The sequence below is a fragment of the Lepidochelys olivacea genome (genome assembly GCF_965140295.1).
Source record: "Lepidochelys olivacea isolate rLepOli2 genome assembly, chromosome: 18".
Classification (NCBI taxonomy): Eukaryota; Metazoa; Chordata; order Testudines; family Cheloniidae; genus Lepidochelys; species Lepidochelys olivacea.
Genome location: NC_140428.1, coordinates 27,693,298 through 27,837,476, shown reverse-complemented (window position 1 = coordinate 27,837,476; position 144,179 = coordinate 27,693,298). Strand labels below are relative to the sequence as shown.

Genomic DNA, 144,179 nt, shown 5'->3' with positions numbered 1-144,179 from the left:
ACTCTCACATGACCGTCTCATAACCAAACTAGGGAAATGCAACCTAGATGGAGCTACTATGAGGTGGGTACAAAACTGGTTCGAAAACCATTCCCAAAGAGTAGTTATCTGTGGTTCACAGTCATGCTGGAAAGGCACAACGAGTGGGATCCCGCAGGGGTCAGTTCTGAGTCCAGTTCTGTTCAATATCTTCATCTATGATTTAGAAAATGACATAGAGAATACACTTATAAAGTTTGCAGATGATACCAAGCTGGGAGGGGTTGCAAGAGCTTTGGAGGATAGGATTAAAATTCAAAATGATCTGCACAAACTGGAGAAATGGTTTGAAGTAAATAGGATGAAATTCAGTAAGGACAATTGCAAAGTACTTCATTTAGGAAGGAACACTAAGTTATCCACATACAAAATGGGAAATGACTGCCTAGGAAGCAGTACTGCGGAAAGAGGTCTGGGGGTCATAGTGGACCACAAGCTAAATATAACTCAACAGTGTAACGCTGTTGCAAAAAAAAAAGCATACATCATTTTGGGATGTATTAGCAGGAGTGTTGTAAGCAAGACACAAGAAGTAATTCTTCCGCTCTACACTACACTGATTAGGCCTCATCTGGAATATTCTGTCCAGTACCGGGTGCCACATTTCAGGAAGGATGTGGACAAATTCCAGAGAAGAGCTACAAAAATGATTAAAGGTCTAGAAAACATGACCTATGAGGGAAGACTGAAAAAATTGTGTTTGTTTAGCCTGGAAAAGAGAAGACTGGGAGGGGACTTGATAACAGTTTTCAAGTACGTAAAAGGTTGTTACAAGGAAGAGGGAGAAAAATTGTTTTTCTTAACCTCTGCGGATAGGACAAAAAGCAATGGGCTTAAATTGCAGCCTGGGAGGTTTAGGTTGGACATTAGGAAAAAATTCCTAACTGTCAGGGTTGTTAAGCCCTGGAATAAATTGCCTATGGAGGTTGTGGAATTGCCATCATTGGAGATTTTTAAAAGCAGGTTAAACAGACACCTTTCAGGGATGGTCTAGGTAATGTTTAGTCCTGCCATGAATGCAGGGGACTGGACTAGATGACCCCTGAGGTCCCTTCCAGACCGATGAGTCTATGCCTTTCCCAGGCTGCATGGGTCTAGTGTTCTTAGAAGCAGATCCCTTCGGCACTATAGCTATTACTAAGGAGTCTTGCTTTTGGGGCAACATTTTCAATAGTGGTCAGCAATTATGGGCCCCTAACCTGGAAATCTTTGAAAAAGGGCATATAATGACTGACAATCCTGAGTGGGTGTGTATGGAAATCGCCACGTACTCTCAACGGAGTGCTATGTGCTCCTTCTTGGCATGGCAATGTGTCATAGCTTGGCTCCCTTTGCAGCTGATATTTAATCATATCAGAGCCGATGTATGACAATGATAGAAATTCGGAGGGTATTACCAAGCTTACATCATCCCCATCTCCAACGGTGCAGCTCATCTATCAGCCTTCCAAACAAGGGAGACAATACCAGTGCAAAACTAACAAATAAAACATTCCCCAATCTAGATGTATTTGGCTGATAGTAAAATGAGTCCCTTCTGGATAGCTCTCCGGTTTCATTGAAAGTGAACGTTTGTCTGAGATCATGGCTAATGGTTGCAGTGTGCTGGTTTATGGCCGGTTCCAGAAATATTGCTCTTCTGATTGTATAAATGGATTTGGCCACACTCCACTCTGGTAGGTTTACAGCTGCTGGTCTGGATGTCTGCACAGCCTCTGAGGGAAGAAAGAGGGAAATGCAAATGAAATAGGAAAAATAAATAAATGTCAAGCTGGGATTTTTATAGACTGAGGACAAAATGCTAGCTAGCCTTTTAAACTCTGTGAGGAGGAGAAGGATGTGCTGGTAATTGAAAACATGAGGCCAGGGGGTTAGAGCAGAATTCAGCTCTCCTTAGCAGCAGGCAGATATAACACCTGGCTATTTCCATGCTCAACATTATGATGCAGTCATTGAGTTTCACTGTGTTTGGCTGTTGTACGAATGTTGATGGAATACATGATCCCAAAGAGTTAAAGGTGTTAGTGTGACCCTGCTACTGTCCAACATTAAACAGTTTTAAACAAGGCTTGGGGTTTGGAACACAGAGACCTCAGCCTGCTTAGTGCCATGGCAAACACATTACTAATATTTTAACTGTTTATTAAAGACTGAGAAGAGAAGGAATCAATTAAAATATTTAAAATGTAAAGAATTAAATAAGTCTTTTATTTTAACATTTGTTGCTCCCTTTTTCTTTAGTTTTAGTCAGTTTTCAGAAAGACTCTGACAGTGTTTTAAAAGATATTAAAGATGGCACTAACCACTCTTTTTGGGGAAAAGAGAAAAAGTTCATTGAAATGGGCAGGATCTGTTGTTATTAAAGTTTGATCCATTTCCCAGGAGACAAAACAAGGCAAACACACAAAAAAGGGGGAAACAAAAGAACAGAAAGATAGAAAATGCAGCTTCTGGCTTTGGCACTGACTCTTGCTGGCAGCCTCACTGTCGGAGACACACACGCACGGCACAAGATCTTGTCTGCCACTGAGATCTGGCAAAGGTGTGCCAGCATTGGGCTGTTTACACTGTTGCTGGGTGTGACAGAGCTTCACCGGGTGTAGATCAGCATCACTCCACTGAATTCAAAGGGGAAACCTGATTTACACCAACGGAAAATCTGGCCCCAGGAGGCTTTTGCTGGGTAAATTGCTCTCAGCAATGAGCAGATTAGAACTTGTTACCAGAATTAGGTATTAACATTGCTGCTCCATTGAAACCTATGGTGATTTTCCAGCAAAAGAAAATGCTGACTCTGTCAGCGCCATCTGGCATGTTGTTCCCACACCAACTTGATGGGATTTTGGGGCAGCAGCCAAAAACGACCTCATGGGAACCAGCCCGTCAGGTGGGTCTGGGAGCACTGGGGAGGTACTGGATCTGTGCAGAAGTGCCTTCTGCAAATGTCCCGATGCTGTTCACCGGAGGCCTCCTACATGGAGTACTGCCCAAGACTAATGTTGCTTAGATTTTGAGACCTGGCGGGAATCAAAGCACATGGAGGCAGCTTTGCCAAAAAATAGAATAAACCGGATTAACCTTGGAGAGTTGGTGCTAGATAGAGCTGGATGAGCAATGTTTTAGTATTGCTCTCTTTAGAAACCAAAGTCCTAAGTTAAAAGTAAAGGGCAATACTCCCAGGTGGAATCACTACATGATATATTGGCCCATACTCTGCAGCTCAAATCATTAAGCAATATTTTCCCTAAAACTCCCCAGCTGGAATCACTAAGCAATACCAACCAGCTGGAATTGCTAAATGATAGACTCACCAATACGTACCATTTGGAGAATAAGTACTGTACTAGACAAAGCAATCAGCTGCTCTCTGATTTAAACTGACTGAAATCAATTGTTGTAGGAGGAGAGAGTGGTCAACCATATTAAAGCCCTTTGACAGGTCAATAAATATTGTACCTGTCAAGAGACTTTAATCCACAGAGCAGGAAATGTTTCCAAGAATGTATTTGTTTTTCAAGTGAACATAGTGTGTAAGATACTTGGATGGAGTGTACCAGTACTATGTACTCCATCCACCCCGCAACCTATACATCACAGACCTCTGACCTTCAGCAAACTGCTAATCAAGTCGTAGGCTCCACACACAGATCTCTTCATGCCTTTCAGTACTGGCCTACAGCACCCTTTCTTTTCCAGTTCCAGGCTCTCTGCACAACGCTGCCAATGCACCACTCACAGCATCGCCATATTCCAGTACCGAGGCCCCTGTTCTCCAGCGTTGCTAAAGCACCTGACTCCTGTACTGCACATGTAAGGGAGAGCTTCCTTGTGCAAACCCAGCTTTCTTTTTTTCTTGGCGGTAAGAAACCTTTTCAACCCGGAGAAGTGACAAAGCCTTAGCTCAGCTCTTTCTGGCAAGTGCAGTCGAAGCAGGAGTTCAGGTCTCTGGAGGGAGTGCTGACAAAGAGCACTGTTCTTCCGTGAAAACAGGCTGGAATCAGCAGCTCCTGGGTACCACCTGCTGCCCCATGCATCCCAAAGACGGATCTGCTGCCCCTTCTCCAGACTGCGTCCATACATTGAAAACAAAACAAAAGGATTGATCTTCACTGTATCACATTAACTTTACAAGTCATAGCAAGTCAGACGTGATTCCTCATAGCTGGGAACCAGTCATTTTGGTGGGCAAATATATTTTCTCCAGGGATCATAATTTGACTTAGAAATCAGTTGAGTACCTACTGGTCAGTCACATCCAATCTCTACTCCACATTCATCTTCTTAGTCCTGGTTTTTAGGAGGCAGTCTCCTGAGAGGCCTGTAAATACCATTTCCATTTCCCCTTCTCTTAGGGAGCAGGTTTGAAAGAGAGCCTGGCTCAGCCAAGCTTTAAAGAAAAGCAGTGAGTGGTTCTGATAAGCCCCTCTGAGAGATCCATCAGGTTCCCCCTCATGGAGGAGAGAGAGATGCATTTCCAGAACAAACCAATACAGGGATTTCATGCACAGTCAGTTCCTGGACAGGTCTCACAGGTGTCACCTTTCTTGTCTTCCCTCCATGTTCTTCACCGCATATCTGGCGCACGGCTGACTCCCACTACCCAAGGCAGAGAAGCTGGCAAGTGAGATTTGCTTGGATGAGCAGCTGGCTGGGGGTGGCGAGCAGATTGCTCAGGGCACTATTCACATTGCTGCATGCATTTCACATCCTCAGATACTCATCATTTGCACTTCAATCTCTGAATGGGACAAAACCAACAAGCCCCCAGAACATGTGGCCTAGTAAAAGCCTGAGATGAGACTAACATAAATGTGAGTTCTGTGATTGTGCCTTTCAGTTAATAGTATCTCTAGAGTATAAACAGAGCTACAAATACAGAGAGAATTTCATTATTGTAAGTTTATTAAAAATATATGGACATGTCACTCCTGGCAGAACTCTGAGCTGGTCAGAGCCTGTGAGATCAGATCACGTCACCCGCAATAGAACCACCACTGGATCTAAAATCAACATGGCACTTGCAACCCTGCTAATCCCATTCACACACACTTCCTGAGCCTTCATTTTAATAAATCATAGATGAATAGGAATGCTCATGTTCAAAGGAAACATCTCAAATCATGTATATGCTCTTCCACCTCCTTCTCCAGCTCCCATTTTCCCTACTCATACTCTCCCTGGGAGTGGCTGTATTAAGGAAACCCAAATTTAGAAGCCACTGGTCCAGAAAGACCATTTTAGGGAGGAGAATGATTTTGCTTAGACTTTTAGCTTTGTCTTTTTGTCCCTGCAAAGGAGATATGTAGTGCTTATGGACCCAATCCTGGACCTCTAAGTCAATCAGTATCGCTTTTGAACTAGCTGTACCAAACAAGGGCTGGGTAAGTACCTCTGAACATGGCCAAGTTTCTCAGCTCTGCTGAATTCTCTTATCTTCCACCTGACACCCTCTTTTCCACCACTGGTATAAGAAAATAATTTACACTGTCAATCATACTGTCCACCTTTAATGAAAACTTCAAGACAGGTTGCCTTTCTGGAAGACATGATTTAGTCAAACAGACGTTATTAGGCTCTAGACAGGGGTAACTGGGTGAAATTCTCTAGCAGGTGTTACACAAGAGGTCAGACGAGGTGATTTTATCGTCCTGTCTGACCGTAAAATCTATAAACATAGGCACAAAAAACTTATCCTTTGGTGGAATGGATCCATTGCTCTGTTGGCCCATAGTCAGCTCTAGACCAGCTAGTTGACTTGAGTAGGACTGGTGAAGCCAATGAAGCTGCTTGAGTGAGTGAGGTGAGTCCTAAATTTGGCTCTACATTTATAAATCCTCATATTTGTTGGTAGAACCTTTGTTCACAAGTGCAACCTCACAATACGAGCGTCAGAAGCTTTGGATGGGGATTTGTTTGGGGAGGAGAAAGCTAGAGAAAAATCCTCCCCTCTAAGTGACTTGTGTTCTGTTCCAAAAACTCACTAAGTTGCCATATAGGGATGGTATTTGTCCCCTACTCCCTTTACGCTTTTTGCTCTAGTGTGTGTTATCATTGGGTAAATAGCTTGTGACATACTGTTTGCCTCAGCCTGCGGCTCACTGACCTGTGCAAGCCTTCCCATCCTCTAGGAATTTCACAAATAAATCATTCGCGCCACACTCCTCGCAATGCAAGATAAGTTCTAATGTCTTTTGACAAAGGTTTGGTTGTGGATAACACAGCTAATTTAGGGCCAGATTATCCTCCTTACTATGTACGGCAGCTCTGTTTGCTGTAATGTAGTTGTCATATTCTGCACCTGAAAATCTGTAGGTTTGCATTGCCTTAATGCTTCTCATGTGGAATTAGGAGAGGACACTGCAACAGAGACCTGCAAATCAGAGAGGGGAATTAATATGTCATTGCCCAGATACTGTAATATGGTGATTGGCACTCTGCAAATACTTTCTATAAATTGTTCGCTATAAATATATCAGGGGAGTAAACACCAGGGAGGGAGAAGAGCTATTTAACCTAAAGGACAATGCTGCCACAAGAACAAATGGACTAACGGGGCCATGAATAAATGCAGGCTGAAAACTAGAAGACGTTTCTAACCATCTGATGGGTGAGGTTCCAGAACAGCCTCCCAGTATAAGTAACAAGAGCAAACAACCTAAGTAATTTTACGCAGGAACTTGAAACATTTTTGAAGGGGATTATCTGATGGGGTTCCTGCAATAGCAGGGGACTGGAGTCGATGACCCAGGAGGTGTCTTCCAGTCTTATGCTACTAAATACCCCAGATAGACGGGCAGACGGATTTTGCATGTAGCCACTGAGGATGACAATGAGCTCAACTGTGGAGGCTACAGGTGGCTTTTTATGATTATTATAATTATTATTCCCCTCCCAAAATTGTCTTTAGCTGTTGCTCTTTCAGAATTCCTGCTCCTAAATGAATTTCTTCCATAATTCAACACTTTGCTGAGAGACTTTACAGCTTGAAACTGCTTATTACCAGCAATTGCCTTGAAGTAGTAAAGCACTTTTGCAATGTTAGCTATTCATTGGGAGTGCGCCTTCCTTCATATGAACAATGTACATAGAAAAAGGAGCCTTGCTTCTTGAGCCAAGTGCTCACGAGACACTTTGGGTGCCTCAGATGGGAACTATTACAGGCATTTACGTCAGATAAACATTCGAAACCTGCAAATGTATTCTCTCACAGCAGGTATAACTGTGCATTGTTCCATTAAATCCATTGGACCTTGGCCCATGTACACCAGCTGAGGATCCATCCCCCAGTCTCCATCAGTGTAAAGTTAATTTTCAAAGTGGAGGCAAGGGATGCAGCACAAAAATCACATTGACATTAGCGGAGGAAATTAAATTGAACATGCAACTCCCTTGCTGGTGCTTTTGAGGTTTATTCCAGACAATTGTGCTAAGCCTATTAATGTTAGAGTGTCTGGTTTCACTCTTCTTAGCGGGGATTGTGTCATATCCCCTGATTCAAGGGTATATTCAGTAACACAGTTCAGTACAAATGGAGAAGCACTCCATTTCTAGTCAGACTTTCCTTTCCCAGATCAGAGCTTTTACCAGGAGGCTCACCACTTAGAAGAGTCCCCATGAACTGGCTGCCATGTCTGATGTCCTTAAGCAATGATAAAACTGCCTCTTGCCTTCCAGAGATACACACAAAAGGTCATTTCTTTTCATATAATCTTTTTGGAAGTCCTAGAGTTCACAGAGTTAGCAATCAAATATCACGATATTTAACCCATGCAAAGAACAACTTCCAGCAGAGGCAACTGCACCATAGACCCAAGAAGCTCAGCTAGGAGGAACTCACCCCGTGCAGCTTCTGCCTGGGGACTCAGGAGTTGCAAGTCAAGTCTTATCTGCAATAACATGCAGGACATACAGAGAAGGTGTGGTCAAAGGATGGGGCATCTCTTCTTGGTTGCATTGACATCAACATCTGGCCACCAGCTGGCTGACACAGCACTACATGCATCTTCCCCAAAGATGTTCTTTAAGTGGAAGCAAGGGTGACAGAGAGTCTATTACATATCAGATCTGCTGATGTCTTCATGGGACTGTATGTTTTACTATACAACTAATGACATTTGAAAATAATAGGACCCATGGAGATCTTGGCTCGAAGACCCATCAGCTCAGATGGTGTACTAAAACTTTTAGTAAGAAATACCACCTAATTTAGCACATTTGCAGCATCTGCTGAACAGAAGCACCTGCTGTTGCTTCAGTTCTGAGCCCTGGTGCCTTTCCTGGATGAGTTAAGAATGATTCAGAATTATACAGACAATTTGTAACATCCAGCCAGAGAGCCACTGAAATCTCAACAACAAGCTTAAATGATTTTAACATCATTAAATCACTCTGTACCCAGCCAAGATTCCTCAAATATATTACTTAGGGTACAGAGAAAATGGACAGCCAGGTGCACTCCGTGTGCTCTCTCACACAATTTTATCCACAGTCTCCTGCTGTTTGGTGTTTTTTCTTAAAGCCTCATGGTTGCAGAGAAAAGCCTGAAACCATGACACAAACATATCCTGACCTCTCAGTAACCAGTAGGCCCACCAGAAACACCTTCAATTTGTATTATTTTTTTAAACTCATGTTTTTAAAGCCAATCTCATGATTTGGGGAGCTTGACTTCTTATTTTTAGCCCTTGATGCAGGCAATACTGGGGAGTTGGATGGCTCAGCGCATTGTTAAATGGAAAACAATCTGCCAATTCTAGGTTGCTGGTTTGCAGGCCTGATTCCAACCCTGGCTAGCAGTGCACCAATCACTACATTGCCAGATCATCTGATTATTTCCATGCCTAGTTTTTGAACAAACAACTTTATGAACAGCAGTTAAAACCTTACTTTAAAAGTGTAGTGTCATTTATTCACCACTAAGTGGTGATCATACATTAATTGTATCTTACTTGAGAACATATGAGCATAAGAAGGGCCATACTGGGTCAGACCAAAGGTCCATCTAGCCCAGTATCCTGTCTTCTGAGAGTGGCCAGTACCAGGTGCCCCAGAAGGAATGAACAGAACAGGTGATCGTCTTGTATAATCGTTGCATTCTGTATCAAGGAAACACAAGTATTTTAGTTTACATACAGTTAAGCAAGAGGGAGAGACTTGATGGAGAGACATACAGGCCATTATCTCAGTAACTGCAGGAGAAAATAAAGTAAGTTTTCAGAAAAAAAAACAAATAAGCCAAATTTGAATCAATTTTATGTGACTTTATATGGATCACTCACGTTTCTTTAACTGGTGTTTGTTCGCCCAGAACTGAGTGTTTTACTGTCTTGTAAAAAGAAAAGGAGGACTTGTGGCACCTTAGAGACTAACCAATTTATTTGAGCATGAGCTTTCGTGAGTTACAGCTCACTTAGCCTGACACCCAGGTGTGAGAAAGACTGCAACACAAATCAGCGAGCCTGATGATCTTGGCACCAAGTGGGCATAGGGTACCATCTATTAGTGCCTAGGCTCTGTGCTAGTTAACAGTTTGTGCTTCTGCTGGACTCCATCATGGCTGGGTCAGAATTCAGTGCAGACGAGCGCAGGATGACAGCTTTCATCAACCAATATGGCGCTGAGACGGTTATGTGGCATTTGCAGCTGTAAAAATTCCACTGCTGACATACTTCTTGCTTGACATGAGAGGATAATAGGATGCAGAATTGCACATAATATAAGCCATCCCTTCATCACCCCAAATAAAATGCTTTTCATGTTTGCTAAAGGCAAAGAGGCCAAATTAAGTATTTTTGACGTGTGTGTTGTTACATGTGGGTGGTTAGTACCTGCTCCTGGAAAAATCAGAAACTCCTTTTTCAAAATATGTTGGCTGATGCTTAAAATACCTCTGGCAGTTACTTCTCTCTAGTATAATTACAATAATTAAGCATGGATAGTGCTGATGTTTAGAAGAATAATGCACCAATACAGTAAAGTTTTATTTTCCACTGTATTCCTACAGTTGTGTGAGCTAGGACTTGCTGAAATGCCTTTTTTGGGAGCTAGTGTAGTCTAGTACTAGGGCTACATGGTCAAGACTCCTGGGTTCCATGCTTGGCTTTGCCATGAACTCACTGCCTGGCTTTGGGTGAGTCACTTAGTGACTCTGTGCCTTGTTTCTCACCTGAACAATGGCGATAATTCTGGCCCCATGAGATTGTTTTGAGATGTAATTAATTAATGCTTGTTAAGCACTTGGAGATCTTTGGATGAAAGGGGCAGCTGCATGAGTATTCCAGTCAATTACTGACCATGGATCCAAGAAATGCCAGCTCTGATTAAGAGGCAGCAAAGTTCTTGTCCTCATAGCTGATCTATGATGGGTTTGAAAAGCACAGCCAGAGAGGCTGGTCCAAACAAAGAATCTTACAGTGGACTATTAACATTGACAGTAAAAAGCAATCTCACTGGGCCAGCGCGCAGAATTGTAGCAGGTGTGTACTTTGACTGGAAATGTTTGTAGGTTGTGCTGTGAGCAGTGAGCTATGGGGATCTGGATTAACAATGGGGTGTAGAAGGAGGATGCATTGCAAAAAGGGCACATACCAGCGGAACTCATTCCTTTGCTCCCCACATGGTAAAATTTCTGCTGCCACCATAAGCAGAACATAACAAGCCGGTGTTAGGTAAACCCAAGGCCTGGTGGGGGAAGAGGGTGTTTCCATCAAGAGAACTGACTTTGGTTTCTGGACCTGGGCCACTTCTGGGTGAGCAAAGGAACTATTGTTCCAAAATACATCTCAGGCAGGCACACATGGAAGGGAGGCTGGGATTCGCATACAGAGATTGCTCTCTGCCATAATCCCTCTGAGTAGAGTCAATTCTTGGTACAGAGTTGGTCCCTGGGAACCAGGCAGTCGCACCTGGCTGAGATGCCTGAACAAAGGGAATGCCTGTGTGTGACAGCTGATCACCTCTGTTCCAGGGCTTGTGAAAACTAAGAATATACCCAGCCCCTGCATCCCTGATTTCTCTGACAACAGGTAGCCAACTTCAAGGCCTGACATCTGCTACCACTTGGCAGACATGTGCATACTCCTCCCCAGCCCTGCAGACCCTGCACCTGTCATGTGGAAATGGGTCACCTGGGTGAAGGGTGACCTGGCCTGGGAGGAATAACTGCTTTGGCCCTCACCTCCCTTTTGTGGGACAGACTGGCGAACCAGCACTGAGCTTTCTCCAAAGCAAATCCTTTATTTCCTGATTCTATTCCAGCATCAGTTATAAGAGGCCCGAACATCCTCTGCCCTGCACTGAACAATGGCAGGCTACTGAACGCTGGGTCCATGCCCTGCCACCCCCAGGGATGTGGCTGTGGACTGGCTTGCAGTTTGCAGGGGTTGATGAGCACTTCCTGCTTGCAGTGCCAGGAGACTCACACTTGTTTGTGCTTTATGGGCTTGATTGCAGCAGAGGACAGATCCTTCCCACTCCCTGTGCTTGCCTCCATCCTGGCCTGGTGGGACGTGCCCATGGGCTGTTTCCAGAACCGAACTCTCACTCTTGGGCCAGCAGCACAGATGTTGTACAAACAGCTGTGAAGATCCCCTCCGGGCCAGTCAGATGGGGATGCAGACGCTGGGCCATTTGTGCTGCAGTCGGACCTCCTGGGCTCCCTTCTCCCCTCAGCTTATTGCTGAGGCCAAGTATCTCAGATTCCATGAGGGTGTTGTAATGCGGCCCTGTCCTGTGCGGCAAGCACAGCTCTCCCCAAGCACTGCACAACGTGCCTGTGTAAATGAAGGGTGGCCTCTGCATTAATCTGTGTCTGTCTCTCCTGGCTCCCCCGCCCCTTCCTTCTGAACCACAAGGCACCAACTTGTCAAGACAGAAGATGCTGCTTCAATGTGCTGCCCACCCGCACAGCCACGTACACCGAGCGCTCTGCCAAGTGATGAGGCAGAGCATATGGCCCATAGATATTAAAATCTGCAAGAGGAGGAGGACTGGCTGGCTCAAGGGGACTGGGAATGGGAGAAAGAGCCTTTTCCCTCTCTGGTTCTGCTTCCAACCTGGCCCAGGTAGAGAACACTGGAATGTGGCTGCCCTGGGGTGCTGTGTGTGGTGAGCCCAGGGTCCCTGCAGGCCAGCTGCAGTGGGGAGAGGTGGCTCAGCACAAGCCAGGCACCGCTTATCTCTTTTGCTGGCGGTCTGAGCCTGGAAGCCAAGGTCTGAGGAGTAATGAGGGCAGTGTGACTGACTGTCCCTCAGAGACAGGGCTCTCCTGAGGCACAGAGAGGAAGGATGGTCCCAGCAGTTTGGGCACTAGCCTAGCGCATGGGAAACCTGGGTTCAAGTTGATGCTCCTCCACAGACTTCCTGTGTGACCTTGAGGGAGTCACTTAGGCCTTGTCTGCACAAACAGTGAGACTGTGGCAAGCTGGAGTATGACTGTCTTCCCCCCGCTAGCCTGCTGCAGTCTCACTGCCAGCGGGCACACTGGGAACACTAGCTCAAAGCACCTTATTGAAAGTTATCTCAAGTGCTTATATACAAATGCACAAAGCCTTGGAAACAAGCAGGGAGAACTGGAGGTCCTGGTGATGTCAAGGAACTATGACGTGATCGGAATAACAGAGACTTGGTGGGATAACTCATATGACTGGAGTACTGTCATGGATGGTTATAAACTGTTCAGGAAGGACAGGCAGGGCAGAAAAGGTGGGGGAGTAGCACTGTATGTAAAGGAGCAGTATGACTGCTCAGAGCTCCGGTACGAAACTGCAGAAAAACCTGAGTGTCTCTGGATTAAGTTTAGAAGTGTGTGCAACAAGAGTGATGTAGTGGTGGGAGTCTGCTATAGACCACCGGACCAGGGGGATGAGGTGGATGAGGCTTTCTTCCGGCAGCTCACGGAAGCTACTAGATCGCATGCCCTGATTCTCATGGGTGACTTTAATTTTCCTGATATCTGCTGGGAGAGCAATACAGCGGTGCATAGACAATCCAGGAAGTTTTTGGAAAGCGTAGGGGACAATTTCCTGGCGCAAGTGCTAGAGGAGCCAACTAGGGGGGGTGCTTTTCTTGACCTGCTGCTCACAAACCGGGTAGAATTAGTGGAGGAAGCAAAAGTGGATGGGAATCTGGGAGGCAGTGACCATGAGTTGGTTGAGTTCAGGATCCTGACGCAGGGAACAAAGGTAAGCAGCAGGATACGGACCCTGGACTTCAGGAAAGCAGACTTCGACTCCCTCAGGGAACGGATGGCCAGGATCCCCTGGGGGACTAACTTGAAGGGGAAAGGAGTCCAGGAGAGCTGGCTGTATTTCAAGGAATCCCTGTTGAGGTTACAGGGACAAACCATCCCGATGAGTCGAAAGAATAGTAAATATGGCAGGCGACCAACTTGGCTTAATGGTGAAATCCTAGCGGATCTTAAACATAAAAAAGAAGCTTACAAGAAGTGGAAGGTTGGACATATGACCAGGGAAGAGTATAAAAATATTGCTCGGGCATGTAGGAATGTTATCAGGAGGGCCAAATCGCACCTGGAGCTGCAGCTAGCCAGAGATGTCAAGAGTAACAAGAAGGGTTTCTTCAGGTATGTTGGCAACAAGAAGAAAGCCAAGGAATGTGTGGGCCCCTTACTGAATGAGGGAGGCAACCTAGTGACAGAGGATGTGGAAAAAGCTAATGTACTCAATGCTTTTTTTGCCTCTGTTTTCACTAACAAGGTCAGCTCCCAGACTGCTGCGCTGGGCATCACAAAATGTGGAAGAGATGGCCAGCCCTCTGTGGAGATAGAGGCAGTTAGGGACTATTTAGAAAAGCTGGACGTGCACAAGTCCATGGGGCCGGACGAGTTGCATCCGAGAGTGCTGAAGGAATTGGCGGCTGTGATTGCAGAGCCACTGGCCATTATCTTTGAAAACTCGTGGCGAACCGGGGAAGTCCCGGATGACTGGAAAAAGGCTAATGTAGTGCCAATCTTTAAAAAAGGGAAGAAGGAAGATCCTGGGAACTACAGGCCAGTCAGCCTCACCTCAGTCCCTGGAAAAATCATGGAGCAGGTCCTCAAAGAATCAATCCTGAAGCACTTGCATGAGAGGAAAGTGATCAGGAACAGCCAGCATGGATTCACCAAGGGAAGGTCATGCCTGACTAATCTAATCGCCTTTTATGATGAGATTACTGGTTCTGTGGATGAAGGGAAAGCAGTGGATGTATTGTTTCTTGACTTTAGCAAAGCTTTTGACACGGTCTCCCATAGTATTCTTGTCAGCAAGTTAAGGAAGTATGGGCTGGATGAATGCACTATAAGGTGGGTAGAAAGCTGGCTAAATTGTCGGGCTCAACGGGTAGTGATCAATGGCTCCATGTCTAGTTGGCAGCCGGTATCAAGTGGAGTGCCCCAAGGGTCGGTCCTGGGGCCGGTTTTATTCAATATCTTCATAAATGATCTGGAGGATGGTGTGGATTGCACTCTCAGCAAATTTGCGGATGATACTAAACTGGGAGGAGTGGTAGATACGCTGGAGGGGAGGGATAGGATACAGAAGGACCTAGACCAATTGGAAGATTGGGCCAAAAGGAATCTGATGAGGTTCAATAAGGATAAGTGCAGGGTCCTGCACTTAGGACGGAAGAACCCAATGCACAGCTACAGACTAGGGACCGAATGGCTAGGCAGCAGTTTTGCAGAAAAGGACCTAGGGGTGACAGTGGACGAGAAGCTGGATATGAGTCAGCAGTGTGCCCTTGTTGCCAAGAAGGCCAATGGCATTTTGGGATGTATAAGTAGGGGCATAGCGAGCAGATCGAGGGACGTGATCGTTCCCCTCTATTCGACATTGGTGAGGCCTCATCTGGAGTACTGTGTCCAGTTTTGGGCCCCACACTTCAAGAAGGATGTGGATAAATTGGAGAGAGTCCAGCGAAGGGCAACAAAAATGATTAGGGGACTGGAACACATGAGTTATGAGGAGAGGCTGAGGGAGCTGGGATTGTTTAGCCTGCAGAAGAGAAGAATGAGGGGGGATTTGATAGCTGCTTTCAACTACCTGAAAGGGGGTTCCAAAGAGGATGGCTCTAGACTGTTCTCAATGGTAGCAGATGACAGAACGAGGAGTAATGGTCTCAAGTTGCAGTGGGGGAGGTTTAGATTGGATATTAGGAAAAACTTTTTCACTAAGAGGGTGGTGAAACACTGGAATGCGTTACCTAGGGAGGTGGTAGAATCTCCTTCCTTAGAGGTTTTTAAGGTCAGGCTTGACAAAGCCCTGGCTGGGATGATTTAACTGGGAATTGGTCCTGCTTTGAGCAGGGGGTTGGACTAGATGACCTTCTGGGGTCCCTTCCAACCCTGATATTCTATGATTCTATGAAAGGTCCACAGGGCGCACGTAGACAGACCATGGCAGGCAAGTGTAGGTCGACTGCATGCTGCAGTCTAACTGTTTGTGTAGCCAAGCCCTGCATCTCTCAGTTCCCTGTCTATACAATGGGGATAACAACACTGCTCTGCCTCACGGGCGGGCTGTGAAGATATAGACATTAAAGACTGAGACATGCTCAGCTACTGCAGTAATGGGCGTCATAGAAGAACCTTAGATAGATGGTATTTGATTCAGGAATGTAGCAGAAAGGCACCAGTCATCCAAGGGATTCTTAGGCCAGTAACTGAGTCATGTCTAGTTCTATAGGAACTGTGGTGGCTTGAGGACTATGATCTTTATTGGGACATAAATATGAGGCAAAAATAAAGCTGCTGATAATAAAATAGTGACATGTCTGCTGCTTTTCTCTTGTGGAGTTATTGATTGTCTAAGTCCGTTAGAGAAGCTGTATTCTGTCTGAAATACATTCAAATATAGAAGAGCACAGAACACAATATTGCTCCAGCCATTCATCTCCAGCATCAAATTCCATAATATCTGATCTCCTGTATCGCACAGCTCAGAATAATATTTTTCATTTGCTTTTACAGAAATGACACTCACAACAACTCAAGCTGCTAAATATGTCTCCTGGCATGATAAATAGCAAGGAATGGAATAAAATTCCAGCACAGTATTTCATTCCCTGAAAACTCACTTGCATATCAATGTACCATGCTCCCCTGATTGAGATACATATAGCATCCTGTTTAGTCTCATTTTGTTAGCCTGTATACATCTTCATGGTGATTGAAGCTGGCAATTTGGTCCAAAAATGAGCATCTCGTTTTGCCCCTCACTTCTTCCCCGTCTCACAGGGTGCTGTCAGAGACATTCAGATAAATCAGGCTGTGTAATATCCACCATATCCAGTTCCACTTTCCACGTGCCATTGGGTGTCATGTTTGGCACAGGAGAAGATAAACATTCATGTTGTTCCAGAAATGATTTTGTTCCAACTTTTTTTTCTTTCTTCCTTTCTTTCCTTTGCTACCTCTGCACATCCAAATCACTCCAACATTTCCTTCTTGGCTTTCAGATGGTAAAGAAAAACCCAGCTTTAATGTCTATGAAAATTAATAAGCATCTCTTTTATATCAGTCTGAAGGGTAGAAGGTATTCCCACCTCCATAGCTCTGCTGATCATGGGCTGAAAGTATCAGCAAGGAGTACCAGTTGTGGTGGCTGATTTTGTAATGCCAGCCTCTGTTGCTCTCGGAATGAGCGAGATCACCATCCCGTTTCATTGAGGCCAGTTGTATTCTCCAAACCACAGTCTTCAGGATGCATAGACATATCTTTTCTAGAGCAGAGGGCATATCAAATGGTCAGTAAAGGGTTCTCAGAACAAATAGAGCCAGATCCTCAGCTGGTGTAAATCATTCCAGCTCCAGTGAAATCAGCCTAGCTCTGCTGACTGATTTCCACCAGCTGAGACCTGGCACATAATTTATTAGACATGTAAAATTAAAGGGAAAAAGGCTTTCTGCATGCAGAGTGTCTGATGACATGGCCCGGAGCACAGGAAGATTCACTTTGCCAAGAGTTTGTGGTGCTGGGAGCATAATGGGAACAATCATACTGCAGAGCTGCAGTAAAACAAGGTGCTCTGCCTCCAAGACATATTTGCATCATTAATGAAGCAGGAATGCAACCTAATTAACATGAAGAGCTTCTCGGAGTCACAGCCTGGATTCCTGCTTTGCTCTGTTAGGGCAGCTTGGCCGCAGCCACAGGCCAACAGAGTGCAGCAATTACTGTAATATGCTCTCTTCACTGCATCCATGCTGCTAAATCATGCTGCTGCTCTACTACAGCGTTCATCACGGGGCTTTATGGTGGGTGAGTTTATAGATTGCAACACAGCAGGCAAATGGGTCACTTCTCAGAGGGAGAACCCCCCAGAGCAGGGGAAAAAAAAACAGATGGAAGGAATTAGTGGGATTGCAGTGTCAAGTCAACAAATGCATCTGTATCATTGGCTGACATTAGCACAGCTCTTCTTGTAGTGGAGCATACAGGAGCTTTCTAGCTTTCTCCTTTTCTTTTTGCGAATACAGACTAACACAGCTGCTACTCTGAAACCTTTCTAGTTTGGTTACTCAGTCTATGCTGTCACAGGCTGCAGTGTGCAGGAGGCAGATATGAAGCAAGGAAAGTTGAGAGGCAAATACAGATGCAAAAAAAGATCATCAATCAGAATAGCACTTGCAGGTGGCCTTTAAAAAAAAAAAGTAGAAGCTTTTATCCAGAAGTTACCAGGCCATTTGATTCCCATCCCTTGGGCAAACTGACACCAAGCTCCAAATAGCCATTCCTGGCGCTGCAAGGAGCCATCCTTACCGGGACACGCAACGCCACGCTGTGCTTTGACAGCGCCTGTATCATGGGGGAAGAGTGAACCTGGGCAAATAACAAGGATAATTTTCATTGGGAACATGCTTGTGAAATCCAAATTGCAGGGTGATCGGCCATGCTCCAGTGTGGTGCTGTTTTTCTTGTGCAAACAAGATTCAGTGTCCGGAAGGATATCTTGTTGGTACAAGGATGGGTAGAAATACATGAACACACATATTACTGGGTTGATTAGTGGATTAGTAGTGATCCAGGCTCAGCTACCTGTTATGTACTGGCTTTAACCCTCTTCCACCAAAGCACTAAAGCATGTTCTTAAGTCCTTTGATTTTAAAATTGAATTGTTTGGGGACCTGAGTGTTTCTTCAGTTCCACTGTGTATGTGCATTGGCTTGAGACAGCCATAGATATGGCTGACATAAAAGCTCTTAGAGACTCTAATTCTTCAATTAGGTCACCCTCAGACACCAAAACTGGATGCAGCAGTTCTCATTTATCTTTCACGTGAGCTATAAGTGATGCCTTCCTAGGGAAAAAAATTAAACAGCTGACGAAAAGGAGGGTCTAGGATCATGTTCAGTCACAATCTTCAGAGCAACTGATCTGAATGTGTGACTTGAACCATAGAAATTGACTTGCAACTGTGCATCCTGAGAACAATAAAGCCAAGACTCACATGATGCATTCATTTGTTTTCACAATAGATTAGGGATGTTGTTTGACTGTCTTTAGAATTGCCTTCCAGGATGATGAGTCTTTGAACAGGAGAATGCACAATCAGGATCCAACACACCTTCTACACACGGATGTGTTTAGGAAATATGCTCTCTGCACATAGGCAGTCCGGTTTATTTCTGGCTGGGTTCCGCTCTCCAGACATGCTGGGTTTACATGTATGATGACAGTGTGTCCTCTCAAAGCACACTGGCCTTGAGCAGCTCTTTTCTAATCCCACAGAGGTAGCTGTGTTTGCAGACATTCCAACTAAAAAGGGAATTTTGTTCCTCACCTCGACATAATGATGAACCAAGAAGACATGGAGCTCAGAGGCATTCCCTCAGCATCTTGGCAATGGGGCTGCATCAGGAGAAACCCAGAGTGGGTTATTGAACTGTCCCTGGCACCACCTTGGATGCTCAGACTCTGATTTGGCATCTGGATGCTCAAACGATCAGTGTCTCCTCAGGTGTCACCCAAATGTGGTGGGCAGTGATACTGTAGGAGGCAGGAACACGAAGGGGCAGGAACATGATGGAGCAGGGGTGTCTTGCTGTGACCCGTGGTGTGCTGGGGTTTTAATGATCTGAGCAAACAAAGATTGCATGAGCCAATCAGAGTGCAGCTGCAAAACAGTCAAAATAGGTTCAGTCTAAAGGCAAGAAATGAAAAACACAGATCTCAATTATGATTATCCATTTCAACCTCACTTCGCATATAATAAATATCACTTTAACAGTAAAATATACATCAACTTGCAATAAATATCCACTTGTTATGTATAATATGTAACTAGGTTAAGCGGTTATAGAAAAGATGCTTATCTTATTGCATAACTGTTTATTTAAAACATCTTTAATGATGTTCAATTAATTTGATAACTGTCCTATGAAATGTAAATGACTTCCCTGTTTCAGGCACTTTAACCCCTCCCAAAAGGACTCTAAGGAGTGATGGAGTCCCATGTTATACAAGGGGAAGGAGACCTGATGGATTGCATGGGCTCAACCATAACAATGGGAGCTTTGTTTGAACAGCACATGTGCTGAAAAACAACCCCGGTGAAACCCGTGAGAATACTGTCAGTGCGCTTGGATTGCAATGATGCTTTTAGTGGCGTCCCCTGAGTGGCAGGACAGCTATGTTGTTTGCTGGGATTCACTTAATTCAGTGTCATGCTGACAGGGGACATCTGAGGCACTACAAGTGCATTGCTCAAGCATCAAGATCTGGTGACACCACAAGAGCTTGCATCATGTAACTGAGTAGCACATTATGAGGTGCTTTAACTTCAGATTCAGAGGGTAGAAATACTCCAGGCCGAAAGCAGAGAGCTGTCCTTGACTCAAGCAGCAGCGCTCAGCTTTTGTGTGCGAGATCCCCGGGTTCAAATGTTATCACTTAGCTTTTACTTTGTAACGGGCCTATCTTTTGCCATTAAATGAGCTAATTTAGTTCTGCCACATGCTTAGTTAATGTGCGGCCAAGAGAGCACATACAGTTCCTCCATGGTAATTGCAAAGGGACTTATAAGGAGTAGCCTGGACTGCACTCGCATGGAACAGCTTTCGACTCCCTAGTTATGGTGTCCTCTTGCAGCTTCATGGAGATAACAGGGACCAGGACTTGGAATTTGCTGGGAAAGGCTGTGCATGGTCAAAACATTGATCTATTTACTGAACCATCCCTGTTGAACGTGGGTGGACGTTTTCCTGAAAACATTATTGACCCCCGAAGTTATTTGAACCCAAAGTTCTTAGCAGAAGCCTACCCTCCCGCCCCCATGCATTCCATGGGACTGCTCATACATCGTCCTCCTTAATATCTCCTTTAACCTGTCCACGACCCTCTGTAACCAGGGTGCTGTGAGCACATCCCTATGCTGTTGCCCAGGTGCTTGGACCATTAAGTACCCACAGCTGGACATGCCTGTTGAATTATTTCCAGGTGTTTTTCACAGAGCCACAACTGGCCCCACTGGGTGTCAGGGAGGGGCAGAGTGCAAGAGAGCATTTTGTAGGGACAGTCCTCATAAGCCAGATGGGGAGAGGCTAAATGCCTTGATAGATCTTTTCTGCCTCTAACTGAAGCAATCTGAGAACTCTCCCTTTCAGGGAATGTCAGCACATTCCTGCCTTTATGAGGTCTGACATGACTGTAAGGATTGGACCATTTCCCGAAGGTGCACTGCAAAAAGACCATCTTCAGCTCATGCTTGTTAGTAAATGAGTTTATTTTAATTGTGTCCAGGCTTTTTTGTTGGCTTTTGTTTTAATTCGTTAAAATGACCAAAATGGGCCTGTTTGTTTCTGTTTGTTGACGGCAGTGATGAGCCTCATTCATCAATCTGTCTGAGGTCATTATGCCTTTTGGGGATTAATGAGGCTCTTTTTCCCCCTTTTGAATAGGAGGTTATTTCTCGGTCATTCATCTGAGGAATGCACAACTCTGAAAAAAAGTAAAAACTGCTGGGAAAACAAGACAAGACAATTTGTATGGCATTGTGCAAACTACAGATATTCAGCGTGAGGAGAAAGAAACCATTCACGAGGGGAGATGCATAAATTACTGCAGTCCTTAGGCTGCTGCAGGATGCAGTGTGCGGCTGTAATTGGTGAGGCTATTAATAATTCTGGTACAGAATGAAATTGCAGTCTTACCTTTTGCCAAGCCTGGCACTGCCCATTCCACACTTTGGGTTGCTTCCGAGAGAAAGAGAGTCACAAAGTAAAAGGATGCATCATGCAGGCTTATGCCTTTAGCTTTTCAAATGCAGGCACAAAATGTGTATATGCAGCTTGCTGTGTTCACCAGTCCCATGTCCCAGCTTGCTGATGGTAGACTTGTGTGCAAGCAGGTTTTGACATACAAATCCTTGTGCCTATGGTATCAGCGAGCAGCTATCCAATCAGCATACAGAAGAGCCCCTGTATACAAGCAAATATGGGGTGTGCACTCCCTATAGATGCAAGTCAATAGAGCTGGTCAAAACACTTATTTTTTTTACTCCCTGTACAATTTTGAAAGACACGATTTTATTCAAAATTTTAAATTTTAATTTTTTGCAGGAAAATTTTTAAATGAAAGTAAATGGAATGTTTGTTTCATTTTGTTTCAAACTGAAATTCTCTCTCTCTCTCTCTCTTTTTTCCCCCTTAAAATAAAAAAAATATTTTAAATTTCCATTTTTTGTTTCCTCCCCTTTTTTCACCATTGGCTGCAATAGAAAAACTTGTTTCTAGGGTTCGGTTTTTTTTCTCCCTTCCATTTTCCTTTTTCCCTTAACTTCCCTCAACTCCTTTTGAAATTGCCAAAATTTTTCAGTTTGTGAAAACCAAAATGAAACAAAAATTTCAATTGGACATTAAACAGAATGAAAACAAACTCTTTTACTTCATTTCCCATTGAAATAGAGGAAAAATATTCAAAAATGACAATTTCCTGTGGAATTTTTTTTTAATTAAACCTCATTTTTTTGGCGGGAAAACTTTTTGACTGACAATTCTCAGCCAGTCTGTTAGTCAATCTCCTGTGGCAATCCAGGCCCACAGCACTACCCCACATTTGAGAGGGATGGCCTGTGACAGGGTGAACTGCCCTTTTCTTCTTTTTGCTTCTGTTCTGGTTAGAACGAACTCTAAACTGTAAATATAGAATGAAATGGGCAACAGGGAATGGATCACTTGATGATTACCTGTTCTCTTCATTCCCTCTGGGGCACTTAGCATTGGCCACTGTCAGAGACAGGATACTGGGCTAGATGGACCCTTGGTCTGACTCAGTATGGCCGTTCTTATGTTCTTATAAAATGAATGTGGAGCTTCAAGTCTGAGGCTTCTTCCCCGCCTTTCTGCCCCTCGCTTCCTCTCTGTTCTTGTCTCTGACTACATTGCCCCAACCCCTCAGCTCTGCCAATGGTGCCAGCTTCCTCCACCCCTCTGCCCCTCATAAACATGGGGAGCCTTCACCCATGCTGTCCCTTACAGAAGGGAGGCCCACTCTTAATAAGTCCTCCTCCACATCCTTCCGTAAGACTCTCCTCAGCCCGGGTGCCCAAATGAAGCTGGGTTGAGGGGCAGAAGGGATCAGCTGGCATTTTCACACCAACATATTTTGGCAGCACAGGGAGTGTGGTAACTTTGTGTAGGCCAGCACCAAAATATTATCCCCTAGGAACAAGGAAAGGACTGTGTTCTCAAAGGGACAGCTCCTTTCCTGGGCTATGCCTCAGGTGGCACCCTGCACAGGGCCTGTGGCACATCCCCAATCTCCTCCTTAGCCTGCGAGCTCTTCAAGGCAGTGGCCATGTCTCTCTGTGTCACTGCCGAGAGTCATCAGGAACAGGCCCTGATCCTGACCGGCCCCTTTGCACTCCCCATTTGAAAGGCCAGATTCTGTCTCCCTTACTGATGCCGACGGGGGCGTGGATCAGTGTTCATGTCACGCTCCCTGTCAGTACCCTGGGCCAGGGAAGCTAATGATCCAACCAGCGGACCAAATTCGGTGATGAATCCTGGTCATGTGCTACTTGAGGCATGTAAGCTAAGAAGAAGACTGATGCAGAGGGGTACCGTCCTGCCCAGGCCAGTGGCCCTGGAATCCATGCAGAGGAAGGTACTTGTGCACAACAGTAAGGCTGGGAGCACAGGGCCCGGCCTTTTGTGTGGGAAGGTTTCTGACGCCTCAGACTGCGGAGAGAGCCACAAGTCAGAGCTGAGCCAAGTGTGCCTTGCCACCCACACAGATGCTTGTGTACATCTGTGTGACCATGTGTTCCAGAGAGGCAGATTGTGCCATCCATCAGCCTCTCAAAGCCAGCCAGTCAGGCCCCTTACAGACATCGATCTTAGCTGTCCTGGGGGCAGAGGTGAGTTTCACCGGAGAAGTGCCAGATTCACAGGTTGGCAGGCTCAAGTCCTATCCTGATCCACACAAAGGAGGGATCCTGGGGAGAGGCTGGTCAAACTCCAGCCACAGCACCCCGCCCATATGCCTCATGTCCACTCGTGGTGGCCAGAGAGAAGCTCAGTGTCCTATTGAGCCCTGGGGCTGGTAATATCCAGTGGTGATGTGGTAACGTGCCTAGCAGGAATGGGACTGAACGCAAGTTAACAACCTTAGCCTACTATTCAGTAATGCCGTACAAGATGTCACAGGAGCTGGATGTGGATGGGAAACAGCGACCCATTGTAGAACTAGACCCTGGAGCACATTTCCCAAAGCTTGGAGGACTGAGGATGCAGGGTGGTGCCCAGCCTATCTCTAGTTTAGAGTTAAAAAAAAACAAGTTAACAGGACTTTTATGCCTCAGCCTGTTGGCAGCATTCATGATGGGCTGGGGCCTGTTGCCGAAAAAACAAAAGTGTGCAGTATAAGCTCCCAGAAGCCTACCTGTAACCGAGATCCGGCGCCTACAGAGAACTCAGAACGCCTGCTGCTCGGAAGACGTTCCAGCCCCGAGATATCTAGCCAGAGAGAACTCCCGACTGCTCGCAGCCATTGGCGAAGCTGCAGAGACAGGGACAGGTGTTTTCTTCCATTCAGATTGCACATATTGCATCTGCGGGCAAAGCACCACGGATTCAGGGGCTCTTTTCTGGGCAATCCGGAATCAGACCAGAATCCAAGGATAAAACAATGGGCTCTGGGCCTGCCTAACCTCTGTGATTTCAGTGGGTGCATTGCGTGCTCTCTATGCTTCTCCCCTTGGTCTTTGGTAATCCCTGACCGCCCTCCCCTTCCCCCTCCCCCCGCCCCCCGGCTAAATGACTGATAATATTTTGAAACATACAGAAGAACATTAAGGGATGCAAAGCGCATTGAGAATAATGGGAGTGTTTCCACTGGCTGTGAATCAGGCCTTTCTTACTGCTAACCTTTTTCTGACTTTGCTTTTCTGAATAAAATATGATTTCCTTAAAAATGGTTTGCTACTTTTCTCCTATATTAACTTTTGATTGTGGGAATAAAACTGCCACCACAAGTACAGTGAGGCAAACAATAGCAGCTACTTCGTCGTTCATTTCTGTAGGCTCTCAAATTATTCGCAAGTCTTTGAAGAGAGGTTTTTCCTGTGAATATTTAAAGAATTGTGACCATAGGAACCTAAAGTCAAAACTGCTTGTTTTTCTCATCTTGTTTTTTAATAGCAACATCAGAGTACTAAATATACACAGGGAAATTGTTATAGGGTCGCATATACAGTGCTTTCCAAGTACATAGCTTTGAAATACATAAACAAATTAAAAAACACTCTCGGATAAAATAGTTCACCTGTATGGAATCGCAGCCATTCGACTCCCTCCGAAAACCCATTGTCATTTATTATTAGTAATATGGCCATGATATGCCTAGAAAAGGATAGTACAACATTGAACTGACACAATGATTTAAACCTGTTAAGACTGATAAACTCACATACATGTTTGTAGTGTATGTGTGTGTGTGTGTGTAAGTGGGTGGGTGTGTACCCACATATGGTATATAATTTTTGCAGAAAAATAACAAGAGGTATTCCAGATGTAAAATAATAATAAATAAAAGTAAAAAATAAACCCCTCAGAAGCTAAAATAATCTTGATCAGAACCCTGTGCCCTTAGTGTATGTATTGTGCAAGATATATTTTTTCCACACATATTAAGTATGTGTCTACAAATGTTGCGAATAAGAAAAAAAGGAGTGAGTGGGAAGCATCATGTGACTTCTGCAGTATAAACCGGACCTCAATTGGGCTTTTAAAATGGGGAGGGATTTCTTACTTGTTTGCAAATCTCTTGCATATTTCATACCTGGTTGACTCAAATTTCCAACTGCATTATATATGAAGGGCATGGGTGAATTATATATATAATGTGTCGAATATTTACTGTTTGACTAATCTTTTAGCTCCATTGCACTCCTTCAGAACAAGTGGGAAAGAAGTAAACTGAAACACATCTTTAAAATAATATTTCAGAGGGGTTGAGCCATTTGGCCAACTGGGAAGATGTGGTTGGAGAAATGGCCACCTTTTAAGGTACAAGGAGATATCTGGATTTTTTAAAGATGCTGCAAATGAAGACAATTATTTTTCACTTTGGCTGGAGGACAATAAAACCACATCAGCATTTACCCAAAATCTCACCACGGCTGAAAGATGCACATCTTTCCAAGTGGTGCTAACACCAGTTGCTACCTTTTGAAAATATTTAGTTTGCAATAAATTAGGGAATTAATTGTTCTCCCACTAGTGATTGGCAATGTTCTGGATAGGCAGCCAAAAGACCGGATGCTTGTCTGAATCTGTCTGGCATGGAAATAAGGCTGGAAGTACAAGTATGGGTTGCCTTCTATTTCCAGGTAACACCAGCAGATAAGAGGGCCTTGGGCCTGATCAAAAGTCCTGATCTAAAGACTCCCATTGACTTCAGAGAACTTTAGAACAGGCCCCAAGACCTGAAGTTCTTCCTCAATTTTTGCTCGGTCCTTACTGGGGGAAAATCCCCACTGGAGTCAATGGGAGCTTTTTCTGAGCAAGTAAAAAGGAAGGCTCTGGTCCTTCAGGCTTCTCCTGATGCAGCCAGTCCCAGCTCACATGCATTACAATTGGCAGGAAAAGGCCTGGATATGGATTTGGCACAAAAAATGAACCAAACTATTCTGAACCTTAGAGTAAGTTCATGTGGCAGGTTCAGCTTCAGGGCAAAAGGACTGGCAGCTTCCTGGTGTATGTAACCCTCTGACTCCCACCTATTACTTTTACTGAGAGACAGTCATATGCACTAAGGAGAGAGTAGATTGCGACAAGTTTTGGAATCCTATAGCAACTTAATTGTTGTAGTGTATTTGTTTATTCTTTGTCAAATAAAATGAACTGAATGGAAACTGAAAGAGGTGAACTGAAATGGTCTGGCCTGACAAACACCACAGTTCTTTGTTTGAACTGCATTATCTGCAATGCATTGAGATGAAAAATCAAATGTATATTTTTAAGGATATGACAAACTCAGGGAATATGATATAATGAGCAACACATACTTCTGGCTTACGACCTGTATCTTGTGTTCTACAAATCTCTGAATATCACTGCAATCCATGGGTATCTTGTCGGTAATGTTGCTATGGTCTCTGAGAATTCCAGCAGACAATGCAGTGCTACTGATTGGACATAATAATACTTAGCACGAATATTGTGCTGAACATGTTCAAAACAGAATACAGACACCAGATAATTAATGCTCACAACACCCTTGCCAGGTAGATTTGGGAAGCATTGTTATCCCCATATTACAGGTGAAGGAAAGGAGGCAGAGAGAGTTTAAGTGACTTGTCCCAAATCACTCAGTAAGTCTCTGGAAGAGCTGAGATTAGGACAGGAGATTAGGACAATCCCTAGCACATTCAGCTAGGCAATGCTGCCTCTCAAAACCTCTTGTCCACCTAAAACTTCTATTGTGACATCACATTGGTAGTACTCTATTATGACTTTCTGGGAACATGGGCCCTGCTCCCACCAGGTGCTGAGCTCTCTCAGCTCCCACTGAAATCAGCTTTATTCACAGGAGAAAGGAGTTTTCTGAACAGGGTCCAGTAAGTGCTTAGAACCTAGCAGAATCAAGCCCACGGAACATAAACTGAAAACAATCCCAGAAAGAAACATTCTAAAGTTTGCATATAGATATTATATATCCCACATATGCCGCAACAAAACTCTGTCATGGAGTTCTGCTGAAAAGCAGCCCGTCCTTGCTGTTTTGAGTGTCAGCAGAACCCTCTGATGGAATGCTAGTCTTAATATTATATGTGGTAGCATATCGACATTTATGATCTATTAATCTATTCACAATAAATACATACCCCATATTCCATAGCGTAACATTGTTGCAATATCTCCCTTGAAATATAAAGCATATTTGCAGGAGACTTGCTCTGACATTGGTTGCCCGTGAGTGGAAAAAGCTATTGCCCCGAGTAAATGTAAATAAAACTAAACTGTCCGGGGTCTTCATGCTCTATTTTGATGTACAGGATATCACACCACCCTATGGAGTGCAGTTTGGCTGGAAAAGGGATTTTGGTTCTGACTGTAATACAAAATACTTACTTAGGCCTGATCCTACCAACATCCACCCGAGTAAGTTTTCTCACAGGATTAAGTCCCATTAAACTCGGTGAAACTACATGCATGAGGAAAGTAATTCTATGACATAAGCATTTGGCTCTTCACTGCTAAAGGATTTTGGGCCAGATGTTCCACTGGTGACAGCTGAAGTCAATGGAACTATGCCATTTACCATCGGCCCCAGATGTGGCCTACGTGTTCACCAGAAAGGGGATGCACTGAAAGATGATGGCATGCTGCTGTTGTAAGATTCCCATGGCGAAATCTGGCTGAAGGCATAATGTAAATCTAAACAGACTCTTATCATCAGATACAGAGTGTGGGGGAATCTGTTCTCTCTGATGTAACAGAAAAAGAATTGGTAAGCATCTATTCCACACAACCATATAATTCTACTTTTTTTTTTTTTTGGCTACCATTAGATACAAGGAATGAATTAAACCTAATTTGTTGTTTTTTATTTGAACATATAAAAGGCCAGGACATTAGAATTCTGCACGGTGAATCGTATTTGCAGTTTTGAATTCTATGTCCCCTGCCGGTGGGTCTGCTGGCTGGTCCCTCTATTGGTTTGTTTAGCATACAGAGGGATGTCAGTATTCTTTTGATAAAGTGCAAGTGCTGTTGGTCCTTACAAAGAAGGGAAGTTTGTGCATGTCGTTTTGTTTTCTGTTTTGCCCCTGTCTGGTCTCACAGTGACCAAAGCTGTCCCTTTGCAGAGTGTATGGAAGGCTCCTGAAATTGCCATCTGAAATCATACTTGAGTCTCCTGAGGTCCAAGGTATTCTCTCTTGAGGATGCTTATCCCATGGGAGTTTGGGCCCCTCCTGCTTACCTCACATGGGATACAAAGTTCACTCCATTCCCTACTAGAGTATATTCCTGCAGTCTAGTTCAGACTCTAACACCAGAGATGCAAAAATATGTAACAATCCTTCAAACATTTTGGAATAAGGGATTTGAAATATATTTTATGATGTCAAACTGCCATTAGGGTTACAATGGAATACCCACAAGTACTATACAGTGCAGCCAAAAAATACAAATAAATAGAAGATCAATGGGTAAAGGTACAAAACACAGTCTTCAGAGTTGGAAGAGGGTCAATGCTATATAAGTAAAACAAAGAAGGAAAATGTATATACTCTGTGCTGGCGAGTTTTGATAGTTTTTGAGGGCTGCACTGTTTACACTGGTAAAATACAAAAGCCCCCATACACTGAATCAACAGATTGCACCAAAGTAATCACCCCAAAATCACATTAATCGTGCAAATTTTGATTTAACTGCTTGTTTTAAAAAAGTGTTGCTTATTAGGTATATCGCTAATTGTGGTTAGTGCCTCTACAGTCCGTTGAGTGCACTAGGGGGTGCTAAGGACGGCGTACCCCTCATTGTGTAGAAGTTGTGATATGCTGACAGACTGGGGTGGGACTCTGAGGAGTGCATGCTGTGGGGGGGTCTCAGTCTCATCTCACTTAAAGGTGCTTTACTGGTGTAACTCCACTGACACCAATGGAGTCACTCCTGATTTACACCAGCGTGAGCTAGAGGAGAATAAGGCCCGTATATATATATATATATATATATATATATATATAGAAATAATAATGCTGATTAGTAGAATTATCAATCAAAACAGGGTAGTCCTTTATGCTTATTAATTCAGCTTTCTGCACTACTAAAGCAATCTAGTGTATGTTCTCCTCCGTGAATATAGTGAATATAGTGCTTGCATCATAATGTCTGGGATGTCGCACTGGATGAGCATAGCACCTCAGTGAATTTGAATTTAGGAGGTAGAAGTCAAGCTGTTACCTGGCCATGGGTTAATACTCCACTGGTGACTGGAGAAGGGCCTGACAGTACCTGCCCCTGATGGCAGTCATGTTTTAGAGAGGTGGAGGCAGAGCACTGAATACACATACATTATATTTCCAAGGGAAGTTGCTGAAGGCGCTTCAGCCCTTTCATGTGAAATTCTCCCCCTGTATAGAGAACAGGAAACAAGAACTGTGTACCACTTAAATCCTGCTTAATAGGCTATACATGGGACTTCAGTCGTGGTCGGGGATGAAGTTCTTTTAAAAGTAGCCCTGGGAGATCCTGGAATTACAGATCAGCAAACTTCACCCTGCTACAATAGAAGAGTCTAACTAATCACAAAAGCAGAGTATTTGGGGAAGTATGTGTAATCTAACATGTCTGCCTAGCCTTGGAGTTGTTTGAAATAGCAGATAATGTCACACAGGAGCACAATTTTACTTGTGTTTTCTGAAAGATTTTGCTAAAGTCAACTGTAAAATATTATTAAGGGGAAAATTTCTGATCCCCTAACTCATACTGAACAGTGCCTCACTGTGAGCAGTCTCATTGAAGTCAAGTGGTATTTACTCAACTTAAGAGGATCAGAATCTGGCCCTGAGGCAATAAATGACTATAGTATCAGGAGAAAAGTTTTGTCATGGAACAAAAACTGACTAGGTGCACTATGAAACCTACTGCTAATGTACAGCTGCCGCACACAGTGGATAGAAGTTAGTACTAGTTTACTTTGGGGGTTAATATTCATAGGGAAAATGGATGCCGAGTTGATGAAGTTTGCTGAATAGCTGTTTTATAAAACCTGTGAAGGACAGTGATAAACTTAAGCTGGGATGTAGACAATTAAATGTTGAGCAGCACAATGGCAGATAAAATTTAACATGGAAAAATATAATAGTGCACACTGACAAAATTCTATTATACGTCTCATCTATATTGCCAGAGTGGCTCTAGAGTGGCTGGGTCTTCTGAGAAAAAGAATTTAGGGCACGAATCAAAGTCCATCAGAGTCACTGGGAGTCTTTCCAATGTCTTCAAAGGGCTTTGAGTCAGGCCCACAGATGTTATGGTGGAGCAGGGCAAGGAAGATTTCCTCCCAGAGCTCAGCAGTAGATTAGAAAAACACAGGTGCTTTAAAAATGGATAGAAAGTAATCTAGAAAGACAAGCGATTGCCTGAGTTATAATGTTTCACAGGTGCAATGTGCACCGTTGCCTAGGTATAACGAGGAGTGTTTTCACTCTCTTCTAAAATAATTAAATGTTGAATGTCACAGAAAAATTGAGTCTAGTACCTAATGTATAAATACAGATGTAGCTCTGGATAATCCCACCATTGAGAGAGCAGTTTAGAAAGGGGATTTAGGGGCTTTGGGTTAAAAAATCTGCTCTCAGTTACCTTGATGTAAACTAACTCCATTGACATTTATTTCATTGGTTACTCCAGGTTTACATCAGAATCACTAGAGCAGAGTTTGGTATTTTAGACATGTCAGGTCATATGAATGATTTGTGCTGTATGCTTCAGCTAAAATGAGTCAGATGCCACTATCTAAAAAAAATAGCTACAAGTCTTGGGAGTTTGATAAGTCATTTGTAAAATGGAAGATGCCCTCTTTCATGCATGGGAGGGAGGCAGACTTTAGAGATAGGAGGAGCCTTTGAAAACTGTTTGCTAAAGTCTATCTTGAAGAGTCACCTACTTATTTGTCCAAGTGTGCACACAGCAGGACACCTTTCAATCTGCAGAAGCAGTCCCTGGACAGATATCAGCGGCTATTAGTGGGGTGGAGCTGTTCCCATACCTCGTATTTAAAGATGACAGCCAAACTGAACTTTGAGTTTGATCTCGCTATCCAGCACAGCTCCGCCTGCTACCCTACTGCCTATTATCAGAACCTCCATCCCACTGCAAAGGTTCAAACAGCAAATTTTAGTGCATAGGTCAACAAGTTCAAAACAGTTTATTACCCTTAGCAAAAAAGACTACCTCGAGAATGGACATGTGATATGTTATTAAAAAGTAAGAAACTGGAGCTGCTTAAACAAAAGCATAATTTATCACAAGAAATTTGCCTTCACCTTTTCTGCTGGCGGAATCTCTGTGAGCAGACTGACACATTCATTCAGTTTTATTCATTATACAAAATAATTTGAGGTCTTTTTTACTGGCTGTGTACCGGTAGTTCTTTATCAGCATTTGCTATTCATGCTACAGACGTAATCTAAGCCTAGGGAAGTCAATAGAAGGACACCACTGACTTCAGTTGGCTTTGGATCAGGTCCAACGTTGGTTAGTTGTTATTGGCCAAAGGAGTCACACAGAATTGTTTTTCTTCTCTGATAGGATGAGATTACAGGCTTTTCTGGCATGAATAATCACACACAGAAATCTGATATTCAGTCTTCAAGAGCACTCACCTCTGACTTAGAAATTCACTTTATGGCAATAAAACACCATCAATAGCAAGTTCACAAAAAGCAAACACTGAAGAGGCATACCCAGAGCCACAGTCATAGTGAATGCATTTAAAAATCAGAATGAATATTTGCACACCTGTTTTTGGAAGTACTCTGCAGCTCCACGAGGGAACAAGGATTGTAAAACGCTACTTCACCCATCATCAATGCAGTGGCTTTGTGTAATATGGTGATTCATAATTTGCCATGGTAAGATGATATTGATATGAGCGAAACACAAGTGTCAACAGTGGAACCTTCTCCTACATTTTCCCACAAACTGAGTAATGATTAAAACTTGTCCCTGGCAGCCCCTAGATATAACACCATAAACATACAAATAGGGGTCAGGGCACTATAAAACAGAGGAAACTTAAGAGTTGTTTTCAGGGTTTCCTTCTATGCTCCTTCTTGATACATTAATCCAAAAGGTAAAAAAAGTTCTCCACTCCATTTCCCTGGGCAACCACTATAACACCTATACCTGGTTTAAAGTGACCGTAACCCTTGCTGCTGGTTTCAGCTGTTCGTTTCTGTGAACTTTCTTCAGTATTTATTGTCTAATGAATGGATACAGGCGCCGATGCAGCCTTCAGACTCTACTTTCAGATTTTCAGCAGTCCAGTCCAGTGTATCTTAGCCTCAGATGTCTTACCATAAACTAGAAAGTGCAATGGAGAGTTGATCACTTTGGTGTCTTTACAGATGCAATGTCTAGTGACTGGGGTTGAGGAATGGAAGGGGGAAATTTGTCTCTGTTGATTTTACCACACAGAAAATAGCATGAGATAATTGTTGACGATCTTGGCCAGGGCACAATGGTTTACATGGAGCAGAAGCCAGGCCATTTAAATAGTATCAACTGGGGCCATTTGGAATGAAGTCTGGTTTTAAATTTACTCTCCAAACACAGAATGTTCTTCCAGCTCATTGCTGTTTCATAGCAGTGCCATTACTTGAATTCTGGGCTAAGATCTGAGGGCTTTGCTCAAGGGATCTCCTACTGATTCCTTGCCTGTGTGGTTTAAATTTGGGGATTTTTTTTTTTAATTTCACAATAACTGGAATGGTCTTTGTCAATTTGGCCCAGAGGCATCCATACTTTAACTGTATTCAAAACACATCTCAATTCTGCTTTTGTTTCAAAACAGCCCCAAATACTATTTATTAACCATTCTCTTTCTTTTCAGAACTATCAGAACCAACTGATCATATAAATGAACATTGCCATACGTTTCTGCTTTAGGTTTAACATAATCCCTTCTGGGTCTTGCCAACACCCTGGCAACTCTACAATGGATAAGAGAACTGTCACTTTAACAGAGTTTCAGAGCCTTCTCAGGGAATCCTCTGTAATCAATGGTTTATTAGGCCTGGCAAACGATTTGTTCACTAGTGGAAATTTATTTCAAATAGAGGGTGTGGGTGTGGGTGTAGGTGTGTGTGGGTGTGTGTGAGTGTGTGTTTTAAAGGCAAGCTGCCAAAGTAGAAAACATCAGTTTATTTAGTTCACACGAAGAATGTTAAAGAAATCAGATTTGTAACCCATGACACAATTTTTAAAAAATGAATATTTACGACTTTCAAAAATTGCTACAGTACCAAAAGTGTGTGTATGTGTGTGTGTGTGTGTGTTTGTATATATATATATATTTATATCTATATGTATATATGTATATTAACCAGAAATACTGACTCTATCAGAAGAGATTCCCCACCCCGGTTTTCTCTAATATTTCTATGTGTAATTCACTTAGCTTCAGCTTCTTGTGAAGTCTTTCAGATCAGTACATGGCACATAATGGTATTATTGGCACAGGTTCAGAATCACAGTCCATATCCCAAACTCCAGATGTTCAGTCCTTTTCCTTTATTTCGTCTTAACTTCCCCTTTCTTCATAGGCTTCTTTGCTTGCATGTTTTTTTCTCTTCTCCCATAAATGCGCGCTTTGAAAATGCAGTTTCCTACAGGTGTGTTCATTTTTATAAAAATATATTTGGCACATAGAGTGCTGCTGTTTGAGTCTCCTACTGGTAAACAGAAATGGTAGGTATTGGTAACCCTTTTTTTTTTTTACAGGTTCACCAATGGAATCCTGTTAAGGATGAAAAGAAAAATAAAGATTAAATTATAATGGGTAAATTTAGCCAGAATATATTGGTTTTTTTTTTTTTTTGGTAATGTCTCAGTCACGCATGTTTTCATGAATACTTGGCTAGTTCTTTTCCCTACATTAAAACCATAATTATTAATATTTATCCTCTTAAAATGCTGGATGCTTCCATCTTGCATGAAACTTAGTACCACAATAAGATTTATGGATGTAAATGAAAATGGTAATTGGTAAGTGTCCCAATGGTAATAGTTCATAGTCAAAGAATGATGTTAGGGATAGATTCTATCGCCCAGCCTGGGACATTTAGTCTTACTGCAAAATGAATCATTAAACATCACACAGAAATGACATGCTGAGCTCCTGCGTCCATTAAAACTGTTGCATCCCAAATGTATGCCACTTCATTTGTTTGCCTGTGGTACCTTTTCTCTGCATACACTGCAGAGTATTAACTCACTTTCCAGTTTCCTTCATACTAGACTCCTCCTGTGAAGGACAAAGTAACCTGGCTGCTAGACTCATTACTGTATGAGTAAACTGAGTCCATTAATATCTTACCAGTTGGCTGGAAAGCTACAAAAGCCACAGTTATGAGGAAGGGTTGCAGGATACCATGAGGAAGAGCACTAGGTGCTCCTCATTTAGTTGAGCTTGCTGAGCAGAAAAATCCATATTGTAAATACACAACCACACAGTCAGCTTGATGTAAATGGATAGGCGAAGCCTGCTGGCCAGTCGCTAGCAAATTCTGCTGCTTTCCTGGAGCCTGGGGACCTTAACCAAAATGAGGGACCCAAAGCCCTGATGTTTGATGGAGAGCCACTATGCATCAGCAATTACCCAACTATTAAAATACCTTAAGAAAATCTTTTCTGATGGTTTTGCTAGTCACACCAGAAGTACTAAACACTGGAAGGTCTCAATAGGGATGCATATTGCCATGTGCTGTCCAACCCAACTTTAAAAAACCAAGAAGTTGGGATATTTTGGATAATGTTCTTAAAATACCACCAGACTTTGGGGCCAGCCTCTCAATGGCAAGCTGGCCTTTTTGCAGTTCTCTTCTGGTCCAAAGGATCTGCAATGCAGCTGAATCTCCTGGGCAGCCAGCTCCTACCTCACTTAACTCTGCAAACCCTGCTATGAAGGGCCTGGAGAGAGGGAATGTGGGCAAAATGCTACTGCACCAACTGCTACTCACTTGATGAACAACGACTTAGGGGGCCATAGTCATCTACTTTTGAGGGCACCGTGTACAGGGGCAAAACTGAATCTAGAACTAGGGACCCATAACTAGGTCCTCTGTGGCTTGGCATGTACCCAGACTGTTCTACCCAGAGAATTCCTGGATCTTCAAACCTTGTTAATGATCACCCATCACTAGCAGCAGTATTGCATATTTCTGTTATGAGACTGATATAGCACAATCATGGTTTTTAAACAGGTTTCAGAGCAGCAGCCGTGTTAGTCTGTATCCGCAAAAAGAACAGGAGGACTTGTGGCACCTTAGAGACTAACCAATTTAGTTGAGCATAAGTTTTCATGAGCTACCCCTCACTTCATCGGATGCATTTCAGATTGGCTTACTACTCAAACATCTCTTGAAAAGCTTCAGATTTGTACGGCTCACCTAAACCTTGAGTGTGTTTTTGGGGGAAAGCCTTTTGCAATAGGTTGCAGCTTTCCAGAAATGGTGTTGGTAGAGATGCTTCTCGAGAACAGTGGGAATGACTCAGCGGCTTAGCTGCTCTTATTTCACACGTTTATCTCCTCAATATGTTTTCCAAAATAGAATTCATTTCTGATCATCCTTGAATTCTAGACCTTTTCACATTCAGACTAAGCAGCATATTGAGTGGCTTGGCAGATGCGAAGAAGAATATGAGCACTAACACGATTTTCTAACGTTTAAATGCCCTAAAGGAATCCATAGAAAACTGGTTAAACACAAACAATAGAGATCCCACTGAAATTTCTCTTTAGCTGTTAATTTGTCATCTTCTTAAAGCTCACTCACAACATAATATTCTTTAAATCTTCTATATGGAAATTGTTGCTTCTAATAATGAACACATGCTAGTGTTTGGATCTGCATGTATATGCTGCATATATTTGGTATGCATGTATGTTTTTGCGTATATGCACATATATGTGTTGGCATAAATGTGTGTAGTTATTTGTGTCTATGTGTGAATATATGATTTGTGCTTAGTGGTGGGTTTTCCATGCATGAGCTGACTCTGTATGGATGTGTGTGTGTAGACATGAAGTATGCACACCTTTTTGTGTGATCTGTGAGGCATGTGCATATGTCATTTTTGCATGTAATTGAGAGTGCATATGTGTGCAAACATTACATGCAGTGAGTGCACGAGTGTGTGCATGAGTGAAATTTTCATAACACTTTAAACGCTTCAAATGTGCATTTAATTTAGATTTAAAAAGACAAGATTGTATGTTAAATAAATGCTACATCATAATTAAAATATATGTATAGCGACTTAACTGCCATGTAAGAGATACATATCTCTTTTAGTTATTAAACATTAATTAAATCTTCACAATTAATTGGTAGTTATTGTCTTTAGATAAGTATCTTATTAAATCAAAAGGGTATTTCCTCAATAATGATTACTCTGACTAAGGTGAATGGAGAGGAACGAGTCCTCAAACACCTTCCTTCTTATTAATTATTGTAGCACGTAGAGGTCTGAGCATTGTGCTGGATGCTAAACAAAATCATTGTAAGAGACAATCCCTACCCCCATAGAGCTGACATTCTAAATAGACAAGACAGACAAAGGATGTATCATCATCCCCACCATTTAATAAGGGGGAACTGAGGCAAACAGAGACTTCTTTGAGACCACACTAGGCACCTGTGATAGGGCTGGGACTTGAACCCAGGTTTCTGGGAGGCCAGTCTAGTACTTTCACTGCAAGACTAGTCTTTCTTTGACTCAACCTTTATGAAACAGGCACCCCATACTAAACACACACTACAGTACAATTTCTGCCCTCTGTTACAACTGGGCAAACCCATGACCGTTATAACCGAGGGCAAAAATGTGGCTCTCTACATTTACTTTAAGTATTTACTGAGGATTAAGATACTTGTTTGCTTTCCTTTTCTTTGTTTCTATCAAAAGGGGGAGAGGGATGATATTTACTGCTTTCCTCTAATGCTAATATCATACCTACATCATTCAAACGCAACAAAAAACTCATGCAACTCATGGGGTTTGGAGCAAAGGAAAACAGCCTCTGAGGTTGCTTGTTCGTGGAGTGCCACGTCCACAGACCCAGGATAGCTCCAGCAACCACGTGGGAGGCAGGCTTTTGCACCTCAACATTAACAGAGATACCTCCAGCTCTTGCCATCCATCATAGCTACATGCATGTCAATCAAGCCCTGGGGATGACTGAACTCTATGGAAATACTCCTGTTGCTTTCAATAAGCTTTGGATCAGGTTGCCACATCTCAGTTCTGCAGGGCAAGGACGTGTCCATACTAGGAAAGGTCTAAAATGATTAGGGGTCTGAAACACATGACTTATGAGGAGAGGCTGAGGGAACTGGGATTGTTTAGTCTGCAGAAGAAAAGAATGAGGGGGGGGGGATTTGATAGCTGCTTTCAACTACCTGAGAGGTGGTTCCAGAGAGGATGGTTCTAGACTATTCTCAGTGGTGGAAGAGGACAGGACAAGGAGTAATGGTCTCAAGTTGCAGTGGGGGAGGTTTAGGTTGGATAGTAGGAAAAACTTTTTCACTAGGAGGGTGGTGAAACACTGGAATGCGTTGCCTAGGGAGGTGGTGGAATCTCCTTCCTTACAAGTTTTTAAGGTCAGGCTTGACAAAGCCCTGGTTGGGATGATTTAATAGGGGGTTGGACTAGATGACCTTCTGGGGTCCCTTCCAACCCTGATATTCTATGATTCTATGATTCTAATGTATAGCTATACTATTATAAGCTATTCCAGCAAGTTCTCCTAGTGTAGATGCAACTTAGACCAGCAAAACAAGGCTTTTGCCAGTGTAGTTTACACCGGTTCCCTGAGTAAAATAAGCTATACCTGAAAAAAGCAATTTCATCGCACAGTGGAAAAAGGTAAATAGCAGGGTCCCCCAAGGATATGTACTGGGACCAGTGCTGTTCAACATGTAAATGATCTGGAAATAGCAGTAAACAGTGACAAAGATTGCAAACGATATAAAATTACTAAAGATAGTGAAGTCCAAAGCTGACTGTGAAAAGTTTCAAAGGGATCTCACAACACTGGGTGACTGGGCAACAAAATGGCAGATGAAATTCAGTGTTGATAAATGCAAAGTAATGCACAGTGGAAAACATCATCCCAACTATACATATAAAATGGTGGGGTCTAAATTAGCTGTTACCACTTAAGAAGAGCTCTTGGAGTCATCATTAATTGTTGTCTGAAAACATCTGCTCAATGTGCAGCAGCAGTTAAAAAAAGCGAACACAGTGTTAGGAACCGTTAGGAAAGGGATAGATAAGACAGTAAATATTGTAGTGCCGCAATATAAATCCATGGTAAACCCACACTTTGAATACCACTTGCACTTCTGGTCACCCCCTACCAAAAAAGATACGTTAGAATTGGAAAAAGTACAGAGAAGGGGAACAAAAATGATGAGGGGAATGGAACAAGTTCCATATGAGGAGAGATTAAAAAGACTTGGACTGTTCAGTTTAGAAAAGAGACAATTAAGGGGGGGTGCGATCGAGGTCTATAAAATCATGACTGGTGTGAAGAAAGTGAATCAGGAAGTGTTATCTACCCCTTCACATAACATAAGAACCAGGCATCACCCAATGAAATTAATAGGCAGTAGCTTTAAAACAAACATAGGGAAATACTTCTTCACACAATGCACAGTCCACCTGTGGAACTTGATGCCAGGGGATGTTGTGAAGGACAAAAGTAGAACTGGTTCAAGTAAGAATCAGATAAATTCATGGAGGATAAAAGGTCCATCAATGGTAATTAGCCAAGACAGTCAAGACGCAACCCTATGCTCTGGTTGTCCCTAAACCTCTGAGTGCCAGAAGGTGGGACTGGATGACAGGGGATGGCTCGCTCAATAAATTGCCCTGTTCTGTTCATCCCCTGTGAAGTCTCTGGGAACAGCCACTGTCGGAAGACAGGATACTGGGCCACATGGACCATTGGTCTGACCCACTATGGCTATCCTTATGATCTTACACTGGTATAATTGCGTCTAAACTACTGCTTTTGCTGGCATAATTTATACCGGTGCCCTGAGCAAAATAAGCTCTACCAGCAAAAGCAATTTTATGCTGGTATAACTGTGTTTATACTAGGGCTACTGCTGGTATCAAAATGTCACCACAAATCACTGATAGTGCTGCACGGACAAAAGTTTCTGGTGTAGAACTGACTTAGATCTCTACCTGAGTATTAGGAACCGATTTGTCATGCAGTGGGGGCGACTTCCTGATGGTTTCTCAATGACCTTTCCTTGGAACTCTGAAAGTGCTATTGATCTTATAAGAAGGTGATTCTCTAGTTGTTTTTTTAAATGCTTCTAATTTAAGATCGCTCATTCTTTCGTTTAAGACCACAAGCTACTGGCAGATGTCCTTGGTCAGTAAAGGGTTCAGCATGCCAGGTGCTGATCAGCTTGCCATGATCCAGCAAAGCATTTAGGCACAGGAGCCGCGCTGTTGTGTTCAGCCCAGCCCGAGTGCTCTGCTCCTGGCAGGATTGGAGCCAAACAGCGTGTTGCTGGCACAGTACATTTGTTCTGGGTTATGTTTTCTCTGTGCCCTGGTTGCCCAAGTGAAAAATATCTCCTAAAAGAGAAAGTCAAAGACTATCAAGAACTTGTTCTTAGGGAGATGGGAGCCCAATTTACCCTTTGCTCCTTCCCCAATTTTTTATCTGTAACAGAAAAAAGCATAGTCTGTAATTTGTTTGATGTTTTTGAATGCAATCTATTCAGTTCTCTTGCTGGAAGGTGATGACAGAAATACCAGCTTTCACCCATGGAAAGCACTGAAGTCTTAATTAACTGGATGCTTTAGAATACTTAATCTCTTGTAACAGGTCTGTGTATGCAATGCTGTTATTCTTTCTAAGACAAGCCTGGATATTTTATGATGACTCATTATCTGTTAATATTAACGCAAAAATGTGTGCTGTAAGGCAGAACGAGGGCATCACAGCAGCAGGCTGCAGGTTTCAAAGCAGAGAAGTACCACGAAGTGCTGTGAGTTCGACCTACTCTGTGTGAAAGACGGGGCAGTTTCAGCCCTCTGATACTGCTAGCATTTTAGAATCCCAAATAGTCATTTATATAATAATAATGCTTAACACTTACATAACTCTGTGTAAATGCTATTTAATTAATACACTGTAATCTGTATGTAATATTTATATTGCATTCTGAAGGGCCCCTGTGTGCAAACTCGGTCAGCAAGTGATGTGCCTTATAGAATTTTATATGATCTCATTCCAGGTTGTTTAGTCAAACACAGCAGGAGGCTAGAATTCAGGACAGGAACCAGGTGAAACACCACATTTTGATTCACAGGAGTTTGTGCAAAACCATTCAGTTTCTATCTCAGAGATACTCTGAATTTCAGTTTTGAACAAAAGCCAAGAATCAAAATGAAATTCAACCAAATCAGCCAAGTTTTGCCTGGTTCCAGGTCAAACCCATGTAAAATCTCTGTCATTTTCAAGTTGTCCACTGGAAATCGTAGTCTGTTCCAGGGTTCCCAGAAATTCCTCCTAAATTAGCAAACCTCTGAAGGTCACCAACTTGTCCTGTGTTCCAGGTTTGTAATTGGAACTGGATGAACTGTTCATCAAATTTCAAACTTTTTGGTTTGCAAATCTCCTGTAAGCAGATCACTATTACTATTCATTGTCCTAACTTACTCACATTCAGCTAATGTTTAAGGAGAACATATTTCAGCCTCTGAGTTGCTCACAAATTTTTCACTGCTGGTGGTCTTTTTAGTATTCAGTATCTGCTTTCAACTTGCAGTCAGAACTAGTTTCACCTGATTTCAGTTAATTTACAAAAGCTCTGTGCAGACCCATCCATGTGTTCTGTTCTTGGCTCTTCACCATTTCCCTCTCTAGCCAGATACCCTCTCTGTGCCTCAGTTTCCAAATCTGTGAATTGGGATAATAACTACTAACCAAGAGTGCTGTGAGGTGTAATTAATTAACACTTGTAAAATGCTTTGAGCTCCTTTGAGGAAAGGTGCTTGAAATGTTCAGTCTGATATAATTTATATTGTTCCATCTATGAAACTATGATTTAGGGTGATTTCACTACGGGATGTTGAGTGGCCTGGGTCATGCTACAGCTAATCCAATCCTGCATTTCTTACACACCCCAAACTCTTCAGTGAAAGAGGTTTAAATGCTCTGGGAAAAGGAATGCAGGATCCAACCCCTGAACGTAAGTGGTTTTGCGCTCTCTAGCAAGTCTTTCCATCTCTCCTGAGATGCACCTGGTTAAAGGTGACTTACTCAGCTTCATGCTGCTTTGTTGGTACTATCAAATCCAGCCAAGAAGATATTCACACCTGCAGCAGATGGCTGCAGACTGAAGTCAGCAAGAACTTCTAAATACATTTTACACCACTCACAGTCCTAGAAATAGGAGCTGGGAAACAGTCTTAAGCTCACCATTTCTCACTGCATTTTGAAGGGTCAGTCCAGTGACAGCGCAGTAGAATGGTAAGTAACAATTCCCAAGCTAAACATCTCCATATAGCCAATCCTTGTTCTAAGGACACTTTGTCCTAGGTAGTGACGTGTGAACCTTAAAGTATTCAGTTTGACCCAGTTAAGGTCCCAGTCCTGCAGAACCTTATGTCTGTGAGTAGCTCCACGGAGCCCAGTGGGGCCACACATGGGGCAGGGTCTCTGGCCTACATGCCGTTTGGGATTAAATCGTCACAACACTACTGGAATGTTTAAAAAATAAAAAAAGACAAGAGTCCAGAACTGTAGACTCTTGCTATCCCCACTGAATTTGGAGGGTTGGATAAAAAGGGACATAGAACTAAACCGTCCTTGCTTTGGGTATTAAACACAGCAAAATTGACCTAGAGGTCAAACCCATCCTGGTCAAACCAACTGCAGTGCCCAGTGCTCTCTGTACACCTCCAGGAATATCCTGCAGCATGAGCCAACACCTGCTTTGGAAAAGAAGGTGCTTGGGGCATCGATGCATCCCGGGATTCAGAGCTTTATATTTCGACACACATCCCCCTCGTTAGTGAAGCGGGGGCTTGGCCAGTCCCCGTTTATCTCCTGCACCCCCTACAGAGGAATTTTTGTACATGTGGGGAAAGAACTTTTTCCTACTACTGACCTGAGTCCCACTCATGTCATGGGTGTGTGTGATAGCTTACAAGATGCAGCGGGTTTATCATATTGTCTTTCTAATGTCACGGCAAAGTCCTGCATCCGTCGGGCTCTGATTGGTACAGAGATTTTACCACAACAAAAATGAAACTCCTCCAGCCATAAACCAGGTTCTTGGTTGCCATGTTCATTTTCAGCTACAAAAGGAGTGTCATTTGTAGCTTTAATCAGCATGATCGTTATAGCATTGCAGACAAAGAAGGAAGACTGTGATGCAAATCCTGATAAAATATTTGCCGTCTTGTATATCCCGTCCTAATCAATGCACTTAGCTAGACGGGCACATTTCACCTTGCCTGCCCAGACAAAACCATAGCAAGTCACAGCAGAGACTATTAACTTTTTATTCTCTTTCCATTCTAATCTAATTACATTTCTGTGTTCAAAAACTGAGCATCAAGTTAAAAAGGTTATTTCGAGCAAGTCACAGTTAGGGAAGGTTGGAAATTTCATTTAGAGTGAATATGTGATTCATTACAGCAGGGATTTGGAACTGACCAATTAATTTGCCTGAGCGCATGGCTCAAACTGGCAGTGCTGCCCTACAGTAAAATGCCACATAGTTAATCCTAATTGCTTTTCCTCCCACTGCTATCTGCAATGCCACCTTCCAAAGAAAGAAAAGGAGGAGAAAATGGCACAAGCTAAAAACAAAAACAAAAAAAAAACAACAAAAAGAGAGAGGGAGAGATCTGCAAAACAATGTTTTTTATACTAGTGTGGGTGTATCAGCCCCCAAGGTCTGGAGACTCCCCAGACAGCCTAAGGGATGGCAGATATGGTTTCCTGCAAGGTAAAGAAGGGGTTTGTTGCTACTCTTGCAGTGGAAGCATGAAAAGGTCACTTATTTCAGAATCCCAGCCACGTGAGCTCTAGGTTATCAACCGACTACGCACAGAATACATGCAGGCTCTGGAGTTCCATCATGCAACAAAAAGTTAATCACAAAAGGAGGCCATTTAATAGCACTGATGTTCACAACATTTGCTGAAAGCAAACCAGTTCTAGAGATGTTCCCGCATGGGACTCAAGGTCTGGATCCAGAGGTGAACTTTCTCAAAAGTTTAAGTGTGCTCTCATCTGGGTGATCTAGTTTGGCCCTCTAAAGAGTGAGAGGCCATCACTCCATGAAATCCAGGGTGAATGGGTCTTGAATTTTAGTTCCTGCCCACCTCTAATTCACCAAACGGAAAAGCCATTTTGGTACCAAGTCCCCCTTTTATCTTAGAAGACATTTATCATCCCCTGCTCGGGGCACCTAGGTCAAGTCAAATGTTTAAAAAAAGGATCAGCTAGCTGGTAAGCATTACACAGGGAATACAATGGTGAAGGAGACCTCGCTATGCACAGAAATGTTCATAGTTATGTGAGGTGGAGTGGTTGAAAAAAAATTTGTAAGAGTGGTACGTACCAGGAAATAGACACATGGCGTCTGCCCTGCCCCCAGGAAGTAAAACAGACTTCGGCCAGTCAGCAGGAGATTTCAAACCATTTCTCAGACACAAAGGCCACAGGAATTAGATGCCGATCAGAAGAAGAGGGTCTGCAGCGAGCAGAAAAATGGGCTTGCACGTGCTGGTACGTAACACACAACGAGCAAGCCTCATCCGGCCTGCTGCCAAAATTAGCGTTTCCGTTTCTTTTTTTTTAAGAGGAAAAAAATTCTCTAAAATAATGCTTTGAATGGGCTTATTGGCCTTGGCAATTGAGGGTTGTACAAAGAAGATGAAATTTAATGCCATGTGTTTTCAGTGGAAATGGAAAATATTGAAATAAGGTAACTCTTAAGCCAATTAAGGATGCAAATCTGGGGGGTCTTAGACAGTCCAAAGATGAGTTACAGTATCTCTGTGTTTTTTAAGTATTTTTTTCCTCTTTCCTTTTCTCCTGAGCTACTTTCCTGTTTCTCCCAGCTGCAGTGCATGATTGTCGCCCCAACACTGCAATGACAAATAGAGATTGGTCACCTGGAAAAATGCAGTACATAAGGGGGACAGCTGGTTTATTGCTGGGAGAACATATGACTTTGCCACTGTTAGTGACTTATAATGTGACTGCTCAGACTGAACCAAGCTTCAGCAAAAAGTGTGGAGGCCAATATATTCCAACAAAGCATTACCTTAAGACAAAAAAGCAATGAACCCTTTCCAACCAATGCTCATATACCAATGGATGGCATTAATAGCAGCGCAAACAATAGACACGGACTATGCTCAGTACCATGCAGAGACAGGACAGGAAAACAGAACAAAAATCTCCCCGCTTTGTGCCCCAGCATTGGTGGCTGGGGTTCATGTGAGAATTAACATATACATACACTCAATGAAATGGTTTGAAAATCCTTGCCAATTCTCTGCCTCCCAAGATCGGAGGAAATCCCAGAATATGACAGCTAGCAAAATTCCACGCACACACACACAAAGATATTTAAAAATATGTTTATTATCATTGTTTGCTTTTAGACTTCTGCTCTTCATGCACTTAGGATAAAGGACTTTATAATAAATATCCCTTAGAGTTCAACATGGTTATACATTTGAAGAAGGCTTGGGGGTGGGGTGAATTATTATTTTTTCACTTCCAATAAATTGTTTTCTAGCTTTGACAGCAAACATACATTTACTGTGCGGAGCAATTCTGGAAAATCTCTGCACCAATCAATAGTGAAAATCCTCCTCCTAAAAACACAAACAAAACTAGCAACATACCCAGCACCCCATGCAATTAACCCTTTATTAGAAGGCTAACATTTTTAGTATTTCTTTGTGGGTAAAGGTAACTTACCAAGTTCTCCGATCAGCCTCACTTTCCACACAGACAACAGACATATAGAAGGATGGCTCAAATCTTTAATTCCATATTCTGTCAACTCCCCCTTATTAATGTATCATTATTTCATACCAGACAAAATGGATTCATGCAGCCTATTCTTGTGTTAATCACATTGTCACTTAAATCTGAACAGCTTGACAGATGCTACTTAAAAAAGCAGCATAGAAATTCTGGAAGATAGATTTGAGGTAAATTTCCTTGCTGGAAGTGGTAGAGGGGAGTTGAAAAATGTGTGGTACTACACAACAGCACAGCTTAACAAGATGTGTTCTAGGTGAGCCTAGCTGGCATTGCAAGGATAAAAGCAGTACTTAAAATTGCCATTTTACAGGCATTAGAAATAATCAATGGCCTATGCCTATGGGTCACATAGGTCATGAGTAATCATTGTCCTTATTTTGAAGACAGAGAAGTTTGGTATTCCTGGTTCTACATATTAGATGGTGCTAACCAAACTAGACTCAGAGCTGGCAAATGTTTCTAACTGACTAGGTAAATCTGGGAAGGAAAATGCACATCATAGCTTAAAGAACCATTGCAATCCAATGGTGTCAATTTCCTTCACTACTGGATTTTATCAATATTGATTATTAATTGGAATTTCTGTTACATATCAAAATAATAACTTGAGTGTAATAGCTTAAGGAGCTTTTTTGTAACCCCAAATAAATTTGAATCCTCTAAATGTAAATGTGCGTGAGAGATTGTAGAGTAAGAGACTGCTCAATGCCTGTCTTACCTGTTTCCATTGAACGTTGTTTTATAATCACCGGGCGAGTGTAACATCTCCTCTGTATACACTGGCATTGGTGTCCTGACGCACTCGTGGGAGCACTGTAGTGTTTCATTGTAGGCTGTGAATATGTCCAGGTTACTGGGCACACGGGCTGGGGTGAAGTCTGTCAAGTTCTGGCAACTCTCTTCCTGCTGATTGATTTTGCGTTGGTGGCCGTTCCGCCGTGTGTTTCCGCTTTGCACACAACTGGGTGTTAAATTTAAAAAAAAGAAAAGAAAGAAAAAAGAAAAGAAAAAAAAACACAACCCAAAATACAACTGTGACCCTTGAGAGAGGAACTTACATTACCTACCATTAATTATACATCATTTAATATTAGATTACAATTCACAAGCACTTAGGAAAGATCAGCCATAATCAAGCAATCAATTCCCTTTATTTTATCTTTTATGTTTAAAGTTAAATTTTAAATGTGAGCCTTTTATTCTCAGAAGAATTACTGAGATAAGAGGTGCAGCCGTATTTGCAGGAAGTTAGAACTTTCTTTGCACAAAGATTTTAAACAAGAACAATCAACTTAACCCTTTTGTGTCCTTGAAGCTGTTGTGACAAATAATGGCAGGAAATTGGTCTGAGAGAGAAGCACTGGGACTCAGAGAACATTTACAGATACATTGGATATGGTTCACTCATTGATTCTGAAGCCCCATGTAATCATGCCTGATAACTCATTGGTGCATTAGTCTACAGGGGAGATTCTGTATTTCATCCCCTTCCACCTACTGCACCTCATGAGTTTGACATGGGATGTTCTTCTTTCTAGAAATGTACTGTATTTCAAGATCTATACAGGCACAAAACAGGGCACCTGCTACATGGACATTACATGTCCTGGACAATTTGGAGAACCATATGTATGGTCATACAATTCAAAGATGGAGACCTAGAGAAACATTACGCAGAACAATAGAGAAAGAAGCCAAATCCATCAGCACAATACTCAGAAGCCTAAACAGACCAGCACAAGATCAAAATAAATGGTGGAAACTGGTGGACGCCCCAGGCACCAGAAGGTGCATGAGGATAAAAAAAAGAAAGATGTACAGTCATTTGTTATTACATATAACAATAACGGGAGGAAGGGCTAGAGAGAAAAGGGGGAAAGGGGATCCTTAAGACTGATAAGGAACACTTGGGCTCTAGAGGTTAGGCTACCTCTAGAGCCAAAGTTTCAGGATAAGCATTAGGGTGCTTAGCTCAACTCCTTTGTTTTCCCTATCCCCTGAGAAAAAGCTTTCTTGTGAGACATACAGTCCCTTCGGTTTTGGCTGAGTTAGAAATACTGAAAAATTAGCCTCCCACATGCTAGTGTCAGTATTTTTCATTGGCACAACCCTTGGAGCAACCTTCTCTCACCACCAGCCTTTTACCTATTCTCCCCGATGTGGCTGAAACACTCATGTATTTTCACTCCTGGAGTGAAATCCTGGCCCCACTGAAGTCAATGGTAAGATTGACTTGGTTGGGATCAGGATTTCATCCCTGATCTCTCCCACACCCTAGTCCAGCCAAGAATAGTTGCATTTCTAGTATTTCCAGTTCCCGAAGAGCCCAGGATTGTTAGAAATATTTCTGAAGTTTAAAAAGGACTAGGGGTCATTTTCAGACTTGTGATGAGCCATACCTATGACCGCAACCACCGTGGCTTTCCAAGGTTTAAATATCATCATTGCCAAAAGAGATAATTGAGGTGAAGAACTTAGTAGAATTCAGAAAAAGATTAGGTGCTAAATTCTTTGCTGGCATAATTCCATTTCAACTGAATTACACCAACAGAGAATTTGAGTGGATGCATTTGTATGGATAATGGGAATATTACACTTGATAGAATATTGTTTTTCTTTCAGATCATAGGAAAACAAGCTAGCTGATGCAGGTGAATAAGAAATTTGCCTTTGAGAGCACATTATTCCATAACTGTCCATTATGGGCATTCATCCAAACCATCTGCTACTGGCCACTGCTAGAGCCAGAATACTGGACTACATGGACCCCTGGTCTGATGCTGCCTGGCTGTTCTTATGTTGTTCTAAATAAGCCTAAAGTTTCAAACTTAGGTGCTAAAAGCTAGTTGCCTCAATCCTGAATAGGAATGATTTAATGTGCAAAACCATTGAGCATTGACTTCAGTAGCACATCAGATGGCTGGGCACTTTTATTTAGTAAAATATGGATTTATTAAGATCCTGACTTGTAGGCTCGAAAAAGCTGGCTATAAATATCAAGTGGGAATTTCAAAAGGGCCTGAGGAAATTAGGCAATCAAGCCCCACTGAAAGTCAAGGGGAGTTAGACACCTATGTATGTTAGAGGTTTTTGAAAATCCTAACCAATAACTCTATAAACTAGATTCATGGCTGGCATAAGCAGGAGCAATTCCACTGATGTTAACAAAGTTACGACCACTTACACCAGTGATCGTTTTGGCCCCTTGTGTACATCCAGACGTCCATCCATAATGCCGATCTGTACAGTTTCCATTGATTTCTCAAACTGAAATAGACACCTGCTAAAGATAAGCAGTTCCCCATACTGTGAATTTACACAGATAATATAAACTTTGCACTGCATTGAGCAATCATTCATCTCAAAGTGTTTATAAAGAGGTAAACTACTAACCCCATTTCATACAACTGAAAACTGAGTCACAGAGTGGTTACATGGCTTGCCCAAAGTCACATAGTCAGTCTCTGGCATGAAGGGATTCATGATCCAAACATCTTACCTCCCTGTCTACCACTCTTGTTACTCCACCACATTGCCTCCCTTGGTTCCTTGGGATATACAAGGACTCAAAATACAATTGGACAAAGATTAGAGCTGCATAAATAAATCACAATGCCACAGGGATTTTGGCTCTTTTTTGCTCTTGAGCAATATCTCAAAGTGAGATTTCCTGATATTTTATCTGTTTGAAATTATCCAAAAATGTTTTGTTTTGGCAGATTTTTTCCCCACACTGGACCGATCACAAGCAGTTCTCTCCAAGTTTTGCTATTTGACCTGTGCTAATTAGTTGAGATTGGTCACATAAATCATGTTGTATTGTTTCAGTTTTCTGTTTTGATGTGTGTATAACATTCTAGTTTGTCAGGAAAGAGAGGGGGGAAATGGCAAAAATGTTTGTTGAATGTTTTCCTGGTTTTTTTCATTGAAATATTGAGGAGTTTTTGAATATTTTTTTAAAAATTTAACTGATGCTAAATTGGTTTAAAAAAGGGGGAGGACAAAAATGTCATGGCTTCTCCTCTTTGTTCCCAATTTTGTCATCAAATTGTGAAATTTTGATAATTTTTTTCAATTTTTGAAATCCAAAAGGTTGGCCAGGTCTAATAAGCACTTCTGTTGTGAATTTAAAATTAGCTTTCTACAAATGCTGGTACATGAAACTCTGATATCCTCTTTCTGTGAGCAACCATGCCAGGAAAATTGAATTGCAGAAAGCGGACAGAAGAGAGCCACCCACATGTCCAAAGCTAACTCATTTATAAATTTGAGTAAATATTCTCCCAGAATGTTTTGCAGTATTTGTCCAGCTCTAAGAAATACCAGCCCTTTTAGAAAAAGACAAATTGGGCACCTAGAAACAGAGGCATCCAAAATCACTTTATTTGAGAAATTCTTGCCTTATAATACATATTTTAATGGCATGTGGAAGTATACATCTCTGCTACTGGGTTGACAAAAACAGTTCCTCTAAGAACATTGCAAACTTTTCAACCATTTCATTTTTGTAAGACTCTAACAATACCCAACTGTGATTTTTGTTCAAAAACATTTCAGTGGAGAAGGGGTGTATATTCTAACTACACAGAACCTAAGATGAGCCTTCTCAATCCTGTTTAATATGGGGATTCCTGACTCTCAATCAGACTTTTCAATATATTTCTAGTATCAATATCTTATTTTATCCAATCACCTGAGAAGAGTACTGGGATCACCTGCGGGAATTTACACTATATGACTGATAAGCTTGGAAGCTATTAGAGAAATAGTTGCTGGGGGGGGGGGGGGCGACGACGGACTACAGGCCTCAGAACTGTGTAGGAGAGAAGCAGAGTTACGCTGCATTTTTTCAGATTCCCCACGGGTGCAATAGCATTATTACATCCAGCAAAACTGACCTCAAAGTAGGACAATTTCTCTTGGAAAATAGGTAAAGGCAGGAATGCCTGAAGCTAAGAACTAACCTATTTTACTCTATGCATAGCTGATGTTGAAGAATAAATGAGAGCAAATTAGGCTAGAGGAGTGCATGGACACTCTAGGGGATATGGCAAATGTAAAACTAGATGCATTCAAGAAGCTCAGAAGATGCATTCAGTCCCTAGAGCTGTAGAAAAGGTCAGAAAATATAATTATTATGTGCTGAGCCAGTCTTGTGTTTAAGGGAATAGCTTAGCTACAGACAGTAACTCAGCACACAAGCAATAAAGTCATTCCTATTCAGGGCAGGGTGCATTTTACCCTTGCGGGGAAACCCAGAGCAGTAGAATAAATTACTCTGACCTCGCCAGAAGATGCCACTGTTGAGACATTTTGTAGCTCCTAAACTAAGAGAGTGCAGTACCATCCTTTGCCAGTGTGAAGTCCAAGGGGTATTATGAAGTGAAGCTGAATCCCTTAGCTCTGGCAATATGCAAACTTCCTAGATTTAGGGGCCTTAAAATGAGATGCAGTTGTGTAACCTGAATTTTGATATAAGACTCTGGGGAGTGAGTGCATTGACTAGCAGTAGTCATAGAGTGCCATCTCTCTTTCTCTCACCACAGTACTTAGCTGATACATTAGTGGTAGGGGTGTTTTTTCATGTGCCCATGTGGTGGGCAAAAGCTGTTTTGTTTTCCATTCTTGCTAACATGTCTGGATAGTGCAAGGCTGGGCATGATTCCAAATTCTAAGTTCTAAACAAAAAGACTGAGACTCAAAGAGAGTTGAGGGCCCTTCTTTAAAAATCTCAACCCAAACAAAGATTATTTTTAATTTCCCTGCAATTCTTTGGAGCGCATTCCCATGATGTCTGAGTATTTACTGATTTTTTTGTTTCTTTGCAATTCAAAAGAATCATTATTCCTGTCTCTCCCTCCTGATTCCCAGTCTACCCCTCCACGCACTCCAGAGACAGCACCAACACTCAGGCCAAGCAGATTGACAGTGGTCCTTACCAATTCTTTAAGACGAGAGTTGTTATCAGAGCAGCTATGACCATGATGAGGGACACTGTGATTGTTATGATCTGATGGACTGCCAGACCTGTGAAGAAAAATCAAAAGAGAGTAGAGATAGGAAACAAAAGGAATCCAGGATAATAACGAGCAAGGACCCGACTTGCAGTTGTATGACTTTGTAAAACTTCAAGCTCTGCTCAAGTCAAGACTTCCAAGCTCTGTGAAGCAAATGCAGAGCCAGCAACAAGGCTACAATTCTACCCAGGTTCTTTGGGGATGACACAAGAGTGAGAAGCCTGAGAAGGGTGTACAGGCTGGGGACCCCAAGATGGCCCGGTGGCTCTGTAACTCACAGTGTCCCTGTGTGCTTGGACCTGAGTCTGCACTGGCCACCTCTTCCTAAGAAAGCACAGCAGGTCCCTGCAACCCTGCAGATCCTGCCTCTTCCCTATCTGCCCTTTAGATTCCAAAGGCTCAGGGCACTGCTGCTGCCCCGTCTTTACTAACAGGGCTACAAGGCTCCCATGGCCTCTGCTTCCCTCTCCTCAGCCCAACCTTTCCGGGTTCTTACTGCTGGTCCAGCGCGACATAGTGGCCTAAGCCCTGGGCTTGGCACTGCATTCATAGACGCACAGGGAGGGATTCTGGAATTCATGGGGAATGAAAGAGTTTCTTTAATTGAAACTGACTGGCTGGGATTCAAACCCTCTAGAGATCCTGAGTCTGGCTCTGGGATAACTGCATCACAGGGAGGCTGTAGGGGTGCTTCCTGACACCAGCGTGGGAGTCTGACAGTGTGTAATTCAGTTAGACAGGGAATATGAATGAAGTTTACATACACCACCAATCGTTGCTGCCTTCCCGAAAAAAACCCTAATAACCGTCAGGTGGCACTGGGAAATAATCCTCTCCCTGTACACCCCGCTTCGTCCACTGAGGTCACCCTGTCTCAGAGTTTGCTGCATGTATCCACCCTCAGGGGGACAGCAGGAGATACTAATTCTTTCCCTGCTCCTGCCAGCGCCTCTTCCCATGCCTTACAGTCCTCGAGAGCCAGTTGGGGATACCTTCATTGCAGTGGAATGGGAAACAGCCCTACTGAAGTCATAGCAGAGGATCACAGTCCTGCCCGAAGCATTTTGCATCCATAATGATTTTTAATAACCTTTTTTCAGTGAGGCTGGTTTAGTTGAAAAGTGCTGGACTGACCTCTTGGGCATCAAAGCCCTCCCAAAAGACTGCTAGGGCAAGGACAGTGGCCACACAACATACCTCGGCCTTGGCCAAGCCACACAGAGCGAAAATGCAGCCCCATTCCCAGGCAGGTCTCTGTCTGTCTCTTGAGGCTGCCAACAAGACTACCTCTGAGTGCCCACTGAAGTGTTGGCTCCTGGCACCTATCCCCTAAAAACCTATCCTCCTATCACCCTCCCAAATCATTTCACTCAGGGCCAGCGAGCCGCCATCAGACAGTGGCAACTTAATTTTCTGTCTTGCATTATATAAAATAATCTTTAAACCAGGCTTCTCATTTTCTATCCCCTCAACTATGTTCCTTGTCAGCCTGAATTAGGCATGAAGAACTGAAGAAACATAAAGACATATACCCTCTGGAGGAAAGACGGAAACTTCGGTACAGCTTTGTAGCGAGAGTGGGATTAACCATAGATAGTAATTACAGTACTAAGTGCTATCACTTAGGAGGTCAGATGGGCTCATTTTCTCCTAATTCCCCTTACACGGGGTATAATTTTGGCTTGTGCATCATTCCTAATGAGTAGTTTGAAAACAGAAGCATCTCAGTGTACAGTAGGTTTGTGGCTTTGTGCAGTGTGTTACAGTTGCAATTTTGTAATGAAATGATTTTGCTGGCTGCTGCCCAAGGATGCTGTCTTTCACAAACAGATGTTAGAACTTTAGTGAATATTATCCTGGTGCAAGATACTTGTAATAAATAAATAAATGCCAGTGTGGCACTGAAAGCAGCAAATGTATGTGTGTGTATAATCCACTGGTTTGATTGTTTCCATGTCTTGAAAGAAAGTGCTCCGTTTCAAGGGATTCCCAGCCTGCTCCCTGGGGGTAAATACCACATTCAGAAAGAAGATCTAGTATAATGAGCAGATCCTCAGCTGATGTAAATTGTCAGGGCTTCAGCTGAAGTCACCGTACTACTACGACAATTTACCCCAGCTTCGGATCTAGCCCATTAATCAAATACTCTGAAGCAAAATTTCCAGTAGTCTGAGTTTCACAGTCTGTAGTGAAAGAGGCCGGGGGGGCTGACTAGTTAGGAAGGGCTTGTCTACATGTGGAAATTGATCGGCATGGTTATTGCAGAATAGGCATGCCAGACTAGCCCCTGGTGTGAAGCACACTAATTATTCCACAACAGACTGTCCAAAAGAGGACCTTTACTTTCTCCCCACACCCATGCTGGCCATGTGTCAGATGCAGCCAAGGCTCTGCCTGTTTCTTGCCCCACTCCAACCATTCTCTGCTCCCCACTCTAGGAAGAGAATATGCAGGTGCATAGCTCTGTTTATTCCTACATGCCTGGACACAAAGTCTGGGTAGACCTTACAGGCATGTAAAGGGGGCTCTCATTCCCTTCTATTCTGTATAGTCCAAGTCACAATCTAGCCCTGTATTTACTGCTTTACTCTTTTATGAAATATAAAGCCTTCAGTTCTCGTTTAAATTCACCCCCCCACACCTTTTTCCTGTTTATCAATGTGTCTCATCAGGATTTATGACTCTCATTACTACTAGCGTGACATTGCTAGTATCTTCCCCTGTCAGGGGCTGACAGCTCAGCCTGAAAGGGACAGCCCCTACACGCACCAGCCAGGAGATGAACCCGTGCTCTAGAAGCTAATTGACAGGCTGAGACCCCCTGTCAATATAATGGCATTGATATACCACCAAGAGAAAGTCAGACACAGATACGAGTATCTGGAGATGTTCGCATGTGCTACTGGCTTTCACCTTAACTCAGAGTTGTTGCCCGCACATATTCAAAGTACCGCTAATTTTCCAGAAATGTCACTGACATTTGTTTCTAACCTGAAGAAGAGTGAAAGACATGGACCAATACCTGACAGCTGAAGTCAATTGTGACATGTGTTAGCTTCCGAGCAGAGGGAAAACACCCTTCACACGTCACTCAGGAAGAGAAATGTCACAACAGAGAACAGCCATTATGTAGCTTCTTTACTTCCAGATTCCACAACCCTTATTCACACTAATTAGTTCTTACCTAGGAGGTCAATGGGATTACTCACTTACCTCTTAGCTGTAGAGAGCCACATTTCCAAAGGCCCTTCTGATAGATACATCCTCCTCTCTTCCACTGTTTTAGCCTGGAGACTCAAGATGACCTATGTGCACTAAAGACTCAGAAACAGATCTTCTGCTGGTGTAAATAGGCATAACCAATGGAAGGATGCTGATTTACATCTGATGAGGCTCTGGCCCTCCAGAGTCTGTCTATCCACGTATCTGTCTGCCTCCATATTTATGCTTTGCTGAACTGAGCACCGGTGCCCCATGTGCACTACTCACTATTGTTATTTATTTTTCATTACTCAAGTTTAAATTGCAGCAGCCTCACTTTCCATCTGGCAGCCTCCTGGAGGAGGTGGACTTTTACTCAACATTGCAGTGAAGGGATAAAATATCGAAGCTGTTCATAGCATGTAGAAAACATCAGTGAGAAGTGACATCTTTTTAAGAAGTGGTGCAGACTTCTCTGCCAAGATGCATGCCAAGTATAAATCAAACACTCAGAAATGTGAACTCTGACAGTTTAATATAATAAAACCAAGGTCACCTTTAACAAGCCGGATTCACCAACACTTTCACTGCCAAGTGCTTGGGTAATAATAGCTTGCGATGGACTGGGTACTTCCCCCCACCCCAAAAGTTGGCTTGTTAGATATGACAGAGAGCAGAAGTACTCATCAGAGCTTAGAACCATAGGATGCAGCCACCTCTGATGAGTACCCTGCTAGGCATCTGGAAGGGAACTGTGACACAGAGGCTCATTGATGGTTCACTATTCTGTCAGCAACTCTTGTCAGACCTCTTTGTTTTGAAGATACCTGGCCGCCTCGGTAACCCGGCACGAGAGACAGCAGGCTAATGCTTCGCCTCCTTTGAATGTACGCTTCACATTTAGAAGCAGATCTACCAAAAATCTAGTCACATGGACATGAATGAAATACGGAGAGTTTTTCAGGAGAAACATCCTGCGGAGTTTGCTGTTAATGAGCCGATGGCCACTGCAGCATCATCATTTGGGAAGTTTTGGGTAAACGCAAAGCGATGGCTGCCAGAAGCATTAATGGACACCAAGTTCCTCCTTCCAGCTCAAGGCTTTTTGTGCACCGTGTCAGCAGAGGAACCTATGCTGCAGATTCAGGTTTAGACAACGTTGGGAGGAGGTTTATTCAGGCACACTGCTCACCACGGCAGAAACTCCCTGCCAGAAGGAACTGCCCGTACTCCCACAGAGCCACGGTCAGGGGTGCAGGAGGGGAGGGGGAAGTGGGGGAAGACACAGACCTCAAGATCTAAACAAGACACCACATCCAGATTCACTAACTTCACCATGGGGGGCTGACAGAGACCAAGGGCTAGCCAGGCTCAGTGCAACCAAGTACTACACTACCCACCTGGGCCTTAATCTCAACCTACTCTAATATGCAGAGCTACACGACGGCTGTGTCAGCTGTGTTGGAGGGAAATAGGTGGAGATGCTTTCAAGAGAATCTCCGGAAAGAAAAGTTCCTAGGGTACATCAGACGAACTCATCCCTCTGTGGACACTGCAGCCATGGTCTATCTCTTGGCCATTCCTACTAGGTGCTGGTGAAGGTGACGAGGTTGTCCTGTTGGTCCTACTGTTCCATTATTACTATATTAGTGCCCGGGCCCCAACTGAAATGGAGGCCTTATCGTGGGGTCCTGTGCATACCCACAGCACAAGTCAATCCTGGGCCCGAAGGCAGTCTAAAAGACAAAGGATGAGAGGGGGAACAGACACGCAGAAGTGAAGTGATTTGTCCAAGGGTAGTAATGCAGCCAGCTGCAGACCCCAGTTGTCCCCGCTGCCTCTCAGTTACCGCTGTTTGATAATATTCCTTATAACAAGTAAATAACTAAATTCCATTTCCAGGAGTGTCCCAGTGCCCACACAGCCACTTCTGGTTTCCCTCAAAGTTTTACTGTCAGGCATTATAACTCCAACATATTCAGTGGTCCTTTGTACTCCTCTGTGATTGCACACTGTGTCTTAATGTGGCTGAGAATCAGTTGTCATGCGCATAATGAAAAATTATACATGGAATAATGTCTGGGGACAGCTGGATCAGCAAGTTATAAATCAATCAATAGGATTCCCCCCCCCTTGATTGCTGTATTGTTGTGGTTTGTAATAAAATCAAACTCTGCAGACTGATGTGTAACTTGATAGCCCCTCTACCTCGAGCCATTGTTTCTTTAACAGTGCACAATAGAATGAAATAGTGCTATCGACAGAAGACACATTTTAAATTAAAATTACATTAACATCTATATAGCTATATCTTGCTGCAGGGAGATACATATATCTATATCAGGGGCGGGCAAACTTTTTTACCTGAGGGCCACATCGGGTTTCAGAAATTGTACGGAGGGCCAGTTAGGGGAGGCTGTGCCCCTCAGCCAGGTGTGGCCTGGCCCCCGCCCCCTATCTGCCCCCCCACCGCTTCTCGCCCCCTGACGGCCCCCCTGGGACTCCTGCCCCATCCAACCCACCCTGTTCCCTGATGGCCCCGGACCCCCTGCCCCTAACTGCCCTCTGCCACCCCATCCAAACCCCCCTCTCCTTCCTGACTGCAAACCCCTGCCCCATCCAACCACTGACCGCCTCCAGAACTCCTGCCCCCATTCAACCCCCCTGTTCCCCACCCTATGACCGCCCCGACCTCTATCCACACCCCCGGCCCCCCTGACCACCCCCCAAACTCCCCTGCCCTCTATCCAACCCCCCTCCCCTGCTCCCTGCCCCCTTACCGCGCTGCCTGGAGCACCGGTGGCTGGGGGGCAGCTGCACCAGGACAGGCAGCCGGGCCGCCCAGCTGGAGCCAGCCATGCACTGTGCAGCGCAGAGCACCGGGTCAGGCCAGGCTGGGCAGCTGTGCTGCTCCAGGAGCTCGCAGCCCCACCGCCCAGAGCATCGCAGTGAGCTGAGGCTGCGGGGGAAGGGGAACAGCGGGGAAGGGGCTGGGGCAAGCTTCCCAGGCCAGGAGCTCAGGGGTCGGGCAGAATGGTCCCGGGGGGCCGTAGTTGGCCCACCTCTGATCTATATCCATATCTAGAGCTCCCTGAAGCAAGAAGAGAAGGGTTAAACTCAGTCCTGGAATCAGCAGTTTTCATTAACTTCTCCTCAGGAGGGTGGGGAGGCGGGGAATGTGTTTAAATGATAGAGAAAAGGTGCATTAACAGAGACTGGTTTTGTGAACTCAAAAAATATTTTATGGGGCTCACAGACCCGCCAATTCCACGGAGTTTGCCCGGTTCTGGTTATAAAGGTGAACAAAACGAATCACCGGAGGTGCTGAGAACGCGTGTCACCCAATCCTTACACACCATCCCCTCAAATCATGCTCAAACCAGGCCCACTCCTTCCTGTTTGAAATCATGTTCATCTTGCCCTGCAGCTGCTCCTAGTTGGGTCTGTGCTAGCCACAGCAGGCTGTCTGCCCACAAGGACCGAGTTGGTCTAGGGCCCCCTGGACTGCAGGCACCAGCAACGAGTTCTCTCAGCTTGGGCGAGAGGTGCCATTCCAGACACACATTCATACACCCCCTTCTCACACTGCAGGAGCCCTCCAAGAGCCTGAGACGACCCAGGTGTCTCTTAGCCATTTAGGGTGGAGAACCTTTCCAAGCTTGCCTCTCTTCAGGCTTGCTATCAAGGACCTTGGGATCACGGGGGCCCCCAGGAAGTGTGAGATTTTTCTACAGAAACCACCTCCCCATGCCTCATTGTCCTCTTCCCCCAGCCATCAGTGCCTGTGTGTGTTATGACCAACTTCCTTTCTTCCTCCCTGCTGATCAGGGCAGTGTCTCTGTGAGAGGGGACCTTTCTCCTCTCCATTCAGTGTGTCAGAATCTCCTGGAGAATTTGGTCATCTTCATTCTTACCCTGTTTTGTGTTTCTGGCTCTGTTTTGGTGCCAGTGGCCCTCTCTTCAGGAGCATTCTCCAGAGCGGCCAGGTGTGGGGCCTGCCTCATGGCCCTGTGATCCAAAGCAGCCACTCTGCACCAATGACCCACTGCAGTTTCCATTGTGCAGCAGAGGTTCTCAGCTGTCAGGCCACCTGATGAGCAAAATTGGTAGTTTGGGTTTTGGTTTCCCTTCTCTTACTGACCTCAGGGTGTACGTAGGTAAAATGTCTCCTCTGCCAGCACACAGCCAGGAAAGGCTCACTCTACTCAAAGTGCTAACGCTGTGAGACAGTCAGCAGGGACTGATAACCGGAGGAGGCGGAAACTGACTGCGGTGCTGACATTTTGAAAGCACTCAGGGATTAGCAGCTTGCTTTCCACATTGCCCCAGTCTTGTCATTTGCAGAAATATCAGATGTCAGGATTTCAGTCCCCAGCTGAGACTTGCAGTGTTAAAAACAATGAAAGTGAAGAGGGAGCTGGTACATACAAAGAAAGACACACTCAGCGTTTGCCAGCATCTTAGGGGCATGAGAGTGAAAGACTGATGAGGAGAATGTGAAGCACGAGTGGAATTTCAGAATGTCTGAAAAAGGGACAGGAGACCTTTGGGGCGTGGGAGGAGAAGGGACTGGGCAGATGTCACTGGTGATAAAGTCATCGTCGGGGAGGTGGGCAATACATTTTATAGAGGCACAGTAAAATGAAACGACTTTCTCTTGGTCACAAAGAACCAGTCTCCGCGTCAGGATGAGAACCAACGTCCTTCTACTCCCAGTCCTATGCTCTAACCACTAGACCAAGCTTCCTCCCCTTAGCATCCCCACTTTTTTGCCATTAGATGATCAAACCCCACAGGGTATATTTTAGGTTTAGCTTAGCTCATGGCTCCGTCCAATGCATGTCTAGATTGGCTAGATATTTTTGGCAGGCGGCAGGGAGGTTAGATGCCTTTCAGCAACAAAGACTGTCACAGTCGTAAACAAAGCTAAGTGCTAGCCACAATGACTAAGAATGATCCATTTTGCTAACAACCGGCGTTAGCAAACGCCTACTCAGATTCAAATTCAGAAAGCAGACCCCTGTCCAGGTCCTGGGGAAGGCACGCTGGCAGAGAGGCAGAAGAGTGAGGGTCCGGGCAGCTCACTGTGTTCTTTACATCTCCTGTGGGCAAACAGGAGAGTTTGGCTTTCTGTGAGCAGCGCCTCTCTCCAGCTCCGACTCACTTAAAATTAGGGGCAGTGGAATGCTCAGGAATGTACGTCTTTCTGATTTTCAAGGGTTTTTCCCCCTTCTCAACCCTGTGTGAATTGCCTCATCTCTCCCCCCTCCTAATGGCAGGGGTGGCTGTTGGCCAGTGTGCCAGCAATGTCTTTGTGGTGGGAAATGGAATAGACGGAGGTGAGACGAGAGTATTTTTCCTCCCCAAGCTCAAGCATCAGTTCTGCAGAGGACTCATTTCCTTCATTTACTCCCAGTTACATTTCAATGTACCAAGCAAACTATACCGCGGTTCTGGAGAACGGCTGCCCATCAGTGCCAGCAAGAGGGTCAATGCCTCCAAAGGGTAATACACTTGCGATATCCATCAAATGATCATGGTTTGTAATGATGGAAAGATAACTCTCCCAGTAAAAGGGGCATCTCTGCATTACCAACGAGGCAAAGAGCACTGGAGCATTATTATGATTCTTAATAATAATATAATTAATAATAATATAATATTATATTCTTCTTCTTGCACTGAATGCAATGGGATCTGCAGGTGCTCAGCAGTTATGGAATAAAGCCATATCTGATGTGCCCAAGATAACACAAGTCATCAACAGCAGAGTTGAGAATGGAAGTCAGGAGTTCTGACTGCTAATCCCAGTCCTAGTAAACAAGCCGTCCTTGCTGCTTCTTTATCACTGAAGTAGCTGGCTCCTTTTGCTTTGTTATAAAGTGAATAACTCTTCTGCACAGGCCTTGCTTTTACCAATCAGTTAGCCCTGGTGAATGACAGGCAGCAGCTATGCCAAATCATCAGGTCTAATTTACTCATAAAGTGAGACTGGGGGTGGGGAGTGAAGCAGTAACAGCGAAAGCTCATCTGTGTCTGGTTAAATGCTTCCAAACAAGAGCCTGGCAGGGTCCAGCTGACTATCTCCAGTGCCCCCTGAGTCCACTGGGGCTTTAATGCAGCCAGGCAGCAGGAGGAAGATAGTTATCTCAGTGTTTCATTAAAATCTCTATGGAGCAGGGAAAGTTTGGTGAAATTGCTTTGTTACTTTGAAAGGGGCGGGGGGAGAAACAACTGCAGAAGCTAAATAGCAATCGCCTTCCCACGGGGTTCTGCAGGGATTTCTGAAAGGTTTCCTGGCGGGCAATGCCATTAAGTGAAATAGCAGCCACTGTGTTTACACTGCCAGCTTCCATTTGATTAAAAACAGCAAAAGATAAAGGGACAAGTAAAATAAAGCCCAAGCAACAACACATTCGATGTCTTGGCTGCACATTCGGTCAGCATCTTCAGGTGCAATTCCTACAGGGAACCCTCATCATCTAGCAGGCCATTTACTACCAGGAAAAAGCTGTAGAGGGACAGAGAAGGGCAGGATGCTCTTTTGGCAGGATGTCAAGATGGGCAGTCATGTCAGGGTGTGGATTCTGTCTGGAGGCATGGAACTTGGTCATTCAGACAGCCGTCAGAGGAATGCCAAAGGTATCGGCTCAGCAGTGCTCCTGGAAAGCAAGGGCAGAGGAGGTGAAGGGAGGGGACCTAACCCTAAATATCAACAGAGGTGTCTTCAGATCTCAAGGCTGCCATGACGACAATGGAATGACCCACACGGGTTTTGTCTCACAGTCATGCATTGGGTTTTGTGTCTGTAGGAATGAAATACAGTGTCTCTCCTCACTGAGTTAGGGCCAGTTTTGCTCAGAGAGGTACTGGAGGTGCTTGGGGGAATTCTAAACTGGAACCTACCATCTGGAGCCAAGTCTCTCTTGGCCAGTGGAATCTATTGGGAAGACATTTGGTCCATTGTTGGCGGAGACTGTCCTTGCCTCCCCGCATACCCTAACCAGAGAGATTATCTGCTTCATGAGAGCAGCTTTCGAGCCAGGGCCTGACAACTGCTCGTGTCTTGCTCTGTCTCCAACCTTTCTTTCGTGATGGAGAAGAGGCGATGGGGCTTTCACTCTTTGACCTCTTCCAATGGGACAAGGGAGTTCCAGGAAGTCCAGCAGTAACTGAATGTCCTTGTGACACCAGGAGCGCCGGACACTCCAGTCTGAACCAAAACCCTCTGAAGTTATTGAGATCCTTTCCACTCAAATGTGTTGGACCATGCCCTCGGGGAAGGGATGGGCTTCTGTAGCAACCTTGACTCAGAAATGCCATGTAGTAGTTTTTGGATAATGGAGTGAAGGCAGAGTTAGAATCAGACCCCACCAGCTACGCCATGAGACAAACTGGCAGGTGCAAAGGGGTCATCTATATTAACCCTGCCCAGAGTACACTCACAATACAGCAGGTGGTATTGTAGATTGGACGACCAAATGGATTGGCTCCCCACACACCAAAGAGGCACTGTCTAATATGCCTCAATAAATGTTCATGTTGAAGCACAAATGCCACACACGTCCCAAGGTCAGAAGCAATACAAATCCTAGCAGCATTAAAGTGCAATCAATCTAACTGTATCACACAAAAAAACCTGAACGTGCTCCCAGTGGGACACTGCTGCAAAAAGATAAAAAAAGAAACAAATTCTAAAAATATACTAGAACACGTTAGTGCTGGATCCCTCTGAAAGGCCAGGAGCTTCGAGTAGGGAAGAGGTGGTAGAAATGCAGGTGGCTCAGCACCACAGAGGAGCTGCGACTACCCAAGCAGAAGGCACAGAGAGCAGATTTGAAGAAGGGCTGGGTAATTTTAGATCAGTAGAATAAGAGGAGTTGCCATATGTGCTAGGATTAGAGCTGGGTGAAATTTTTCAGCCAAAACTTTTTGCAGTGAAAAATGCATATTTGGTGACACCAAAACATTTTATAAATTAGTGTCTGTTTCACCAAATTGTTTTGGTTGGGGGGAAAATATCTGGGGAAAAAATCCAAACATTTCAATTTTTATTAAAGACACAAACAAATCATTTAAAAATGGTCAAAATCTAAATGAAACATTTTGTCTGACAAAACTAAGGGACGCATCTGAAGAAATGGTTTTTTACCCACGAAAGCTTATGCCCAAATAAATCTGTTAGTCTTTAAGGCGCCACCAGACTCCTTGTTATCTTTGTGGATACAGACTAACACGGCTACCCCCTGATACTTAAAACTAAGGGCTGTTTTTACTTTTTAGATTTGCTATAAATTTGGGGAGAAAATATTTTTGGTTCAACCTGAAATAATTTTTTTTCCTGATTTTTCAGAACTGCCTGTCAACCAGAAAACTCTGCCATTCACTCTGCTCTAGGTGGGACAAATGGAAATATGTCTTATGTTTCAGGGTACAAGATGTTCATCACAGGGATCAGGAAGGATCCTTCCCCCCTCATGTACAGCTCTGCATAGATGGGTAGGTGAATTTCAAGAGGCAGTGTAATTACGTAAGCTGGAATCCTGGCCAGGACTGCAAGGTCAACACCACAGGGCAATGGAAATGCTGCAGTTTGATTCTCAGGGGATGGAAGCAACCATCACTTAGAGTTTTGAATCTGACAAACTTAAATCTCCAAGAGTATCTTCCCCTTCCCCATTTGCCTTCTGAGCTATCCTCTTCCTGCCCCGCATCCTGATAACACAAGTTTGTTGTGTTGCTGTAGGTATGCAATTGCTGTAGGATACCACAGCTCAATGGTGAAGTAGACTAAAGTCATGTAACTACCAATTCATAGATACACAAGTAATGCAAACCAGGTGTCAAAAACACTGCAAAGAAATAAACATGTGACAGCACTGACTGGCATCTACTTGTCCTTCTGGAAGGAGGAGAGGCTAATAGGGAAGGTGTACTTTCTCTTATTTGCTGAATGCAGCATCCTTTCCTGCATGCCCTCAAAGCAGTACATGGTACCATGTAAAGGAAACAAAATGCAAGATACAAAACCTGATATAAGAACTTGGGGCATTTCCTCACAGCCACAGTGGACATGATGTGAGTGAGAGAGAAGGCCCTGGAGAGCAAATCTAGCTATAGAATCTGTGTGAAAGAAAGGAATATGGAGTGTAAAATCAACAGCTGATAAAATAAAACAACCCTGCTTTTTTTAAGTGAACAAAGCAAAATGTTTCACTCTGAATGTTAGTAGCTGCGAGTCTGTAACTTTAAATAAATAAGAAAATGGAGTGCCCTAAAAATTAAACTTCTGGAAATAAGAAGGAAATAATTGAAAAGGGGAATTATTGTGAGTCGTGTGTAGTAGATAATCTTCTTAGCTTGCCTCTCACTTGGCTTTTCCAACTCCACTGCACATGCCAGTCCAAAGAGTCACATCTCACACTCAGTCCAAAGAGAGTCTCCTTGTTCATTTGCTGTGCCCTGCACCACAAGCAGCTCTGGCTGATCAATTAGTTCTTGTGCCAAGGGGTCAATCTTATTTTACGCAGCATCAGATGGGTTCACTAGAAAAGAACCTACATGAAGATCTTGGCAAATTATTTTAATTGCCTCTTGACAACCTGAATGCTAATGAGTGAGGCAAAGCAGGTAAGGAAAATGGGACCTACTGGTTAGAGCAGCGGGGCTAGGGAGACAACGACTGGGAATCAGGATTCCTGGATTTCAGTCCCAGCTCTGGGAAGGTTTGTTCTGTTGGTTGGAACAGAGGCCTTGGAGTCAGGACTCATGGGTTATATTCTTGGTTCTTGGAGGGAGCATTGTCTAGTGATTAGAGCAAGGATGAAGTGCCAAAATGCCTGGATTCTGTTTCTAACTCTGATGCTGATTCTCCTGATGATTTAAGTTCTGTGCCTTGTTTTACCCACCCCCAAAATGGGTATAATTACATTTGTCTGACAAAACTGCCATGAGGCTTAATTAGATAAAGTTTCTAAAGCACTTTCACACCCTTGAACAAAAAGTTCTGTAGGTGCGCTAAGGGTTGTTGGGTCTATCAAAGGAAGGATTTAAATATAATGCACTTCTGAAGGGAATGATCTACAATTATTGCAAACAGCAATCCAATTCTTCTTGGTGGACTTTTCAAGACAGAATGCCCAGATGCATTCTAAGGGGAATATAACAATATATAAATTCACAAAGTCCCCGTGATGGCGGCTTCCAGGGGAATGTTTCCTTTTCTGTACATTAGTGCGCTGTTATTCAGTAAGAAGTGGTAAGAAACCTTATTTTTTTCTAGTGCTGAATAACCTTGTTGAAAATTCATCAGCACAAAGACTGTCAGACAACTTCCAAAGGTCTGTGCCGTGGATAAAGTTGATAGGCTTAATACATACATGTGATGCATCCTTAGCTATGTCACAAGGTCATCTGTGCTGTGTGTTGTAGGGGCACAAGCTGAAGTCTATAATAGTTACATGAGAGTTTCCATTACTTTCCGATTCCTTGTCACGCTGACAGAAGAGTCTAATTGAACTATGGAGCATCAGTCAGAATGATGAAATAAAATAAAGTCCAGAAATTCCTAAATTTAGTATAGCCACCTTCCAAATATTTTCATTAGTAAGGAACACAATCCCGAAAGGCCATGAACAAATTGATAAAATGACAGGAAAAATCCTGGCCCCACTCAGGTCAATGGGAGTTTTGCCAGGATTTCACCCAGTGTGTTTTCTTCTACATAAAGATCACATTTTCCAAACTCTACTTAAGCTGCTATGAGCTGAGATGAGGCTGAGCTAGCTAGTATCTGGCTGGATTGTAACTAAGGACACCATGAAATCCACTTTTCAAACATCAGAGTTCCCATTGTGCTAGGCGCCGTACATATACATAGTAAGAAACCTCCCTGCTCTTAACTGCTCAGTGACGAAACAGACAAGATAGAGACAAGGAGTGGGATTACCCAATAACTTGCCCAAGGGAAACTGTGACAGTCAGAAATTGAACCCAGCTCTCTTGATTTCCAATCCAGGGCCTTAACCATGAGACAACCCTTCCCCTCTAGAGCTGATTAATAATAACAACCCCTGTTGTTATTATTATTTCTGATAAGATTAGAAATATACTGATAACGGAACATCGTTCAATGTGTCATTCTAGTCCTGCAGCGTAAGGAGCCATGAATTCCCTTCTCTGGGGTACTCCTATACAGGGACATTCTCTTTAAACAAGCCCCTTCTTTTACTTATTCTTTCAGCATAGGTTGTCTGTTTGAATCTCTGTGGGCAAAGCCCCAACAGCTGAATTGGAAATGGCAAGATGTTACTCTGCACATCACCCAGTCGCCTCCAGCCAGCTGTGCACTAACCCTTGAGCCATCAGAGAGCATTATTGCATAAACAGCTCAGATATCTGCAGCAAGGTACTTCAGATTGGATGAAACTGTTTCACTCTGTGAAATAGGTTTATGTTGGCTTCAAGCACTAAGAAGAGCCATGTGACATGATCAATATTGACTTTGCAAATGTTTGCATGTGGAAAATGAAGAATTTTTGGTGAGCTTTGCCCATCTTGGTCAAGGTCAAGCTTTGGAAATTTCCCTCAGCCAGCAGAGTTGTGCAAAGGAGAGAATGAATGAATTCCACCCTAGAGCAAAATGCACGTTTGCATGGGTTTGCCTGAAACGCAGATTTGCCATGTACTAAGCAAATGAACAGGGGTTGTTGTCACAGTGAATGATAGCCTGGACAGACTAAAATCTATTTTCATTTTTTGTTGAAAATGACAAAAAAAAAAAGTTGTGAAACTGTCGAACGTTTTCCTGTTCTGCAGATGAAGCAAAATTAGGGTTTTTCCCCCACTGCTGCTGCACATTGTCCCTCTAGTTCCAGTTCGTAAATCCCACATGCTGCCCTGTACACGACTCTCACCAAACCAGAATTTGCTACTTAACGCCTCTTGGAGCTGACACCTTCCTAAATTTCAAATAATAAACTGTGATTGACTTTGATTATGCAAAGATGTCCAGAATATTTAGGGCATGACCCAAAGACAAGTGAAGTCAGCAGGAGATTTTCCATTGGTTTTGATAGGCTTTGGATCAAGCCATTAGTCTGGTAAGGAAAAGAAGTCAGATGAGAGATGGGAGGGGTATAAAAGAATTAATCATGTGGCCAATCAAGGACTCCTGTTTAAAGAGGAACCGTAAGAAAGGCAATATCTTTCTGCACATAATAATAAATAATAATACTTAGCTCCAATACAGCGCTTTCCATTGGTAGTTCTCAAAGTGCTTAAAATGTCCCATTTTACAGATGGGAAAACTGAGGCACATAGCAGTGAAGTGACTTTCGCAAGGTCACCCAGCAGGTCAGTGACAGAGCTGGGAATATAACCCAGATTTCCTGAGTCCCAGTCCAGTACTCAAGCCACTAGGCCATATGGTCTCTCAAAGTAAGTGACCTATGGAACTCTCTGCCACATGATAGTACTGAGGCAAATAGCTTGGCAAAATTAAAAACAACACACTGGAACTCTATGTGAAAAAGAATGTCTGCAGTGAATTTAGCTATGAAAATAATACAGGGATTATTTATCCTTACGCTTCACTTTATAAACTGATCAACAGCTTGGGTGAGGACCCGGCTTGTTTTTCTTTAATTTTTATCAGGAAGTAAACTAGCACAATTTTGGGTTCCATAAAAATTAAAAATTAAATTAAATTTAAAAAATTAAATAAATTAAAAAATTAAAAATTATCCTCCTCCACGACACCTCCAACCCCGCCCACTTGCAATCCTTCATCTGCTGGAGAACCCAAACTCAAAATGAACCTCAAATTCAAGCAAGGGCTTTTGCATATCTAGGTTACTGCTGAGACCAAGGCAGAAGTGCTCAAATAGCATGAGAGAACCTATTCTTGAGAGAGTCTCAGCCCACTTTTGCAGATTCAAGGGGTCTGGACAAAGGAAAGCTCCCACTGAGTCAAAGATTTCACCCCAAACCTATGGTGGTTGGCCCACTTTTATGGATCCAGTCCTGTGAGGTACTCGGTGCCCTCATCTGTTGACTTCAAGGGAGATGCTTAGTACCCTCGGGAAATCATGGCCCCTACGGTAAAAAGCAGAACTCCTCCTGCAACCCACCATTCCTGTTGCAGTGAAGGGACATAGCACCTTGGAAAATCAAGCTTTAGTGGAAAGGATTTCACTGAGGGGTGATTGTAGAGAATGGGGCTATTGTCATTAATCAGGAGACCTGGCTGAAACTTTTCATTCACAGATGGGGGGGGGTTCCTGATGAAAATTGGCATTTCATAGAAACAATTTTTTTGTGTTGAAAATGTTCATTTTCCTTGGCATTTACTGAGTTTTAATTTAAACCTTTTCCCCCCAGGTGTTTGGGTTTTTTGAGGAAACCGCCCAAAAACGACAAGGAAAATGAACAGCTTTCCATTTCAATCAAAAATGTTCACAACCTCCCTCTTCCCACAAAAACCCTCAAACTTTCTGAGCCAGTTCTATTAACCTGGCATTATTTACTTCTTTGTAAAGGTTTTGCTGGGAAACAAACCAGTTCAAAAGACACATCCCAAGTTTAACTTGACTCCAACTTCACAAGATCAACTTTCTTCGAATGCAGCTGAGTGCTGAGCCTGAGCTGAAGGGGGAGGCCTGCAATTTCTCTAGTGCTTTCACTGCTCGGTCTCCGGGAAGCAGCGTAACTGTCTCTGTGTTTCATGAATACTGTTATCATTGTCTTGAAAAGACAGACATGCAAACGGCACTGGAAGGAACTTTGTTTGCATTAGTAATTGGAAGTGTGCAGGTGGCAAGCTCGCAGGAGAGAAAGCTCCTTCCGAGACAATTTGTAGCAAGCATTTCATATGATGTGTCTACAGCATTCGAACATATTGTGCTGAAGTCTCTATTACTTAAAAGCTGCTCAGGCATTTGTGTTCCTTTCCCTGTTATACGTGAAAGAAAACGTCAGATAAGCGTCGGCAGGGAAATAAATATGGCTGGAAAGTGTCACCACCAAGACGATGGCAGTTACTATAAGAGGAAATGATAACTTCCACTGTGGACACGTGGGAGAGAAAGAGTAAATAAGTTTTCTGTCTGTATTTTCTTCTCTATGCATGAAAAAAAGTAACAGAATGAGATCTGAAGCGGCGAAGGGTGGTGAACTGGGTTGGGTGCGCGCTACAGGGCAAGAGACACTGGGGTAGAAGTAGCGCTAATATAATTATTTTTTAACTAATTGATCCTTTATTGGATGCTGCAAGGATAATATATAAGGTGTTGTGTTCATCCTATCTTAAAGGAATTTTTAAATCACTGTTTCTAATAATCCTGTCTAAGCTTGACACTCAGATAAATTCCTTATTATTGTAGGGTCCTGATACCTGCTGAAATACAGGCACACACTGGGTCATGATGGTTGGCTGCTTGTAAATGAGATTAGGTTCTTCTTGTAGGGTTACTCCTGAGGATGATTTGTTATTACAGGGTTTGCTTGAGCATGGAGGTGGTGGGTGAATGAGCGGGTGGGTGAGGTTCTGTGGCCTGCGTTGTGCAGGAGGTCAGACTAGATGGTCATAATGGTCCCTTCTGACCTAAATATCTATGAATCTGTGTAGGTTGTGCACAAACTTCTCTGCTACGGTCGGGTTTGCTCAGAAGGCCCCTAAACTCACTACGGTTTGGTACTGAAGGTTTGCCCAGCAGCTTATTTATTGGGAGGTTGTTCAGGAGTGCTGGGTGAAAACCTGTGCAACTCTTTGAAAGTCTCTACCGTTTAAATAAAGACCACTGGTAACACTTTAAACTGCAAAGATCCAGTGCCACCTAAGTTCTTTTTAACAACTACGGGAACAGGTGACCACTTAATTACCTGTTAATTACTATGTAGTAAATGGGCTGATAATTACATAGCATGAACCATATTATTACTGGATAAATACAGGGGTATTTCTTTCTCTGATACAGCAGCATAGGTCTCACAGGAAATACCCTGAGCTGTACAAAGTGTAATTACATAATAATCACAGTGGGACTGCAAATCCTTTACCGCTTCAGGGTTTTTACCAGTAAAATTGACTCAGTGACCATGTAACTCAAGGGTAAGTACAGGAGAGGTGTGTAATGGAATTTAAAGTGTAGCCACAGAATTGGTACTCATGTTAGGGGAAGGAGGTTTAAAAGTATCAGAAGACTGGTGGGGATGCGAGCTGTTCTTTGAGTCCCATCTCTCAGAGGCTCCTGAGGGTGTGCTGGAGGTTTCCACTCTCACCTGGCCCTGGTACAGGTCTCAACTGGGACCAGCAGGGAGGGATAGCTCCGTGGTTTGAGCATTGGGCCTGCTAAACCGAGGGTTGTGAGCTCAATCCTTGAGGGGGCCATTTAAGGATCTGGGGCAAAAATTGGGGATTGGTCCTGCTTTGAGCAGGGGGCTGGACTAGATGACCTCCTGAGGTCCCTTCCAACCCTGATATTCTGTGATTCCATGATACTGATTTGTAACTCATCCAAGAGCAGGGTAAGATGCTTTCTGATCACCCTTCATGGCAAAGGGGTATCTTCTTACATCTCTGTTTAATTAGACACATTCATTATAAATGGGCAGAAAAAAAATTGCTTTCTAGAGAGCCTTAAATACTCCTCAAACATTGCTCTGGTACATAATGAGAGCGCTAATGAGTTGGGCCACAACCTCTGCCCTTCTAGCTCCAAATGAAATGATGAGGATCCTCTTTTCCTCCAGCTTCTATCCTGTAGGATTTTGCACTGGGAACCTTTGAGAGAGTGAGATGAAGCGTGTTTCAGAACCTTAGATAAGTCAGTTCTCTTTACGGCAGACTCCCCCTTTGGGCATCGGGAGGTCCTGCCCTCAAGCTGCAAGGACAAAATAAGATGTGTAATTCACCAGAGTAGTAACCACCAGTGGATCTGCCACCAGGATTCACAGGTGTCATCTCTGCCAGTATAGACAAGGCTTAAGAAGACAGGAAATTTACACACCTAAGTCACTTGTTTCATACTGCCATGTTCAAAACAATCGCCACAGACCATTGGGCAAGGACTTGGAAATGGCAGTCATTACTCCTTTGAGGTGTCCAGCAAACACCGTACTTGGCAAGCTTCCCATCTGGTTAGGAGCAGCTCAGACTGTGATCTGCTCATTTGGGCTTGGACTTAATTTCAGCTTCGTTAGGTACTGATTTTGGCAGGGATGTTAATTTTATTTTGCTGGACGTTAGAAGAATATTACTGACACTGACTGGTAGAAAGAAGGCCCAATACCCATTTACATGAATACCATTGCACGTACTTCCACTCCGACACACACTCATACACACGGAGATGCAAACATACACACACCAGGCTGTGGAATCCACTCCCAAATGCCCTACACCATCTCCCACACACAAAACAAAATGCAGTTTATGTGCTAGAAGCAGAAAAATAACAGTTTTTTTAAAAAGACTACACAGAGTTAAAATCACAGACTCCAGCAAAATGATGGAAGGAACCATCAAGTCCAACCCACTGCACTGAGCCAGGATCAAGTGAACCCTGACCATCCCTGACAGGGGTTTGTCCAACCTGGTCTTAAAAACCTCCAATGAGGCCAGGGATTGCACAACCTCCCTTGGAAGCCTGTTCCAGAGCTTCACTCCCCTGAGAGTTAGAAAGTCTTTCCTAGTAGCTAACATAAATCCCCCTTGCTGCAGATTAAGCCCATTACTTCCTGCCCTACCGTCAGGGCACATGGAGAACAACTGATCACCATCCTCTTTATAACAGCCCTTGGCATGACTGGTAACAGGACCCCTCAGTCTTCTTTTCTCAAGACAAAATATGTCCAGCATTTTTAGCCTTTCCTTTTGTGGCAGCTTATGTAAACCTTTTATCTTTTTTGTTGCTCTCCTCTGGATTCCCTCCAATTTGTCCACATCTTTCCGAAAGTGCGGTGCCCAGAACTGGACACCGTACCCCAGCTGAAGCCTCCGCAGCGCTGAGTAGAGTGGGACAATTACCTCCTGTGAATTTTATTAGCTTTTTCCCCAGCTGCTTCACATTATTGACTGATATTCAATTTGTGATCCACTCTAGCCTCCAGATCCTTTTCAGCAGTACTAAGCACCTCGCCAGGTATTCCCCATTTTCTATTTGTGCGTTTGAGTTTTCCTTCCTATGTGAAGTACTTTGCATTTGTCTTTACTGAATTTCATCTTATTGATTTCAGACCGATTCTCTAGTTTGCCATGGTCATTTTGAATTATAACCCTGTCCTCCCAGGTGATTGCAGCCCCTCCCAGCTTGGTGTCATCTGCAAATTGTATAAGCGTCGTCTCAACTCCATCATCTCACCTCCATTAATGAACATATCAAATAGTATCAGACCCAGGACTGACCCCTGGGGGGCCCCACTCAATACACCCTCCCAGTCCGACAGCGAACCATTGATAGCTACTCTTTGAGTACGGTCTTCCAATCATTTGTGCACCCACCTCATAGTAATTTCATCTAGACCACATTTCCCTAGTTTACTTATGAGAATGTCATGCAGGGCCATGCCAAACGCCTTTTAAAACCAAGATACATCACATCTACCGCTTCCTCCCCACCAACTAGGCCAGTTCACACCTTTCAGCTCGGTGCAGTCTGCAGTCCTTGGGACTGGCCGCCAGACAGCTCAATACCAATGCAATTAATTTAATGAGAAAACGTATTTGGGACTAATGTTCTGCAGTGCTTTGGATACCTGCTCCTTGTCAGCCATGAGAGCTTTCTTCACATTCAGCACCTAAGTACTCTCAGCTCATATGTTTCAATGACTCTCGCTTCTTGGAATGAGCTGTACCTTGAGTTGTTCCCTCCACCCCACCCCCCATACTGGTTTGGGAATGTGCTTCTCAAGAACACCCTGGGCAGTTTAAGACATTTTTTTGTGGTTAAAAAAATACTGAAAAAAGGTTAGGCTGCAAAAGCGAAGTTTGTTAGCATCCCGCGTGAGCCAGGGAGGGGAGCTGACGGTTCACTAGGGGCAGGTGCTGTCACAGAACTGACAGTCAGAGTTTTATTGATGCTGGGAGGCCAATTATTTCTAGATCAATTTTAATAGGTAAGTCAGGGGGTTCTCCTGAGTTGACCCTGCCTGAATGTGGCTGACCCTGCCTGAGCTGCAGATAGGACATCTATCCTGTGTCACTTGTGTCTCATATCCACTTCATTCAATTTTACTGTGGAAAATAAAAATTGGAAAAGAATTCATGTGTTTGTCTGCTGATGATGCAGACACAGAAGCTAAAAGCATAAGGTGAGGGAGATACACCCAGCGTCCAGTACAGATGCATTTGCTTTGTCCGTGGGACACTACAAGAGTATGGGGTAACTGACCTTTGGAACAACCTACCAAGGTGGATTCTCCATCATTCAGAATCTTTCAGTCGAGACTGCATGTCTTTCTAACAGATGTGCTACAGCTCAAGCAGAAGTTATTGCTGGAGGAGTTTACTGGGTGAGGTTCTCTGGCCTATGGTAATGCAGGAAGTCAGACATAATGGCTCATTCTGGCCTTAAATTCTATGAATCGTAAAGATATTATCTGACTCATCCTCTTAACACCCTCAGGCGGCAGGCAGGTAGCATCAGAGCGTGGGCCAGTGCCCCTCTCTGGACAGACTCCAGTCTGTCATGTGTGAACCCAGCTGTTGTTTTCCACATGCTTCTAAGCTCCCTGGATCTGGCTAGTGACAGGCTCTGGGTTCCTCGCTCTGGGTCACTCAGACGCACTCCCATGTGTAGATCCCATGCCTGACACCTTAAACCCCAGAACCATGCCCCAGTCCGCCTGGGCCCCCACTTGCTTATACACATTCCCTCAGAGTTCTCTCTCCCTGTGGAGCTCAGAGCTCCTCAATTAATCATTTCAGGGACAATGTGTCGGGAAAGCAAGGGAGAGACGGTTAGCAAACAGATTTCTTAACCACAGGCACTTTACTCTAAACAAAAGTGTAGCTTCATGCTCATCAGTCTGTGAGTCAGTCTTCTTGCATGTCACAGTGGCCTGTTCCCCCCACTCCACCCCATAGAGGGAATTTTCCCTTAAATATACTCTCTGACCCCTTTGGGCCATGTCCCTGAGGAACTTCAGCCTTGTCCCTCAGCCAGGTTTCTGAGGAGGAGCCAGTAGTTGAGAGTTAATCTGAGTTGATGGCGCTAGATTGCTCTGTGCTGGTGTCTTAGACAGTCGTTCAGTGAGGTGTCAAACCCCTACTAACAAAGTGGATGCTCTAATCCACACTGGAGGTTGCAATACAACAGGAAGGTCTTGCTCCAGAATGAAGGTTGCAATACAAAGGGGAGTCCCTGAAACAAAATGGTGTGCACAAAACCAGATGGTGTTTGCTTTCCCATCAGGAAGATGGGCATTGTAATACCTGCCTGTGACAGGGTGGGAAGGTCTGTATCCAATTGCAAAGGCACATAAGTTAAGGGACTTACCCAAGAACCCACACTGAGCCAGTGACAGACCTGGGAGTAGAACTCAGATTTAGCACTCTATCATTGGCTTGATGGGTGACCTTGAGAGAGACATTTAAAGCTTCCCTCACCTCGTTTTCTCCATCTGCAAAATCAGGAGGATCGCACTGCTTGAGGGTGTTGTGAAGCTGAATGCATGCAAAGTGCTCTGAGTTCCTCCGATGACATTGCTATAGGAAAGCAAAGTTTAATATTCCAGCCCTTTCTACAGAGCAAACACTCCTGGACAGGCCATTTCTCACTCCCTGTTGTATTCTAGTGGCTTCTCTGGTGGAAAAAGTGAAGGCAGGAAAGGCAGAGCAAAGCTGGGCTAAGGGACAGGCTTTCGAAAGCAGGGCTCAGGGAGTAGCATACCCTGGCTGTCAGTCCAGCTAGAGATTGACTCCAGCCTATTATTAAGGGAAATGTCGTGTATCCATAAGAGAATCAGAGTGGTAATTGGATCCCATTTGTGCACAGTGCCAATAGCAGTAAAACCCTAATTGCCCTCAGCTGGCAGCAGAAAGAGCCTTTTTACCAGGAAGCCAGGGCTGCTGCCTCTGTCAGTCTGTGGAAGAGTTGGGGCTCTTTTGGAGAAACACACAACTGCTTTTCACATGCCAAAAACTGCTCAGCCCACACATGCATTGATTTCATGCTGCCTTGACTCCAGATCCAGCTCTTTCCAAGTTCCTTGATCTCCAGGAAAAGTGGATCGACTGGGGAGGTGATGGACTGTCTTAAAAAGAAGTTTTGAGAAACGTCCAAGGGGAAAGAAAAAAGCCAATTGCATTTCTTGTGCCTCGCACACATAAAAAAGCTCCTTTCTCCCTGGTGTTATAAAGAGGGTCCTCCAGCTGCTTTGCTGTGATAATTAATTGGCATGCAAACCTGAATCTGGCAGAGGCTTGTGCGGAAAGATCACAGATGTCATCCTAACAGCCCAGCTCTGAGCGAATTGCCATAAAACGCACGTCATTTAGGAAGAGCCTGAGCATGTAATAAGCTGGGTAGCTCTCATATATATGGGACCTTCCAGCTTTCAGATCTCCTTATAAATACTACCAGGACAGGATTTGTTTCGCTCAGCTGCGAAGTAGCAGCAACTAAAGACATTATTTTTTCTGAAGAAATAAAAAAAAAAAAAATCTGTGATAACTTGTCAACAGCATCTCCAGCTCCCCTCCAACTGGGCAATAGGCATACAGTACATGTACTGCGGCCTTCTCAAACAGGCAAAAAACCCGAGTGTATTAATTAATTAGTCTTCTCTCTCATCCACACATGCACTTACTCTTTACTCCTGGGGGAATTCTGCACCACTGCGCATGCACAGAATTTATGTCCCCCGCAGATTTCTTTGCTTCTCTGCAGAAAAAATGACTTTCTGATGGGGAAGCAAAAAGAAGCCACAAGAGCAGTCATGCAATGTGACCATCCCCAGCAGCATGTTTCAGGTGCAGCCGGCAGAGAGGTAAATCACTGTGGGGCAGGAGGCAGGACTAAGGAAGACCCAGCCGGTGGCTCCTACCCTGCGCTGGGCTCAGCTGCTAGTCCAGGCTGGGCTGGGGAGGACGGGACTTCCTCTTCCCCTGCACAGTATCCGGAGCTGTGTCAGACCCACCTCCCGGGATTTCTCCCCCAGCTGTAGGAAACTCTGCAAATCCCCTGTCCCTGCTTCCTACACCCATCGCTCCTCAGCTGCAGGGGGAGGGATCACTGTACAGGGAGCTGCTCCCCCATCTTCCCAACCCCCATGCATCCAGACCCCCTCATACCCAGACCCCCCTGCTGAGCTCTATCACCCCCACACCCAGACACCTCTCCTGGTGAGCCCCAACCATCTTCACCTCGACCCCCCTGCAGAGTCCCATTACCGTTGCATCCAGAATCCCACAACAAGCCTGTGTGCATCCAGATCCCCCCCCAACACGGATCCCCCACTGAGATGCCCACACCCAGATTGCCCCACACAGAACCCTCCCAACCCACATCTGGATCCCCCCACACTAAGCCCCTGCACACTTGGGTCTTGCGTGGCTGAGCCTGCCTACCCACACCTGGTGCACCTGGAATGGAGGGGCAGAGCCCTGGGATGTTTCTGGGGCAGGTCTGGTCCTTGCGCAGTGTCAGGGTTGGGTGCAGCCTCACCGCTGAGTCCATGTTCTGGTGGGGGAGAGCTGTACAGTGATCTCCCACCTCTGTGCAGCCAGTGGCCTGTGCTCCCCAATGCCATGCTGGAGCCTCCACATTTATTTGAGAAATAAAATTTGCAGAATTTTTCAGAATTGTAAAATATTGTGTGCAGAATTTTTATGGCGCAGAATGCCCTCAGGAGTAACTCTTTTTCCCACTTATCTAGGGCATGTTCAAGTGACCGAATTGCAACTGACTTTTGAGCAGGCCCATACTGGTCTCCTGTACATGTCACATACCTCCTTTTCTCTTGTAGGTAGTGCAATGCAAAAAACACCAACCAAGCAATACCTCCCCCCAACCTGCTCCATGAATGCAAAGCTGCAGCTAAGAGATCATACATGCACAAAAACATCAAGCTCTGGTACTCTTGGTGACTGTAACTGTGTCCCCTTGCTGATGTAGTCTGTTGTACTTCACACCACAGAATCAGAGAACTGCAGACCTCAAGAGGGTATCTAGTCTAGTCCCCTGCGCTGAGACAGGACCAAGTAAACCTGGACCATCCAGGTGTTCATCTAACCTGTTCTTAAAAACCTCCAGTGATGAGGATTCCACAACCACACTTGGAAGCCTATTTCAGAGTTTAACCACCCTTAGAGTTAGCAAGTTTTTCCTCATATCTAACCTAAATCTCCCTTGCTGCAAATTAAGATGATCGCTGCTTGTCCTGTCTTCAGTGGACATGGAGAACAATTGAGCACCATCCTCTTTTAGCAGCCCATAACATATCAAAAGAGTGTTCTCAGGTTCCCCACCAGTCTTCTTTTCTCCAGGTCAAACATTCCCAGTTTTTGTAGCCTTTCTTTTCAGGTCAGGTTTTCTAAACTATTTATCATTCTGGAAACTCTGCTCTGGACTCTCTCCAATTTTCCATATCTTTCTTAAAATGTGGCGCCTTGAACTGGACACAGTATTCTCATCTGTGCTGAGTGAAATGGGACAACTACCTTCTGGGTCTTCTATATACACTCCTGTTAATATACCCCAGAAAATTAGCCGTTTTGGTGCCTGCATCACATTGTGGACTCACATTTCGTTTGTGATACACCATAACTCCCAGATCCCTTTCAGCAGTACCACTGCCTAGCCAGTCATGCAGTTGATTTTTTCTTTTCTAAGTGTCGTGCCTTTCCCTTGTCTTTATTGACTTTCATCTAGTTAAATTCCATGGAGTCCATGGCCATTTGCATTGTCATAGCAGATGGGTGCGGGGAGGGGGAACAGCTGAGGATGCCTGGTGTGCTGACAATGTTTAGCAGGAAGACAAAAAGGAGGGAGGACCCCCAGTGGGGAGGAACGTGGCTGGCAGGAATCTGCACTGAGGAGGAGAATGGATGAAGGTCTGTAGCCAAAGGATGGGACAGCCTGTCTGCTCTGGCCTGTTTGAGGTCTAGACTCCTGGGTTAGGACCCAGCCAAGCCAACCTAGCCATAAGACCACTCCTGTGAGCACGGGTTTGGAGGGTCAGGCCCTACCTGCCAAACCAGGGAGCAAGCAAACACTTAGCACCAGAACAAAAGTGCTCTTCCCTGCCTGGAGGTGAATAGGGAGGAAAATGAGCTGGCTGACCAGTTAATAAAAGCACAGCTCATTTCTGGTTAACTTGAGCATGTAAGAAGCTATTTTAGGCCTTGGACAGAGGTTTCAATCAGCAGAGAGTACAGCCATTATAAACCTGCAAATCAATAGACTTCCCGGTGAGCACTTAAGAGAGTTTGTCTTTCTTTCCTTTTCTTCTGTCTGCTGGACTCACTGCTGCAGTATTGATGGGCTGTTCACAGGCAAATGCAAGAAGCTGGGGTAACATGCTTGTAAGGAGATTAAAAGAGTGACAGGCACTGCTGCTTGGTGAGCTACACTGTGGACTTGAAGGGCCAGACCCCAGCGGTTGCCAATTGGCATATCCCCACTGCAGTGAATGAAGCTGTGCTGATTTACATCAGACAAGGATCTGGATCTTTCCACTGGTATCATCTGGAGATGCAGTGGGGGACAGAAGTGGCAGAGATTTTCCAGGCTATTCAGCCCCAAGGAGTGAGTGAAGCTGTTCATTCAGTTGCAACAGTAGGTATTGTTTGCGGGGGGGGGGGGGGGGCAGAGATCAGTTTGTCCCTTTCAGAAGGAACACACCTAATCCCCGTGAGCGATGTGGGAGGTACAGGATCTGTTTGTTCCTGCAAGTAGGCCACAAAACCCCACATGGAGATAAAACACTTGTGTTCAAGGTTCAATGGCTGCAACCTTATAAACAACAGCCACACAGATCTACCCCCCACCCCGCCCCGTGCAGTGACTGCTACCCCTTTACTGTGTACCGTTGCATTGGTCCCCACCTGCTGGAAGCTCAGCCCCACGCCCCCGAGCACAGCCTCCTCCCCCGTCCACAACCTACCTTCAGGATTCAAACTCCACACCCCAGGAAATATTACCTCTTCAAGCTTCTCCTCCTAGGCTCGGTGCTATGACCTCTCCCCCTATCTGTCAACACTTCCCCCCGCCCCCAGCGTCAAGGCTGAACTGCTCTGGCAAGGGCATCGTAGCAAACCCACCCTGCAGCTTCCCAGCTCCACCGGCCCTGCAGCTACATTCTACAGCCTGTGACAATTCAGCTGCGCCGAATTCACTTCCAAAAGAAGGACTGGCTAAAGATCAGGGACTCTCGTAATTCTACAGTGGGACTCTTGGATCCCCTTAATACGCTTTGTTCCCCTCCCTCCTCACCACAGGTAACATCTCCTCCCACTGAGTCTGAAAGAGGCTGCCTGACATTATCCAGTGCAAGATGTGAAAGGGCTTAGAAATGATGATGCACCCCTCGGAAGACGAAGCTCACACTGATGAATAATCAGTCACTCCAACCTGCCACCGCTTTGTTTACGGGAGAGTGGTAGAACGTGGGTTCCACCTCTACAACGCCCAAAGCATTTGTGTGATGGGGCCTGCTCACATTCACAGCCCACGGCAGCTCGACTCAGACCTCACTGACATCTCAGAGGTGGTGGCCCAACTCTGGCCTACTTGCGTGAGTCACTGCAACCCAGCGGGGCTGGGCTTCAAATGTACTGTGCGCACCCGATGGAGGACGAGGCACCTGGCTGCAGTAAGGTGCAGCCACACCATACGTGAATGCAGTGGAGGAAATGGCACCATTGCCAGAGGGGATTGTCCTCAGGGAAACGCACTGCAGAGACCGGCAGGGCATTTCAAAAAGATGTGGAGCTACGAGTCTCGCTTGCCCCTTGCACAATGGAGTGGTGCCCCTTTGCTCTGCATTCGTGTAGTTGTGATTAGGCAGGGTGCCCCACACAGCATCCACGGAACAGAGAATTGCAAGTATCAGTAACTCGCTATCATTGTCAAATCCACCTGCACTGTTAATACAATTTAAACCAGCCACCTCTTGAGGTAAATTTACTGTCTCCCAGTAAATTTTTCCTAACCTCATTTCTCTCACTCCTCTCTGCTGCTACTGGAACTCCCAGATCTGCAGCAGATCATGATGTCTTAGCAAAGCAGATCAAAGAGGCAGTTCTCTTCCAACTGCTCAGGGTTTTCTTTTAAACATATTTTAGCTCTAATTAATTCCTTTGACGCCTCTGGCATGCACCATCTGATTGCTCATCCAGCACCCCCTATCCTATACCCGCTTTTTGAAGATGGGGGTCATTTCTCAGTGGGGCAGCCGACTATTTTGGTTCTTGTCTATTCATTTTAAAGTCTTAGTGAACTGACCTGGGTTTCGGGGTGGAGGAGGGGGTTCTGGATTCCAACTGACAGCCCTGGAGAGTGAAGCCCTCTAGGCAGTACCAAACAAGGTTCCCACACTAAGTGTCTCAATTGATGGAGAAAGTGCCTATGAGGGGTGATGTCCCATAAAACTCAGAGATGAACACAGACAGACTGGACAGAGGTGGAGGATGATGCTTAGACCCAGTCAATCCTTGACCTCTTTCCCCACTCTCAAGGAAGGGTGCTAATTAGTACCAGCTGCAGTGTTCATTTGCGATGTGGACACCTGTCCATTAAGAAGAGGACTAAGACACTGACCACATTTCAAACAGCTATTCAGAGAAGCAGACTGCACAGAGAGCTATGCTGCCTTATGCCATAGAAAGCACTTACAGGTTTAATTACTTTATTCTAATCATAATAAAAAGAAAGCTTCAGAGAACTCAGTGAGCGCCAGACATGCCCAGACTACAAAAAAAATGCCCTCTTTTTCTTTTAGCCTAGCCAGTAGGAAAAGAGGATATTCAGCATTTTGCAAAAGACACCATGTTTTGCAGAGACAATCATTTCTGCCTTGTGTTAAAAGCCCCATTACAACCTTTGTGTCTGGCAGCAATATGGAATTTTAATTATTTCTTTCTTTACATGCTCTATTGTAAAATTATTATGACAGCCCCCCCAAAAGGAGGTGTACATTTTGAAAAGCATAATTGTAAACTATGCCTGGGTGAACACATGCCTGGAGTGCCACACACAGAACAAATTGGGGTTGCACACAGATAAACATACCTGATTTTATTTGCCTCAATGGGAAACCAAAAAGCCTTGCACAATTAAATCCACCACCCCCGACTAGTCTTTCTATTCACGTATATACTTTTATGTATATTAAACACACTCACTTTTCTATCTTTTTCCTACTTACCAGCAGAATATTTTCTATTCCACATGAATTTACCTTAAGAGCTGCTTTGCAGCTAGTGGCTCACAGATAAATCTTGTTTTCTGGTTTCCCTTTATTCAGTAAGGTGGGGGAGGGAGAGAATTTTTGCCTAAGGGGGTTGGTTTCTAAAGAAAAACAAACTGTATATTGAATGCAGCATTTTACCTGTTCTGCCTCCGGGAGTCCAGCCTTCCAACACAAATCTGCAGGGTCTCTAAGGTAACGGTATATGGCACCAATGACATTCAGAGGACAAGAGGCGCACCTCATTACTACTGATGAAGGTACTGAAGCAGAGGCTGGGAGGGGGCGCCTGGTTTGGAAAATGCGGAGAGGCACTGTATGAAGGGAATGAGCCCAGCACTCAGCAACCAGTGCAGATTCTATATTCACAGTGCACCCCTCACAGATTTGGACCAGAATAAAAATAAGTAAATTAAAATCTCTGGCCAGGACCCTGCAAACACTTATGTATATGAGCAATCTCACAAACTCTCTGAGACAGGGCCCATCTTTTTGTTCTCTGTTTGTATGGGTGCCCCGCTCAATGGGCTGTTGGTCTATGGCCTGGAGCCCTGAGCTCTCCCACAATATAAACAAACTTTAATACTATAACAACACTGGACTGCTCCAATGGACATATCCGAATGCACAAGTCAGTGTTTGCAGAACTGGTGTCTACTCATGTATCAGTGGAGTCTACTTAATGTAAAGAAAATAAAGTATAATTTCCAGAGAAAAACTCTCCCTCAAAAGTATGAAAGTCTACAAATGAACAGGTCTGGGTACAGCCACTTAACCCAGGCCATATTCTTCTTTCTTCACTTGTTATATTCCTACTCAAGTAAGTTCCCACCCAGTCCTCTGGGTTTTGAAACAATGATGTATTGTTAGCTATATATAGAAGTATTAATATGCTAGGTATTTAATCAGAATTAACTATCTCAAAACTAATTTAATGCCAGGGTGCATTAGTACATGTCAGGGCTCCAGGCGTTTTCTGTTACTGCAATACAGTCATTGAATAGGAAGACTTTTTATGAACAAAGGGGAAACCAGTTACCTTTGGATTACAGGATGTATTCAATACATTGCCCCAATACTTGAATCTGGCTGAGGCAGTCAGGTGGGCTAAGGTAACTATACATCACCTTTTTGCTTCCTTGATTCCCAGAGCTATTGGGGGTTGATTTGTCCCTGAGAGGGTAGAATAGCCCAGATGCCGTTCCAAATGACTACGTCAGCTGGTAACAGCCCCAGTGGGGCCTTTTTGCCATCCAAGGGTTCTTGGGATGCAGCAACACTCTGGCCCCAGACACATCTGGAGGGAAGGAGAGACGATAGAGCGCCTTTGTCGATGCTAAGGCACGCAGGGTCCCCCCTGCCAGGACAAAGCTCGGTCACTTTGTTAAGGCAATTTACGGCCCTTTTGACACCAAATGTTCCAGAGGGGCTGAAATGGGAGTCAAAATCTGGTCCCCAGGGTCTTCGAGATGCAGCTCTTGTTCACTGGCAGGGCTATCGCTAATGTTCAACAAACACCTGCACTGCTTTAAAATAATAATAGTAAAATGCATGCTGGCCGATCACACTGGACACAGACCCATTAACAAAGATAGGACTGAGGAGCAGAGCAGCTCCGGGGATTAACAACCAGATGGATGGAGCTGATGTTCTCAGATGTAGCAATTCTTAATCCCCGAGGAAATACCAAGATTGTTCCCCAAGGCCCTTACTGTTAATATACACTGAGCAGGAAAGACATCGCATAGGTGTACAGGTGCGTCTAGGGGTGGTGTAGTGTCAACTGCTACATTCAGAGCATTTCTAGAGAATATTAATATTCAATAACTTCGTTTAGTCCTATCTCTCTGTACCATTCATCCCATAAAGTATAGGATCCACATTTTTCTCTCTTGCTGTGGTTAAATCTGGACTGACTCCAATGTCTGAGTATGAGCGTCTCTGTGTGCATATGCACAAGTTCGGGTGGGTGTGTGTTTGTGCGTTTGTGCGTGTGCATGACAGAAATAGAGGAAGAAAGACACATGGGTAAACAGCATTCAATCCATACGAAACAGTGTGGGATTGGAACAGAGGTTTTGTTGTAGTCCAGCAGAGTTTGATTATTTGTTTGCAGCTCTGCGGTACAATCCATAGTCTTTCACATCCACCTTCTCTATTACCAAAGCTTATTTCTCTTCATTTGAATCTTTCAGGGAGTAAACACTATAGAAATCTTTACTTTTTGGATCTGTTGTGGAAAACGGAAGTGTTCCAGCCTTGAAAGCTTTACTTTACTTATCCGTTCTGCTTATTGCAGCACTAATGTAACAAGACTGCAAGACAATGATTTGTAATGTTCACTGAACTAGACAAAAAAGTACAGATGAGTCGCATAGTCTTAATGTCTAACCATATAGTACTTCCAGGCAAAGTATAACTACTTCCATTGCCTCAGCCTCGTGTAGCAGAGAGCAGCAGAATTTGAAAAATGCATGGCCTTACATATGTATGGCATTATTTAAGACAGGATACTTTACTCACTGCTTAAAGACAGAGCTGGTTGCTGCCCTTCCATGCAGAAGTGATGGGAAATGCAGGGAGACCCCACTGCTATTGTAATGTTTCTTCCCATTTAATGCAGCTCAGCACAGCAATATTTGGTATTTCTCACACACTGTAAGAGCAAACTACCAGGGCCCGGGGCATAATTTGGTGTCCCAATGGGAAGCTGAGCAGGTGAAATCAGTAAGTACCTATATAGGGTATTTGTCTTAAAAGGGGGGGTTATATTAGATGTTGGAGCAATATTTATTTTACCTAGGTTTCCTTCCCTGAGGATGCTCCATCCCAGTTCACACCCCTTAACCATCACTGGAGTTTAGAGGAAGATCTGGCCCAGACTGTGTGTATATACATATATCCTCTTATTTATTTAATCAGTTTCCCACAATGTACTAGTTTCTATCAAACATCTACTCTCTACCAATCTCATCCCCTGCTAGAATTTTAACCTTTTGTGCCCCAGTGTATGAATCATGAACCATCTTGGGGGAGGTCTTCATTTTGTTTGTGTGGTTTTTTTTAACCTAAACAATTGCAAGCCCTTACTAGGATTTAACCTAGGGAGTGAGAAAGAGCTGAGTGGAAAGCTTCTCCCCCCCAAAAAAAGTCTCTGAGGAAGCCAGCATATTGGGAGGGGAGGGATAGCTCAGTGGTTTGCGCATTGGCCTGCTAGACCCAGGGTTGTGAGTTCAATCCTTGAGGGGGCCATTTGGGATCTGGTGCAAAAATTGGGGATTGGTCCTGCTTTGAGCAGGGGGTTGGACTAGATGACCTCCTCAGGTCCCTTCCAACCCTGGGATTCTATGATTTAATGCAGATGAAGAAAATAAAGGGATATTCAGAGTTTAGGTTTTATTCAAGTTAGGGTGGACAGCTAAGGTCAGAAAGGTCCTTTAGCCAACAAAAGTATTTTATTGTATTCACTTATTCAGTAAAAGAGGCCAATTAACGAAAACTCAAATCTTTCTGAAAACTCCTTAATGAGAGTTAAGAGCTAAAAGATTAAAGTCAGCTGGTGAGTTTCAATTCCCAGATATCTTAGAAGCACAGGCTGAGCATGAGCCTTCAGGGGATTGGGACAGGATAGGAGAATTGGGAGAGGCTGGCTTGGATCTGGAATGTCTCAGCACAGGCTACGTGGAGGCTGGGCAGGATGAAGGCCTGTTGATCTGTGCAGATCCACTAGCATTCTGTGAATCACTGTCCTGCAGAGCCCTCAGGAACAACCTAGTGACTGTCGCTTCAAGCAGCTTTGCGGCCTGAGGAAGGGATACTCAGTTGGACGAGGGGCACTGGACTCGGCCCTGGGTGACTAACAACCATGGATTTAAACCCAATTATAGGGTTTGGGAGATGCACCTTGCCCTTTCATTTTTGATTCTCATTAGAACAGCATCCAGCTCTCACAGCTGAGCTGGACTGCAAAGCTGAGGCTAGGAAGCTGTTCAAAGACCCACAAATGGTAAAATCCCAGCAAGAGCCACATCAGTCAGGCCGCAGCAAAACTTTGTGACTGTCAGCGCGGTAAGGGATGTTAGAGGCATCATGCTGACAAGGACAAAGCAGCTGGAGGAACATCCTTGAAAAGGTGTAAGCGAATTCCAGTACCAAAATAAAAATTACCAAGCATTGTTCCATCTCGGTCCATGCTATCTCATCCTTGAGTTTTGATTGATCTAAGCTGGAGAACAAACTATGAATAGCTATGAAGATCAAAGGGTTTTCTTTCATTAGAACATGCTTACATTTGTCTCCTTATGTGCTGTATATTGTAGGGCCTCACTGTACAGCAGTTAAAGATGCCTCACACACAACTGCAGAGCCACTAGAATTCTAGGCTTACGTTTATAGAAGTGACTACTGATTTTAGGTGCCTCAGGTTTTGGGAGCCCAACTTGAGATATCTGAAAGGGGTCTAATAGTCACAAAGTGCTCAGTGTGTACCCTGAGAGAGTTGAATTAGGCCAGGTGGGCCCAATCAACCAATTAAGCTGCAAATGGGGGAGATTTAGGCTGTGTAGAGGGTGCTAATTAGTAGGAAGCTCATCTGTGAGGGAACAAGCAAGGCTCCTATCAAGCCAGGATTCTCGAGGGAAGAAGCCAGCAGTGTCTCTCCCTGAGGTAAGGGAGAAAGAAAGGGGGTAGAAACCCTGGTGCAGAGGGTCTTTGAAAGACTCCCCTGGAAGGGAAAAACACAGTGTGACCTGGCTGAAGGGCTGAGTCATGAAATGGCTGTATTACATCTCCATGAGCGGGAGGAGAGCGGCAATGATGGAAGAGAAGAAAGGAGGTGCTGAACTAGGTGGAGCTAATCACCAGAACTGCCAGAAGGAAGACCCCCCATTGGTGAGTAGAGCACCCCATGACCCTTTACGGATGGGTAAATTGCAGTACCGAGTTGTTATGTTATTTCATCAACTTAATAGACCCAGTCAGCATCTAAGCCAGAAACCAAATGCAGGAATCCTTCTAGAGGCTTGCTCCAGCTACTGTCTAATGGTGGACAACACTTCCAGACTGAACCTCGAGAGGTCAATCACCAATACAAATTTAAGACTTCGCTGCAATCACTGTGGGCACTTCTGAGCCAAGCCAGGAGATCAAACTCATTGTGGAACGGCTCCGCTGAAGTCCGTGTACTGAACAGATCAACTCAACCAAAAGTACAATGGTGAGAAAAGCAAATAAAAACACCACCTCAATATCCCAATCCTACATTATACTGGATCTATTGAGATCATTTGTCTGTCATCCTAGTGGGCAGGACAGAAATCTGCTGAAGGCCTGTTTGTGCAGTGACAATTATCAGTGGTCATTTGATAGTTCAAGTAGAAACATATTGCAATGTTTTCCTGAATAGTGACATATATCTGTCAGATACCCTTACCAAACTGCCAGTGTTATCTTCAAACTACTCAGTAAACCTTGGGCAATTCTGAAATATCATAACATTGGTTACCTGATATAAAGACCAGAGGAGAAGGCAACGACTTAGACACAAACTACTGACCTAGGCAATGTGCCTAGATCACAGAGTGGTGTCCCAGATACAGGACCACTGACTGGCAACACAGTTAATGAATCTTGACATTACAGGGATAATAAATGATGAGTCACATTTTAGACAAAAAGCCTATGTCAGCTGTCCAGGGTGAGGAAGACTCTCCTCTGACTTACTCCCCTGATATCCCAGCAGCTCAACAATACCCTGTAACACTTTGACAGTGTTATACCATTTGTAATTAAGCCACTGCAATAAACAGGAATTTTCTCAGTGCAAGGCACCTATTTGATTTCAGACGCATGTGTACAAATGTAGTTAGCTACAGATGTAAGTATTGCTAATAACAATAGGACTTGATGACACTATCTGCTTTGAAAAAAACATGCGGTTTGGGAAGTAAATCTTAGCATTCCATCAAATGTCTTAGTATGAACTGGTTAGATTTCTTGTGCTGGAGAGTGTGACTGATATTCTGTCGCTAACTGAGCCAGCTGAGGCTGACATCTCATCTGCTGTGTAGGCGGGGCTCCTTTTCACAGATATGAATAACTTCTTGAAGTTAGGAGTGACATTTTTTCTGAAGAGGGTTTATTAGAGAAATTAATCAGGATGGAGACTGCATCATGAAACCCTATAATTCTTTCTCAGATAAGCATCTGACTTGTTGGACTACTCAGCGTCCATGTAATGTGAATTAATTTGCCAAGATACATAATATTGTTCCATGGTATAACTTTAGTAATAAATAAATATAATTTGGAATAAATGGAAAACTGCTTTCCCACACAGCAAATGGTGTCGGTGGAAAATAGTATATTTTCCTAAATATTACTAAATACTATAGTAAATGAGTGCTGCACTAAATTTGATTAGGCTTGTAGATTTATAGAGGCAATAGGCAAACTCTGTAAACTCCTAGCAAATGTCTTACATAAAGATGATGGATCAGAGTTCTCATCGGCTTACCCAGTGTTCATTTTTAAACCCAAATTCCTCTCAATTTTCTGCAACATTCTTACCCGACAGAAGACCTTGCCTCTAACACAACCCCAGGCTTATTATTGTTAAAATTATTTACTTGTACTGTGGTAGCATCAAGAGTCCTGGACCAGGACCCCCTTTTGCTAGGTGCTGTGTCCCAGTCCTAAGCACTAATCAATGCTCTATGCCTGTAGCCTGATCCCATTACCATCTTCCTCAGGGACACTAGGTAATCCAAAGTGCTGCCCTGATGGGTTGTTTTTATTTTTAATATCATACACTGTACATGATGCTGAGGAGAATAGGGAGCATTTGAGATCCCAGGCTAACACTTACATTGCAGTCTGATCAGAAACCAACTCTATCAGTGAGATGCTAGAAGCTCACAACCCCTGGCAGAGGCTAGATGGGAGACTCTGATGTGAGCCTGAATTATGCTGAACAAACTAGTCACAGTGAACAGTTTAATGAAGGATTTATCCCCTGACTCTAGTAAGAAATTAGAACATGGGGTTTTTTTGTAGCTTTTTTTTTCAGATTTGCAGATTTTTTACCAATACGTTAATTAACCACAATAACTTGAGGAATGTTGTAAGTGAACACGTTTCAGCACATGAATTGCTCAATTCGACTGTTTCATTGAGTATTCAGAACTTGGTGTGTCTGATCACCTAAGTCAAATGAAGTTGTTCCTACTCCTGAGGCCAAAAAGAGCTTCTGAGATGGCCCACACACATTTATCATCAACATGCATGCATATGTATCACAACATGGATAGTTACTGCATGTTCTCTGACTGAGAACATTCTTGCAAACACGCTTACTCAACAAATGTTCGTGAAGAGCAATTGAGAAGAGTCCTCAATAGAAATGAAAGGAATCGGTAGCTCTCATTGACTCAAAGGTTTGTGATTTCTTTAGCAGAATTCTCCCAGCTTAACTTGCACTAAAGTAACCTTTGTGTCCAGTCTGCATGAGAAAAAAGTACTACTGTAAGGCAGAAAACAATTATGATAATGACTTCAGCAGGCGTTGCTGTATGCTTCTGTGTAATGAAAAACTGCATCTAAATCAGGGAAAGAATAGTGAAAACCAAACTCAGTTTTCTCCGCAGTCACCAAAGCTGAAACACCAACAATCTAGGTTGTTTGCATATTGTACTGTGTCAGAGTGCCACATTAATACATTGATTATTATTACACTTTTCAGGGATTGTTAAGACTTGTATGTTGCATATAGAATCTGTCTGCAGTTCAGAGCTAGCAACCACAGTGTGTATATGATTAGTGACATATTGTATGAAAGGGACTAGAAAGAAATATGTGAACAGCAAAATACTTTGTTGGACAAACACCCCAAAATCTGGACGCTTCTTGAGTTTGCAAAACCAGGCTGCAAATCTTGTTGGGCTAGTCTTTCCTGTGAGATTTCCTGTTGCTGATCAAACCAAAAATACTGCTATATTCCTGGGGAACCCAAGAAGGCAGAGGAAGATTTAAATACAGTAGAAAGAGTATACAGATGTTTTGCAAATCACAAAAAAAGTTTAGATCAAATTTCAGAAAAAAATTCAGGTCAGTTTTCATTTTATTCAAAGCTGTTCACCCACCTTTCCCTAACTGAAAATTGCTTAACTGTTTTGAAACCTGGACATTATACTATAATGTTCTCTTTAATTACTCCTTAATGATGATTGCAGCCTGGCAAAGCCAACACAATATGAAGCCTTCGTCAGACACTGCACCTTGTTTATATTGTGGCATTGTCCCGCAGTACCGTCTCCTCATTGGTGCCCATCATATAGGACACACCTCTGCCCTCGGCAATAGGTTTTTTGCTCTTACTTAGCCCAGATCAACAGTTAAAACAAAACCCTATCAACAGACAGAAAATACCTGTAGTGTCTCCCATTAACTTAGGTGGACGGGCTTCTTTTCCATTGCTCTTGTGGCTGGTGTAGGGTTCCGTTGTGCTAATCCTGCCAGGGTTGTTCTTGTGTTTGTTAAGCCCTGGCATGGGTGATGCTGTGAACCCCTTAGACCGTACAGTGGTGGAAGTGGTGGTGGTGGTGGTTGCCACAGTAGTCGTTCTGGTTTGTAAAGCGGAAGTCGTGGTGGTGCCATAATTCCCAGGGAATGTACTGGTTTCCATGGAGTCCTCTTCCCCTGTTGGGCCCCATACAATTACTTCAGGCACCGTGGTGGGCCTCCTGTCTCTGTGATCAAAATTGCTTCCTCGGAGGTGCCTTTTCCCCCTTTTCAAAGGAGTCTGCTGGTCTGTACTCCTGCTGCTCCCATCTACAACAGAAGGGGCTGGTTTTGCAGTATCAGAGTGCTTGGACTGCATGCTTTTATAAAAGCCTGCTAACTGGTCTGTGGCTTTGTGTGGCCTTTTTGAATGATATGTTTGTATTTGCCCATGAGATCGTTCCGGATGAGAAGAAACATGGTTCCAAAAAGGGCCAGGAATCCTCAGTTGCTGTCCATTTTTAAAACTCCACAAAGGACTATGGGACAATCTATGCCAGTGAGAAGGCCTTTGCAGGAGCCTAAACCCTTGGCCTTGGGCTACAGATTCACAGATGGTGAAATCCATGGCTAGTTGAAACATGGCTATTAATATCCAAGCATGGCTTCCTACCGGGCAACCTGACCTGCGGACAGACATCGAACTGTATTAGAAAAAGAGAAAGAAAATGATTTATGTAACAGATTACAATGCAATGTTTGTGTATCTATTAGAGTAGCATGCCAGGTTTACCCATGTTGAGAAGAAAAATCTGATAACCAGACCAGAAGAAACATAATGAAAATGACTTCTGTAGCTTCAAAAGAATAAGCCATCTGCTTTTCTACATATTAAGGGCAACATTTTCAGAACTGACCTCAAGGTGTCTTAAGTTGAACCCCCAAAACTTGGGGCATCCAAAATCAATGTCCAGTTTTGAAATTTTGGCCTAAATATTTTTTTAAGTAGGGGTATGAAACAGGAACAGTACACTGCCATGCTTTGAATGACTCAAGAATGGATTCTACTTTGAAAAGTCCTTAGCAATATGTCCAGTGTGTGTGCATTTCTGACCTCAGCATTCTTAGCTGAACTGTATATTAGCTAGATACAGTATATAACCCATAGTCATGCTCCCAACAGCCTGTCTCTTTATTCACAAACTTAAATCTAACTCGAGTGGTTAGAGGCATTTCCAGTCATGGCCGGGTTGAAAAGGAGACTCATGTTACTAATCCTGGCATAAAAGGCTTGACTTCATTAACCCAAATCTACCTTTAAGGTCCAGATCCTGCAACCGATGGTGTGCACAGACCCCTGGGCCTCACTGACTTCAAGGATACTCCACGCTGCTTGTATGAAACACATTGCAAATTTGGGGCTGCCTTTGTAGTTATGAAGAATAAACATTTCACTTGCTGGTAAGATGTCTCCCCCGGCTTTCTGTGTAATTAATTAATTATCAATGTACAGATTCACACCAGAAACATTCAATAACAGTGCCTTAACAGGAGTCATTTTCATTCTCTTCCCTGCCTTTAAATATGTTTATCTATAAATTCATATATTTTAATTTTTGCATCTCAAATGCAAGTTTTCCATATCAAATTCTTTTTTTCTACATAAAACAAAAAACCTTTCCCTACGTCTCCTTCTTATTTATCTACCTGGAGTCCATGCCCATTAGAAGTAAGGAGATAAGACAATTAAATAAGAAGGTCAGCAGCAAGAGTTTTCTGAACTCAGAGACAGAAAATATATCAATGTACAACAAATTACTTTTTCTGAAACTTCAGGGTTGAATCCAGTAAGATGAAATTCTCTCTCTCTCTCTCACACACACAAATTGACTGATCCATTTTCCCTACCTGCAGCATTCTCACAAGCTCCCAAAGTAGACCTGACATTACACGCTAATTAAATCCAATCCCAAATCCAGGCCACTAAAGCCATAAGGAAAGTAGCCCACAGGAAATGAAACCTCATTCTTCTGCAGAATGTCAGTGGTGCTGATCTTCAGGAACTGTGCTGTCAGCAATGCTCAAATTGGCATGGCAACATTCTAGAGCTGGGTACATACCTAACTTCATTCAAAATACAGATACCAATAGCTATGCCAGGGACAGTCTAGCAAGAGTACAAAGCTAAATGCTGAGGCTACAGTGTGCCATGTATACAAGTACAGTTCCAATACACAGCTTTAAAACAACATAACATTATATTAATGATGCGTTTAGTTTCCTTATGGGATCATGTTTATATCCTTCAACCTCTATTGTCAACAGCATCTAGGAAAATTGACTTAATGGGTCACTTCTCTCCTTTCTGTGATGACGTGATCCTGGAATAAAAGGGTCCGTGTTTCCTTTTTACATTGCACCTCCACGGGGCTGTAAAACATTTTATGAAATGAAACAGAACGAGACAGGACAGAAAAATAGATGAACTACAGCCTGCTGACTGTCCATAACGAATGGCCAGATCTGGCATGATCAGAGAGGTATACAGAGTTAACACAAAACAGGCCAGGGAACTGACAATATTCTATGTGATGTTTTCTTTTTCTTAAGGAAGTGCATGGAATGCAAATTTGTTAATCAGCTCCAGGCTAAGAGTGGCTGCACTCTTGCTCCTCATGTGTAACCCACTGTTATGAACCAGGTGCTTCAAACAGAGCAGCTATCTCCGGAGTTCATTTACCAGGCTGACCTGCTTGGCTAAGCACTGCACTTCACTGTATATTACATCATTAACTACCAGTTTATGTCCCTGCAGTACACCCTGCGCTCTAGGTTTTATTAAGGGGTCTGGTATGTTACAGACAATAAAGAAAGTGCAGTGGGGTGCACTTCAATTTTAATTAGTCTTTTTACATAAAACGAAGAGCTGCACCTCGCATTGAATTGTCACCATAAGTCACCTTTTTATTTTGAGCTGATTTAAAATACTCAGACTTTCTTTCATATTGAAGCATTGCTTCTTCTCCACTTTTATTCCAGGACTACAAAATTCTGAGTTTTAACCTGCCCCCCGCCACTAAAGTTTTACTTAACTAATCTAAAGTAGTTTGCTAAAACGATAATCAGCGCAATGTTTTAGATACATGCCCATATCCTTTTCTCAAAAGAATCATTGGGCCAAATCATAGATTCATAGATTCCAAGGCCAGAAGGAACCATTGTGATCCTCTAGTCTGACCTCCTGTAGAACATGGGCCACAGAACTTCCCCAGGATAATTCCGAGAGCAGATCTGTTAGAGAAACATCCAGTCTTGATTTTAAAATGACCAGTGATGCAGAATCCAGCACGACCCTTGGTAAGCACTTCCAGTGGTTAATTACTCTTACCGTTAAAACTCCTGAAATCCTTAATTGGTTTTATACAGCATTTACCCAAGGAAAGCTGGGACTGAAGTCAGTGGGAGTTAATGGGTGCCTTTCATGAATAGATGGACTAACCCTTTCCTGCCTGACATCCTGTGCAGTCATTCATGCCAGTGCAAAGCAGAGGCGAATACCTACCATTCTCTTCTGGTAACACTCTGAAACCCACGTGGTGCCTGAGTAAATGAAGTTGGATAAGACTAAGGCCCAGACACTCAGAAACACAGTCCACCACTGGTTTAAAAAGCTACCTCTCTGTGTAAGGCCATATTTTCCAAATCACATCCTCCTCCTCTTTCTTAGAAGTCACTGTACTTGCAAACAGAGCTGGTCATAACTTTTCATTCAAAACTTTTGTCTTCTTTAATCTTTCCAATTATTCAACAGAAAAATGGAACACCCCCCAAATGTAAGGCTGAAGGGACCTTGAGAGGTCAGAGCAAAATTCACGACAATTTTTAGACGTGATTTAGATGCTCTGCCCTCATGCTTTGCCCCCACAACTGAAACACAAGCACAAATCTGAGTCCTTTCACCTCTGAGTACCTGATCATGCCCCTATCTTTGGCTGAAATAAGGAGAAAATGGAACAAAAAACTGTGAAAGGAACAAGGCAGTGAAATGAGGGAACTCCAAAAAACCCAAAGAGAGTTCATTTGGGGGGGCGTTCCATTTTTCTATGATTCTAAGACCACTGGAAAAGCAGAGGGGAGGGCATTACAACAGCTGACCAGCAGGGATGGGCAGAATAATGAAAATGCCTTAAAGAGAGACAAGAAGCTTGGCTCTGATGTGGTGGAGAATGGGAAGTCAGAGCAGAGATTCAAAGGAGGTGGAGCGGTGTGGTTAGAGCAGCGCTCTGAAGTAACACTCAGTGCAATAGGAGGAAAGACAAAGGGAGCCACCAAACCATCCCCGGGTCTTCACAGTGGCTGCTGCATTATACCAGCCCGCCTCTGGATGGCTGGACCATCCTGCAGACTTGGAATGGCAGATGTAGCCTTTCCCCTCCAAGTCACTGGTGTGAGCCCAGCTCTCGCCAGCAGCAATACAAGCGGTTCTTATCTGCGGGCTGTTTGGCAGAGCATGCCAAAGGAGCTAGTCAGCTCTGCCCAGCTCCTTGTTGACGCGCCCAAATCAGATTAAAAACCACAGTACAACTGGCACCAGATGCCCCCTTGCTGCAGAGAAGCCAAGGACGGAATGGGCAGGGGAGACAGAATTCCTGTCTCACACCTATGCGTGGCCCCTGCTGCAGAGAGGAAGCCTGTTCTATGGGTCTCTAGGGGTGGCGTCTTTTTCCCAAAACTCAGTTCAGTTTTATTGTTTTTTCCATTTGTTTTCCATACAGTAATCTGATTCCTGACTCTCTGAGAGATTTCAGGAAATGACTGCACACTCACCAGCTTTCCTCGTGTTCTCTGCACTAAGCGGCAAACTCTTTGAGACGGCTGAATTCACAGTCTGATAGAAGTATATCTCACAGCACATAATGGAGCTACTGGCCAGAGTTGTTGTTTTGTTATCAGAAAAGTTCAAATCTGTTACTTTATTCATCATACATTTTCATGGGATGTGTACCAGGGTTTGTTCTCTGGAGTTAAACATGCAGCATGGTCCCCTGCTGGATTTTCAAAGCCTAGGTTTACCATACCTGCTATGTGAAAGTAATTGTATTCCAGCATAAGGGCCATTTCCCATATGCTGCATGTCTGTGGCTCAGTCGGTAACACCCACTCTCTGCTGGTTAGAAGCCAGGAGTTCAGTTTTCCAATGAGAACATTAAACACAGATTCACCTTAATAATATTCACAGCCCTGCCGTCATTCTACTGGCATGTCAGACTCCATTTCGGTCTTTGTCTAACTTTTTAATATGATTTGGAATTTCTCCTCGCTAGGAATGAAAGATGCAGTCTGCCTTCCTTGACAACATATCCCACTGAAGAAGTACATTCTTATGTCCTGTGCACACAAACACACATACACAGTCACTCGCTGTTTGGCTGTTTCTCAAGAAGAAAACAGGATGAGAATGATGTGCTTTTGTTAGTAGCCTGTAAATGCTGACAGCCAAGCACAGTCCAACCATACTCTGATTGTGGCCACACTTCAGCTGCAGTGTTTGATCTTCCCAATTACCCATTCAAACTCTCCCTGGTTTTGGGTTCACAGCCTACAAAAATATGGTATATTCTACACTCCTCATATTTCCCTTGTTCTTTTGTCACATGACCAAGCTGAAATAATAGGGCCGGGTCCTCAGCTCACGTAAATCAGCACAGCTCCATGACATCCACAAAGCCATGTCAATCTACATTAGCTGAGAAACTGGCCTAATATCTCCTTGTTGCTCTGTTTCTAGGAACACCAGCGCATTAAAAAAAATTGCTAACTCCAGGCTCGTAGTTACTAGTCTACATATTATACACAAGCACACCAATAGCTGACCCTGCTGCATTGCCAAAGTGTACGCAGCAGAGTGCAATTACCTAGCCCCGAGCATGGCCACAATCCCAATACGAGTACGCAGCGTGCCAGCCACGAGCACAGCCAGCACGTTGGTGCTAGCAGTAAACCAGTAAAAAGCAGTGCCAGGATGGACACAGGAACACGTAGGCAGCTCAGAGGATTGCAAATGCACGTTTGCTGTTTCAAGGAGGTTTAGCAGATACTAACATAAGAGTTCAGAGGAAACCAGCCTGAACACAGCAAAAATAACCACCCGGACCCCATGCACAGGTTCCTTGCATCATTCCCAGACACAATCCTGCCCTTAGAGTATAAGCTCACAAGGGCTGAGACCAGGTCTTCCTGGGGATGGGCCGTGCCTGGCACACTCCATGCACTGCTGGAATGCAAAGACCTGGAATGCTAATAATGCCTGGCTGGCTGGCATCTGACCCTGTCCCAGTTTTATGTGGACATCCCAATTAGCCTCACTTTTTACAGTACATTTGAGTGGAGTGAGGTCAGGGGCCTTTACTCTAAATGACATTTTGCCAGACAAGCAAACTGCCCAATTGCCTAATGGCTCCCCTCAAGAGGGGGCATTTGGGGTAGGAGTCTGAAGCCCCATCACCTCGCAGGAGGTAATCTTATGTGACCCCCACTCTTCCTAGGATTTCGCAACAGAAGAGAAGGTAAAATGTCTTTCAGAATAAATAGCAATGTGTAGGAGTTCTGGTTGTCTAGGCAACACACCACTCCACTATTCAGAACTAGCAATGGGGAGGGACTCTGCTGCCCAACAGAAAAGTCTGTGGCAGCCACTCCAAAGGAACAAGCGAGGCACACTTCAGTGCCAGTGCCCGTTGGTGCTCTCCAAGAAGGGTGCTCCTTCCCCTCAGCCCTTGGGGCACAGTGTGCTAAGAGGTTAGAGTGGGAGACCAGGAGTCAGAACTCCTGGGTTCTATGCCAGATTCTTCCCCAACCCACTATATAGCAGTGGGGAAGCCATGTTCCCATTCTATGCCTCTGCATTCCCATCTCTACAATGGAGATGATCACATTCACTGGCTGCTCATGAGGTTTACGGGTTTACTGATGGTTGTAAATTGCTTTGAGATCCTAACTGGGTGGCTAGCACAGCAATAGGTGGCTTAGATAGAGTCATCCTTGGCTATAAGGTGGAAATAATTAATTACCATAAATTAACATGACTTGGTTCTGTTCTGTGAGAAGGGCTCTGGGATTGGACAGCATCTTTCTGTCTACTTCAGGTATTTCTAACTCAGATTTGCATTAAACTTTTAGGGGGAACCACAGGAAAAGGTGGAACGTGGATCTGGTAACTTTGCATCCCATTCGTATGCCTCCCTCCCTCATAAAGCAAGCTAAAGGCAGGATTAATGCATCCACCAATTACTGCCTCCCTCTTGCTCCACATCCTCAAAATCACAGGTCGGGTCCATGTCGTAAGCCCCTTTGTCAGGTGATGGTGCTCAGGATGGTGAAGAATAGAACCACTGGAGCAGCTGCTGCCTTTAGAATTAGGCCATTACTTAGCAATTTGCTAGCTACTAGGGATACTAGTCCATAGTGGAAGATCTTGATAAGGTTTTGAGCATTCTCTAGGTGGAATCCATCACATAATAAATACTCTTCGGATTAGCCCCAGACTAGCCCATCCATTCTGAGACGCAGGACTTCTGGGACATTCATCATTGTCAGTCACACAGAAATGGCTACTCCCCTCTCTTCAGTTATCCTACCCACATCTTCTTCACTGATAGCAGATCGGAGCAAGAACAGTTTTAAGGAAAACATTCTCGGCAGTTGAAATAATTTATTGCCAAATACTCCAAAGGGAGGCGTTTTATTCCATTAAAAACAGGTCAGTAGGCTGAAGGTACACACAGCTGAGAGGCTTAGAGACATGGGGTCAAGTTCTAAGTTAGGCTAAACAGTCTGATGTGCTGAGACATGCAGACTGGACTATAAGGGGATGTGCTACATGCAAGAACAAGGCACAGTGGCAGAGCTGTGTGCGTGCATCCGGGGAAATGAAATAGCAGGGGGTGCTGTTGCCCAGGGATGAGATGCAATGGCAGGGCTTGCATATGTGTTATCAGTGCAGCTGCTTGGGGCTTGCAGAAGTTCAATGTTGCAATGAATTTTTTCAGAGAATTCTGAATTTCAGTGAAAACAAGGAAAATACTGAATGTTTATGCAATATTTATTCCCCATTTCCCGACCAGCTCTACAGCTGCCCTGAATTTTTGGAGTTTCTAAGAAAAATTTTCATCAAAATTTTGAATTTCAATTTTTTAAAAATGGGAACCAATGTCAATGACATTTTGTATCATTCCCCCCTCCCCCCATCTTTCTCGCGATCAGTCTCTCACGTTATGAGCTCTAAATTCACTCACGTTATCTAATGCGAGGCAAAGAAAGCCTTAGCTTTCCACAAGAACCCCACCTCCTGCAAACATTCACCTACGTGCTTAACTTTAAGCACAAAAGTGGTAAGTATTTTCCAGATCAGGGGCTAACATGAGACGTTAGTGGTTAACTGTCCCAATGGCTCCGGCACCGGTTAAAACTGTTGCTGGAAAAGTTTTATTCCAAGAAGAGCGTGTGTCAGGCTGGCTGTGACAGGCTTCCAGAGTACATTATCTATTGCAATACATCTTTTTTATCAAAAAAATAGATTAATTATAAACTAGCAAGAAAGCCAGTCATGAAATTAAATTATAGTGCGTCAAAGGCACAACGTCTAGGATTAAACACTGTGATAATTACAAGTCTGTTATTTAGATTTTAATTAGGTTCTTTTTCTTTTAACTGGATTGTAAGAAAGAAGGTAGACTGGTAGAAGGTGGGGGAGTGAAGGACTCTGGGAGAAAGTGGATATGTGGGAAATGTGAAGTTCAGGCCCAAGGCCAGGGGATGGTGGCAGCTCTGACAGGTTGGCTGCGTGGCTAGGGCAGAATCTGGGGATAGCTGGTAGAGAGAAGGGCTGAGGTGGGAGGCCGAGGGAGAGGGTTCAGGCATTGCTGTTCAGCTCATGCCACAGAAATGGAACTAAAGGATGAGGACAATGAAGCAAATTCCTGTCCTCACTGTACCACTGCAGAGAACAGCCATGCAGTGCCCAAACAAGAGGAAGACAAGGGCCAGCATCAGCAGCACCTGCAGTAAAAGTGATTTTTCCAGGGCAAGGCAAGGTGCACAGGGCCCATCCTCTGGCTACCAACATTGCGTCACACGTGGCTGATGCAGAGCCAGGGTTCCTCCCGGGTCACCAAACGGGGACACAAGGCAGCAGCCATTCCCCTATCTGGGAGAGGGTGAAGTGCGTTCTCCCTACCCTTTAATTAGCCACTGTCACTGCCCCAGGAATGGGGGGACCAAGACCCCACTCTTGTCTGACCCCTTTCTGGGGAGGCTAGCACCTGCAATTCCCTGCACAGGGGGGTGTTCCCTTTGCACATCTGAGCAGGGCCCAGAATTGGGGCATGAGGCAGCAACCTCTGGGTCTGAGTGGGAGCAAGGCTGGTAGCGTTCAAGTGACTGCAGACAGCCACCCCGTGACTGTGACTATAAAGGGCAGGGTTTGTGCCTAAACTGAGTTAACTGAAGATATTAAGGGATGGAGTTTGGCCATAAGTATTCTCACTGAGGAGTCATTAATTCTCAGTAGTGAATGAGTGCTTTAGCTCAGGATAGAGACACTGGGGGAACAGGGGTACATTGGGATATCCTCCCTAGGGGGAGTCACTTTACCCCAGCATACCGATCCATGGGGATGTTCTCTTTGTCTCCAGGACAAAGCTACTGGAGGCCAAACTTGTCCTGGTCCCGCCGAAGTAAGTGGCATTCCCCCAGGATGGATTTGGCTCTGGGGTAGTAAGTTTGGCAGGGCTACTCTTGCTTGAAAGCGAGATGCCCCCGGGAAGGTGCCTATCTTGCTACACTAGTTTTAGCCATGGGCCCACCCGGGGTGTATTATTTACTGGAAGCAGCATTGTCACTGTAGGGAAACCCCTGCCTTCTGACAGACATCCCTTCCGACCGCTTCATCAGAGCAAACACAGAGCCAGGGCCCATAGGACTGAGCTGACAGGACAACGTGGCATGTGCGAGAAGTGGTGAAAAAGAGATAGTGGGAGAAGCTTTGCTGTGAAGCCCCCTCTACCCCAACCCTCTCCAGGGCGTGAAGGCTGATGGTCCAGCTTTTGACGCATTCTCCTTTACCTGTCCCCTAACGTCAGCCAAGGAGGTTCTTCTCCTCTCCTTCACACTAATCATTTCTGACACACATTTGGCAACCGAAACGGTGAGAATCTGCCTGTAGTGTTCTAGGTCAGCTTCACCTGAGAGACACAGAGAGGTGGGCATGGTGCCTTTGAATTGGGGGTCTGACAGCTGTGAAAATGTGCCTCTAAGATCCCTCAATAGAACTAACTCCAAGCACCTCTTCTACCTGCACCAAAAGTGTCTTCAGCGTGCCCTGGAATGGCCTCCAGCAGCCGACACATAAGGATGATCAAGCTAAGGGCTCACTGGCACTAGAAGCCCAACAACGACAGTGCACAGCTGTTGGTCACGGTAGCGGGGTCCACTTTCCCACACGGCATTTGTTCCCCGTCTGGACTGGACACACCACTTGCAGGAGCGTGGCAGGTCACTGTTTCGGAGCTAGGCCACAGCTCCCTGATGGGGTGCAGGGTCCCCGCTGCGCACAAATCCACCGCCCAGGCCCAGGATTTAATTCTGGAATTAAGGATCATGAATAAATGCACCAGAGAACAAAATTTCTGCAGCTCAGTTCCTGGTTCCTGCAAATGCTGAGCGGCAATTCCTGCACTCAGGGCTGTATGGGGGAAAAGGGGTTACATTTGCAGATTTTAGGGGCTGCCAATGCTGTCTGTTCCAAGGACCCAGAGCAGGACTGTCCTCACAGCCAAGGCCAGCACAGCCCCAAATGTAGGTGCTTAAAGCTCATCGCCTAAAACTGTATTTAGGCAACTGAATAAGAGTGGCCTGGTGTCCAGCTAGGGAACCACAGATTTTACTGCCTTGAACAGGAGCTGTGGGTACTCAGCACTAGTGAAAATCAAGGCACCTGTTTAGATGCCTGGATGTGAGTTTTGGTGCCTAATTTTAGGCTGACAAGCTTGAGAGGTAGAGCCTGTTTGCTTGGCTGGTTTGACCCTGCATCACCTTTGCTGGTATCCACTTACCTGTGCGGGGAGGAAAGTTTACTCCTTCATAGATGGCCCCTTTTTCTGCCAGATCGAGGCATGGAGCCTTAATCTTGCACTCGTGGCATCAGTGCGTTGCTATTTTTGTCGTCTCAACTTCAAATTTATAACTTTGCTGCAGGAACCAAGGCAGGTTGACAGGGAGGGTCTCTCTGCTTAAAAACATGATTGTGTTTCATATTCTGAACACAGAGCATGGCATTTCTGAAGAACCAAGTGCCTGGCTTTCTGCTTTAAGTGATATGTTTGAAAGTTTTCCCCAGTATGAAAGTCCCTCTTTAAATTCTTCCAAACAGAGCAACTTGCTTCGATGAAGTAGGAAGTTGGCACTTAGGAAACAGTACTTTCAGGCTCTCGGCAAACTGCACTCTTTGCTTATCTTGAAAAGTCCAATGCTGTGCTTTCATGTCCAAGGCTCAAGTCTGATGATGATGATGATGATGCAGCCAAACTCAGAAATCTGGGGGAGTTCGAAACAAATAATTTCAAATCACTCCACTCCACGCTCATGCCAGGGCAATATCCTTTTGAAAACTGTGCTTTTGCTACAGCAGCTCCATGACTTCTCTGCTGGCAACGTTTTTTATTCCCCATCCATTTGGCGGTAAGAATGTATGTTTCCTCCCTCTTCATCCAAGGTCAGGGATGGGAGAAGCAGCCCCTAAAGCCTGCACCCATTTTTAGAGCTAAACTCAAACTGATTCATGCTTGAAGAGTCTTAAATGTCCTAGTCAACTTTGTTCACTTCCCAGCTCTGGCCTAAACCAGAAGCAGAGTGGTCAAACGCTATTTGTGCTGTACTCCCTGCTGGGGTGGGAACAAGAAGTGCTGGAAAAACTCCTAGGAAAACCTGGTCTGACTAAGTTCTCAGCCCAGTTTCTAGGCTCAGGAGGTTTACAAAGTTTGGGTCAGCAGCCAACCATTTATAGCGCTGCTTCGAAAAGAAATGACCCTTTTAAAGTCTATGCTGTAGCTCCCCTGGGCCAGCTTGAGGAAGCCTACATACCCAGAGGAGCTCTTCCCCTGAGCTTGCTGCATCTGTAGTGGGAGCATCATTTAGCGATCGATAGCCAGGAGGCCTGGGACTTAGAGTTCTGGGTTCAAGTCTTGGCTCTGAGCACCCCTAGTCCCATCACCTCCTTGTGCCATGTTTTCCCCATCTGTAAAAACAGGGATTGTAATGAGTCCCTGCCTCAGAAGGGTGCTGTGATGCTCAGCTAATGTCCTTGAGATCCCTGAATGCTTTGAGATCTTTGGAGGAGAGACGCTGTGTAAGTGTAAGGCTATTATTGCTGTTGTTGTTATTCCCTATATGCTAAGTGCTCACCTGTGCCCTTGACTGTGCCATGGGTAAATGAGTGGCATAGTGGACAGCAAACACAGCCCCAGGCCTCTCTCAGCCTGTCTGACAGCATCTCAAGAGAGGTGGCTTGTGTCCTGTCATTCTGGAAATCTACCTCCTCATGTCAGATTGGGGTCCACCATCTTTGTATCAGTTTCACAATCTGATCCCACACAAACATTCTTTAGATACATGAGTGGTTATCTTATGGATCGGAAAAGATAATGAGCAGTAAAGAAAAGTTTGTGTTTGTTTTTTCCAAAGAAGATAATGATGCAATTTGTATTTCCTAGTAAAATAATATCACCAGGGTTCTGAACTTGGCATTGAGTGATACCCCGCAAACAGAAACTTGAAAAAACAATTTCATTCAAAACAATGAAGGCGGTTGGAGTAAATTACCTTCCGTCCTGACTCGCAACATTAGCTTCCCATTTTGCATTCGCATGCACACGCTCATAATGACTGCACCTTTGGCTGCTAATTTAGAAAATAGGTCCTTTCCATGTAGTGAATTAGCAAGTGAACATGCAATCAGGCAACTCTTTGGCAAAAGAACAACAATCGAACTGCTAAATCAGCGGGATTCACATGGGGCTTGGTGTATTTATTTATTTAGCCCGGACTGCCTTTGAATTTTCCTTTTGAAAAGGAGCATTGTTCTTGCCTTAGCAGAGAGAGGATTTCTTCTTCTTCTTCAAAGGCAGATCCCGTTACAAATGTTCTTTCCCTCCTTTTGATATGATCCCTGCAATATTCTTGTGGAAATGACAGGCCTCTTGAGACTGTAACAGATCTCCGAGGATAGCGAGGATAGCGCACCCTTCGTGGGGCTAGCGGGGAGGCGGAGGAGAAACTCTGAGACTCCGCTGCCTTGGCTGCCTGTGTTCTTTGCTATCACTACAGTCTACTCTGACCTGCCCTCTGGAGCTGCTCAGAGCTGGCCAATCATCTGCCACAGCAGAAGTCAATCTCTAATGCTCTCTCCTTCCAATCGACTGGCTACTTGTTGCTGCTTCAGAAGTGCAATGAAAGTCCCTTGCACAGCTGCCATTTGGGTGACAACAGAAATAAACCGAGATTAACTGGTTAAATAGACAAAGATTCTCCAAACTATAAACATCATTGACCTGAAAGTAGCATCTGTAGACAGGACCCAGCAGAGCTGGCCAAACTCTCTGAGTTCAATCCCGTATGTGGTATTGGTCCCCAAGGTGGTATCAGACTTATCGGACATATAGATAGTATGATGAGCTACAGCACAGCACGAGGACCCAACCTTTGCAAAGTGCAGAATGGGCTGAGTTCACTCTGAGTTACAGCTGACGGCACTGTCCATTTCTGATCCAGAAGTCGTCTTCTATCTCTAGTGTGAACTGCCAACCACAAGCATTTTATTCCAGTGCCCAGAGGAAGGATGATCTTGTGGTTGAGGCACTGGCCTGGGACTCAGGGATCTGGATTCAGTTCTCTGCTCTGCAGCAGATTCCCCATGTGACCTTGGGCCAGTCATTTAGCCTCTCTGGGCCTCAGTTTCCCCTTGGTAAAAGGGGGATAACAGTGCTTTCCTTTGCCTGTCTTCTCCATTACCACTGTGTGTGTGCTCTTCAGGGCAGGAGTGTCTCTTGCTATGTGTTTGTACCACACTGGGTCAGTGGGTCCCTGATCTTGGTTGGCGTTAGTGTAATACAAGTAATTCATAGTAATAAACAATCAAATCTTCCCTCTAAGAGGACAAGGTGCTCAGCCTCCAGCAGACCAGGTGCCCTGCATTGCTCTTCAGTGGCCCAGCAATGTGGTGTGGAGGGCAGATGTAGCACATCACAGGTAACTCTCCTTGGCTGAAGGGAAAATGCTGAGACGTGAGGCCTTGAGGAAATGGCCAACTGAGTCCCTGACTTTGCACTAGCTAATTTCTTTATCCCAGCTATTTGTGCTTCTGTGACTCAGGGAGCAGGAGGTCAAAACAGTTTGAAGATGCCCTTACTGGACAAGAAAGAGATCCTTTCAGAAAAACTGGTATTTTGGGGAAAGGCCTGTTTTCTAATTCACTGGGTGCCATGTTTTCAGGTCTGTAAAATCCAGCTCTGTTTTGGGAAAATGATATTGTTTTGGAAATTATCCACTTCTGCGTCACTCGGGGCAGCTTTCAATTGCCGCTTGCCCAGAGAACGGCTAGTCTCTGTTGGTCTGTCTCAGCGATTTCTCACACAGAATCAAAGGCTTAGCAGGGGCTGCGCAACAGAGTGGCTGCAAATGGCCCTGCCAGAGAGTTATCAAACATGAGCCAGTTCAGTGAGACATCTTTGAATAACCTGCTGCTGGAAACTACTGAAAGCCACTGAAAACCCGTGAGTAGGGCCATGGGGCAAAATTGATGTCAGATCTCAACCAGCTGCGTTGTTTAGCATTCTACAGACCTACCGGACTTGCTGAGCCAAACACTGCCCTGGTGTAAGAGAGTACAACTTCTCGAAGTGAGCGGAAATGCTCAGATACCATGGTGTTTAGCACCATAGAAGAGTAAATAAATGGAGATGCGGTCAGCCCCACAATGTGTCATTTATATCTCCACCCACAGAACATGAGCTTAACTTCCTGCTCCTACACACATCTAGCATGGAGCGTGGTTAGTTTTGGTTTTGATTTTTTACAGCATAGGATTAATGAGAGCAAATGACACAGGAGCAAGAGTGAGAGGGTGCTCTGAGATTCACCAACAAAGAAACTCAGCAAGACAGTTGCACTCAGAACAGGGAATAAAGCAAATATAGGCTTAACATTTATGATGAACAGCAAGAGGGGAATGGGGGGGAAAAAAGAGTATTTCATATTGGGTTTGGGGTTAAATGTTCTTAGGATCTAGAAGGTCAAAAACATACACACCCTCCACCTGCCTCTTGAAATCCCTGACTATACCTAGAGGGACTCAGCAAACAGAAATTAATGAACGAATCACTTCCTACTAGCTTTATATTAATCATGTGATCAATAGCAGGCCTAGGACCAGAGAAGAAGGCGCTTTCCCTTGAGAGAGATGGCCCTCAGACAAATATCTTTCCTTCACAAAGGGCTATGGGCTCCCAGCAAGACGAAGGTGGGACCCCAGGAGAGCTACTAACATCCTATGTGGCAGGGAAGGGATTAATCCCAGCAGCTGACAAATTAAGATACTCACTGTGTGCCCACCAGACTCGAAATCCCTGATTTCGGTAATCTGTCAAAGCAATTAACTAGGATCATGGCCACAGAATGGCTTAGACAAATTGCAACACACTAATTGTCACCAGCTTGCAGGCTATTTGCAAATCCATTTCACTGAAGCCACAAAAGCACGACTGGAGTGTGGCTCTATAGGGTAGGCAATGGCACAAAAATGCTCATTTGCATCCTTTTCATAGGCTACTTATTTCCCATTAAAAAAGGGGGCCCTTCATTCCCATGGTGGTGGAGACACTTTGCAGGCTGCTTTTAAAATGTAGAGATCTGCTGGTTTTTAATGCAGAATTATACAAATGGAACTGTTCTTCCGTTTCATGATTGCGTTAAGTAATGTATTGATATTGCACACAGAATCAAGGTTATGTCCTTGTTTTTGATGATTTATTAACTCAGAGCATTTTAAGCTCCAAAGACCAAGCAAAACGGAGATAAAAAATGTTCGCACAAAAGCCAGCAGTACAGCCACTTGCCATAAGGAGAACTGTAAAGTGATGTTCGCTTCTGTTCCAGCAAAACCTGGCTTCCTCACAGCAGCCTGCCTTTAATCAGGCAGATACTGTCTGTGTGCTGAAGAGCAAGAAGAAGCATCCTTGCCAGGACAGTTTTATTTCTTGCAATGAAGTGCAGAAAATGACTTATTATGAGAGAATTTACAAGAATTTGCTCTCTTCCTGTGGGAAAAAAAAGGCATGTCTCAAAGGATGACATTCACACTGGAAGGTTGGAGAGGCGAATGTCGCTGCAGACAGCAGTTTACATGGCCTGTATTTGTCTGTGCTCCCTTTGCTGGTATTGCAGTTATCTAGGTTTGTGCTGCAGCATTTCTCTTTCCTCAGCTCAACTTTTCTTTGGGCCAAACCCTGAAGTGTATTCACTGTCCTGTGTTTATGAACCTACAATACATGGCAACTCAGCACTGCAAGAGTGAATGGCATAGATAGCTGGGCTGGGAGAGAAGAAGACAGGAAGAGCCTGTTCAAATACAAAGAGCAAACCCGAGAAGTAAGACTGTGGAAAACACAAGAAAGGTACACTAAGGAGTCCCACAAATTAGCAACAGAATAGAGTTAACAGGTCACATCTCTCAGCCAGTAAAGGGTCTCTCTCTATAGTATATTTCCCAGTGACAGGCCCAGTCTAGTTTTACATATTTCCAGTAATGGAGAATGAATTTACTTGAATGTACAGTTTAGGAAAATTGTTCCTCAAAGGAAGGTCACCCTTCAATAGTGAAAGCTATCCACGGGTAGCTTAAGAGAAACACATGCATTCATGTGGCCAGACCACGCAGATTTCAGGGGCTAATAAGAGGGAGGAATCTGAATATTTTACTCTTCTCTGCTCTTGTCACATTTTGGATTCATTTGATTCCTCTATAGATTAATAGAAGCGTCAGTCCGCACTGAGGAAAGTTGGCTCCGAAGAATATGAATCAGGCCAGCCACTTGGGGGTATTTTACAGAAAGCCCCAAACTTCATGGGATACACAAAAGATATTCACCAGGGCAGCCGCTCAGACTAGCCATTCATTTCCCTTGGCTTTCTTGTATCTGGTCATGGCTCAGTACATTGCAGCCCCAACAATCTGGAAGGAGCAGCCTGAATGTTGACAGGATACAGATAGCTAAACTCTCTCTGTGAGGCAGTCGCTTCTGCAGGCTCTCTGGTTGTTTTTGAAATACAGGCACAGAGCCTCAGCAGGTGTAAATCCTTGTAGCTCCACTGGCTCCAGGATGGGGCCAGAAATGAGGGGTTCAGGGTGCGGGAGAGGACTCTGGGGTGGAGCAGGGCTTGGGGTGCGGGAGGGGGTGAGGGCTCTGGCTGGGGGTGAGGGCTCTGGGGTGGGGCCAGGGATGAGGGTTTGAGGTGCAGGAGGGGGCTCCAGGCTGGGGGGGTGGGGCAGAGGGGTTCAGGGTATGGGAAGGGGCACTGGAAAGGGAGAGAGAGTTGGGGTGTAGGAGGGGGTGAGGGCTCTGTCTGGGGGTGCAGGTGCTGGAGTGGGGCTGGGGAAAAGGGGTTTGGGGTGCAGGAGGGGTCTCAGGGTTGGGTGGCTCAGGGCTGGGGCAGGGAATTGGGGTTTGGGGTTGGGGCGTGGGCTTACCTCCAGCAGCTCCCCGTCAGCAGCGTGGCAGGGGGGCTAAGGCAGGCTTCCTGCTTGTCTTGTCTCTATGCTGCGTCCAGAAGCAGCCAGTCAGTCCGGCTCCTAGGCAGAGGCACGCTACTCTCACCTGCAGGCACCGCCCCCACAACTCCCATTGGCCGCGGTTCCCAGCTAATGGGAGTGCAGAGCCAGTGCTGGGGGCAGGGGCAGCACATGGAGCCCTGTGCCCCCACTGAGCAGCCAGACCTGCTGGCCGCTTCCGGGGTGCAGCGTGGAGCCAGGACAGGTAGGGACTAGTCTGCCTTAGCCCCGCAGCACCGCCGACTGGACTTTTAATGGCCCGGTCGGCGGTGCTGACCGGAGCCACCAGGGTCCCTTTTTGACCTGGTGTTCCAGTCGAAAACTGGACACCTGGTCACCATAGTCTCTGTCCGTCATCTTCCTGAGATGTTACTTCCACAACCCTTACTCACATGAGTAATGCTGTACGCCCAAAAGAATACCTCTCAAATCAACGTGATAACGCCTGGCAGAAAATGGCTGGTAGGGTTTATAGTCTCTTATGAAACAATATCTGACTCCAGGTAACATGTTTATAGTTATTAGAAAACATGGCTTTAAAAACACTTAAAGCTGAGATCAGCTATGAAGTCCCCAAAGCTGACATATTGAAGTATCCAGGTAAATTAAATGGGCCATGTCAGTACGTGTTTACATTACAGAACTCAGCTTCAGGGTTACCTCCTGATAAAACCATTATTTAACAAAATAACTTTAAAGATGTGTAAAGCTGCTTAATTTCTCCCTCTCCCTCCAGGAGCTATTAAACTGGCAACACTTGGACAGGCTGGGATTTAATATGGAGAATTAGCAGATAGTGAAACAGCTGCACTCTGGATGCTTTGCTTGAATATTCAAAGACCAAAACCATTGTATCCATTTCCTGAAGTCTTCATAGATGATGCAGAACCAGGTCGCCCTAAGGTAGGGAGAGGAGGAGTCATTTAACACCAAGCTCCCTCAAGAAGAGGGTATGGGAATAGTCGCAAAAAGAAAAGGAGTACTAGTGGCACCTTAGAGACTAACCAATTTATTTGAGCATAAGTTTTCGTGAGCTACAGCTCACTTCATCGGATGCATTCAGTGGAAAATACAGTGAGGAGATTTATATACATAGAGAACATGAAAAAATGGGTGTTATCATACACATTGTAAGGAGAGTGATCACTTAAGATGAGCTATTACCAGCAGGAGAGCGAGGGGGGGAGGGGGAGAAAACCTTTTGTAGTGATAATCAAGGTGGGCCATTTCCAGCAGTTAACAGGAACGTCTGAGGAACAGTGGGGAGTGGGGGGGTGGGGAAATAGTTTTACTTTCTGTAATGACCCATCCGCTCCCAATCTCTATTCAGGACTAAGTTAATTGTATCCAGTTTGCAAATTAATTCCAATTCAGTAGTCTCTCGTTGGAGTCTGTTTTTGAAATCTTTTTGTTGTAATATTGCGACCTTTAGGTCTGTAATCAAGTGACCAGAGAGATTGAAGTGTTCTCCGACTGGTTTATGACTGTTATAATTCTTGAGGTCTGATTTGTGTCCATTTATTCTTTTACGTAGAGACTGTCCAGTTTGCCCAATGTACATGGCAGAGGGGCATTGCTGGCACATGATGGCATATATCACATTGGTAGATGTGCAGGTGAACGAGCCTCTGATAGTGTGGCTGATGTGACTAGGCCCTATGATGGTATCCCCTGAATAGATATGTGGACACAGTTGGCAACGGGCTTTGTTGCAAGGATAGGTTCCTGGGTTAGTGGTTCTGTTGTGTGGTGCGTGGTTGTTGGGGAGTATTTGCTTCAGGTTGCGGGGCTGTCTGTAAGCAAGGACTGGCCTGTCTCTCAAGATTTGTGAGAGTGATGGGTCGTCCTTCAGGATAGGTTGTAGATCCTTGATGATGCGTTGGAGGGGTTTTAGTTGGGGGCTGAAGGTGACGGCTAGTGGCGTTCTGTTATTATCTCTGTTGGGCCTGTTCTGTAGTAGGTGACTTCTGGGTACTCTTCTGGCTCTGTCAATTTGTTTCTTCACTTCAGCAGGTGGGTATTGTAGTTGTAAGAATGCTTGATAGAGATCTTGTAGGTGTTTGTCTCTGTCTGAGGGGTTGGAGCAAATGCGGTTGTATCGCAGAGCTTGGCTGTAGACGATGGATCGTGTGGTGTGGTCAGGGTGAAAGCTGGAGGCATGCAGGTAGGAATAGCGGTCAGTAGGTTTCCCGTATAGGGTGGTGTTTATGTGACCATCGCTTATTAGCACCATAGTGTCCAGGAAGTGGATCTCTTGCGTGGACTGGTCCAGGCTGAGGTTGATGGTGGGATGGAAATTGTTGAAATCATGGTGGAATTCCTCAAGGGCTTCTTTGCCATGGGTCCAGATGATGAAGATGTCATCAATTAGCACAAGCAGAGTAGGGGCATTAGGGGACAAGAGCTGAGGAAGCGTTGTTCCAAGTCAGCCATAAAAATGTTGGCATACTGTGGGGCCATGCGGGTACCCATAGCAGTGCCGCTGATTTGAAGGTATACATTGTCCCCAAATGTAAAAGAGTTATGGGTAAGGACAAAGTCACAAAGTTCAGCCACCACATTTGCCGTGACATTATCGGGGGTAGTGTTCCTGACGGCTTGTAGTCCATCTTTGTGTGGAATGTTGGTGTAGAGGGCTTCGACATCCATAGTGGCCAGGATGGTGTTTTCAGGAAGATCATCAATGGATTGTAGTTTCCTCAGGAAGTCAGTGGTGTCTCGAAGGTAGCTGGGAGTGCTGGTACCGTAGGGCCTGAGAAGACAGTCCACGTAGCCAGACAATCCTGCTGTCAGGGTGCCAATGCCTGAGATGATGGGGCGCCCAGGATTTCCAGGTTTATGGATCTTGGGTAGCAGATAGAATACCTCAGGTCGGGGTTCCAGGGGTGTGTCTGTGCAGATTTGTTCTTGTGCTTTTTCAGGGAGTTTCCTGAGCAAATGCTGTAGTTTCTTTTGGTAACCCTCAGTGGGATCAGGGTAATGGCTTGTAGAAAGTGGTGTTGGAGAGCTGCCTAGCAGCCTCTTGTTCATATTCCGACCTATTCATGATGACAACAGCACCTCCTTTGTCAGCCTTTTTGACTATGATGTCAGAGTTGTTTCTGAGGCTGTGGATGGCATTGTGTTCTGCACGGCTGAGGTTATGGAGCAAGTGATGCTGCTTTTCCACAATTTCAGCCCGTGCACGTCGGCGGAAGTACTCTATGTAGAAGTTCAGTCTGTTGTTTCGACCTTCAGGAGTCCACCTAGAATCCTTCTTTTTGTAGTGTTGGTAGGAAGGTCTCTGTGGATTATGGGAATATTGTGGATCAGACAGCTCATGTGGGGCTCAAACCAGCCAGGTGCTGAGCACCCTCTCCTCTCGCTGAAGGAGGTGGGAAGCTGTGAGCTCTCAACACCACACAGGATGGTCCAGCACCTTTCAAGATTGAGAACAGCTGAGAAAAGCACATTGGTCTGAGATTGCAAAGTGTGTACAAACAATTCCTGCGGTTCAGGTCCGTCAGAATTTTCACACCTCAGGAGTCTCAAGCGAGGGTCCTAAATCTCAACATTCAGAGGAGCCCAAACTACCCAGCTGAATCTGGTTTAGCATCCAAACTCCACAAAGTCCCCATGATATTCATCAGTCACCTGCGCTCAGCTCCACCTAGGTCTGCTTGGCAGTCTCATATGCCAGAGCAAACCTCTAAAGGGGTTTCAGAGTTTTTAAAACAAAAAACAGAAACCAAGTGAATTTCACAAGGCTTTGGGGTTTGTGGCATGCTCGTCACACGGCGCTCATGTCCAATACCTGGTTTGGGGTGAACCCCAGAAAGTTCAAGCCAGGTTCAAACTAGTCAACCTGCCTTGGTGCATCTAGACTAGGAAAACTAGTAACTTTGCCATGCGCATTGCAGCACTTCATTGCTACCAACAGTGTAAGAACTAGTCTAGAGAGGGCTAAAGGATTTTTACCATCAATTTATACAAGGTTACACTTTAGACAGCTCTTGGTACGATTGTAGTGCTGCTGGAAAACGGGTACTGATTTCCTACCACACACAAGACCTGAAGCAGAGCTGAAAATCTCATGGTAAGAGGCAAGATGACAAGCACTGCCGATTGTAGATGGAACCACTATGAGAATAGTTTTTCTCAGAGCAGCCTGGCACTCCCCGGTTCCAGTTTTGGGAGAAACAAGATGTGAGAGAGCCACAGCCAGAGATTGCACAACATAACCAAACGTTCAGCCAGAGTTTTGTTTCTAAAAATGGTTTTGGGTGTTGAAGATAATGAGTCTTGGAGCACATGGGTTCGGAAGGGGCTGGGATGAGAGCTGGGAACATAGCCCCCGTTTCCTAAACTAGTCCACTCTTCCCAGTGCCTAATGCAGAAGCCAGCAGAATATCAACAGCATAAACCAGGCATAAAGAAAACCCTTATGTTCCCAGAGGCACTTGGGTATTCAGACTAGAGTTCGCTGAATAAACAAGAACAATCCTAGCTCAATCGAACAGGGTAAACAGCAAAAATAACCATTCCCATTAGATTCATTTAGTCAAATCTTTTAATGTAAATGGATGCAGTAGCTCAGTGAGCCACCTTATGCGGTCACAACGGGAGCCCAGTGCCATCCCCACCCACACAGGTTCCCTCTGGGGTGTGGTGTTCCACCAGCAGCCCTCCTTTCAGCTCAGAGAACACCATTCACTGTCTCCTTCCATGGACTCACTGGTGATGGGAGGGAAAAGGCTCTTTGCAGCCTCTTGCCCCCGTGCAATCACCATGTGAGAGGAGCTATAATACGTCCGGAAGGCATTGCTTCTGTGAGAGCGTAGGAGTGTTTGCAAGATCAGGTCATAACCTGTGCAGCAAATCAGGGTCTGGGTCCCCTGTACATCCAACAACCAGTCCCATCCTTAATGCTGCATGTTTACCTTAGAGCAGCGGCGTATTAATGCCTGGACTGACAAGGCCTAGGCCTAGGGCAGCAAAATTGCAGGGGCGGCAAATTTATAATAGCAGCCAGAGGCTGCTTCCCCTGGCCCCGGTTTGTGCCCTCCGGCCCAGGCCCCGCCCCAACTCCACCCCTTCCCCGCCCCCTCCCTGCCCCTGTTGGTCCCCTTCCCCAAATCCCCGCCCTGGCCCCGCCTCCTCTCCTGAGCGCGCCGCGTTCCCCTTTCTTCCCCCCTCCTTCGCGAGCCTCTTTCGCGCGCAAGCCCTGGCAGGGAGCGGGGAGAAGCAGGACCTGGCGGCGTGCTCAGTGGAGGAGGCGGAGGCGGAGCGGAGGTGAGCTGGGGCGGGGGGGGGCAATTATTTCAGGGCCTAGGGGCCACAAAATCATTAATCTGCCACTGTCTGAGAGGTTTTTAGGCCTGGCTTGACAAAGCCTTGGCTGGGATGATTTAGTTGGGTTGGTCCTGCTTTGAGGAGGGGGTTGGACTAGATGACCTCCTGAGGTCTCTTCCAGCCCTAATATTCTATGTTGCCATATTCCCCTCTTAAGTTCTTTCAGGCTTGGCCTTTTCAAAGGAGCCAAAGAGAGGTAAGTACCCACCTGCCACTGAATTTCAGTGGGATGTAGCCATTCAATTTCTGCAGGTGTTGTTGAAAACCCCAGCCTAAAAAGCTACATGTAATTCCTCTGCTTCAGGCATATTATGCTGTCTCAAATATCTTGGGGATACACACATGGAGAGAGGACGGTGCAGATATGAGAGGTGAAGAGCAGAGGGAGAGCGGTGCAGTAATATAGCATTTCTGCAACAATCTGTAGCTCCCCCAAATGCAAATAAATAATCTTCAGATGTGACTAGAAATCAGAGTGAAAGGTCATAATTAGGGTTGGTCGAATTTCATTCTTTTATCATTTACATGGGTAATTCCTTGAGGTTTCTTTTTAAGCATTTTTTTTCAATTTTTATCTAATTAAATTTTCACAGTTGCAAGGGGTCAGACAATAATTACTTAATGACAGCAGATGTTGGGAGTCAAAAAGTTAAAGCTTTATAACCATTAAAACACAAATGATCCAACATCCCATGTCAAAAGATACTTAGTAAATATGTTCAGATCAAACTCCAATAAGTTCTCAAGAAGCATTTTTCTTACTTTGCCCATCTATACATTTTGATTATTATTGATGGCAATATGTTTGTGTGTACAGCCAATGTGTACGGTGAAATCAGCATCTACTGACAACTACTGGTAAAAATCTAATCTTTTCAAGCCTAGTCATAATTAATACCCAGTGGTCTCTGCATCTGCTGACATATGATTGGGTCTCTGCTCAGTACAAGATGTGATGGTAACTAAGAACACAGTACACCAAGTCTATCCCTCGGTGTAAGTCCTTTAACGTCAGTGGAGTTGCACCAGAGATGAATTTGGCCAGTCAAGATTCTTTCCAATTCAGCACATACATCAAAACCATTATTAACTCTAAAAAGAATGAGGAGTACTTGTGGTATCTTAGAGACTAACAAATTTATTTGAGCATGAGCTTTCATGGGCAAAAACCCACTTCACCAGATGCATGCAGTGGAAAATACAGTAGGAAGTTTATATATACACACAGGGAACATGAAAAAATGGGTGTTGCCATACACACTATAATGAGAGTGATCAATTAAGGTGAGCTATTATCAGCAGGAGAAAAAAAAGACTTTTGTAGTGATAATCAGGATGGCCCATTTCCAACAGTTGACAAGAAGGTGTGAGTAACAGTAGGGGGGGGCAGCAATCCAACACATCTGAAGGCCTCTGGCACACACTGATGGAAATCGGGGTAATACCACTGAAGTATGAGTTACCCCAGGGTAAAATCACCATGGGAGGAGATTTAGATCCTGTGTCTGTGCCTTATACTGAACAGAGAAGAGAGTTCCAAAACCAAGTGATGGTCCAGCTAAGGTTGGCTAAGGGTATGGACCTTGTTTAGCAGACATCCAAAGCCCTGCATTGCCAGTCCTAGGAGCCCAGATAAGGCCATGGGGAAGATGAAGTTCATCTCTGTACCAGAGGAATATTTTTGACCTCTCAGTGATATGAGAAACATTTTTTTTCTGGTTTCAGAGTAGCAGCCATGTTAGTCTGTCTTCACAAAAAGAAAAGGAGGACTAGTGGCACCTTAGAGACAACCAATTTATTTGAGCATAAGCTTTCGTGAGCTACAGGTCACTTCATCGGATGGTTTGCCCTTCAATGTGCTACAAGTCTAGGCACACAATGTGTGGGGAACACTCGAGAATTAGGAGTTTAGCTCACAAGGGCCAACTGCTTAATCTCTATTAATGCCGGGGGCCAAATTTTTCAAAGCTGGAGGCTTAAAATCAGGTTCCTAAATTCATATTTTCAGAGTTACTGAGCACTTGCATTGATATCAATGGGATTTGTGGGTGCTTAGAACTTCTGGAAAATCAGACACATATCAGACCTATATCTAGGCGCTTAAATTGATCTTTAGGTGCTAACTTCAGGCACCCAGATTTGAAAATTTTGGCCATGGCCTCGTTATTCACAAATTCATCTACAGGACACAGGGAAATAAGTGCAGCCTAGCACACACCGAGCTCAATTCTCGGCTGAGGTCTGTACCCAACCTCATTGCAGCACATTGTGTAGTCTTCGTGGCCACTGCCCCGCATTGACATGCATGGGAGTGAATGGAGAGTGATTCAAAGGGCACCAAGTAATAACGGTGCACTGGCACTGGGCTCATGTAGCACCAGATAATTAAAATTAAGATCCTTTAAGAAAAAAAAATTACCTGAGATTTGCTGTAACTAAAACGAAGAAAATGTCAGACACAAATCTCTAGGTGCTTTCACTGCTCTCATGGGATTATTTCAGGCTACGGGGTGAAAGGGAAGGGTGGTGAAACAAGGGAAGAACCCCATGAAATCTAAAATCCAAGCTCGGTTATTCACAGGTTGCTCTGACCTGCTGCTGCTCGAAGCAGTCTATACCCCACCATGTACACTCCGGTCCCCCAGGAAGAGTCTTTGGATTATAATTTCATCCTTCAGAAATCACAAGGAAGTGCTAGGAAAGCTGTAGGACACATGGCATCAGCTTCTGTCTTTTCTGTGTGACAGGCTTCACTTCTATTGAAAGGGGCAGAAAAAGGCAATTAAAGATGCTACCAGCTGGGCCTGAAAAATAGAAGTTTTGAGGAAAGGCTACAGGAGCTGGGTTTTCTTCCTGGAAATGCTGTGAGCAATTAAAAAGAAAAATGGGTCTCGAGTGGAACCCCGGATCTGACACCCAGACCTTCACAGTCGTGGGAAGTTCAGATTCTGTTCTGCAAAGGTTCTTTCACTCTGCTCAGCCCTGTAGTATCTGAGAGCATTTCGTGGTATGAATAATATCTGTCATGTGTCACTTGTTCTCCACGGGGGGAAGTGTATGCAGTGCAGTGTCTGCAGTGCAGTGTCGGGAACTTATGGCTCAGGTCCTGTCTCTATAATGAACTCAAAACATTCAAAGACACCCAATATTGGGGGAAGTGTGGATCCACTTGCAAACCTGGATCCAGAACTGATCAGCACAGCAAGGGCCTGTGTCTGATTAAAGATGCTTTAATCACACTGATGAGATTGTCCAAAATTAAAGTACGCCACCAAAAATTACAGAAACTTGACGGGAAATTGTGCAAAAGTGTTCCATGCGGCAGATAAAGGATGGTGTCACTAGGATGATGACAGAGGCAAGGAGAACATGAAGAGTATATATGAAGGAAATGGCTGGTGTCTGGAGAAGGAAAACAGGTTGGAGGACAAGAGCAGAGGCTGGTGAAATAGCAAGATGGGGATAAAATAGAGTTTTTCCACACGAACTTACTGGCACCTTTTAAAATCTTTCTGTTCTTAAAATCCCTAGGATCTTGTGGTAAGAAATCAATTCCTTCAATCCTCCAATAAGGCAGCAGGGAATACGGTGGCACGTACCAAACTGTCCATGGCCCAGAACTCAGTATCACCATTTACTCTAGTCCCAAGTGAGGGATGAATGGATGTAAAATGCTGCCCGTTCTGGTCTGGCAGCATTAGGTATCCCCACTGCACTGGAAAATACCTCATTTTTGAATGATTAGCTGGCAAATACAAGAGGAAATAAAATGCATCAATGGGCACATGGGATGGCCAGAATTTCACAGCCACAGTCCCCAGAAAGAGGCTGCAGAGATTCAAGAGAGAAATAAATCATGAGTTCTCAGGGCTACGGCTCTTCTTTTCAGCTCATCAGAACAGCACCCTCTAGTGCAGATTGTGCCTAGATTTGTGCTGGAAATGGCCCAACTTGATTATCATACGCATTGTAAGGAGAGTGATCACTTTAGATAAGCTATTACCAGCAGGAGAGTGGGGTGGGAGGAGGTATTGTTTCATGGTCTCTGTGTATATAATGTCTTCTGCAGTTTCCACAGTATGTATCCGATGAAGTGAGATGTAGCTCACGAAAGCTTATGCTCAAATAAATTGGTTAGTCTCTAAGGTGCCACAAGTACTCCTTTTCTTTCTCCTTCCCTGGTGAACGTCCATTCTCTTTAAGACAGGGGCCATTTAAAGAAATCACCGATAGCTCCTCTCCTCTGACTCTGTTCTCTGTTGCAGTCTGCAACAATTTTGCACCCTGTCAGCGTTTCTGAAAATGCAGGCTTCCAATGGAGTTTTCCAAACACTGCATGTACTTAGTGTGCTCTGGAGGGACAGTAGGGCATTTCATCCAACTGTCTGAAATAACACTCGGCGTTTGTCCAGTCTTGACAAAGGGGTTTTGTATGAGTTGGCTGTTTAAACTAAAAACTGCACCTGTCTCTTTGAACTGCAGCTCCCTCCTTGATTCTCCCTGGTAGCCGTTACTGGTTCAGAATCTTAGGGGGAAGAGTTAAATAAATCAAACAGAACATTCTTGGAAATTTGTCTTAGTAATAATTCCATATCCACTAGAAAGTTTCTAGAAAAGTTGTACTCCTTAACTCAGATTTTCAGGTTACAAAGCTCCAAAAACAAACCAAAGGGAAACACAGCTTTCCGGTTCTCCCTCCACTGGAAGCCACTGTATTTATTAGCAAGCACCAGGCCTTCGATGGGTGCAACTATAATCTAATTAGTAGCAGTGTATCTGGCTCTTGGCATGACACACATGCATGTATTCAAAATATCAATATGTTGGAAAGACAAAGGAGGAATCCACAACACAGAGAAAACAGATACAATTCAGTATACAGCAGAGTAACTGCAAAAGCAATAGCTAAACTTTAAAAACGAACATGACCTGTACGTTTATAATGAGCTATCACATTATGTTATTGGGTAGGCTAAGGATATACTGTCTATTCACTTTATACTCCCTAATTAGCAAGTATCTAATTGAATCCGTTTGGAATCCCAAGACATGCAGCATATATGGATGTCCTTAGAGGAGCTCCCATAGGACGGTGACTAGATCTTACTCCTTCTTGCAGCAGCAGTGACTGACAAGGGCCCATGCCAGAAGACCTAGCATGCACCCAGAGAACTAAAACACAAGAGCTACTTTGATAGCGGCATGGGGGGGGGGGTCACAATTGTTGGCTTTTAAAGAGTACAAGGAAAATCAGAGTTACTTAAGAACCATCCCAATAAAATGTGCAACTAAGAAAAGGCAGAGAAATTAAAATAAATAGGAAGGTCTGGGGGTTGAGCTTTTTTTTTTTTAAAAAAAAAAATGTAAATAAGCCCAGGAAATAGATTTGTAAAGAGCTGAAAGCGTCATGTCTGTGGGATTAGAAATGACACACAGTACATGAATCACCTCAGTGTTACCCCAGCTCAATAGCAGTATAACCCTATTGAAACCGGGGGAGTTACACTGGCACAAAACCCAGCTAACATCCTGGTTACTCAGAACCATTGTCTGTGTGGGTTTAATGGACTGTTTGAAGTGTGTTTAGTGACCTCCGCTCATTTCTCAATGGGTGGGCCCACACCACACAAGCCACAACCACAGCTGCCCCCTTTTCAGGCAGACTAAGCAGTGAAAGATTGCGTTAGCCTGGAAAACTTCTCTTATCCCGAGAGTGGGACCGTCCAACCCAGAGCTGTCATCAGTGCATGTAGGGGAAGCCTGCACTCTCTGTGCTTATCTCCTGTTCATACCCAGAGGGCTTAGAGAACCTCACCTAAGCATTAAAACACACAAAAGTTGTGTTTTTAAAGGAAAATGACCATGATCTATGTATGAAACCAATAAACCAAAGTGTTTAGAGATTGTCTCTAATGCTATGAGGAATATATAAAAACAGGATACGTTAGCTTCAGGCCCAGGCAAGTTCAGAATGATATTGGTTTGACTGACCAGACTAAATACATATTCCTTTCAAAATTACAGGTCTGTTAATTCCCCAGATGATCTAACAGCATCTTGATGAGATTTTACCTCAGAGTCACATTGCCCCTCATGGCTGACAAAATATTATGATGTTGCTCTTTCCCCAGGGATTTGGGGTGCAGGAAGATGAATGACAATAAAGCAGGGCTGAGCTATGGAGGCAGAATGGTCCACTGGCGAAGGCCTGCCTGAGCACTCAAAGGACCTGAAGGTTAGGCCTGCTACTACTGCATGACCTTCAACAGATTCCCTTACTAGGGGACAGGGCAGATTCTAACAGCTGCCCTCTAATTCAACCAGAACTTAGGAGGCTTGCTGCCCCTCCCACCAACTTTCTTTCCCCTGACTCTGGTGTTGAATCCCTCCATTCCTGACTCCTTTGTTTCTCTATCCCACTAATCCCCAACCTTGGCTCACTCCCAGTATCCACTTCCCCTGATTCTCCTCCAGACTATCCCCATAGCCCTAATAATTTCTGTTGCCCTTTTCTGAACCTTTTCCAGTTCCAATATATCTTTTTTGAGGTGGGGAGACTACATCTGCACGCAGCGGTCAAGATGTGGGCATACCATGGATTTATATAGAGGCGTTACCATATTTTCTGTCTTATTATCTATCCCTTTCTTAACGATTCCCAACCTTTCCAGCTCAAACAGACACAGGCATGCTACCTTTCAGTGAGCGAGCAAGCGAAATATAAGTGAAGCCACGGTAGCACACGCAGCAGGATAGGCTAGCTGCTGCCAAGTACAATCCCATCAAAGACTTCTGAGTGCACACTCTGGCAGCTAGTCCGTCCCGCCAGCTGCGGCCATGCTGCAATTTTTAGCATGCTAGCTCCATCAAAGCTAGAACACATGCATCTCCTCCACATTACGTCTCCAGCTCTGGTGTAGACGCACCCTCAGATTATCAACTCTTTGGAGCACGCACCTTGTCTTCTTCTGTGTTTGTTCAGCAACAAGCCCATTTTGGGCAATACAAATAATCATCATCGTAACAGCGTGATACAAGCCACACTATTGTTTCAGGGGGTTATTTTATTACATACCCCTTGTAACAAATGCTATCCAATTTGCTGTCATTGCTCCAAAGCTGAGCAATGCAATATTCATTTTTTCCATCAAGAAGTTGAAAAGTAAAGTTGCCAGATTTAGTTTATTGGCATCCTTGATGCAGACAGTGATCGATGTGGCTGTATGTGGAATCTGTGTTTTCCCTATAGCCACAAATGAAAAACGAGTTATTTTTCTGCCTTGCTCTTGAATTCTCAGACTTTTTCACGTTTATCGCCTGTCTAATCAATTTACGAACCAACCAGATTTTCTGCAGAATGATCAAGCTTTTTTTACATGACAAAATAAACAAATGAACATTTTAAAAGCGGGATACGAATCCAGTTAGCCCTTGGAAAGGTGACAGTTTGGGGGTTGTTTTTCATAAAAGAACAGGCGTGGAAGGAAGACTTTTGTAACTTCTGTGGACAACACACTTATAATCTATGCTCTAGGACACAGTCCTGCATTGGCTCTTGTAGTGGGACTGGATGTTCTAAAAGGGCTGTTCTATCTCAATCACTGGTATCCCTGGGACCACTGGAATTTTCAGAGCTACTCACCATTTCAAAGTAAGAAGCACTATTGTATGGAACCTTCATAAATAAAAATATGATTATCATACTAGCAACAATTGTGTAACACTTTCAACCTACAAGGCAGTTTACAAGCATTAAATAATTAATCCTCACAACCCCACGCAAAGCAGGTGACAGAAGTATTATTCCCCTTTTACAGATGGGGGAAATGGGGTACAGAAGCTCTGCCCCAAGGACCTAAGGAATCAGCATCAGAGCCTGGATTAAAACTCAAGAATTCCTCATTCCAAGGCTTGAACTCAAAACCACTAAAATATGCATGTTACTGTATTAAATACAATTGTTTCAGGGGCTCCCAGACCCCCATGGCCCCATGCCTCTTTCATTCATCTAGCCCGGGCGACGGACAATGGCCCATGGCCCTAATTCAGTAACTTACTTGAGCATGTGCCTAATTTTAAGCATGTGAACCGAACCACTGACTCCAGTGGGACTGCTCACATGCTTCAAGTTCGGCAGGTGCTTAAGTTAGTTGCTGAACCGAAGCCAAAGGGTATTTCTACTCAGCAAGAACTGTGTATGGGTTAGCCTGCCTGAGCTAGCTTGAATCCAGCTAATGCGGGTAACAACAGTGGTGAAGACAGCACAGCCCGGGCAGTACAAGCCTGGCACAGACACTGGGCACATATGTCTTTGCTGCTATTATTATCCGCACTATCTGTATTCAAGCTAGCTCCAGTAGGCTAACCCGTACACAGCTCTTGCTGTGTAGACATACCCTAAGTCCATTGTGTAGTCGCTTTTTCACAATGGCCTTACACAATCATGTACACACATGCGTTACTGAGGCTTAGATGGACACTGACAATAACTGGTCCTGATTCTGATCTGGGACAGGGTGCAAATCCATTGAAGTCAGTGGAGATACTCCAGATTTACACTGCTGTAACTGAGCTCAGGCTCTGACCCTCTGATTTTAAAGTAGCAGGTACTTTTGCAAGCTAGTGCACAGTGCATGAAAAATTCTGATCACCACCACAAGGAAATGAATGATGGACAAAAGGGTGGTGGCAAAATAAGACCCAATGACAATTGAGGAAGCAAGAGAGAAAGGAACATCTACAGACGTTTACAGAACACAAAAGGAACAAGAAAAGCAAGAAAATTTAAAATATCAGCGTAAGAGACTAGAAGAAATGAAGACATGATATCTGGTGCAAAAAGAAAGGAGACGCACCACAGACAGCTAGCCAGCCAGCCCAGCAACCTGCAGTGCAGTTGTTATTCGGTAATGTCAGTGGCACAAGCTCTGTTGCAAACGTTAGCTTCTTTGATCATTGCTTCCCTGCAGCTGCTTATTACATGTGGGATGATTCTGTTCAATGCCTATGTGATCAGTGAGAACACAAGTCTCCACACTGCCTCGGTGTCCTCTCTGCTCAGAAGGCAACAGTCAAGGGGAGGGAGAAGGTTTGAGGGGAAGTTTGCCTTGTTCTTCTTAATGAATCTTCCATCTCACTGCACACTTGCTGCAATACCTGGTAATTTAGCCACTCATGAAAACCTACATCAGCAAAAAAAAAAAAGAGTCCAGTTGAATTGTTACTACATTATATGTCATTGTAGCTGCCACAGCTGGTGATGTCCAGGTCTGAGTGAGACACTATTCAATCTAGCAAATACTTAGCACTGAGAGTAGTGCTTACCATGGTGAGTACTTCAGATGTGCTCAGTTACTCTCAGAAGTAAGCACTACACTCAGTTGTGTTTGCAGGGTTGGGCCTTAAAATACATGGGGCCTTGGTTTTCCTCTTACCTTCACCAGTGTAAATCAGGAGTAATTCCACTGAATTGAATGGAGTAACATGGGTTTAAAACCAGTTCAAGCGAGAGAAGACTCAGCCCCTACACCTTTGTCTACAGGAAGTCAAAGAAGTTTCCCTTTTAGATGAAACCAAACAGAAACTGTGCGTGAAAATAATGTAATTGAAGACTTTAGCAAACCTTCCAGAGCAGGTCTCATGCCTTCAAAAATCCATGGCCTCTCAACTCCAGGTGCTGCATCTTCACGCAAGTCATTTTTTTCTTATTAAAGAGCCCTGCCTCATTTCCTGGGCACTTCTCTCATTAAAAGGATAAATCAATCATGTACCAGAGAAATTAGACAGGCTTCTTGAGCTGGAACAAGCAAGGTTCAGTTTAGATGCTGGAGAAGAGTGAGAGATTCTGATGTAGCCACTCCACTGGCTTCGAGCATGTCTGCCCTGGTGCAACAAGGCTATGGATACAAACATATGGCTACAAAACCAAGGGTAGAATTTAATCATTACTATTATCTGTATTGTGGTAGTACCTAGTAATAGATCAGGGCCCCATTGTGCTGGGTGCTGTATGGGACAAAGACAGTCTCTTCTGTACTGAGTTTGTATCTAGCACAAGAAACACGGTTCATTTACTCCAAGTAGAACAAGAGGCAGCAGGAACAGGGATACCCTCCACAGTGCAATAGCTGACCTGTTTATTATTTATACAGTGCTATGGGTAAGCATGGGGCTTAACCACTTTGCCAGCATCCAGGCTTTCAAAATAAAATTACACAGCTATAACAACCAATGTTGAGAACCCTGGAAACTCTCATGTCAGCCCATTCTGCTGTGCCAGGGAGGTCCTTGTCTGTCCTAGTTTCTGCTCTAGTGTCAATCTCATCCCTAAAAGCACAAGTTTCAATAAAAAAAAAACCATCTTTGAAAGCTGCTGAAACTGCTGACTGTGGCTTGCTTCTGGAGGAGGTTTATAGCTCGGTTCTAAGTAATAGAAAATGAAATGAGCTAAAAAGATGGAGAAAAACAAAAAACTTAAGACACTAAGAGCAATCCTGGGGGAATGGCTCTGACCCCTTCACACAGAGGTCCACAACATTCCTTTAGTGTAAAGCACGTTTTCTTCTTCTTCTTCTTCTTTTCCTTTCTGTGGAGAATAGGAATTCCCTTTGCCACGGCCATCTTATTGCACACAGAGAAGAAGATCACAGTCTCATGCTGGCAGCATGCAGACTTTTGACTGAGGCAATAATGGTGACAGTCACAGCAGGGGTGACCTTCTGCAGGATAAAGGTGAATGTGACTCAGCGGGGGCATTATTTTTTGCAAGGAGCATGTTTGTGAGCCCAGAGGCTGTCAAGTCGAATTGCTAGTCAGATATTAGATTGAGCTGCAATTTGTTAAAAAGAAAAGACTTTTGCAAGAAATATAAAACATTTCAAATAATTCTCTGCAAAGGGGAGTCCAGGGTCTCAACCTAGCAGACTGAGATGAGGATGAGGGGTTTCTTCTTCCTCGTTGCTTTATTTCAAGCTTTACAGTTCATTCAATCTCATTATTGCTTAATCTCCTCAAGACACAGATGCAGCCTGACCTCAGCTTCTTGTAGGCATTCCTGTAGGAAGGGGTAGGCTGGCAGGCTACCATTCTTGGCCTTCTATTGCTTCACGTTTTTGTGCCTGACACTCCTTTACTTCTACTCCCCCCACACACACACACACCCCCCCCACGGGGACACATTTCACACACTGCACCACGGGGACACACTGCACCACATGGACACACTGCACCATGGGGACACAATAGTTCTAGGCACTCACGCTGGTGTCACTGTGACTTTAATAGCCATCTGGCTCTTGATTTCAGAAAGTGAAGGCAGCAGTGAAGGCGCTGTTCTTCATGGCTCACCCCTCACTCCATTGGCTTGTCCATGCAACACAAGCTGTGTTGTAATTGACTGTTCTTCCCCCAAGAATACTCCAAATGCACCCATCTTCCACCACTTTAACTCCATTGACTTCAACAGTTACTCCTAATTTACACTGATGTGAGAGGAGAATTAGGCCCCTTGGGTGGGCTCTGGTGACAGAATTCACTGTGAACTTCGAGCAGGAGCCTAAAATATCCTCCCCATACATGCACTTTTATTCTGACCGTACATGTTTGGTGCAGGTTTTACAGGGCAATGTGCCCTTGGCCATACTTGGCCAGAAGGAGCTATCCCCATGAGTTGAGTAACAAAGAGAGACTCCTCCTGAACAAATAGATCCAGTGAAAATGTGTGGTTGAATCATCTTAACCCAATTTTGCCTACATAGACACATCCTGTGCTATCATTATGGGAGAAGGGACTAAATAATCTAACAGGTCCCTTCCATCTCTAAATTGCAAATCATACTACAATTTCTGATACCTGAAAAGCTATAGCCTCATCTTGCATTATGGCCGTCATCTCTTACATTCCCTGGGAAAAAAAGGAATAGGGGACTCCCTGGATCCTCGCAGGCCAATGTGAAACTAGTATTGAGTTAATCCCAGGCCCCTCTAAAATACAAGTCCTTCTGAAGAACCCTTGGTCTGGTCTTCTGTACTTCACCATCACTATGAGATGCGTTCACAGAGAGCAGAGGAAACTCAGCTCTTGATGGGAACAGAACTTATCTTTGCAAAAGACCCAACAATACACATGGGAGCAACCTTGTCCCCACAATTGTTTGCACTTGCAAAAAAATGAAGGTCCAGCTGGGAGCACCAGGGCATGTGTGATCTGAGAGATCAGTGCCATGTCCACATGACAGCAGGTTTGCAAAGCTTAGGGGCCTGGACCTTTTCAGTTCAGAGAAGGATGAAAAGAGAGTATAACGAATTTAATCCTTTCCTCTTAAAAGCAGCTTGTGCTGCCTAGTCTCAAGGTAAAGCCCATAACAAATGTTTCCATTCTGTTGCAACAAAACTATGAAAATTAATTTTGGCAGAGAGTGTGTCACTTTGACTGGAACCCAGAATAAGTTTTGAATTTTTCACTTCATAGAACTTCACTGCTAAAGAGCAGTATAGATCCTCTTATAAAGCAAGGAACAATAAGGCATATAAAGCATCTCCCCATTCATTCATGAGAAAACCTATTAAATGTCAACTGCTTGTAACAAAATGAGCTTATTCCTTTTGGAGATGCAGCATTCTTCAAATCAAAAATTCCAACATGTGAAGTTCCAAGCAGAGAAAAAGTTTATTAAAAACACAGGAGATTTAGCACAGGGTACGTGACACACACGTGCTCTTCAGACATTCACAATGTGGCACCTCAACTGGTCAAGTGAAAGTGATTCCAAAGGGGCAAGGCAGATGTCTGATCACACTGCTGAAGAAGCAGGAAATAATTATTCATTCATTTCCTGTTTGCTTCCATGGCATTAATCACCGCAGTTTCATTGGGTACTGAAGTGGATGTTCTAATCCATGTCAATTTAGCATTAATTAACACTCCATCATTTAAAGCCTTGTTTGAGGAAGAGGGGGCGGTGACATCATAATACAAGGTCTTGTGTCATTTTAGGGAATTAATTATATGGGGGCAAACATTACACCTGGAAAAGGTGACATTGCTCACACCAGAACACATGGTGCACCAAGCCTTCTATAGCATGCAGGGTCAAGTCTAGGGGACTAAGTACAAAGCAAGGAGTTATGAGGTCTAGTCCAAGCTCTGCCACTTATCCTAAATAATAGACATTAAAATAGCAAAACATACAGGTCTGACTAGTTGCTCTTAACCTACCCAGATGCTTCCTGAATGGTGATCAACCAGTCTTTGTAACTCTTGAGCATCACAGTTTCTAATATAGTTACTCAGCTAACCTGCCATTCACATCCCTTATTTATAGAGCTATAAACCAATGCTTGAGAGTTTAGCAAAACATACATTTCTACAGCAGCAGTAGGTTTTAAGCAACACATTGCTATGACAAAGTGCCCTATAGATGGGAGTGAATGATTGCCAAGAGGTTGTGGTTAAATTCCATAAAACCGTGTTTTTATTTGAGTACCGTAAAAAGACGAGGAAGTGGCTGCATTTAAATTCTGGGACACACGTCTTGGATTTTATCCCTTTAAAGCTTTATACATTCCACTTCTTATTCATGGCCTAAATCTGCCCAGTCTGGGAGCTGCGCCACTGACTTCAACGTGTAGGATCAAACCCTCAGTTCCCCTCATACGTAGTTTCTCAAACATACTCAGCCTTCCATTCTCTCTCACACACACACCTGCACAACCCCCCTTCCCTCCTCTCTCGCTCAGTCCATGCACTTCCTCTGTCACACACACAGCTACATCTGCACAAGCTCCCTTGTGCGCTCATTTCTGGCTCACTGGGGCACACTCACATACGTTCACTCGCTCCTTCAGCTCACAAACACAGGCTCACACACACCATGCCAGCACAAACCTTATTCCTTTGGCAAGAGACTCTTTACTACTGACAGACAGGACCAGATTGTGAGCTTTTTAAATCAGCTTTTACAGAGCCATTACTCAGGCAAAACTCCCTTGGAGTTCGATTGGGATTTCACTAGATTAAAGGCTGAGAAAAATTCCAGTGTTTGGCCCTGCTTCCCAGCTTTGACACATACATTACACTGACAGCATTTTGTACTGTGGGCAGTTAACAACATGCCCAGAAGTAAATTCAGTCCATACCCCTTGTCTGCCTGTGCACCACACTTCTCTTGCTGGATATGTACAGATCCTCATTCTTCATTACAGAAATACAGAAACATTTTGTGATACTCGCAGGCAAGGGCTCCGAACAAATGGCATTTATATCCTAAAGCAACAAGCACAAATTCACATGCTGTATCATGTGAAAAGAGCACTGTATTTATAATTGTTGGTGGTATTACTCATCAAAATTTATTACGTACCAGTAGCTATTATAAGAAAGAATACAATGCACTTGCCAATGCAATAACATTTCCATTAAATTACAGCTTGTGAGAAAGACCTTCAGAGCATGGGTTTTTTTAAAAAAAATCACACGTTATTTGACTTGAAATATAATTCCTCCCTTTATTTATAAATCACAATTCTTCAGAGATGGCATTTTTCAGATTAAAATTGAAAATGAACATTTCTACGAACAGTGTCAAATGCTTTATTCCCAGAGAGAGTCGGGGTGGCGTTTTTTTTACTTAAGTTTAATGTCTTCATGATAACTAGCAAAGAGGGAGTGGGTGCTGCATTGCTTAGGGAGATCAGCAAACGAACACGGTAGCTTTTATCCTCTAACTTCAATTCAGTACAAGCCAGCAGCTATTGTCAATTATGAGAGAGGAAAGATGATCCAGGCATTAGGGGCATAATCTGGGACTTCAGAGACCAGAGTACAATTTCCTGCTGTTCTAATTTCTTGTGGGCCTTGAGCAAGTCATTTAGGCCCAGATCCTCAAAGATATTTAGGTGTCTAACCTCCACTGATTTGAATGGAAGTTAGGAGCCTAAATACCTTGGAGGATTAGGGCCTTGGTCTTTCTGTGCTCAGTTCCCCATCTGTAAAATGGGGATCATAGTACTACCCTGCTTCACAGTGGTGTTGTGAGAATAAATACATTAGGCTGCAAGGCACTCGAACACTGCAGCGATGGGAGCCAGCTAAATACCTGAGGTCAAAAGATGTTCAGGGGTCCACACAAAATGTCTGCTGGGTCCCATGCAGTGTAGCCGCAGCCGTGTCAGGCCCAGGATATTAGCGAGACAAGGTGGGACAGGCGGGGTGAGAGGGACAAGCTTTCTGTGCAGCTTGAAAGCGGGTCTCTCTCCCCAACAGAAGTTGGTCCAATAAAAGATATCCCCTCCCCCCGGGATTATATAATAATTATACAATTATTATAATTATATAAATTATAAAATATATCCCCTCCCCAACAGCACCAAAACCAGAATCAAAGCTGGGAACCCAGCTGGCAGCGTGAGACGAGGGCCAAGGGCAGAAAGGCTGTACAAACCGCGCTTCAGTCTGACTGCGACAAGGGGCTCTCCAGGCACTGTCAGAGGCACAGCACGGCAGGGTGCATAGTCTTGCCAGTGCCCTGGTGACTCCACACCTTCCACCAGCTCTAGAATTCACAAAACAACTTAAAATGAAAAAATAATGGAACTGCCATGGAAGGAGAGTAAATCCAGAAGAATCAATGGAGTAGCTCCAGTTTAAGCCCCTGTAGCTGAGAGAAGGATTTAGTACCTGGTGTACAGACCCCTCCAGCAGCTGGCCTGACGAGAGCTAACTCCCTGAACAGCAGATCTCACCCAGGTATTTGCTCTCTTCATTGATTGTCAGAGAGCCCAGCCTGGGTGGGGAGGGCGGAGCTGGACTCAGCTGAAGTGGAATATGCTATCTGCAGAGGTTATAAGAGAAGCAAGCTCAGAAGCATTTCTCTGTGGCTATATACTGGGATGGGAGGGTGACCCTGTGCTGAGAAACAGTGTTGTCTTAATGCAACTGAATCCTGATCTCACAGGCTGTCTCTTCCCCTTCTCACCACTTGAGCGGTTGCAGGCAATGATAAGATTTGAGGTATCACTCTGGCAGAGGCCATTATCTGTATGCTAGCTGGCTCTATTTCTTTTAAATGTCCCCACTGCCTGGGAACATGCTTATTTCAGGCACAATTGTGCATCCCTCTCCAGCAAGCCTGGTTGCTCTCACTCTTATTGTTGCTTGACATCAGAAATGCTGCATCCCTGAGCACTGATAGAAGGAAATGTTAAGGAAATTAATCTCCAACTCATCCTAATTCCCCTGCATTTGGGGTTCTCCAGTGATGTCTTTATCCCACCTTTGGACATCAGGAGGCTGAAAGGGTTGGCTGGGCAAGGAACTTAAACTCCCTTTTGCCATATGCTGTCTGCTCCTTATTGTTATTCACACTGAAACTTTTAACTAGCATTTCCACTTCACCAAGTACCTAGCCTGAGCCAGCACCTGAGATCATTAAAATCCACAGGGAAATCCTAGGCAAATCAACCACTATCTGCTGATCCATCCTGTTAGCTCTGAAATGATCTCCTTGGAAAGGGGCCTTCCAGATGAAATATTAGTCTTCAAAACCTTGAAGAAAAGATTTTTCCATACTGCTTGGTTCGGGTGACTTTCCAGACCTTCAGGTGCCACTGCTCAGCTGAACGTTAATGTGTATGACACACTGCAACAACAGATCGTGCTCTTTCCAGGTATCAATGTTTCTCTTTAAATAATCTTTGAAAAAGAAGAATGGAAGAACTGAGGCTCTCCTGAAATTGCAGGATGTCTATTATTTGGAGTATTAAGGGATGTTCCCAGGGTGATTTCTGGAGACCAGGTTCCCTGGAGTTAGAAGGGGGAACAGCCAGAACATTGAGGCAGGGTAGCCGATGGTGGTGCTGGACCCAGCTGATTGCTGCTGGGGGTGGAACGGGGAGGTTTAATTTAGGAGTAAAACTAAGGAGTTGAGGGGAAGATATAGGTTCATCTAGTCCTGTCTCTGACACTGGCCAGTACCGTATGCTTCAGAATAAGGGGCAAGAAACACTGCAGTAGGCAGATGTGGGATAATCTCCCCCTTGGAGGTCTCATACTAATCCCTAATAGCCATAGACTGGTGTAAATCCTGAAGCATGAGGTGCCAAGAGTCCATGCAAGGAGTAATGAAAGGAGTCTGTATGGAAGGCCCCAAAGTTTTGCTAGCAGGCCTCAAGACTTTATGCTCCTTGGCCCCCTCCATCTTTACTCCTTGTTCGGTGCTCCACGGGAAGCTGATGAAGACCTCAAGCTCCTCATCAATATGAGCTGAGGGGGAAAAAAAATCCTACTTTGTAGTTAGCAAGTTCAACCCTGTGAGCCCCTGTGCCCAAATACTATGGTGACTGGGCACCTTAGAAACACTTTGAGAGACAGATGAGATTAAATTAAACAACATGATTCTTCACTGCTCAATATTCAATCCTATTTTATACCCTGATATACCCACTGATACCTGTCTTCCATGTTTTCTTCATTCCCAGTAATGTGGAACCTGTTAGGCCAGAGAATCTCTGAGCCAAGGAATTCCAAAGAGTAATCACCTTCAGGAGAAAGAAACCCAAAAGAGACCTTTCTTTAAAGAGTACCATGCACCTTGGTCTTACATTGTGTGTGTTTCAGAAATGTTTATATGCTCGCTTGTGTAACTGTAGCTAGCTCTGCTAATATAAATTGTGTTTTCTTCCATACCACTCATTTTCACTCGTTTACCTAGTAAACCTCATCAAAAAGGATCTGCTTCCTAATACTGTTGTGCACCTTAGAGAAACTGAGATGTTTATGTTGTTGGGTCAGAGCTGAACTGCAAAGGGTCTGCTTGAAAACAGTTCATTCCTAGAGGACCTGGAATACTAAAACCACAAAGCTCTTTCCCTGTATTATTTAATTAAAATACTTCCCAGGATTATCGAATACATGATGCAGGAAGAAGAATTTCTCTTATTTTCTAGTTAATGATCTATCTATCTATCTTAGGGTTTTACAGTGCCACCCATTACTATAGTGTCTGAGCACGTATCTCTTAACAGATATGTACTAACCAGCTTAAAGCCATTCCAAGACAATGGTCGGAGGCAGGTTTTAATGCAGAATTGACTCATACAGATGCTGAGACCAGAGAAGAAATTGATAAAAGCTGGAAAGTAACAGAGATTCAATGCCAGGCCAAATATTCAATTCAGAAAGAATCTCCCTAAAACTAAAATTAATGTTGAAGGATGAAGGCGGGTAAATCTCCCACAGTTAAGTTCAGGCAACAGAGATTGAGTTTAAACCTCTCAGCAGTCCAAATTCCATCAACATCTTTCAGAGCGAAATTAAATTAAGTGCATCCCTATCATAAGAAATTATGTTGGTTGTAACCACCAAGCTCTATAGCAGAGGTCAAAATAAAATGAGTCACAAAGAAATATGCATTGCTGTTCTGACTCTTTCTTCAAAGGAACAGTTGGGTTCAGAGGTTTGTCTTATAGATATTTATAACTGTTAAACACTTGTTCTATTTCCAAGTGACTTTAGTGCAGTAGTCAGGTGCTCAGCACTTTCAGACAAATCAGGCCTCGTTGGGCACCCAAAACCACTAGTCACTTTTGGAAATCTTGGCCATGATCTCTCTGTGCCTCACTGTCACCACCCATAAAATGGGAGATGTTCATCTCTGGGACTATTTAGTGTGCAGTATTGGATGTTTAGGCCAGGTCCCAGCTTTGGCAAGTCCAAAGGAAAAACAAGAAAAAGCCTTCCCCCTCCATTCCCTCCTCATTTTCACTAGGCTTCTCTGAGTGTCCCTTAGAGTGGTAGCACCCAAGAGGTGCTTGTCAAGCAGGGACTTGGGGATATTGAGGGGTCTGAATTCCACCAACTATCTTGGATTGTGGATCCATTCCCTGGGTTAGTCCTAGGCAATACGGTTTGTTCTGTGGAGGAGGAGGAGGTAGAAGGGGTTCTTTCTACAGTATCCAAACAGGACTGGTCTTGAGTTACTGTAAACTATTTATCATCACTCCTAACTAATTACAGTAATGCTTTCCTCCATTCTGTATGGTATCTGCACACTAGATCTGTGTCTTCCATTCTTCCAGGCTGTGCATATTTAATTCCCTTAATCTTTCCTCCTAGTCAGTCTCCCCTTAGCTATATTTAAAGGTGTAAGCATATTTTCATAATTAATCTCAGACATGCCGAGAGCAGCCACATATACCCTATAAAGTTGCTGAGTGAGGCAGCTCGGCTCATGTCTCTCCACTGCTTGTATACACACATGAACGGCACTGGGTAACAATGAGGCCTCTTGGGCCAGACTTCAAACAGAAAAATTGAGATCAGGCATACAGTCGGCTTTCAGAGCTAATCTTCACAGCAGTTTAGACGCCGCTTGCACATTACCCTTTGAAGAAAATTTAGCAATGACTTATTTTAAACATATGACCGTTATATAAGGCAAACTGAAGCAGTACTGTTCAAAACCCCAGAGCAGATGGGCAGCCAGTTGATCATTCTAACATTGCATTTATCCATACAACAATCCAAGGTATCCTTTTTATGGATACGGATAAGCTACGGTGCACTCTTCCAAAAGACGGCTTGGGGAAATCTAGGAATCAGTGGGTCACTGTGTAAACGAACGCTGGACTGGCAAGTAGCCTTCCTAGGGCCAGCAGAGGCATTTTAGGACAGCACTCAGGCATGTCTCATGCAGAAATTATTGCTGCTCCATGGTTCGAGCATAGGAGAGATATGCAAGCTGGACCCCACCCTGGAGAACATGAGGTACAATCTCTACGAAGCTCCTTGGTGCGCTCAGCCCAGGGACCAGGCGCTCCAGAATAAAAGCCTCCAAAGCATCTGCAGGCTGAGGTGCTTGCTCAGTGACTCAGCCAGCTTCCAGCTCTCACTCTGTTGAATACACACAATAAAAGGCAATACTGTGATGATTCCAATATTATTACAACAATTATTCATACCACTGGGAAGAGGGGTGTTCATATCAGCACATCTCCCTTTTTCTCATCTGTGAAATTGCTGCCTGTTACAAGGGATGAACTGCTGCATAAAAGTGCAGTTTATTCAAGTATTATTGTAGCTGATAACTATCATAGTCGCTGACACTAGATGAATTTCTGTGGCAATCAATTCATCCAGCAACAGCTTGCTGGGACTCAGACACGGCACAGATTTACTAGACGTGAAAACCTCTTTAGTGGAAACCATTAACTCCCACTATTTGGTATTCACAGTAGCACTGAGAATGCAAGGTTCACATCTTTGATGGCTGGCTGAATCTGTGTGAACTTGATGAGAGAAATGCACGTTAACTTTTTGTTTCAGCACTAACTATAAGGCCATTAAAGTTATCTCAATGCAAATATGCCAGGTTATATGCTTTTAGTGACTTGTTTTACATAACCAAAGGGAAACTGCAAGCAACATGTTTATTTATACCACCAATAGGTTTTGATCTGAAAATGCTGTAAAGACTATGCAATATTGTTTAAAATATCCAAATTCCACCTAAAGAAGGAATGTTCACAGCTACAGCTAAAAGAAAGAAGAGCTAATATGTGAAGCTCCCAATTTTGTTGGGTTTATACATACATAGCTGCAGTCCAATTTACCACAGGACAATCACATTTCTGGACATGGCACTAATAACTCCTGTCTCTGAGTGGGGTGGGATGGGATGGATCAGGGTAGTTGCAGTGCTGGTCAGGATAACAACTATTAATGGAAGCTCTCAGTGGCTGGGGAGTAATTAGCAAATTGTTGAAAGAGATTGGGTCTCTTGAGGATCACTCTCTCTCTCTCTGCCCAGAAGAATTTTGGAAGTGGAAAGTTCCCATTTAAAGAAATGAAGAAGCTAGAACTGAAGATAAACTGGAGTTAAGAGTCTAGGAGTTAGTCTTGTTCCTACTTGCTTTAGGAGCACAACTGGTCTCCAAGCTGACAACTGCTGCTGCAGACCCTGCAGCTTTGCCCTTGGAGCAGGAGATATCAGTTTCATTGGGGGACCAGAGAAACATCCCTCTCAGCCATGAGGGCCTAGAGGGGGAGAAGGTACTGGGGTGAACTGGGAGCTGGAAGGGTCTTTTGCTTTTTTTTTATGTTGCTTCCCTAGCGGCTCTTAAAGGAAAATGAGAAAAATTACAGGAGAAAGGTCAGAAATAAAGCCAGAATGTAATCAGAGTTGAAGCGGAAGCTGGCGAGAGAGGCTACAGCAGCAAAAAAGGTTAGGAGGAAAGTTACTTGTTATCTCTTCTTAAAAATGAAACAGAGGCAGAGAGAGCGAGCTGATAAGGCCAAGCAGGGACTACAGTTCCGAGGCGATGGAAATGTGTGTTGGACTCCAGAGGAATAACAAAGGAATCCCTAAAATGGGAAGTGATAGCCATGGCTTTCATGTTGATAGTTTAAAGCTGAAGCACTAAAGAGCAGAGTCTGCGATGTTTCCATGAGTATTGTCTTCTGCAAGTTCCAGCCTGACACCACAACCCTGTCTACCTCACTGTTGCCTTCACCTTCCAGTCAATTCAAGTTGGGGGAAGCAATGAAAAATATGTTCATAGTTGAGCTAGCAGTAATTCCATAGGGTCATTAGGGACACAATTTTCATACCACAGACACATTAAAGACCTCATCCTTGCTACTAAACAGCATCTCCCTCACTGATTGATTGTGACAGTCTGAAGATGCTTTAAGGGCTGGGATGTTACAATAGGTGCAGGGAGATTGACTGCATCCACTGCCCTCTTCCCACAAGTCCAAGGTGCATGATCCATTTATTGGGCACCTGGCTCTTGAATTCATCACGTGGCTGTCACCACCCCAGATATGGTGGGTGGCTGTGTATATACTAATCTCACAGTAAGAAGCTCAGGAAAAATAATATAAAGTATATAAAAATAAACAATAAAACCGCTCCATACTCCAGAGCTTAAGCGAGAGCTTGATTAAAATTCAGTGGACAGTTCTCTCTTAGGGCCTGGTCCCAAACCCAGGGAAGTCAGTGGGAAAGTCCCCATTAGCATCAAAGGGCTTTGGATCAGGTGCTTAAGGTCTCTGCTATCCTAAACACAGCTCTCTCAAAATTCAGTCCACACTGCCTACTCTATTGGCCTCTCCAGGCTCAAGGCTCACCACCAACAAAAAAAAAAAAAAAAGCCCCCGTCCCTAATGAGACCAGGTCTGTGCTGCAGACACATGGCGACTTAGTGATGGAAAAGACCTCTTGTCTCATGTTGTCAATGCCCTTGCTAGGTTAGGATTGTTCGCTACTTTCATCTCAACCTGTCCATTTCAGCAGCCTCACTCTCCCCCCCCCCCCCCCCCCGGGTTTTCAGTTGCAGAGTGACAGCTGCGTAGCACAATTTTATAAGTAGTTTGTACTGGTGCTATACAGCAAAGCAAACCATCATGCAAAGGGCAGCAAGCTGGAATGAGCAGAGAAGTCTGTCCAGCAGACACTTGGGCCCGCAGCTCCCTACAGCAAGAGACTGGAAGAGGCTATATGACTGTCCCACCAGGAAAATAAAAACATACACATTAATAACATTCTTCCAAACACCAGACACAGCTTATTTTTGTGACTTAAACTCTACCTTACCCATTTGACCAAAATCATAGTACAATCCTCTTCAATTTCACTTAGGCGTGTCTTGCTGTGAATCATAGAGCAACGTATTATTCTTCACTGGTCATTTTTTCTATGTTGCCACTTTAAATTTAACCCCACTAAAACACAATGAAAATAAAGAAAAATAATGATTCTTTTAATTATTCAAACATTAGCAGCAAGAATCATGCTTTTGATTCCTATATGCAGCATCATCGTAAGAACAAGACTTCAGCCAGATGACTTCACAGCAGTAATAAATATGTGTTACATAACACTTAGATTCTGTTCCCCTTCAGTTGTACTTCTTGATTAATCTACAACTCGCACACATCTGTCTGTCTGTCTGTCTGTCTACTTTCCTACCAGAAGTAATCGCATGATACCCTTCACTATACTGAAGAAACACCTGGAAGAATTGCGAGTTTTCTGATTACTGCTTCGGGAGGCAGAAGGCAAAGCAGAGGCAGGAGGCAGAAGGCAAAGCACTGAGAAAATTAGACACTAAATTTGATAGGACATTGAATGAGCATTTCCATTTTGTCTGGAACAAAGACCAGCTAGGGTCTGTTTGAGTACTTCTCTGAAAGTAGACAAGCTGTCTCGAGTCACACTCAACTCAATACCCAATCTCAGCTTTAAAACTCTTTAAAAGGGCCATCATAGCTGCTCCCCCCCCCCTTTGTGAAAGCACAATCTGTGTGAAAAGGCCTTTATTTAGTACAGTTCAGTGAAACAGATTTGCTAAATGTTAACAAATATGCTCATTGGAATGTTCACTGCAACACTGCACCATAGGTCCTTCCATAGTGACAGGAAAACTCCTACATAATCCTACATCGGGTTGATACTATCTTGATGCAATAAACCAACTGATGTCTACTCTTACATAGAAACTTCCTGGAGTATTTTACAAGATTGGTATTTTACTTCTGCATTTTAAAGAGTGTACTATTAACCATACTCTCAGACTTATACATATATCAGTCTGAGAATAATGGTTAATGCACGCACACACACACACACGACCCCCAAAACAGACGATTGAGTCACATAGCTTTGCAATGAATCTCGATCATCATTCACTATGTTTGGAAAGATTTTAGCGGAGGTGGGAGTTTGCTCATAAAATCTGGTTCCTTTTCCTTTCTTTCTCTGTCCAAAGTAAGAGTCTAGTGCATCCCAGTGGAGAGACATAAGAAAAACACATTTGCTTTCACAATTTCTCCCCATCACTCTACAGAGAGTATCAAAACGTTCAATCTCCAAGGAACACAAATACTTGCACACAGAAGTTAAGCCTTCGATACAGCTGGTACCACTTATCCTTAGCATGTCTGACGTTCCTCAGCACTTGTGATTTATATATATGTGTGTAAATACTGCATACCAAGCTGCATAAATCCTTTTATCAGATTAATATCTGAATCCCAATGATTTATTTCAACCTATCACTTTAGAGGCAAGAGAAAGAATTGTTTTTTTCTTCCATTCTTAAAAGATGATGAACAGGGAGATACTTACATGCTAGAGTTATTTTATTATACAGCTCTATTCATCCACTGTTTCCTGCCAGTTAAACATCCAAATACATATATCAAACAAAGATGTCTGTGTATATGCTTCCATGTGTACATAGAGACTGTTGCATACACCTGTGTACAACCTATGCAGTATATGCAGGTGTGTATATATATATATACACGGCTATTTACAAACAGATAGTTACATAGACACACGCATTAACCAAGTGCAGTTTTTCAGTCAGCATCACTGCAGCCATCAGCATGTTGATAAAACCTCTATGCAACGTTTTTATATATCTATGTATATGCATACTTTTGTAAAGACATCCTCAATGTGCTTGGAGAAGGTATTTTCTTGGTGCGTGGACTGCGCCTATGTAGAACTATATAATTACATGGATGCACAGACTGAAATAGTCATTCCACATAGCATTGCATGTTCATACCCAACCGCCCAATATAGGAATCTGGTCCTACCAAAGTCCCAAGGATTGGGCAAATCAGATCAACACTTGGGCTGAAAAGTAACTTACTGACCATGGTTGGCAGTGCCAGGTCTACTCTTTAACTAAACCGGTTTCTCCTCAAGGTATTGATTCACCAGAACTCTGCAAGAGAAACTGCCCAACAGACGTTAGCCTGGCGAAAACTACAGCGGAGGAAGCAAAAGGTCATTTCATCTTGTACAACCCATGCCAACTACGGGGCGGGCGGGGGGGGGGGGAAATGTCTAAACAAAACGTGATCCCAGGAACCCAGCTACACAAACTCGTGACGATCCAAAACCAAACCGGGGGGGGGGCCGCCCTCGCGCCTCTTACCTGATTGCTAAAAGCTGTTTTATCCACATTGTCACGTTTCAAATAGTTTAGGATCAGATCTTCCTCTCCCCAGCCATCTGTGCCGCCCCGCGGTTACACGACGGGCTCAAAACTCAGGCTGGCGTCCGGGGGGGGGGGGCTCCTTCCTGCGCCCGCTCTCCCCTGCTGCCGAGGCGGGCTACAGAGGGGCGCCCCTCCGCCTCAGCCCGCGCCCCGCTCAGCCGGGCGGGGGCCGGGAACCCCGGCGTGCCCGCATGGAAGCGGGGCGGGCGGAATCGCCCCGCCGCCCCCGCCCGCGGGCAGCAGAGCCCGGGCCGGAGCCCAGGGAGCCGCGGCCACAGACTGAGGGGCGCGGGGGGGGGGGGCAGCGCCCTCCTGCCCGCGGGCTCAGGTCGCTCTCCGAGGTGCTGGAGCCCCGCGCGTCCCCGGCCCGCCGCCAGCCAGCCCCATGCGCAGCCGAGCCGCGTCTCCGCCGCTGCCCTTCGCGCGCTGCCTAGCCCACGGGAGGCGGGCTCGCCGGGCGGGGCTCGCCGGGGAAGGCGGGGAGGGGCTCGGCCCGGCAGCCGGCGACGCCTCGCTGCGGCCCCGCGCGCTGCCCCGGCCGCTCTGCGCCGCCCGCCTCCCGGGCAGCGGGTCCCAAGCCCGCGTGGGCCAGCCCCGGCTGACGTCACTCGCCCCCCCCGCCCCCGCCGCCGGAGGATGCTGAACCCCGTTAGCAGCGCGACCCGCCCCCACCCCCGGTCCCCTCCCGCCCCCACGGACACCCACCCGGCCTCGGGGTCTGCCGGGGGGGGCTTGCGCGGGGGGCGTGAGGGCTGGCCTGGGTCTGCCGTGCTTAGGGGAGGGGGATGCGTGGGGACTGCGGGGCACCGGGGGGCTGCACTCCTAGCATCTGGGGGTTGCACAGGGACAGCGAGGCACCGGGGGGGTTGTAGTACTAGGGGCACGTAGGGGCACCGGGGGGGTTGCAGTACTAGGGGCACGTAGGGGCACCGGGGCACCGGGGGGGTTGCAGTACTAGGGGCACGTAGGGGACTGCGGGGCATCGGGGGGGTTGCAGTACTAGGGGCACGTAGGGGACTGCGGGGCACCGGGGGGATTCCAGTACTAGGGGCACGTAGGGGACTGCGGGGCACCGGGGGGGTTGCAGTACTAGGGGCACGTAGGGGCACCGGGGCACCGGGGGGGTTGCAGTACTAGGGGTACGTAGGGGACTGCGGGGCACCTGGGGGGTTGCAGTACTAGGGGCACGTAGGGGACAGCGGGGCACCGGGGGGGTTGCAGTACTAGGGGCACGTAGGGGACAGCGGGGCACCGGGGGGGTTGCAGTACTAGGGGCACGTAGGGGACTGCGGGGCACCGGGGGGGTTGCAGTACTAGGGGCACGTAGGGGACTGCGGGGCATCGGGGGGGTTGCAGTACTAGGGGCACGTAGGGGAGAGCGGGGCACCGGGGGGGTTGCAGTACTAGGGGCACGTAGGGGACTGCGGGGCACCGGGGGGGTTGCAGTACTAGGGGCACGTAGGGGACAGCGGGGCACCGGGGGGGTTGCAGTACTAGGGGCACGTAGGGGACTGCGGGGCACCGGGGGGGTTGCAGTACTAGGGGCACGTAGGGGACTGCGGGGCACCGGGGGGGTTGCAGTACTAGGGGCACGTAGGGGACAGCGGGGCACCGGGGGGGTTGCAGTACTAGGGGCACGTAGGGGACAGCGGGGCACCGGGGGGGTTGCAGTACTAGGGGCACGTAGGGGACTGCGGGGCACCGGGGGGGTTGCAGTACTAGGGGCACGTAGGGGACAGCGGGGCACCGGGGGGGTTGCAGTACTAGGGGCACGTAGGGGACTGCGGGGCACCGGGGGGGTTGCAGTACTAGGGGCACGTAGGGGACTGCGGGGCACCGGGGGGGTTGCAGTACTAGGGGCACGTAGGGGACAGCGGTGCACCGGGGGGGTTGCAGTACTAGGGGCACGTAGGGGACTGCGGGGCACCGGGGGGGTTGCAGTACTAGGGGCACGTAGGGGACAGCGGGGCACCGGGGGGGTTGCAGTACTAGGGGCACGTAGGGGACAGCGGGGCACCGGGGGGGTTGCAGTACTAGGGGCACGTAGGGGACAGCGGGGCACCGGGGGGGTTGCAGTACTAGGGGCACGTAGGGGACTGCGGGGCACCGGGGGGGTTGCAGTACTAGGGGCACGTAGGGGACAGCGGGGCACCGGGGGGGTTGCAGTACTAGGGGCACGTAGGGGGCACCGGGGCACCGGGGGGGTTGCAGTACTAGGGGCACGTAGGGGACAGCGGGGCACTGGGGGGGTTGCAGTACTAGGGGTACGTAGGGGACTGCGGGGCACCTGGGGGGTTGCAGTACTAGGGGCACGTAGGGGCACCGGGGGGGTTGCAGTACTAGGGGCACGTAGGGGACAGCGGGGCACCGGGGGGGTTGCAGTACTAGGGGCACGTAGGGGACAGCGGGGCACCGGGGGGGTTGCAGTACTAGGGGCACGTAGGGGCACCGGGGGGGTTGCAGTACTAGGGGTACGTAGGGGACTGCGGGGCACCGGGGGGGTTGCAGTACTAGGGGCACGTAGGGGACAGCGGGGCACCGGGGGGGTTGCAGTACTAGGGGCACGTAGGGGACTGCGGGGCACCGGGGGGGTTGCAGTACTAGGGGCACGTAGGGGACTGCGGGGCACCGGGGGGGTTGCAGTACTAGGGGCACGTAGGGGACTGCGGGGCATCGGGGGGGTTGCAGTACTAGGGGTACGTAGGGGCACCGGGGCACCGGGGGGGTTGCAGTACTAGGGGCACGTAGGGGACTGCGGGGCATCGGGGGGGTTGCAGTACTAGGGGCACGTAGGGGCACCGGGGGGGTTGCAGTACTAGGGGCACGTAGGGGACTGCGGGGCACCTGGGGGGTTGCAGTACTAGGGGCACGTAGGGGACTGCGGGGCACCCGGGCGGTTGCAGTACTAGGGGCACGTAGGGGACTGCGGGGCACCTGGGGGGTTGCAGTACTAGGGGCACGTAGGGGCACCGGGGGGGTTGCAGTACTAGGGGTACGTAGGGGACTGCGGGGCACCGGGGGGGTTGCAGTACTAGGGGCACGTAGGGGACTGCGGGGCATCGGGGGGGTTGCAGTACTAGGGGTACGTAGAGGCACCGGGGGGTTGCAGTACTAGGGGTACGTAGGGGCACCGGGGCACCAGGGGGGTTGCAGTACTAGGGGCACATAGGGGACTGCGGGGCATCGGGGGGGTTGCAGTACTAGGGGCACGTAGGGGACTGCGGGGCATCGGGGGGGTTGCAGTACTAGGGGCACGTAGGGGCACCGGGGCACCGGGGGGGTTGCAGTACTAGGGGCACGTAGGGGACTGCGGGGCACCCGGGGGGTTGCAGTACTAGGGGCACGTAGGGGACTGCGGGGCACCCGGGGGGTTGCAGTACTAGGGGCACGTAGGGGACTGCGGGGCACCTGGGGGGTTGCAGTACTAGGGGCACGTAGGGGACAGCGGGGCACCGGGGGGGTTGCAGTACTAGGGGCACGTAGGGGACTGCGGGGCACCGGGGGGGTTGCAGTACTAGGGGCACGTAGGGGACAGCGGGGCACCGGGGGGGTTGCAGTACTAGGGGCACGTAGGGGACTGCGGGGCACCGGGGGGGTTGCAGTACTAGGGGCACGTAGGGGACTGCGGGGCATTGGGGGGTTGCAGTACTAGGGGCACGTAGGGGACTGCGGGGCACCGGGGGGGTTGCAGTACTAGGGGCACGTAGGGGACAGCGGGGCACCGGGGGGGTTGCAGTACTAGGGGCACGTAGGGGACAGCGGGGCACCTGGGGGGTTGCAGTACTAGGGGCACGTAGGGGACTGCGGGGCACCGGGGGGGTTGCAGTACTAGGGGCACGTAGGGGACAGCGGGGCACCTGGGGGGTTGCAGTACTAGGGGCACGTAGGGGACTGCGGGGCACCGGGGGGGTTGCAGTACTAGGGGCACGTAGGGGACAGCGGGGCACCGGGGGAGTTGCAGTACTAGGGGCACGTAGGGGACTGCGGGGCACCGGGGGGGTTGCAGTACTAGGGGCACGTAGGGGACTGCGGGGCACCGGGGGGGTTGCAGTACTAGGGGCACGTAGGGGACTGCGGGGCACCGGGGGGGTTGCAGTACTAGGGGCACGTAGGGGACTGCGGGGCACCTGGGGGGGTTGCAGTACTAGGGGCACGTAGGGGACTGCGGGGCACCTGGGGGGTTGCAGTACTAGGGGCACGTAGGGGACAGCGGGGCACCGGGGGGGTTGCAGTACTAGGGGTACGTAGGGGACAGCGGGGCACCTGGGGGGTTGCAGTACTAGGGGCACGTAGGGGACAGCGGGGCACCGGGGGGGTTGCAGTACTAGGGGCACGTAGGGGACTGCGGGGCATCTGGGATGCATAGACGGGTTACACTGCATGGGTTGCACAGGGGATTGCAGTGGGGTTGCACTACACAGGGATGCATGGGGCATTGCCCCGCATATCTGAGGGCGGGAGGATTGCAGGGGGTGCGGGGTTATGCTGTGTGGGGTTACAAGGCAGGGCACGGGGAGGGTGACTGCACTGCCTGGCGGTTTATCCCGAGCTCTGTGCCATCACCGGCTCCTTTCCATCACCCTCCCTTCAGCCTTTCAGGAGCTAGGGAGGGCTGGGATTGGAGCGCGTGATAGTGTTTCCATGGCAACTGGGAGGCTTGTGGAGGAGTGGAGGTTTCCCACCTGTCCCCAGTGCAGCAGGGGGATGAAGGGGCTGGTTAGGAGGGAGAGGGAACTGAAGGGGGGCGGGAGGACTGCCTGGGCAGTGTGCTGGGGCTGCATGATTGGGAGAGGGCAGAGGGGTGGATGCAGGTGGGAGCCCCCCTTCAGCTGCTGCGCTGGTTCCACTAAACGGGTAATAATGGATCCCTGTCCTCCGGGGCACTCGCTGCTCCCCTTCAGGGTTGGGAATGGGTGTTTCTGCCCCATCTAGGGTGACCAGACAGCAAGGGTGAAAAATTGGGACTGGGGTGGGGGGTAATAGGTACCTAGAGAAGACAAAGCCCCCCAAAATCGGGACTGTCCCTATAAAATCGGGACATCTGGTCATCCTAGCCCCATCTAACATTACACGCTAGCCAGGCGTTTTACTGGGCCGTAGGGTTTAGTCCGCTGGGGTAGTCCGCTGGCCCACCTAGGCTCCTGCAGTGGCCAGTGCATGGTGCTTCAGAGGAGGGTAAGCAGGGTGCCGAGCCAGTTGTGCACGATTGTACATAGGGTCGGACTTGTGACTTGGCCGCTTCGGCAATCACAGGACATTTGATTGCCCTTGTCCTAGCTGCATACCAGGGAATGACATTCCGGGTCATAAAATCCCTCATCCTTTTGTAATCTGCAGCCACAATAATTTCCGCAATCTCCTTTTGTGGCAGTGTATTCCATAGGTTGGTAGGCACTGTTATGATTTCATTGGCCCCCCTGGAAGCATGATAAAAGGCAGGGCAGGATTACTGGACTGACCACAATAGTGTAATGTGGTACGTTCCAGTGTTGAAAATTGCTCCTCCGATAATCCAGAGAGATCAATAAGCAGTGGCGCTTCTGGTCTACTCCTTCACTGGCGAAGCGGATATATTATATTCAGTACCTTGTACCTCCAGGGCACTGAAATATGCCCCACTTCTGGTGAGGGTGATGAAACTCCATAGTGAAAGCAATAGTGAGACCACTAGCACAGACCAACAGCAGGTGTTTTACCCACCATGTTTTGTATGCCTCTTCAAAGCCGGTTGAGACAATGTGGTTAAAACGCTGACAACGTCTTGTGTTCTTGTGTCTCTACAGTAGGCTTCGGGGTGGTGGGGGATGCACTGCTGTCAGCAGGCCTGGGGAATGTTTCAGAAGAAAGGCTAGATTCAAATGCTGTGTGTTTTACTAAACAACTCCCCTGCCTATGGACTCGGGAAACTTGGGTTCATTGTGCCAGGTGGGATGGTTTCCCCATCACTTCTGTTTGTCTGTCACTGTGTCCATCACTGTAACATCAAGATCCTGTTTTCTGAGAACTGCCATTTTGGCTGAAAAGCCAAACGATGCTTTTTTTAGTACTTCACTGAAAGAAGGTGCACTGTCTATGGCCCTTTATTGTCTGCAGTTTCCATGCCCCACGCTCAAGTTTATGTATTTATTTAATTACAGATAAGCTGCCACAATAGTGATTTTTTTTAACCCCGTAGTCAGAGGGTGTATCCCCAAAGTGAAATGATGTGGGGTTGAGGTAACGTTCTGTTCTAGGGCATGGGAAATGGATACATTTTTTATTTGTGCTTTGAAAGAACTGCCGGCAGCTCGTAGGGGAGGAGGAGCAGCAGACTGCCTTACCTGTGGCACTTCCTCATTTAACTCAGTACACACTCGGAGCATGGTTGTGTTGTGGGAGGGGAGATGTTCTACAGAGTGCTTCACAGCTTGAGTGCTGTCATATACGCACATGCCAGCGGAGAACGTAGGCTACAGTGTAAACCACAGCTGGCCGCCCAAGCAAACGCAGACTCGGGGCGAAAGAGATACAAACAAACAA

The 144,179-nt window shown here is 45.2% G+C and overlaps 1 protein-coding gene across 5 annotated transcripts; it reads right to left on the bottom strand.

The window, feature by feature from the left end:
• Positions 1–33,257: 33,257 nt before the first annotated feature.
• Positions 33,258–138,159, bottom strand: AJAP1 (adherens junctions associated protein 1). 5 transcript variants are annotated; one of them, XM_084651628.1, is made up of 8 exons: positions 137,598–138,159; positions 135,242–135,369; positions 89,369–90,144; positions 51,257–51,344; positions 48,502–48,600; positions 46,036–46,278; positions 43,876–44,007; positions 33,258–34,007 (listed from the first exon to the last, which is right to left on the bottom strand). In XM_084651628.1, the coding sequence occupies exons 3-7, from the start codon at positions 90,138–90,140 to the stop codon at positions 43,935–43,937; spliced, it is 1,275 nt and encodes a 424-aa protein (XP_084507754.1). In that variant the 5' UTR covers positions 90,141–90,144; positions 135,242–135,369; positions 137,598–138,159; the 3' UTR covers positions 33,258–34,007; positions 43,876–43,934. The 5 variants fall into 5 exon arrangements, with proteins under 5 accessions (XP_084507754.1, XP_084507752.1, XP_084507753.1 ...); XM_084651626.1 differs by lacking the exon at positions 135,242–135,369; XM_084651627.1 differs by lacking the exon at positions 135,242–135,369 and having other exon boundaries at positions 89,369–90,126.
• Between the last annotated feature and the right edge of the window lie 6,020 nt (positions 138,160–144,179).

Excerpts from the sequence above, each read along its gene's own strand:
- AJAP1 (XM_084651626.1), bottom strand. The coding sequence starts at position 137,626 with ATGTGGATAAAACAGCTTTTAGCAATCAG. Across the intron at positions 90,145-137,597 it reads AAACAGCTTTTAGCAATCAG|TTCGATGTCTGTCCGCAGGT; the intron begins GTAAGAGGCGCG and ends TTTCTAATACAG. Across the intron at positions 44,008-46,035 it reads ACAACGTTCAATGGAAACAG|ACCCTCTTCTTCTGATCGGC; the intron begins GTAAGACAGGCA and ends TGCTCGCTGCAG.